The sequence below is a fragment of the Pelodiscus sinensis genome, chromosome 14, assembly GCF_052426305.1.
Source record: "Pelodiscus sinensis isolate ZL-2025 chromosome 14, ASM5242630v1, whole genome shotgun sequence".
NCBI classification, from domain to species: Eukaryota; Metazoa; Chordata; order Testudines; family Trionychidae; genus Pelodiscus; species Pelodiscus sinensis.
This window is the reverse complement of record NC_143065.1, coordinates 29,340,704-29,466,335: the sequence shown is the minus strand read 5'-3', so window position 1 is coordinate 29,466,335 and position 125,632 is coordinate 29,340,704. Positions and strand designations below refer to the sequence as shown.

The 125,632-nt window shown below is 43.4% G+C and overlaps 2 protein-coding genes across 7 annotated transcripts; both read left to right on the top strand.

Annotated features, from left to right (window-relative positions):
• The first annotated feature begins 13,230 nt into the window (after nucleotides 1-13,230).
• On the top strand, nucleotides 13,231-91,264 carry ZFAND6 (zinc finger AN1-type containing 6). Of its 5 annotated transcripts, XM_089782064.1 has the most exons (8): nucleotides 15,689-15,910; nucleotides 16,827-16,875; nucleotides 26,825-26,951; nucleotides 63,032-63,202; nucleotides 70,940-71,051; nucleotides 76,463-76,563; nucleotides 88,676-88,789; nucleotides 90,329-91,264. In XM_089782064.1, the coding sequence occupies exons 4-8, from the start codon at nucleotides 63,049-63,051 to the stop codon at nucleotides 90,475-90,477; spliced, it is 630 nt and encodes a 209-aa protein (XP_089638190.1). In that variant the 5' UTR covers nucleotides 15,689-15,910; nucleotides 16,827-16,875; nucleotides 26,825-26,951; nucleotides 63,032-63,048; the 3' UTR covers nucleotides 90,478-91,264. The 5 variants fall into 5 exon arrangements, with proteins under 5 accessions (XP_025035335.1, XP_089638190.1, XP_025035333.1 ...); XM_025179550.3 differs by lacking the exons at nucleotides 15,689-15,910; nucleotides 26,825-26,951 and adding an exon at nucleotides 13,231-13,298; XM_025179548.3 differs by lacking the exon at nucleotides 26,825-26,951.
• Nucleotides 91,265-95,655: 4,391 nt separating this feature from the next.
• FAH (fumarylacetoacetate hydrolase) lies at nucleotides 95,656-124,742 on the top strand. Of its 2 annotated transcripts, none has more exons than XM_075897099.2 (14): nucleotides 95,656-96,084; nucleotides 97,961-98,074; nucleotides 100,418-100,539; nucleotides 103,053-103,102; nucleotides 104,852-104,942; nucleotides 105,414-105,511; nucleotides 105,644-105,696; nucleotides 107,619-107,718; nucleotides 108,472-108,602; nucleotides 109,517-109,592; nucleotides 111,270-111,316; nucleotides 113,177-113,278; nucleotides 115,709-115,826; nucleotides 124,494-124,742. In XM_075897099.2, exons 1-14 carry the CDS (start codon nucleotides 95,938-95,940, stop codon nucleotides 124,571-124,573), a joined length of 1,329 nt encoding a protein of 442 aa, XP_075753214.1. In that variant the 5' UTR covers nucleotides 95,656-95,937; the 3' UTR covers nucleotides 124,574-124,742. The 2 variants fall into 2 exon arrangements, with proteins under 2 accessions (XP_075753214.1, XP_075753215.1); XM_075897100.2 differs by having other exon boundaries at nucleotides 95,668-96,084; nucleotides 97,964-98,074.
• Nucleotides 124,743-125,632: the final 890 nt, after the last annotated feature.

The window sequence follows — 125,632 nt, the reverse complement described above, 5'->3', positions numbered from 1 at the left end:
TCGAAATAGCAGTTTGCCTGTATAGACTCTATTAAAGTTAATTCGAAATATCAGCTGTTATTTCGAAATAACTTTGCTGTGTAGGCATACCCCAAGGCTACGTCTAGACTGGCATGATTTTCTGCAAATGATTTAATGGAAAAGTTTTCCATTAAAAGCATTTGCGGAAAAGAGCGGCTAGATTGGCACGGACGCTTTTCCACAAAAGCACTTTTTGTGGAAAAGCGTCCGTGCCAATCTAGACACGCTTTTCCACAAAAAAGCCCCGATCACCATTTTCATGATCGGGGCTTTTTTCCGCAAAACAAATCTGAGCTGTCTACACTGGCCCTTTTGCGCAACAGCTTTGTGCAAAAGGACTTTTGCCCGAACGGGAGCAGCATAGTATTTCCGCAAGAAGCACTGATTTCAGACAGTAGGAAGTCAGTGTTCTTGCAGAAATTCAAGTGGCCAGTGTAGACAGCTGGCAAGTTTTTCCGCAAAAGCAGCTGCTTTTGAGGAAAAACTTGCCAGTCTAGACACAGCCCAAGAGACTAATGGTGTATCTCACTGTGATGGGTTGTGTGCCCCTCACTGGCCCTTTAAGGCTTAAAATTCAGCCCTGGGAGAGGCCTGGAGTTGTGGAGCCAGCAGCTGTGGCAGGAATTAGCCAATTAGGGCCCAGCTGTGGACAGTATAAAGGCTGCTATGGCGTAGGAGGAACCTTGTGGCTTTCTGACTTAGAGTAGGGCTGGGGAAAGGCAGGCAGGCAGGCAGAGCTGGGGAAGCTCTGGCTCAGGCAAACTCCCAGGCTGCAGGGCCTGAAGCAAGGCCTGAAGCTACTAGAGCTGCAGAGAGGCAGTCAGGGTAGGCAAAGGCAGCAGAGTCATATCCCTTGCTAATGATGAGTGGCCATTTCAGACTTCAATTTACCCCCATGGCAGGGGCTAGTTGAAGATTGGCAGTGGGTCACTGAGCATAGGGGGTTGGAGGTTCGCAGAGGGAGAGGATGCTAGAGTGTAGAGGCATTACAGCAGCGCAGTGCCCAGGTGGGAGGATGCCACCATCTGGGAGGGATGTGGATCCTAATACATGGAGGTGGAGGAAAAAAGGTAACAGCATGTGTGACACTGGTTGAAAGGAGGCATTCCATAGCTGAAGAGCTAATTCCCAGAGTGACCAGCAGGAAGCGCTGTGGTGGCGAGGCCTGCCGTGTTACACTCTCTGATGACTGCATGTCAGTGTCACGTATTCTAGTGGGCTGTGTCTAGACTGGCCACTTTTTCCTAAAAAGCAGCCACTTTTCCGGAAAAACTTGCCAGCTGTCTACACTGGCCGCTTGAATTTCCGCAAAAGCACTGACAATCTCATGTAAGATTGTCAGTGCTTTTGCGGAAATACTATGCTGCTCCCGTTCGGGCAAAAGTATTTTTCCAAAAAACTTTTGTGCAAAAGGGCCAGTGTAGACAGCAGAGATTTCTTTTCCACAAAAAAGCCCCGATCGCGAAAATGGCGATCGGGGCTTTTTTACAGAAAAGCACGTCTAGATTGGCCACGGACGCTCTTCTGCAAAAAGTGCTTTTGCAGAAAAGCGTCCTGCCAATCTAGACGCACTTTTCTGAAAATGCTTTTAACGGAAAACTTTTCTGTTAAAAGCATTTCCGGAAAATCATGCTAGTGTAGACGTAGCCCTGGATTTAGAAAACATTATTACGATGCACAGTATTTTTACTACTACTCAAACGTCAGCAAAGTGCCCACTTCACACTGGCCAACTACTGCTCTATTGCTGCTTCTCCTGCTCATTACACAGGAAGGTACTCTGCTTTGCAAAGATCTCTGCAGACATACCTGCTTAAGCTGTGGACTCTTAAATCTCATAAGCTAATTGGACTTCAGTGGGCTTGGAGGGGAGATTCCTAGAGGAAAATACAGGAAGTAGTGCATTTTACTCTGTGAGAATCAAGATGGTGTGAAAGCAATGCCCTGATCATTGTGGTGGTGAGGAGCATTAAGCTTGTGGAAGTCCCATTTTTCAAATGAGCTATGGAACTTTGTGAATATTTTGTGGCATTTCCTTCTTTACTAAGCGTGGTAACACTCATGTGCTGGCCATATGCCAACCAGGGGTAATTATACTATAGTCTGCCTATCTAAACTTCCCAGTAGTTCCAAATAGCAACATTATTCTTTGCTTCCCTTCCTCAGTATATTTTTGCAATATTGCTGCTGCAGAACAGTCACCAATCTCTCAAGTTGTCATTTGTAACTTTTTAATGGTGAGTAGCACTGCCCCATTATCAGTCTACACAGAATCTTGGAATCATTTAGAATGGATTTAAATAAGGGACTATTTTAAAAACCTATTGCAAACACTTATAGCATAGTAGTCAATAATAATCTGATTGTTTACCCTGGTAATAATCCAATTCCTTTGTCAATGATACATCTCTTGTGTTTTGTCCTCACAGACTAATCAGTTGGAATCTGGATTACTGGGTCATAAAACAGCACAATGGTAAAATTATGAAGAAAAACAATTATATGTGTTATGTCACTGTAAGTTATAGATGTCCAATAAAAGAGGAAACGAAATTCCTGAGTAGTAAGTTTAAAGGTGAGAGTTTTATTGTGGCTGTAAGTTCTGAAATGTGTATTTAATACAGAATGATCTTTAAAACCACCTCACATGCTTTTTGTGCACTGGTGTAATGAAATTAAATATAAACAAGATATTAGTGGTGCTAAGAAAGTATCACAAGCTAATGTTTTTGTAAAGGTCACAGTCAGAGGAAAGTAATGCAAAACATCCTTAGTTGAACGCAAAAATGTAAGGGCTTCAAAGAATGATGTGAGTGCAAACAAAACACTGGCCCAAATTATTCCCCATTCTAGTTCTTTGAGTTGGCCTGGAGATTGATTTGGCGCTCACGGTGTTTAAAGGGACTCTGCCGGGACAAGAAAATATGTATATTGAAATACTTTTGATGGGGTGTGGTCACAGAAGTCCCTTTGGGGTTGTTCCAATTTGCTGATCATGCCACTGACACTCATTTTCTTGCTCTCTAGGGCTCCCCACCACCGTATCCTGGTGGACCAGATCCTCTGGTCTCCTCCAGACAAGACAGAGAGGTGGGGTTACTGCCTCTTGCAGAGCAATGCAGACACTGAACCACAGGGAAGATGCAGTTCTACAGCACTGCACCCAGGAAACCCAAAAGGGATCAAAACCTCAAATAAATTCATCTTTCTCTGTATAAAAGTGTTACACAGTGAAAGCGCATCAGGTAACTCCTTTATCAATGAAAGAGAGATATGTACAGTGATTGTTTCCCCCGAGTAACAGTTATTTACACTGGTCATGAAAGTAAACAAAAGTGTTTTTATTAAGTACCAAAAGTAGGATATAAGTGGCTGCAAGTGAAAACAAACAGATCAAAGTAAGTTACTAAATTAAAATGAATGGAAAACACAGCTAATTCTAATTCATTCTAATTAGCTAATTCTTACTTTAAACAGCTGTTCTTATTTCAGACATAAGCTTTAAGTGAAAGATGATCTGTTTCTCTCACTTACTCCAGCCTTTCTTTTATCCTCATAGAGTTTTCCAGGTAGTTACCAAAGCCAGCTGAAGAAAAAGGGCTGATAAACAAAGGATTTTCGCCCTCTGGAAGAGTCTAGCATCCCCCCTTCCCATGGAAAAACATCAGGTTCAAAATGGATTCCAGTACCAGGTGGCATGGCCACATGTTTTCCTAAGACCAACCACCACTTAGACTTACAGAATGAACAAGGCTGTTTACAATTCATTGAGTTGATCACTAAGCCATTAGGCTTCCAGGTCACCAGTAATGGCTATCATTACAACATTTAAAACTATAAACAGATTCACATTTTATATTTCTAACTTCTTATACAAGAATGATACATGCACAAAAATAAGATGTACAGACCCAGCAGGTTGTAATATTAAAATTGATAGGTTATATGAGGTATTTTGTTTAAGCCATCTTCAAGTTATGCATATTCATAAGCCAGTTTTCACAAGGCATGGGAGGAGACCATCACAATAATAATGATACCTATTTCATTAGTAGATCTTAAAGTGTTTTACAAATGAGGTCAGCATCATTGTTCCCATTTTACAGATGGAAAAACTGAAGCTCAGAGCAGTAAAGTGTTTGGCCCAAACATTGTATTTACATATACTAATTAGAGCGCACAGAATTTAAAAAAAAAAACCCCAGCAACTGGCTATTCACGTGTATTTGTCAAATAATTTCCCTAGTGAATAGTATTCAGTTGCCTACAGAGCTGACTGAATTTAAATATATATATTTTATTTGATAATTATTATATTTATATTATTTGATTAAAAATGGAGACATTCACACAGTAATGTCTTTGTTGAACGACATTCTATCCGCTACAATAATTAACAATAATAGTATGACATGCAGTGCTTGTCAATGTGTAGTTCCATTCAAAGCCTTCCGAAATCTTCACAAACAGTGAGGCTTAGTCTGAACTTTGAGGCTCAGCTCCAAGTGATTGTCCTGCCCCAGGACTGGCTTAAAAAAAAAACTAAAGTCCTGTGGCAGCTTAACGTCTAACAAATGTATTTGGGCATAAGGTTTTGTGGGTCAAAATCACTTTATCGGCTACATGGAGAATTCACAATCATTCTCCCCAATCTCTGCTCTTGTTCCTGGGAAGTAAGTTAGGACAAAGGAGCTGCTTACTCTCTCCCCCCACTTGGCCAGCTACTGTGGGGAGTGAGCTTTTGACTGTGCATGTAGAATCAGAGCTCCCTCCATTTTCTATCCCAGCCTTCCCAGTTGCAGTGAGGAGCATCCAGAGGGTAGGGGCTGTGCTCCATACCAGATCCAGAAAAAACAAATGAAAGGGAGGGAAAAGGAAGGCTTCTTCCCTCTTATTCCCCTGCTTGGGTTAATAGGACAAGGTCACAGTCTCGACCTAATTGATTCCTCATGTGACACAGGACACGCCTGTGTTTATTGTCCTCACTCTACAGATGGACAAACAGAGCACAAACATTTGATCACCTTGTATGTGCTAAGTAGAAACTTACTCCTTCAGTAGATAGATTGATTTCAGTAGGACCACTCATGGAGTAAAAGTTGGCAGAACCTGCCCCGAAAAGTCCACTCTAATCTCTGCTGAAGTGAGAGTTGGCTCAGGCTTAAAGGGCTGAGCCAGTGACAGGATCAAGACTATCATGAGGATCCCTGATTATCAGTCTTGTCACTGTGGTACAATCCTTAGAGCATATTCCCTCCATTAGGCTCAAATCTCTCCCTTTGCATATTCCCAATAAAATTTCATCTGCACGGAAGTAATGTTTGGAGAATCTAGTTTACTTTTAACCATTCATGCTGCAATACTGCCAGTGCCCAGCCTTATAAATCATGTCATGCACCCTAAAAATGTGGGTATTTCATATTTGTCTTCTGGTTTTGGGGGCCTTTAGAGTGCACTCGCTCCATGTTTTCAAACTTTTCTCTTCAGCCATGGGAGCAAGATGCTTAATAATATATCTAAATGAAACCTGAAATTCTGGGGTTGAGGGAAAGCACCAAATATTGGAAGATTCACAATAAAATTGCAAATCTTGACAACACTGATGCTGTCACTGAACTTTTAGACAGTGAAACTAGATGGGTAATTTCTTCTTCTCGTTTAAAGCAAGTTTCTCTTTCCAGCTTTATTTATCACCACCGTGCCTTTTGTTTGGGTTTCTAAAACTGTTGAAGAAAATTTAAATCCAAAAATAGAGGCCATTTTTGCTGACTTTTCTTTCAATTGTGTCTCTATTTCTAATTGTGCTGGGTGAAATTCAGAACAGTACAGAGGTTAGCCATTGGCTGGAAGGGCTGTCTCAAGGGGATAATACAGCTGGCCAGAATCCTGGCCTTGGCCTAGGTATTATTGATTTCACCTTTCCAGCTGCCCTGCAAACCCCTTGCCTACAGCCTGGTTAACTGGGCATTTGCCATCCGTCAATTTCACCCATTACATGTTGGAATTATTCCCCTTCCCCTTTTCTTTTTTGAACCTAACATTGCAAGCAAACACTATTTACAGAGCAAGTCACTCAGTATACCCTGGGCCCAGGAGACAGACATCCTTATTATTTATGGGACCCTGCTTAGTACTGTTACATTGGTGCCCCTATGGCCAATGGCAATAGGGTGGGAGGGGGAGGAAACGACCATTTTTTAGAGATGTGATTAGATCATTTTCAGCAACACACAAATGAAAATTTTAAGCAAATTTTAAACAGAGGTCCTGTCAACTAGCACAGTAAATTCAGAAACTGACAGGATATACGTGGAGTTGGCAAATGCCTGTTATATGGCTTCATTACCACTTGAATGGCTCGTTCACAGGTTCTGCTAATAGGGCTGGCAAACTTTTTCACTTTTAAGTTAACTAGATCCTCTCTGGAAGGAGCAGAGCCACACACCAGGCATAGGAAAAGGTAGGTGGGTGCACATGAAAATCCAGGGGTGCCCTAAATTTTGGGGTGCCATACTCAACTGCATATTCTACATATGGGTAAGGACGGTCCTGCCTAGGATATTCAAATCCAGGATGAAAGCTCTGGTTCACAACTCTGTTCCTCTGGCACACTAGAGCTCTCTCCAGCAAGGGTGTGTCTAGACTACACTTCTCTGTCGACAGAGAGATGTAGATTAGGCACATTGAAATGGCTAATAAAGCAGGGATTTAAATATCCCGCACCTCATTAGCATAAACATGGCCGTCGGTTTTTTCAAAATGGAGTTTTTTCGAAAAAACAGCAGTCTAGACACAGATCTTTCGAAAATAAAGCCTTTTTTGACAGATGCTGTAAACCTCATTTTTTGAGGAATACAGAATCTGTCGAAAAAGGCTTTATTTTTGACAGATCCATATCTAGACTGCCAGGTTTTTTAAAAAAAACTCTGTTTCGAAAAAAAAGTGGCAGCCACGTTTACGCTAATGAGGCATGGGATATTTAAATCCCTGCTTCATTAGCAATTTCAATGTGCTTGATTTGCATCCCTCTGTCGACAGAGGCATGCAGTCTAGGCGTAGCCCAATGTTTTTCAAATTGTGTGTTGGGACCCCCAAAGTGGGTTGCTACCCATTCAAATGGGGTCACGAGGGCTAATTTAGACTTGCTGGGACTCTGGGGATAAAACCCAAGCCTCACCCTCTAAGGGTATGTTTACACTAGCCCCCTAGTTTGAACTAGGGTGGCTAATGTAGGCATTCGAACTTGCAAATGAAGCCTGGGATTTAAATATCCCGGACTTCATTTGTATGTTCCCAGGCGGTCGCCATTTTTAAATCCCCTTAGTTCGAACTGACTGACCGCGGCTACACACGACAGTCAGAAGTTAATCCGAACTAAATCCTTAGTTCGGATTAACTGTTACACCTCATTGCAGGAGGAGTAACAGTTAATCTGAACTAAGGATTTAGTTCGGATTAATTTCTGACTGCCACATGTAGCTGCGGGCAGTCAGTTCGAACTAAGGGGATTTAAAAATGGCACCTGCCAGGGAACATGCAAATGAAGTTTGTAAGTTCGAATGCCTACATTAGCCACCCTAGTTCAAACTAGGGGGCTAGTTTAGACATACCCTAAGAGTTTCAGCCATTGTTAGAAGGGCTCAGGTCACAAGCCTCCTGCCTGGGGCTGAAGCCCTTTGGTTTCAGCTTTGCCCCACCCCCCACATGGAGCAGTGGGGCTCAAGCTTTGGCCACTTGACCCCAAGCATTGGAGCTTGGATGGGCACAGGTGTTGCCCTTCCTTCTAAGATTATGCAGCAATTTTTGTTGTCAGAAGGGGGTCACAGTGTAATCTTTGAGAACCCCTGCTCTACACTAAGGATAATGCTTGCCTGTAGGTGCGGCAGAGCTTTTCTGGGGGATCCTTGACTGCGAAATAAACTCTCCCAGGAATGGTGGACCATCAGTACCATGCTAAGCACAAGGTGCACATCTTCAATCTGCTTTATGCTATGTAAATGGACCAACATGCACATTTAAAAAAACCCAGCATCAAAACACTGCACCACACACACAATTTTTCCTTCAGGGAGAGAATGACAGAACAAATTACACGTGACAGATATTAATCATATTGCTTAATGCACTGCTGGAAGACGCCCAGCTATGATAGTGATGAGCAACATATAAACAACTATGCAGAAAAGAATGTTGTCAATTCTCGCCCTTGTATTGCCAACTCGTGCTGTGATTTTTTATTTCTTTGTTTTTTCTGAAAAATCCTAATTCTGGATAGGGATGTTAAATTTAGATTAATTAGCTAATTGAATAGTCGATGGAATTTCCATTGACTATCCGATTAGTCTATAAGAGTGCATCCGCCTTTGAACTGTAGCAAGAGCCCTGCCAGACTCTTGCTACAATTCAAAAGTGGAAGCCGATGGGGCTCTTGTGCCTTTCAAAAGCAGAATTGCAGCAGAAGTAGCATGAGCAGAGACTGCTTCAGTCCCCGCTTGTGTCGTTTCCCACTGTGCCTCTACCTGCCCTGCCCCCTGTGGAGACAGTGCTAGGGGGAACCAGTTTTTAAGCCAGCTCCCCCGCAGCACCAGCTTCTGCTCCCTCCCATTGCTGCCTCTCTCTGATAGAGGCAACAAGGGGGAGAGGGAAGCAACTAGTTACATCACTAGTCGACTACTCGCTTACATCCCTAATTCTGGAATCATATTATTACTCAAAAATCTCAGCTTTAAAAGAAGTTTCTGCCTTTTGTACTTATAGGAAAAGGATGGAAAATGTGATTAAAAAAAACAGAAGTAAAATAAAAAAAGATTCTCAAACTGTACTATCTTTAAAATAATTTGTAAGCCAATAACATGGTTTTGGGGGCCTGACTCATTATTTTTGAACCCGTGGTGTCAGCTATCATAGAGTTTCCCTTTAACATCTATATTTATGTTTGTGCTTATAACTTTTGCAGTAAAGCTACTCTCATTATTCAAGTATATCACAGAGTTTCCCTTTAACATCTTACAACTCCTGCAATAAAACTACCACCATTATTCAGCTATATATTAAACTTTTTATTTTCCTTCTAGTTCGTGAGTCACTAACTGGAGAGATAATGCTCTGCAAGGCAATTTCTCAGACAGAGCAAGATTAAAACCTGGAATATATTTCCTGGAGAAAAAAAATATTTACATACTAGCTACTGCACAAATGAAACAGGGATGGAAGCTTAAACACATCCTATTCTGATTCCTTGCTACTCACAGAATAAAGTGTTTGGTGTTTCTTCCTTGAAAGCTGAAAGATGGTTGAAAGACAAAGATTCAAAACAGGGGAGGGAAACCCACTGAGGGTATGTCTACACTACAGCGCTAATTCATAGAATCATAGAATCATAGAATAATAGGACTGGAAGGGACCTCGAGAGGTCATCGAGTCCAGCCCCCCGCCCTCAAGGCAGGATCAAGCTCCGTCTACACCATCCCTGACAGATGTCTATCTAACCTGTTCTTAAATATCTCCAGAGAGGGAGATTCCACCACCTCCCTTGGCAATTTATTCCAAGCTAATTCGAACTAACGCGTCTAGAACTAAAAACTAGTTCGAATTAGTGTTCGAACTAGCATGTCCACATTAAGTGGACTCTGAACCGGGCTAAAGGATGGCCGGAAGCAGTGCCGGCAGGGCATCAGAGGAGGACTTAGAGCGTGGAGATGCTGTCTCAGGCTAGCCGAGGGCTGCGCTTAAAGGGACCCGACCCCCACCCCGGACAGACAGTTCTCAGGGGTGCCCCGCTTGCAAAGAAGTCCTGGCTTGGAGTGCCCGGAGTACCCATACTGGGCACATCACACCACTCGGCCATCAGCCCGGCTGCACTTGCCGCAGGCTGCCATCTGGGGAGAGGGGGCAATCGGGAGGCTGCAGGAGAGCTTCCACCCCCAGAAGCCCGCAGAGCCAGCCCAGTCCTCCCCATCAGGGGCTCGTGCCCCATTCCTCCCTCACCTCCTTCCACTTACCCCTCCCTAGCCCCCCTTCTTATTGATGTACAAAATAAAGATAACGTTTCTTCCAACATTGACTCTGTCTTTATTGAACAAAACTGGGGGAGACTGGGAAAAGGAGGTGGGAGAGGGGAAGAGAGAGGCTGGGAGGGGGAGGGCAACTACAATGATCAGGGTTGGGAACAGGTCCCATATGAAGAGAGGCTAAAGAGACTGGGACTTTTCAGCTTAGAAAAGAGGAGACGGAGGGGGGACAGGATAGAGGTCTCTAAAAGCAGGAGTTGGGTGGAGAGGGTGCATACAGAAGAGTTCTTCATTAGTTCCCATAAAGAAGGACTAGAGGACACCAAAGGAAAGGAATGGGTAGCAGGCTTCAAACTAGTAACAGAAAGTTCTTCTTCACAAAGCAAAGAGTCAACCTGTAGAATTCCTTGCTGCAGGAGGCTGTGAAGGCTAGAACTAGAACAGAGTTTAAAGGGACGTGAGATCAAGTCATGGTGGTTGGGTCCATGGAGTGCTATTAGCCAGGGGGTAGGAGTGGTGTCCCTGCTCAAGGTTTGTGGAAGGCTGGAGAGGGATGGCACGAGACAAATGGCTTGGTCACTGTCTTCAGTCCTTCCCCTCCAGGGTCCCTAGGGCTGGCCGCTGTCAGCAGACAGGCTACTGGGCTAGATGGACCTTTGGTCTGACCCAGGACTGCCATTGTAAGCTCAGGGCTCAGGGTCAGGGGTCTCAGTGGACCCCCTTGATTTTCATGCACACCTGCTCCTGGGTGGCCAGGCTGGCTGCTCTCCTGCCCTAGACGGCCACTTTCCTGTGCCTAGTGCGGAGATCGTGGACAAGGTCCACGATGTCCGCACTAGCCCAGGCGGGTGCCCGCCTCTTGCGGTCCCGGGCAAGCTCCCGGGAGCTGCCAGCCTGGTCCCGGGAAGAGGGGGAGGGCTGGGAGGCATCGGGTGGGTGGCTCGAGCCGTGCCAGGTGCAGGGTCTGCTGGCTGGGTGCTGGCAGGCTTGCACCTGGCATGGGCACCGTAGCCAGCCCGTGCCCCTTTAAGGGGTCCGGGGCCGGGAGGGGGGCAGACGAGTTTCCCTGGTGTTGGCCAGAGTGGCCACCAGGGAAACCTGGGGAGGGCTAGCCTCCCACTAATTCGAATTAAGGGGCTACACACCCCTTAATTCGAATTAGCTAGTTCGAACTAGGCTTAATCCTTGTAAAATGAGGTTTTCCTAGTTCGAACTAAGCGCTCCGCTAGTTCGAATTAAGTTCGAACTAGCGGAGCGCTAGTGTAGCGCCTATGAAAGTTAGTTCGAACTAACGTCCGTTAGTTCGAACTAACTCTGTAGTGTAGACATACCCTGAATGAGTTGTGGGGAAAACATTTGTCATCTTTTTACTGTACATAATGTCTCACTTCTATGAGGCTGTTGTACTGCAGGCAAAACACAACAGCATGACAATGAATAACATATTAAATACTGCTGAGTCTTTTATAGGGACATTTTTATAGTTCTGTTTGATATAGCAGCTTTCTTCTAAGTACTCTGACACAGACTGCTACATGGTAAAGCATTAATTCAGTAGTATACATTTTTGCAATAAAAATGCACAGTTCACCTAGAGTAATTCAGCAGTAAGTAAGGACTTAAGAGCCTGGAGAGTCTCTTTTCTCTACACAAATGTTCATCGTGTTGTCCAGCCACATGAGTCCACAGCTATTACTCTGCTGACTTTCTGGAATACATTTTAAAAGCAAAAAAATCTGCAGGTACAGAACAACATTATATCCTCCTTTAGGAAATGATGATGTTGTTGGTCTGGGAAACTTGAAAACTGCTAATCAGAATGATGTGGCATTCAGACCACCTATAAGAATACATGGATGCCAGCGTGGAAAAAGCATTGAACAGAACAGATCACCAGAACAACCCACTGACTTTGGAGGTCCTCCGACTAGAGAGAGGAGAGCTTCACAGATCATAACATATGAATAGTTAGGGACACCAATGGATCAATATTTAAATCCAAATTTTGGACTGGTGAGTGGGTTGTCTTCATGTTTGTCCCTTGCTATTTCAAGGACCTATTCCTGTATCTTATCCTGCACTCTGTCCAAATCTGAAGTAATATTGGTAAATAAAGTATTTCATAGTCCTAGATAATTTGTAATTATGTGAATTTAGTATATTTTCTTAATAGCTTGCTGTATACCCAGTGAATTGGAGTTTCCTGGTCATACTATAGTTCATATAAGACATTTTATTACATAAGATATGACTGATTATCTTTGGGGTTTTAACGTATTGAGCTTGGCCATGTCTACACTTCAGAGAAGATTGAAGCTGCCATAGTCGATCTTCCAAAGTTCAAATTAGCAGGTCTAGTGAAGACATGCTCATTCAAACTGAGAGTGAGCTCCTGTCAACGCTGGGAGTCTTGGTCCTACACGGAGTAAGGGAAGTCAAAGGGAGAGGGTGTTCCTTTCGACTTTGCACAGTGTGGATGGCACCAAAATTTGATTTGAGCTACTTCGACTCAAGCTACTCAATTAGCGTAGCTGGAGTTGCATATCTTAATTTGAGTTTATCCCCTAGTGTAGACCTAGCCCTGGATAGCAGAACTGAAATTGCCACAGAAACTTTCCGAAATAAACTGAAAAGTGATGTAGAAGCTTCCATCATCAGAAAATTCTGACAGAGAGAAACCCCAAAAAATGAGGACAACTGTTATGAACTGTGGAACTCATGGATGACAACTAATGAGTCAAATGTATGGACTGTATGTTATATTTTGTTAATACAACAACATTCAGTTTATGAGAGGGGAAGCGTACTATTCAGAATGTCAGAGTTAGATTGACTTGTGCCCCGTCTCTTTAAGATTTGAAGATCTGCTGAAAGGCACAAAGGGGATCGCTCTAGTTTAAGCAACACAGTTGTGTGCATTCTAAAAGGACTAAGCAGCAATGGGACTTGTGCAAGACATAGTTGGTTGGGGTTTATGCTAATTAAATTTCACTCTTGTTTTAAACTGTCCCTGGTCTGGGAGGAAACATAACTTATTTACTTTATAGGCTTGTGTGTATCCCTCATGATCTCACAACACTCCTGTGAGGTAGGGAAGTATTATTATCTTTGTGGCAAAGGGTAATTAAGTGATTTGCCTAAGTTCACACAGAAAGTTTGTGCCAGAGCTGGGGGGAAACTCCAGATTTCTTAGCTTTCAGTTTATTGTTAAATTTCAAGAGCATCCTTTCTCTATTCCTGTGGAAAAGAATGTATACAGGTTGCACGGTATGTATATTTCAAGTGCCCTGTGGGGACATTAGTACATATTCTGTAGAGAGAAGACAAAATTCTTCTTAGATCTAATTAAACTTAGACATGGATTAATACATGGACCTTCAGTTTTTATGGTCTTTGATATAACATGACTAAATATTGATTATTTTTTTTACTACACAAAGCTGTACTCTTAGGGCGTGTCTATACTACAGGGTTTTGTCGATAAAAGTGGACTTTTGTTGACAAAACTATACCTGCGTATACACTGCCACTGAGTTCTGTCAACATAACGTCAACAGAACTCAGCAGTTTTGTCGACGGCTGTAAACCTCATTCTACGAGGAATAATGCCTTTTGTTGACAGAGTTCTGTCGACATAAGGTGTTACTGCATCTACACTGTCCTTTGCGTCTACACTGTCATGTCAACAAAGCGACTTGCTTTGTCGACAGAACTGGATGTAGTGTAGACGCTCTTTGTCGACAGAAGCTTTGTCGACAGTATCTGTCGACAAAGCTTCTGTCGACAAAATCCTGTAGTCTAGATGTACCCTTAATGCACAGCTTGCTATTTTATGGGTTTATATTATTCCCCACTCTTTTCTTCCAAGACCTAATATGTGCAACTGTATAATTTGGTACTTCAGCAAATTAACAGCGATTATATCAACCACTGTAGGTATTCAGAATTTCGGAAGTTTTTTGCACTCTCATAGGCTGTCTGACTATCTGTCTATACATACATACATACATACATATACACTACTCTGCACACAGGTAGGGAATGAAAATAGAGAAGATGAGTACTACTGTGAGATTCTGAGAGGAAAGGATTCTAGAGGAGAGTTATGTATAACACAACACATATTTTATGAAATAATACTAGGACTGAAGTATTTCTAAAAATCTTGATGTACTTAGATATACCAAAGTTCATTATGGCTTAATAGGACAGATACATTGGACTCTACGATATCTTCATTTAAGGTTCACTGACTCCTAGCAGCAAAGAGATGTAGCTTTCAGAAAAATTGAAGTCACCATTGGCCAAGAAAATAACAATCACAGTGTGAAGGTGTGTGCATAAATTGTGTGTCTGGTAACTACACCCCTGCTATAAAATTTGTCACTTACAACTGTCTACTATTTGGTAGTTTCCCAAAGCAGAGAAACTTCAGTAAGCCCATAAAATGTACCCATGGCTATACCAAATGGCTCCTACTATGCAAATCACAAAGCTCTAGAACAGCCCTAGAATGTTCATTTTGAAGAATGCCAGCCAAATGAAGGATTGGGAGGACATAATTATACATCCACAGTCACCAAAGATTTTTAAATGAAGGGATGAAGATGTGACCTGGTATTAGTAAAGATAAGCCTAATAAAGAAAGAAAATAGGAAAAAAACAGGAAAAATGGTCAATGGAAACTTTGGAGGCCCAAATGTGCACTTGCATTTGTGCATGCAAAACTACTGTTGACAGACCAAACTAGGAAACAGTTTATGCTGGTCAACACATGGGCATTGTTACCATGTTGTTTTGTTCATATTCCTGATTGTACGGCACACATTTCAACAAATAGATCTGTAGAATGCAAATAACCAAAGGAGAATGAAACAGAAATCTCTATATATAAAAACAATTTTCCTGTGGACGACAGAATGATGTCATCATGTCATCTATGCCCACAGGCTGGGGGGTAGGCATGGGTGGTGAAAAGAAAGGCAAGCCCCAGCCCCGCTCCTGGAACCAAGCCTCACTCACTCCCAGCCCAGCCCTCACTGGCAGCCACATGCAGATCTGGGGCTGCCGCGCTACGGCCCCAGACTGGCCCTCCTCTCACCAGTGGCCAGGGGGAGAGCCGAGGCTGCCGCGGGCTTGGCCCAGCCCGTCGAGACCCCAAACTCCCATCCCCCTCACTTACCCCCTTCACCGAGACCATGCACCCCCAGCCGCCTCACTGTCCCCTCTGAGATTCCGCACCCCCAGCCTGCTCACTCATACCCCAACCCCCTCATTCACCACCCTGCTGAGACCTCATGCCCCCAGCCACCTCATACATCCCCTCCACTGAGTCCCTGCACCCTCACACACACCCTCCACCAAGACCCTGCAACCCCAGCCTACTCCTTCCCTCTTCCCCCAGCCAGACACCCTGCCTCCAGAGAGAGGGGGGTTGGCAAGCATAAGCCCCTTGTAACAATAGGAAAAAAGTGGCTTATTTCTAATGTTGGGAGCAAGGATTGACTTGTCTCTCTGATGTCATAATCCTATTGCTTATCAGTTATGTCACAATCCCACTGCTCAACAGTCAGTCGTTCATAAGGCAGCAGAAGAAAGGAGAGGAATGTGAAAAGTGGAGAGGGAGGAATAATGAAGAGGGGGAGGAAAAGAGGGGAAGGAAGGGGCCAAAAAGGTCTGGAGTTCTAAGATGACTGACACACTGTATGAAACTCTAGCTGTGCTATTTAGTGGTGGAGTTAAAACATTCCATTGAGTGTGATGTTCCGGAGGAGCCTATCTTCTACCATACAGCCTTCAGTAATCACAATCCCCTATCCTAGTCTTCCTCAACATTTATTTATGAAGTCCAGCTTGGCATGTATTGTGATATAAGAGTGGTAAGTGCTGCTGATATATATGATTATATTTTTGTCTACTGGGTGAGATTTTCAAAGGCACTTAGGGGATTAAGCAGTTAACTGAAAGCTGTATTTGGATGTAGCTAATACCATGAAGGGCCTGATTCTCTCTTGCGCAGCAGAGAGAGAATGAGTATGAGAGTGCTCAGGGAACCAGTTATACATCCTTGATTCTCTGCTAGCACAAATTAAAGTAGCCTGAGGGCTATTGTCATGTGCTCCAGCTGGCAATGGCCCCCAGTAGGGATGCTAGATAGTAGGTGATAGAATAGTCCAGCAACCACATGAAGTCTTATCAGTTTCTCAACTATTCTATAGTTCCTGGAGGTGGGCCAGTAGCCAGTGCACTCCAGCCCCACACCCAGAGAGCCCCTTGGCATCCCGCGCTGCTGCCTCTCCATTAGAGCCAGTCCATGAGGGGAGACGGTTTAAAAACCAGCGGCAACCAGTTTAAATACAGAGGTAGCAATGCGGGGTGGCCGCAGCCCCTGTCCACGTGGGTCCGAGTTCCCCTCAGACAGAGGCAGCGTTGGGGAGGAATGCAAGTAGAGAAGATTAACCAATAAGCCTAGGCCCCAAGTTGCTGGCTGCCAGTAGAAAATAAGCCATTATCCCTGCCCTCCCTCTGCTTTCCCAATCATCTGCCTTCTACACTGGAGACTTCAGGGAAGGTGGTGTGAGATCTATTATCCACCAGCAGTTTCTTTAGGGAACTGCCATCAGGGAGAATAGGGCCAAATTCTGTGCTTCTTTGCATTGTGGTTAGAGTACAAAGGTCCATGTTGGTGGTAGAGTCAATGAATGGTTGTAAGCTATTATGATCCTTGGATGATAACTGCTATCCAAATACACATACTATTATTAATTTTCAAAATCTATGAATTTCTTTTCTCAGACACACAGTCAAGACCGCATTCCCCTATCAGATCGACTATAAGCTTAAGGTATGTGTAAGAAAACCCAAAACAGAAGAGATATGGCAAAATAGATGGGAAAAATACATCATCATCATGCTATATTAAAAGCATTGTCTCCAAACTTGCTAACAAGCACGCAGAAGATCTTCAAAAACATTATAAATATCCATGGACCCATAGATCTGATCTGTTCTGCTGTTTTTCTCTAGTAACTCATTTTAACTATCCCTTACCCCACCAACAATAAAAAACCCTGATAAATTGTATAGAGTTAAGATTAATTGGATCACTTATGGAAACTGATCAGATCTAGATTACTGTAAAACTGCATTAATTGTTGTACATATCAAGTCATTTCAAGCCTTAATATTTTCTTATGGGAATGATTTAGGCAGTGTAATTCACAAAAAGTAGATAAGAGCCTGGAGATTTTTGAAGAACAAATATTTTACTTCGTGAGCAACCAGGGGGACATTTTTGCCAGCCTAATGACCCAGTTTTATCATGAAGCTGGAGATTTTGACACAAGATATTCCCTCTGTGGTTACAGCAGACTCTTTTGTCATTGACAAATAGCATTTCTGAAACATCAAGGTTAAATGGGCAGTCACAGAACAAATGAGGGACACAGAGTTCCTGTGTGCCCTTGGGCAAGACACATAGTATCTGTGCTCTGTTTCTCCATATGTAAAATGGGCATAATTGCAGTGCCCTGGCTCACAGGGTTGACTGAGGATACATACATTAGAGACTGTGAGATGTTCACATATTACCATGATAAGGGCCAGATAAGTATCTACCTAAGTGGGTAGGCACCAACATTGCCCACACAGAACCTTTCCCTAACATGTTTCAAGTGCATTTGGTACTCATGATAGATATCAATTTGACAGTCCCCAAGACTGAAATCTTCCATGCACAGAACAGGAATGATGACGTAGGCAGCAACAGTACAAGCGCCCTACATAGCCCTATTAACGTAATTCCCTTAAAGTGCCCTGTGCCTCTGGGAGAGGGAGGAGACTTTGTGTGCTCCCCCTCCCCAGGACAATTCAGGTCTGGGGGTGGGAGAGTGTGCAAAGTCTCTTGCCTCCCACCCTGCACTCTGCCAAGGGCATGTGGTACCTAGAAGGAACCACCAGCCATTTTGAACAGCTGGTGGTTCCCTCTAGGCCCTGTGCACCCCCGGATAGGGGACGAGACTTCGTGCACTACCCCACCCCCAGGCCAGAAGGGGAGTGCCCGAAGTCATTTGCTGTACAAAATGGCATGTGGCTCCTGGTAGGCATCGCGCGCCCCCAGCGGGGGGAGGGAGCCTCCAGCCACATTGAACAGCGAATGACTCAGCGCACTTCCCTGCCCCAAGGTCTTGATTAGACTGGGGGCCAGGGAGCGGCAGGGCGGGCCACAGGACGGATCAAAAGTCTTGGCAGGCTGGATACAGCCTGCGGGCCCTATCTTGCTCACCCCGATATAGAATTTGAATCCACTTCACTGTAGTCAGTAAGGGTGCATCTACACAGCACCCTTAGCCCAAAATGAGCTCCGCAAATTGCATCGCTTATTTTGAGTGTATTTCAAAATAGCTTATATCGTAATTTGATGCTGCCTGCACAGCGCCAAATTTCAAAATAACTCGCTATTCTGAAATGCCCCTTAACCCTCATGGAATGAGGGCTACCGGGACGTCGGAATAAGCCGCCCATTATTTCGAAATCTATTTTGAAATAATGGACTGTTTCAATAGACGCGGAATAGCTATTTCAGGATACTTTGTGTATCCCGAAATAGCTTCGCAGTATAGATGTACCCTGGGAGTCCTCCAATTGATTTCAGTGGTAATTGGATCAGGCCCCTTATGAAAGGATAGTTCAGTGCCTGAATTTAATCCTTCGACTCTCTGGCACAGATTGTCCCCTCCTATGTTCAAAGTTATGGGAAAAGAATTTTTGTGACGAAAACTCAGTACGGAATTCCTCACAGATAGTCTCCTGAATGGCCCTATTCCAGGATGAGGTATTCCTCTCTGGCGCTTGTGGAAAAGCTGCCTCCAAACCTGGTAGATCCTTCAGGATCCACCAAAGGAGAAAGCTAACTGGGAGGAGGCCCTGCAGCTCCAAATCCTGACCCCTCAACTCTGTTCCCTGACTGTACATGCTCCTGTGGACCCTGGAAGGAGGTGGGGAATCTTCAGAACAATTCATACAGTCTGGAACTCATGAGCCATATCTCTTGTAATTATGGGGCAGACAAGATTCTTATTCCTGAAGATAGAGAACAGCACAGCAGACAAGTAGACACTTAGTACTTGGTACATGAAAAAAATGAATTCAGAATCAAAATGAAATATTTTTTTAACTTTATTGCATGGGAAAGTCTTGTACTTATTTCTCTTGGGGGTGAATAGCCTGTTTGTATGTATATTGGACATTGAGGGCCCAAATCTATTCCCACTGAAGTCAACTTCAAAACTTCCACTGGCTATCATGATGCAGGATCAAAGCCTAAGAAAATTAGATTAAAAGAACTGGAAGCCAAATAATGCACTGGCAGACTTACTTGGCATTGCCTGGGTCTTTTGGGACAGGGCCTTGGGGATGTGGAGGAGGATTCAGGAAGCTGGGGGTCCCCTGCCTGCCTGGAGACCATTTTTCTTCCTCATGAGCCATCCCCCAGCTTGCTCAGGGCCTGTTCTTCCCCCTCCCCGGCCCATCCAGGACCTGTTCTGCTCCCCGCTGTCTACTCCGTCCCCCAAAGCCTGTTTTTCCCTTCCCCCAGACACTCCCCAGCTTGTCTGGGGCCTGTTCTTCCCCCGCTCCTCCCCAGCTACCCTACCAGCCACCAGGGTACTGTTCTCTTTATCCCCTTCAGCACTGCAAGCAAAAGCAGTGAGAAGGGGAAAAGGATTTGGGACAGGGGACTTACTTACTGGTGTGTTGGCAGGCAAGATGGAGAAGCTGGCCCCTCCCTTGGTGATACAGCTGTCCCCAGTGGCCACTCTCCTATCGAGTCCCTCTGAACTGCTGCCCCTCCCTTTGCATGTTATGGAAAACTGTCCTTTTCATGGGGCTTTTGGTTATCTTGCATAACTAAACCCTGACCTTGCTTTAAGTTAGGGTAAGAGGAAGCTGCATACCAAATTTGGTGGCCCTAGCTTAGGAGGAGTTCTTGAACAAATGGACTTGCAAACAGACACGCAGATAGACGCACTCTCTCTATATATATGTATTATCTTACTCTCTCTCTCTGTCTGTCTCTCTCTCTCTCTATATATATATATATAAATAAATTATAGGGCTGATTACACAAACAGACGCACTCTATATATAGATATGTATTATCTTGCCCTAACTAATTATAGGCCTGATCCAAAGCCCACTGAAGTCAATGGAAGGGCTGTAAGTGACTAGTCGACTACCTGATAAGCCAAAGCTTATCAGGTAGTAGAGTCACTTCTCAACTAGTCGCTGTATCAGGCTTAAAAGCCAGTTCTCCCCAGCACCATCTCTGTGGGCGGGGGCATGGGGGAGAGGGGACAGTGGAGGCAGAGATGCAGCAGGGGAAATGGTGCAAGTGGGAACCAAAGCAGTCCACCCTTGCGCGGGGTCCCAACTGCTGCACCTCACCCTTTGAAAAGTACAAGAGCTGCTCATGGCAGAAGAGCTGGTTCATGGCTCTTGTACAGTTCAAAGGGAGAGTCACAGCAGTCAGGACCCAGTGCGAGAGGGGACTGCTTTGGTCCCCACTTGCATGGGTTTCCCACTACGCCTCTTCCATTGAAATGTACCAGAGCTGCGGGTGGCTCTTGTACATTTCAAAGGCAGAGGCACAGCAAGATAGTGAATGCCCCCTTATCGACTAATCGAGTAGTCAAAATCCATCGACTACTTGATTAGCTGATTAATTCAAATTTAACATCCCTAGTCAATGGGAGTCTTTCCGTTTACTTCAATGGGTGTTGGATCAATCCCTAAATGAATATGCTTTAATGTTTTAGAAGACAATTCTAGCCCTACTTTAGTAATGGAATAGATTCTGTAGCAGAAACAAACTGATGGGTTCCAGACAGAAAAGTCCCATGTTAGGAGATAATTTAACGAGATTTTTTGGGTGGAAATTAGAGGAATCTCCTTTCATAAAACTGTGTATAAATGGTTATATGAGCCCATGGCCCTTAAGGCAAGAGTGTAAGAATATGTTATGTTGAGATACCATGATATAGGAGCCTTAAAATATGTCCGAAGATAAACAAATGTTGATAATATAGGTCAAGCAGATTACCAATTATTTTGGTTGCTAAACTATAAATACGCCTGTACTTTTCACCAATTGTCTTATTTTGCCAAGATATTGTCAACTTGCAGATACATTGGTGAAAATGATGTTGCTTCTCTTGTGGTTTGAACTTCTACCAAGGCCTTCTCTTAGTGGGTTGCATCTTTTTGTTAACAAACTGGAGGCAAAAGTCCTGCCAATTGAAAATAAAATGAAATTATGTGTAATGATAACTACCCCAACGTGTACCAAACTGCAAACCCAACTGTCCCTATTGCTCTTGTGTCCTGATGAGCTGCAATCTCAGAGCCTGTCCAACCTGTTATATACAGCAAATAGAAATGGCAAGCACTGAATAGACAATGAAATGACTTCACATTCTTAAGGCAGTATTGAATAGATCAGTGTTTCTCAGTGACTGTCACTGGTTCCTGAAATGTAACAAATTGGTCCTTTGTGGCAAAAAAGTTTGAGAAACACAGGAATACAAAATGTTATGTATGGTAGAAGATTACTCCATTTGATGGTGGCATTGTTTGGCTACATGAGGCAGGTCCAAAGACCACTTTATGCTTACTAGATTTAGTAATAAGCAGAGTGTCTATAAGTGACATAAGCTAAATAAAGAAACAAGCTCTCATTTGGGGGGCGGGACTCAAAAGTCTCCCTTTCTGGCTAATAATAGTTTTGAAATTAAAACTGTTTTGAGAGAAGAAAAGGGCAAGAATGAAAGACACAAACTAGGAAGGTGATTGCAGGTAACAGGCTGGGACTGCAAATTAGTGTAACAGAAAAGCAAAACAGAAAGATCACTCAGTAGGAATGAGTGAATGACAAGGACAGAAGAGCATGACAAGAAATTCATACAGCAGTGATTCAGGGAATCTAGACAGAAAGCTACCAGCTGATGAGGCCCAGAAAAAGAATTACATCAGAAGATGAGGGAAAGAAATCTACTAAAACTTCATCTACACGATAGAAAAAAGCCATGTTTAAGTAAGAAGGCTCCAGTGTGCTCATCCCACATGATTCTATAGGCTGTTTCTACACTGCATAGTAACTCGAAATAAAATACACAATTTGAGCTACACAAGTTGCATAACTTATTTCAATGCTATTTCAAAATAGCTTATTTCTTCATTTGGTGCTATTGCGCCAAATTTCAAAATAAAGTGCTATTCTGAAACGTTCCTTACTCCTTGTAGAATGAGGTTTACAGGAACATTGGAATAGCAAGCCCAAAATAACTGGCTTGCTGTGAAGACGCAGGATAGCTATTTTGGGATACTCCGGTATCCCGAAATAGCATTGCAGTGTAGATGACCCTATGGGTATGTCTAGACTACATGGCTCCGTCGATGGAGCCATGTAGATGAGTTTACTAGACATAAGAAAATGAAGCAGTGATTTAAATAATCGCTGCTTCATTTACATCAAAATGGCCGCCGCGCTTAGCCAATCAGCTGTTTGGCGGCACAGCAAGGTAGTCTGGACGCGCTGTGGTCGACAAGGGAAGCCTTTGTCGACTGCTCCGGTAAATGGGAAGCTATTCCAAAATTGATTGCACTATGTCATGAATATCTAAAATCCTGTCCCTCTGAAAATAGTAGCTAAGGCATAATAGGATACCTGCATAAACTTTCCAATGATGCAATAACACAGCGTGCAAGCATGGATTGGTCAACAAAATCAACACAAAAATATACCAGACTAAACGATGGTATGTGCACACATAGGGTATGTCTAGAGAACTGGAAAATAAAATAACTGGTTAACCCAGCTACAAATGGGAAAGGTGTGATTAAAGAGGGAAGACCCAAAGCAAGAGAGGAAACCTCTGTTTTCTCACTGGAAGAACTAAAGAAGGATAGCGTCATACTGCCCTAAAATCAAGTAAGATGAGAAAAGAAAGAGATCTGTGAGGCCTCAACTCTCAAAAATGAGAAAGGATCAGAAACCAGCCAGAACCCAGTTGCAGCCTAATTGTATTACAGACCAGGTAATACAGTGCACCCACACAGTTAGAAACCATGGATTAATATTTTGTGAGTAGACACAAACAAGGGGGAGAATCAATTGCAGGACCACCTGGTTGCAAAATCAAGCAAAATGTGCAGTGTAAAGACTCATTTACATATTAACTCTTCCCATGTTCAGGAAGGTTACAATAAAATTGTCTTCTGATAATGCTGAAATACAGTTGTGTCTTGCAGGGCAGATGCTATAGCACTGTATTTCAACTGTGTTCCCAAATAGTGCTACAACTCTTCGAAAGTGTAAAGCTGTGCAGAGCTTGGGATTTCAGACAATACATGTTCACACTGCAAGAGCAATGCATGTTTTAACCATGCCAATGGGCTACTGTTTTTGTAACCAGCTCAAATCTGGAAACAAGGAACAGTTGGCTCATTGGTGCCAAATCCTTGCTAGGTTCTAAACTCCTGCACAGTCCTGAGCTTTTCATTTCCATTGAAATTAATGAGAGACCAGGGCACCCATCACCCAGCAGCCAGTGCATAATGCCTCACAGGATCATGACCCTTTGTCCTAATGTACTTAGGGTACGTCTACACTGCACTGCTATTTCAGGATATCAGAGTATCCCGAAATAGCTATTCCACATCTTCACATCAAGCCCATTATTTCGGGCTCGCTATTCTGATGTCCCTATAAACCTCATTCTACGAGGAGAAAGGGACATTTTGGAATAGCACCTTATGTCAAAATTTAGTACTGTGTAGACAGCGCCAAATGACAAAACAAATTATTTTGAAAAAGCATCTAAATAAGATAAGCTATTTACATAGTTCAAATTGCATATTTTATTTCAAGTTACGGTGCAGTGTAGATGCACCCTTATGGTGTTAGTTCCCTTATTGCTTGTTCTAGACTGCAACTCCTTACTGTGTGCGTCCTCAACACATCTCTCACTCTTGCTTTCTCCACAGAGCACGTGCAGGAGTATTCTATACTCTTCGTTTTGAAAATCAAACTTGCTACTTTTACCTCACTATTAAGAAAAATAATTATCCCATCCCAAACTACTTACTTGAAATTTACCATTTCATCTTCAGACTTTTGCTCCTCCTCAGCAATGTTTTAGAGGAAATAGATTTCCACCATTTTTTGCAGTCAAGCCTTTGAACTTTTGTATCCTAATTGGCTGATTTCTGATCCTTTCTTAGTTTTGAGAGTAGAGACCTCACAGATCCCTCCCTTTCCTCATCCTACTTGATTTCAGGGCAGTATGACACTATCCTTCCTTAGTTTCTCCAGGGAGAAAACAGAGGTTTCCTCTCTTGCTTTGGGTCTTCTCTCCTTAATCACACCTTTCCCATTTGTAGTGGACCAAGATTTTTACACCTATCGCCTCCGTTAATATGAGACACTCTCCTTGGATCTCTTCTCTGTGTAACTTCTCCCTTGAGGATAATTCACTGCTAGTTTCAAATGCAGAAACTGTCTATGAAGATGACACACTTAACATCTTCAGTTATCTCCCTATTTTCTATGTCACTTCCTGTGGCTCTCTCAGCTTCTAGTTACATTATAATTTCCTAATTTTGAATGATTCAAGAAGGAAAGTCCACGAGTCTCAAGTTTCTGGCTCCACTGAGTATCACTTCCTTTAACTCATGCATTTCTCCACTGTCAAAACAGTTCTCATTTTCATGTGTTCACACTGAATGCTTGAGCAATCTTCCACACCTGGAAACTCTGCATCCTTTCAGGTTTCAATGAATGCCTACAGCAGCTGTCCAGGTTCATTCACTTCCTGCCTGCATCATCTCCTCCTCCTCCTCCTCCTCTTCAGTATTCTCATTTTCCTGCTGCATGGCCAGCAATGCTGCTGGTTTTGCAAATATAGAAGAATCAGTTATCCGGTTTCTGCAATAGACACAAGCATTCCACTGATGTGTTCAGCATCCATATTTCTGATGGTGAGATGATGAAGAGATTGAAAACATGCACGAAGGAGAATAGATTATTGGATGGCCCAAAGAGAAACATGGGAATTTTAAAAATGGTATGAAAAAGAGAAGATTATGGGACAGAACAGAAGATATGATGGGAACTTGATCCCAAACTGGCCCCATTCCCTAAGAAGTGTGCTGGAATCTCACTATACACCACAACAATTTCCCACAAAGTATGCCAGACAGTGGTGTAATGCCAACCCACAATATCTTTTGCCAGTACAATCTGGCACTGTTAGGTAGCACTGCGCTAGCAAAGGCTATCAAATATGAATATACTCTACAGCGATTTTGGCAGACACTTGCCAGCAGACATTTTACCAATAAAACTTTCTATTGTAGATAGACGTGGTTTCAGATACCATGGCCCGAAACCTAGAAGTCATCATTCAGAAGTCATGCTGAACCTCTCCCCCTTTCTGAATCTCCTGTCTTTAAGTCTATTATTGAATCATCTGTACTTTTGATTTTATCTCTTGTGAAATCTTGATCTATGTCCTGTTGCAATCCTCTCTTTATGATGTTCCCAAATTCCTATTATCCAAACTGAGAGATTCTAAAATACAACAATGTGGCTAAAATTTCCCTTTGAAAACTGGGAACATATCCTATCCATTTCACCTTCCCTGACTTCTCCATTTCTCAGTCTATTTCAAAATTGTTGTTCCCCCCTTAAAAAGTCTCTGTGGAATCACTTTACCTTATTTTTTCTAATGTATCATCCACCTATTTTCTTTCGTTACCTCCAGTCTTGACCTTTCCCCTCAACTTTCCTCAGCTGAGGTTGCTCTTTTGCTTGTGCTGTTTTATTTATCTGAAATTCTCACCTCTCCTACCTGCCTTCAAGCTATTGAGTCATTCATCCTCTTTAAATCTCATTTTAAAACCTTCCTTTATGCTTTAATTTACAGTTGACTCTGTGTGGTTATATGATGCTGTAAACTGAAGATGCTATATAAAAATCAGTATATAAAAATAAGATGTAGTATATTGTCTGAGTTCTCCATGGGAAAATAAAACTGCTGTGACATATTGTAGAGAACTATAAGATATTCAAAAGCTGGAGCTGACTTTTTATAGGGGACATAAAGTAGCTAAACTAAACTAAAAGCAAGTGACCATGAATGTTTTTGATTAACTGACTGACTTGACTATATACTTTTAGCATCCATAGAACAATAAAAAGGTTGCACTGCAAAATTTATCCCAGTTTAGTAAACCAGAGTCATTCTTGTTTTCTCAGTAAACTCCAAACATCTTCCTATACAGAAGTGAGTAGAGTGGACAGCTGAAAAGATTAAACTGTAAAATCTTTGTAGCAGCAGTCAAATAAATAGATAATGAAAGGGGGAAATACTAACAGCTCGTGCTGTTTTCAAGTGAGCAGAATCTTTTAATCAGGGTGACTTCAAAGGGGATGCCACAGGAATGTTCCTCTCTCCCCATAGAGCACTCTGCTGCAAAGTTGTTTGAATATAAGGTTGCATGCGTCAGTGAATTAGTTGTGAAATATTCCTGGAATGGGAAGAAGCCACGCAAAGGTCTTGAAGCTCTGGTCCGAGGTAAATAATACGTCACGAAACGTGTAACAATCACACCACCCACGGAAACAGACCTGCCAGGTCTTAATTAATTTGGAAGATGGTTCCAGCCTTTATTTTTGGACCAACATCCCTGGCCCATCTTAAAACAGAATCGCTTGTTTTTAAATCTCCCCCATTTAGATCGCCACTGTGGAAGAAGACAGAGCTCTTCAGAGAAATATAGAGGGAGAGGAAGGGGATTTGGTGCCCTGCCTGGGGAGTTACTGAACGTTTAATGCATGGGAATGGCTGCGGGGGGAGACGTGAGGTATTTCCCTGGCTTGTGATTACCAATATATTTTTGCTTTGTGTTATGATTCATGTTACAGTTGACACAAAACTGCTTCCTATTTGGCACTGTGCCCCTTGCCTTCTTCCTCCCCCATCCCCTTTCTCCTTCCTTCATTCCTACCCATCAGCGCTACCCCTGCCACCCTTTCCCCGCTCTCCTATCCCACCCTCTTCTCACCACACTTGGCGCTCGCCTCCCTACTCCCCCAAGACTCTGCCACTCCCCCCCCACAGGGTCAGGTAGTTGCTGTCCCTTTAAATCCTCAGTCCAGCGCTGTGGTTCACGTCGCCGCCGTCCCCTGTAATAATTAGTTGCGGGAGCTGGGGCCGCCACCCTCCCTTCCTCCCTGCCGGCTCCGCCAATCAGCGCCCGTCCGCGTCACTCTCCGGGCAACGAAACAGGAAAAAAAAAAGTTTAGTAAAGAGCGAGCGAGTGGGGCCAGCGGCGGCGGCCGGGCGGAGTGGGGGCTTCAGCGGGCCCCGGAGCCAGGTGAGAGCGCGGTCGGGAGGCTAGGGAGGCTGCGGGGGGGGAGAGTCCCCCCCCCCCCGGCACTGTGGCAGGGCTCCTTGGAGTGACCGCGGGGGGCGGAGCGAGGGGGGACCCCCCCACCGCAGAGGGGAGTGACGGGGTCCTGGAATGGGGCGAGGGGCTGTGGGGCCAGTGGGGCCGTGCAGCGGGGGGACCCCGGGAAAAGTAAAGGGGGCGGCTCTACAGAGGAATATGGGGGTTGTGGGGCCGCACACAGACACAGGAAGTGAGTCAGGTGCCCCCCTGACCGCAGAGGGGAGAGAAAGGGGGGGGGGGGCGAAAGGGGAGGCGCCCTGACCGGGGGGGGGGCGATGTGAGGGGGCGCACTGACCGTAGAAGGGTGAAGTGAGGGGGATCCCTAACCCCAGAGGCGGTGATGGGGGGGGGGGGTCCTGGAATGAGGAAGGGGGGAGTTGTGGGGTAAGTGGGGCTCTGCAGTAGGGGGCTCTGGGTAAGGTAAAGGAAGGCTAAGGAGGTGGCCCTACAAAGGAATATGGGGGATGTGGGGCCCCACACACTCACAGGAAGTGAGTCAGGTCCTCCCCGACTGCAGAGGGGAGGGTGTTTGGGGGGCAAATGAGGGGAAGTGCCCTGACCGCAGAGGAGGGTGAGGATGGAGTGATGGGGGTCCTGGAATGAGGAGAGGGGCTGTGGGGTAAGTGGGGCCCTGCATTGGTGGGACCCTGGGAAATGTAAAGGAAGGCTAAGGAGGTGGCCCTACACAGGAATGTGGGGCCACATACACTCACAGGAAGTGAGCCTCACCCAAGGAAGGTGTTGTTGCCCCCAGCCCAAGTGTGTCTGTTTGTGTGTATGAGTCAGGTGAGTGTCCAGGAAGGCGCATCAGGCTGTGTGGCTCAGTGTCTAGGGCTTCCTGTAATATGTGGGGCCTTGAGGGTGGGATGGTGTCCATGAGACTTCAATTCAGACTTGGTCTGTCAGATACAGAGGGCTGAAAGGGTCAAAAATAGAGTTTCTCACAGTGTGTTGTGTTTCATTGGTGAGTTCTCAATGTTTTTGGTTGTTCCTTCTCTTTCCACCCCCAACACTAATAGTGTAAAACCCCAAGGGCAATTGTATAAGGGTAGAAGTTTAGACTAGTGTCCTACAGTGACAATCCCTTATCTCCTTCCCTCATTACTCAAATTGTTTGCAAGTATGTTGGCTTCTTCCCTTGAGATGGCTGAATTTCACAGGTGATGTAATTTCTCAGTTTCATAGTTTTATATCATCTTTCAGAACAAAAGGTGCTCCATAGAGGTGGTCAAAATAGTTTGTCTTGATTAATTTAAACAATACAAGATGCATTTTTTAGAGAGTTTTCATAAAGTAATTTTTCAATTAGCTCTATTGCTATGTAAACAGGGACTGCTGTTTCTATTGAAAGGGTAGGAATTGAATTTTTATGCCTGTGTATGTTTATACAGCAACTAGCACAGTTTAGTTCCAATAGGGATTAAAACCTTAGGATAGTACTAAATATAAATATTTACTACATAGGTGGCTACAGTCCTGTATACCTGGCTGTTTGGGAGCACATGGATCAATTTTGCTTCCTGAATAATCTAAATTGTGGTACGAAGCTCTTACTTGAACCAGTATGTGTGGTTGATATGGGATTTTATTTTAAAATACTAATTTTTTCCCCCTAGACCCTACAGTTGTGAAAACAACCTTCCAAATGTAACTTTGATGCAGTTACATCTCTTTCTAGTCTTGGGGAAAAACCTGAAATATTGGGTCTCAGTGGTATGAACATCCTCTTTGTCTCACTGGGTTGTTAACTCTGAAAGAATGACTGCCAAAGGTCAGCATTAATTATCTCACTGATCTTTTTTACAAAAGCATACAGCAAATGTATTTATGTAGTGGCTGATAGTCATCAGGATTGGCAGTGGCAGCAGCAGCTGCACTTCTTTTTCACAGAGTTTAAAAAAGTACACTACTGCATGTCTTGTATTGTAGTCCTTTCTCTGACTCTTCAGTCACAGAACAAGTCCAGATAAAATCTGTGCCCAAAATGCATGAGGGGGGAGGGAACAAGCTGGTGAGGATCTATTCTCAATTATTGTTAAAATTCCGCTCCCATCACAATAATGAGGGTAGTATATATCCCTGACCTTTAATGCTGATATTCAGTCCTCTCCATTTCATCCAATTATTCCTTGTTTGAGCCCTTTGGTTCCACCTTAAATAATTCCTTTGTTAGTATATTTACACTCTTCTTGAGTTCCAAATGGTTAAGCATATCAAAAAAGATATAATGGCATTGGAAAAGGTTCACAAAGGCCAAAAAAGGATCAGGGGTTTGGAATGGGTGCCATCTGAAGAGAGATTAAAAAGACTGGAACTTTTCATTTTAGAAAAGAGGAAACTAAGAGTGGGATATGATAGAGGTCTATAAAATCATGACAGGTACTGAGAGAGTAAATAAGGAAAAGTTATGGGAACACGTAAATAACATAAGAACTAGGCATCACCAAACAAAATTAATATGTAGCAAGTTTGAAACAAACAAAAGGAAGTTTTTCTTCACCCAGCACACACTGAACCTGTGAAACTCCTTGCCAGAGGATGTTGTGAAGACCAGGACTTTAAGGGTACATCTACTCAGCAGTGTTATTTCAAAATAACTGATGTTATTTTGAAATAACATAGTCTGCATCTACACTAGAAGCAGTTATTTTGACATAATACCAAAAGAATGTCGAGCTTCTTTCTTCAACTTTGGTAACCCTCTTTTTACGAGGAGTAAGGGAAGTCAGAGGAAGAGTGCTCTTTCTCAGCCTTCCTGCTTTGTACACAGCGCCAAAAGCTAAAATAAGCTATTTTAACTTAAGCTATGCAATTGATGAAGCTCAAGTTGCATAGCTTATTTCGGCTTTAGCCCTTCTGTGTAGACATACCCTAACAGGATTCAAAAAAGAACTAATTAGTTCATGGAGATTAGGTCCATCAATACTTATTGACCAGGATGGATAGGATTGGTGTCCCTGGCTTCTGTGTGGCAGAGGCTGGAAATGGATGACAGGGGAGGGATCGCTGTTCTGTTAATTTCATCTAGGGCATTGGCCACTGTTGGGAGACAGGATGCTGAGCTGGATGGACCTTTCGTCTGACCCAGTATGGCCGTTCTTGTGTTCTTATCCTTTCCCTCAGATGAGCAGCAGTTGTACGTACAGTACAAATCTCACCCCCTCTCCACTGCCGCCCAGGGGGTGCCGGATTATCGTATATGCCGGAGTATTGGGAGGTACTCCAGCAGGGTGCTGTGACGGGTCTGCCGGGATCCGCACTGCGTGGGGGGGTCGGTGGGGAACAGCATGGAGAGGGGTGAACCCTCCGCCATGTTCCTGGGAGGGGGTGGAAACCCCATGCAGCTGGCTTGCAAGCGGTGGCGGCGGAGAGGGGGCGAGAAGCAGGCAGCTGTTTAAGGCGGGCGGGATCAGGGGGTTGGCAGGGAACGCTGCCTGCCTCTCGCTCCCTCACCGCCACCGCCGCTTATAAGCTGGAGGGTGAGTTTCCCCGCTTGCAAGCCGGCTGGGTGGGGCTTCCACCACCTCCCCACAACACGGCAGAGGGTTCGCCTCCTCCCCCCCTGCCTGCCTGCCTGAAACAGCTGCCTGCCCCTTGCCCCCTCTCCACCGCCGCCTCTGGGCAGCTCCAATTGTCCGGCTGGCTGGAGCACTTCCGGGTTCCAGTTGGTTCCGGACTGTCAGGAGTGTCGGACCACTGGATGCCGGACAATTGGAGCTTTACTGTATATAGTTCTGTACCTTTTTTCCCAATCTCTTAACCATTCCCTCTCCTTGATAATTTTTATTGCTGATCTTTGAATTCTCTTTAATCTATTGATATCTTTCTGGTAGTGATGTCCATGGAAATGTTCTTTGCATTAGATAGGGTTTCCAGTGTGTCATAAAGAAGGGGATAGTCCCGTCTCTCTTGTTCATGTGATGCCTTTTTGTTCTGCCTGAAATGTCACTCTGTGGTGTCTGTGTAGCTTCTTTTTTCACTGACATACAGCAGCAAGTTTATATCCAATTTGATACACACTACTACTCCTCTATCACTTTTGACGTGAGTGCTTTTCAAGTGTCTCCTTCATCACTGAATAGTTGTGATTATTTATTTATTTATTTTTTACTCCAGCTTTCATTACTTAGAGAAATCATTCTCAGGAAATAGTTTGGATTCCTTGTGCCTTCAGGTCTCTTTGTAGTGTTTTTGTAGTGTAGTGCTTCATAAGCAATTAGTTTGGTACATATAGAAAGCGGCTTCTAGTTTGGCATGTTGTTTTGCTCTCAACTCAAATGACATATATTTGAAAATATGAAAACTTACAGTAGTTATAAATTCAACATCTGAAATTGAACAAAATAATATACAAATAACTTTAAAAAGACTGTAGTAAGTTATCAGAAGAGGACAGAAATATTAACACACGCTACTGAGAAGTTACTATGGTTACTGATTAGGGTACCTCCTGTTCCTGTGAAAATGTGTGCCTTTTCTCAGCAACTTATATTAATCACTTCTCTTTAAAGAATTGTAAGAACACTTGTTAGCTAATTGGGATAAAGCTGTGCACTAGCTCTTGAGTAGCCTTTCTGAATCCTGTGTTAAACAAATTTTGGCTTGTTGTATACAGGCTTACTGGACACACTTACTTTGGTGTAGAGAAAAGGGCAAACATTGATTATATACATACTCTAAGGCCATTGAATTGAGCATGCTCAATCCTGCTGTAGGATACTGCTGTCCCACCTGAGAGAGATGGCTGTTGTCGCAAGAAATGGTCTGGATTCTTCCACAGGGGCTGTAGCCAAAAGGTCTGTGTTATGTCTACCACCAGGACTTTCACCTGAATCGTTCTGTAATAGTCACTACTCTTTTCTTTGATACCATAATCCTTTGGAGTGTTTGAGGCTTTATGAAGCTACAGTTGTCAGGAAGATGTAGCCAATATTCAACTGTTTACCCTTCACAAAATCTGTCACCCAGATAGCCACTTTCTAACCTAGATGCTGGGCTGTTGCTACTCTGTACTGTTTTATGCTTCAAGGCAGAAAGAAGCCCTTTGAGATGCTTTCTGCCATGCAGATAGTTTTGGACTGTTGGAGACCTGCCTATTGCATCAGTCACAAAAACACATTTGATCTTCTGTAGCTAGAAGATCTGAGGCCTGGCCTTGGTCTTATGTACTTTTGTTATTTCCAGACTTAATATTGAATAGCTAAGGTCATCTTGGATTGAAAACACCAAGAAAAGCACTAGAAAGATTGGAAGGTTACCTGGAGCACATCTGTATACTGCTCATTCTGATGGCTTCCTGCTGAACAAATAGCTTCAAGGTCTTGATTCTAATCCTTTGGTTTTACACTAGAATACCTGAAGTATTGCTTAACCATCCAGGTGCTTGTCTGCCACTGACAGTTTTGCTCCTTTTGAATAATGGAATTGTATACCACTAAGGAGAAGCTTCACATGGGAGAGTCATGGAATTTACTCCCACAGGATCAGAGGATGAGTTCAAAACTAACTTCAAAACTTTCAGCTGAAAATGCAAATCTTTATTCTTTGATCTTTCCACACAGCAACTCATAACCTACTAGCATATCTACAAAATGCAATCTCATGCAACTAACTCATGCCAGGGAGAAACTGGTATAAATAGAATATATCTGTGATGTAAATCAGTCTCTCCTTTGAGGATGGTACCCAGATACCATGCCTATCACCATACTTTAAGAACGTTAACAGAATAATGTTTGGCATATACCTTTGAAACAGTGATTTACGTGTTCATGTAGTTGTGGCACTAGTGTACACGTAATTTTGAGAAAATGTCTCTTTTTATTGAATTTAATGCATTGAGAGAGAATCTAGTCATAGGCTTACTGTTTTCAAAATTATTAAGAATAGTAAACTTTTTGAATATAGCATCTTCAGAAGCATAATTGCTAGTTGTGTAAATATTCACAGATTTGCCTTGGATGGGAAAGAATGACAAGCTAAATATCTACCTTTTAATCTTAAGTGTTAGTACTAGTTAGCAGTGGAGAGCAAGTTAAAAGATAGAGCTGCATTTCTTAAACACCCTCCTCCCCCGCTCCACACGCACACACCCATAACAGTACAGACATATTGAAGACCTTTTTCCACTGTGCAGGTAAAGAACATGAAAGCTGTGGTTTCTTATATTGCTTTGTCACTTATTAGCTTTGGAAATCTAAAGGTAAATATTATGTATTTCCTAAGACTCCTTCACAACTGGCACCAACTTTTGGCAGGCTTTTGTGTTTCACACATGTACTGTATGTAGAAAACAGGACTGAGACTTACATGTTTTACATAGATCACTGAACAAGGATCAGAGGGCCGCTTTTGATCACTACTTTTTTGTTCTGTTTTAATCTGGTGATTTAAATGTAAAACAGACAGCTCTTCTTTTCCTGAGGCCAAGTCTACATTGGCACTTTACAGCGTTCTAACTTTCTGGCTCATGGGTGTGAAAAAACACAACAAGGAACAGTGTTCCTAGTGCTGCTAGCAACTCCCCTCGCAGAGGTGGTTTTCATAGAGCGCTGAGAGAACTCTCTCTCCTCACTTGTGCCGTGGACACTTTCAGTTTAAAATGCTGCCGTGCTTTAAACTGTTAAGTGTAGAGAAAATCTGAGTTAAGCCTCACTAACTTCCTGTATCTTATGTTCTTAATATTGCAGGAGAAATGGACTTCTGGGGTTTCTACAATTAACATAATGAAATGATACTAAGGGCGCATCAACACTGCACCCGTAGCTCGAAATAAGCTACACAATTTGAGCTATGCAAACTGTGTAGTTTATTTCGAATTAATTTCGAAATAGCATATTTCAAAATTTGTCACTGTCTACACAGCACTTATTTCAAAATAAATTGCTATTCTGAAACATCTCTTACACCTGATGAAATGAGGTTCACAAGAATGTCAGAATGTCACGCCCATTATATTTTGAAATAATGGGCACACTTAAAAGATGTGGACTAGCTATTTTAGGATACCTCTGGTATTCCAAAATAGCACTGCATTGTAGACATAACCTAAGGACCTTCCTTTCTTATTCCTTTTTCCAGTGCAAGTTAAAGCAGCAGCTAGGATGACCAGGTGTCTCTTTCGACCAGAACACCCAGTCAAAAAGGGATCCTTGTGGTTCCAGTTAGCACTGCTGACTATCTGGCAGTCAGTGCAGCATAGTGTGGTGGCAGGTTCCTTGCTAGCCTCCACATCATGCAGCTCCTGGGAAGCCTGTGTAGGGCAGCCAGGGGACTCTGCATGCTGTCCCTGCTCCAAGTACCACCCCTGCCACTCCCATTCACCAGGTTCTGCAGCCAATGGGAGCTGCAGGAGCAGTGACTGCAGACAGGACAATGTGGGAACATGCCACTGATTCTGGGAGCTGCTTAGAGTAAGTGCTGCCTGGAGCTTGCACCCCTGAGCCTCTGTCCCTGCCCTGATTTCCCCCTCCCATTCTCTGAACCATTTAATCCTTCACAGGAGTAGCCGAGTTAGTCTGTACAGGATAAACTTAAAAAACAACGTAGTCTGGTAACACTTTAAAGACTAACAAAACATGTAGATGGTATTATGAGCTTTTGTGGGCACTGCCCTGGAGTCCTCTCCTACACCTGAACCCTCTCATCTCTGGCCCCACATTAGATCCCACACACCCAGTTGAAGCTCTTCCCTCTCCCACCCCACACCCAACTCCTTGCACCAGCCCAGAACTCCCTTCTGAATTCCTCATCCCCAGCCCCACCCCATAGCCCACACTTCCAGCTGGAGCCCCCACCCCTGAGTGAGTTAGTGAGGGAGAAGAGAGTAAGCCACGGGCATGGGGTGGAAAGTGCAGGGGCATGGATGGCCTTGGAGAAGGAGTGAGACATGGGCAAGGACTCAGAGGAGGGGTGATATGGGGGCAGGCTAAGAGTGTTTGGTTTTGTGTGATTGAAAGTTTGCAACCTTATTAGCAGCTAAAATCTGAATTTGTCTTTAAGGCTGCTCTTGCTGAGAGCTTCCCTAATTAAGTAGCACATTGCAACTACATTGATCACATCGGTTTCACTCTGCGGTCTTGTGAATGTTACAAGAGCAGCAGAGGCAGAACTTCCCTTCTCAGTTTGAAATAAAGTGGATTTCTCCATATTCTGATCCAGAAAAATATAGGATACTAGCAGGTGAGGCCCGTCATCGACTGGGTAAAGTCATTTTGTGTAGATTACACTTATAGGAAAGCTCAAGAAATTAAATATAGGGAACAATTTTTTTATTCATGTGCTTGCAAAAGGGAAGTAAAAACAGTTTTTAAAAATTGTAGGATTTCAACTTAAAAATGTATCATTTTATTGAATAATGATAATACATAGTAAATTTGAATCAAACTCCAAAAGCTTCCATAACTCTTTCCATAACTAATTTGAATTTTGTTATTTGTAACAGTAAAAATGTTCTTTACACTAAAGTGAGAGTGAATAAGTGACTCGGTAGTAATTTGGTTAGACATTTTTATGAACTCTAATCATAATAGTCATGGCTTTTTTTCTGATGAAAAATAAAAATAATTATTTAAACCTTTCACCCAGCATATTCTGGTGTGTTTAAAAAAAAAAAAAAAGTAGTGTATTCAGCTAATTTAAGTGGCAGGATTACTTATGCAAAATTTGGTATCTGTAGGTAATCGCACAAATAAATCCACCAACAAACAAACTCTTCAAAATATATAATAGATTTGTGCAGAAATTCAGTCTATGCAATTTGTGTCACTTGTGCTCGTTTTCAACAGTCCTGTTTGTGGTTGTCTTTGAAGCTGGACAGGGAAGGACTTGAGCAACAAAATTCCAACCTGAATTTCTAACCTGTGAATTCAGCTGTGTTTGTTTACACATGAAATAATAGATAAGAATCCAAGCCACTTGTATCCTTTTAATATCACTTTTTTGATTTGGGGGTCTGTTTACTTCACAAGGGCAGCAAAATAATCTCTGCCCTACGTAGAGTAGGGAATCCTTGGACAAAATTTCCCCTCTGTGGTGCGATGTTCTGTTGTTTGAATGGTACAGTTCACCTGGTGGCGGCTACATTTCTGTGGTGAAGGCTAGGTACAGAGCTTTAAAGCACTCTGGGGTTCGTCAGGGGGGAAAAACGGTACTACAGGCTGTACATACTATAAGGTTACATATGTAAGCAACAAAACAGCTTTTGGGGGCAAACGATGTTGCCTTTCCAGGACAGGGTTGTTTTGATCTTAAGATTTTGTGACTACAGCTGTTTTTTTTTTCATAGGGCTTCAAATTCATGCACTCCAAACTGAAAGTTAGAAATTTTTCCTAGGTATCATTGAGATACGTATACATGAGTAAGATCTGTAAAGGTAAGATGTAATTTGCTAGAACTGTGTTCTTGTCATTGATTGCTTAGATTGTGGCACTTTTGATGATTTCATGTGGTCTCTTGCAATACAGTTGTGAAACTGTATGGTGTGGATCTGATTAGCTTCATTCTTAAAATTTTTGTTCATTTAAAGTACTGATTCCTTGCAAAGCATTTTGGGATTAGACCTCTGGACTGACTTTTTCTGCTTATGTATTAGGTACTATGATATGTTGTGCAGCTGTGGAGCTTTCTTAAATTAGCCCTTGACACTCTTTTTTTTTTTTTTTTAAAGCAATTTTTTCTAGAAAGTAATGCATGCATTTAAAATTCAGTCTAGTATTTTGCTGTAAATATTCCCCTGGCATGTGAGTAATTATTAATAGCAAAATACTAAGTTTTGTACTAGGGATGTTAGCGACTAGTTGACTATCCAATAAGCAAATGCTTATCTGATAGTCGAGTAGCCACTCGACTAGTCACTCCTTCTTCTCTCCCCCTTGCTGTCTTTTTCAGAGAGAGGCAGCAAGGGGAGAGGAGGAGCAGGAGCTGGTGCTGGGGGAAACCAGCTTTAAGCTGGTTTCTCTTTTTAAGCACCATCTCTGCAAGGGGCAGGGGAGGCAGAGGTACAGCAGGGAACAGTGACAGTGGGGACTACTTCAGTCCCCGCTGGCACCAGTTCCCTCTGCTGGCGCTTCTGCTTTTGAAATGCAGAAGAGCCCCGAGGGCTCTTGTACTTTTCAAAAGAAGTACTGCAGGGAGCTCTCTGCGTCCCAGTGCTCTCTGCGGCACCCCCCCCCCCATTGCTCCCCCGCTGTCTCTGAGAGGTAGCAAGGCAGGGGCAGGAGCTGGTGCTGTGGGGAGCCATCTTAAAAGCTGGTTCCCTCCAGCACTGTCGCTGAGGTGCCACCTGACCCCCTCCCTGCTGCCTCTATCAGAGGCAGCAGGGGAGGATAGGGGGCGCTGCTTGGAAGCAGCCTCTGTCTGCAGGCTGGGGCTGCTGAACTCAGCATGAGTTGTGCTGATCGCTGCGCCTCTGCATCTTAAATGTGGAAAGAGCCCAGTGGCTCTTACTACATTTAAAATGCAGAGCAGCGACACAGGTGGCTCTGGAGCCAGCTCCTGGAGCTACCTCCGATGCAGCTGTGCACAATAGCTCTTTTCGACTAATTGTATAGTCGATACAACTTACATCGACTATATGATTAGCCAGATAATCACATTTTAACTTCCTAATTTTGTACTCTTGATCTACAATCTACCTATATGTTTTAAAAATGGGCATTACTTTCTGTCCGTCCGTGAGTCCGTTTGTTCAAGAACTCCTAAATGGTAAGCGCTAGCACTACCAAATTTGGTATGTAGTTTCCTGTTCAACTTTAAAGCAAGGTCAGGGTTTGGTTGTACCCCCACTGCAAGGAGACTGGAGGTGGCTCTGGGAACCTAGCCACTACCACAAAGAGGGGGCTACCAAGAAGGCTGGGAACTGTGGTCCACCTCTCTCCCCATGAAGATACACCAAGGGGGCCAGGCAGCCCAGTCCCTGACACCCCCTCTCTCACCAGCTGGCCAGGGGGGGTTTGGCAGTGCATCTGCTGCCTTCCCCCCCACTGCCTGGAGGAGTCCCCAGGGCGGCGCGACCCCAGCCCCCTGAGGAGAAGCTGCTGCTGGAGCAGTGCCACCCTTGCCATCACGGGTGGCCCCAGTTAAGTCCCCTATGACCTTAGAGACCCGTGGCATGCCCCTGCCCTGAATACTGCACACACTCCTGGCCTGACTCCTGGGTCCACCAGCCCCTTCTGCCCAGCAGCCTGAGTGCCCTCCCCAAAACCTCCCAGCCCCCTGCCCTGACTGCTGCATTCCCATCCCTACCCTGAGCCCCCACAAGGAGCCGGGCAATGTTTGGTAAATCCTCTAGTAGCAAAATAGTTTAGAAGGGCCCATTGCTCTACAAATATTATCTTTGAGATTGTGTTTAAAACAGTTATTCCCCAATACTGTTGAAATTGGTGCCCATTATACAGTATAGCCTAGTCCTTAATAATTTCAGAAATAAAGTTACTGCAATGGGATTTTGAGGAAAAGGGTGAAAATCAGAAGGCTGGGAATAAGTTGTTCTCCTTGGAGATATTTGTTTTCCTTCTCCTGTCTCTCTCCTCTAATGTCTCAGCTATTAAAAACAAAAACAATATCTCCTCCCCCCCCCCCCAACAACACAAAGTACAAATGTGCAGATAATTCACATTTTGTACTATCCTGGGGATAGTTTGAAATTGATGAAATATTAAACCCTTGAAAATCTTGCATGTAATAAAACACTGAGCAAATTGTTATGGCACTAAGATACTTTAATGTGGGGGATGTCTTGTTCATCTGTCAAGTCTGCAGATTACAGCATTTTCTGGGTTGAGTCAGGGAGAGGTTTTCCTGAAGTGATCTGTGCATTTGTGAGAGATGATGCCAGATACCTGTTTGTTCTGCGTAACTTTTCCTCCCTTAATTTCAGGCTTTTTGGGTAGGTAGACTTTGCTGCCAGGTGGGAAGGAGAATGTTGAGATTTGATATAAAACATTGAAGGTTTGTGATATACAATTGCTAAGAGTAAAAATCTGCTGAATGGAATATTTAGTCGTCATTAGATTTGATTATCATATCTAATTATTACAATTATTTTAAAAAATACATTTAAATAGTGTCAGACAAAGATTTAATCAGCAAAAAATAAAAACCACTGACTGTTTCTGGCACAGTCAGAGAAGATGCAGATATTAGCTTCCATAGGATGGAAAACACTTTTGCTGAGTCATGTCTTAAATTAGCAGAAGACAACAGGTTGAAACAAGTGACTGACTCTTCATATTTTCAGGCTTGGACTACTAAATATCTTAAACGTTATGTAGCATATGCATAATTTTTTCAGTTCATTGTGTCTTAAAATAGTGAATTTGTTCTTAAAATTTAATTCAAGATTCATCCTATAATTAAAAACCAAGCAGGAGTTAAGCTTTATATAAATAAAATTCTTTACATTTTACTTCATGAAGTAATACAGTACATCTAGTTTAATAGGCTGATCATATTTGTCAAAGTATATGTTCTTTAACATCACCTTTATGTTTCTGGACAAAACCCTATGAATCCATGTAGTTTTGAGTGCTATGTTCAACTTCTGGAGTAGCAAAGTGTAGGCTTGCCTTGTTCAGTTTTATGTAGTGTTAATTGGTATCAGGCTCGTCAAAATAATATAATAAATGCTGTAGTTTGGCACAGTTAAAGGCTTGTACGCTGTTTCTTTAAGAAACCAGCTTGTCCAGGGTGTTTTAATCAGTGTAAGGTAACCTGCTAGCAAGGAAAAGTTCTTTAAATAATGGATATTATGTTTCACCAATCAGAGAGAGTAGTTTTACTGAAAGGGTGGAGTTTTTTCCATGTCAACCAGTAGTACTGAAGAAGGTGGGGCTTTCTGGTCAGGGTAGGTTGCTCAGGAGTACAGCTTCAAGTGAAGTTAATCTGGGGTGAAGCAAACAGAAAATTGTGCAGATTTTCTTGGTAGGATTTTTTTTTTATCATCTTGTATTTCTTCATTTTACCATCTAAGGCACTTATGTTTACGTGTGTGCCAAATTTCGTGTTTGTTTTTGTTTTCCAGTGCTGGCAGAATATTAAAATATATGTGGGGAAGCAGAACAAAAGGGCTCTTTGGGCAGGAAATAAGCTGTTGAGATGCAAACTTGATTTTGAGTTTCTTCTCTCATTTACTGCTAGTTTAAAATTGGGGATTTTTTTGAAAAGTCAAGTTGTACAACAGTATTTTACCTAGTTGTATTCATTGTAAAAAAAAAAAAATCGAGGATTATGCTGCTGTTTTCTATAATGTTGTGTAACTCCAAAAGAGCTTTAACTCTTAACTTCTCTGGCTCTTTGATTTGAACTAACTAAATGTGACAGTTTCTACTAGATTATACAATGATAACATTTATTTAAGTCGCCTGCCTTTGTTTTAAGTCATGTCCATGATTATATTGCTTAAGATTGACTATTTTTTAATGTTATACTGTTCTTAAAAAGGAAAAGAACACTTGCATAGATTTTGGTTTATTTGGAACAGTGTATGCAAATAGAACACATTAAATCTAGCTCTTTCAGCTTAAGTCCCCCCCCTTAATACAACTTTCTACAATATCAAGCACCGTCAGTGCTCTGATTTTTAAAAGGGGGGAGGAAATTAATTTCCTTTTGCGCTTTGTTGCACTCACTGCCCTTCCATCAGAAGATGGGGTGGCTTTGAAAAGCAATCAATTTCACCCCCTTCTCCCACCCCGCACCCCAAAATCTTATGTATTGAACATAGTGTGCTGGTTACTGGTTGTTTTGGAGCACCATATTTTGTCCTTTCTGGCTTCATATTTAGTGATGAATTTTTAGTAATATCTTTTCTCGGTGTCCTAGGGTCTTCAGGCTTGGAACCTGCTATAAATTAATATTACAGAGTGGAGTTTGTCTAGTATTGTGAAGTGTTTAATGTGATTCCTTTGCATTCCTATATCGAGATCAGGTAGTGTCCAGGTGCTTGGTTCAAATGTAAGGAAGGCATACTTGCGTTTTGGGGTGGAGGGGTAAGCCTTCTCTATTTTTCTCCCCTTCCTTCACAAAATAGTGTCTGTATATGCACGTATGCATACATACACATTTGTATTCATTTTATACATACCTTCTACTGGGTATCTAAGAAATACTATGTTCTCGGACATTGTTTAACTTCAATACTTAAATGCCAAGTTGATGAATGCATTACATAGAGCTAAGCTATGGCAGTACTTGGAAGTTTGAGAAATACAAAAAGAGACATGAAAATCAAACCAGAATCTTCCAGGTGACAGTGCAAAGCATTTCACTGGATAGTTAGACTTTGTCCACATAATACACTTCAGACACTTACAATTTTCCATTATTTTTCTTTTCCAAATAATATGAATTATAAATTTGGTTTTATTTTTGTCTACGAACACACTAATATAAGGAGCACCTTGGACTTGGTTTAGTATTTTACAGTATTACGTGTTCTGATTTTACTATGGCATAATTTAATTCAGGTTCTAAAATTTTTTGGAAATGTTTTACTACTAGTCAGTATTACAAACTCTGCAACCATCAAACTGTGGAAATATTTTTAATATTCACCAGTAGCGCTACCGGCCACTCTAACTGCCTTTAGGCCAGATGGCTCTTGTTTAAATTGCTCTTCTTTAATTACAAGAAGAAAGAGTACTTACTCAATTTTTGTGAGAGTGCAAAGTATCACAAATCTTTCAACTAAAGTTAGGCCTTAATTGAGTGACCAGAGTTCATGTCGCAAATAAAAACACAAAAGAAAAATAAACTAAAGGCATATACTTATGTCCAGTAAGCATGTTAAATGTATACAAGCAAAGTCATGCATATTTGTGTAGTATTAAATACTAATTATACAGAATGCTGACATTTTGGCAGACTTTTGTAGTTGAATTTATTTCAAACCAGTCAGTGAATGAAGTACCCATTTTTTTACTTGTACATTATCTACCTACGTAGTAAATATTGAACCAGCAATTTTCCTGACACATTCAGCTTTCGGAAGTGACCTGTTCAAGTCTTCATCTCCATGTATATAGTTCTGATTGGCCTTAAAGGGAAAGAACAAATGTATCCCTTTGTTGGCATGGCTGGAGAACTATATTCAAGATATAAGCAGGGCATTCTTGCTTACATTCAGAATTGTAGATAAACAATCTATGTAGATATGCTAGTCATTGCAGCAATTTTTACTAGTAAAACCTCTTTTTACATAGAATTAGACAAGTCTTCTACACACTGAGAGGTGTCTATTCTGTGCATGGTGATTCATGTACATACTACTTACATGAGATGTATAATTTTCCATCTGATATAAGTGAAATTTACATTCTCTTTAAGAGTAAACTTCTAAAGATTTTTAGCTAGATCATGCTTTCTTCATCCATTCATGGAAAAGAGAGGGCAAAGGAATCTGTTACCTCATGGATCCATTCTTCCCTTCACCTACCTGCTGATGTCACTCATGGAATAATAACTTGATGATCCTTGAGCATGAGTATAGCTGAAGGACCCTGCTCTCCCTTCAACACCATGTAAACTAGTTGGGAAAGGTAGTACTACTTGGGACTATATTACTTTTGTCATAGAATTCCTTTCATGGTGTGAATACTGTTTTAAGGTTGTCCAAACTAAGAAAATTAGTGTAGTATTGGCAGATTTTTCAAATGTTTTGTCCATACTAGGATTTTTACTATATTAGCTACCATGTGTAGTTAATATGGCAAACACCTTTTTTCCTAGGGTATGTCTAGACTACATGCTTCCCCTGTCGACCGATCTGTGTCTTGACTGCCGCGCTGTCAATCAGCTGAGCCGGCACAGCGTGGCCACCATTTTTATTTTAATGAAGCCGAGGATATTTAAATCCCCGCTTTATTGTCTATGTCGGGTAGCCTATTTTACACGCCTCAGTCAGCAGAGGCATGTAGTCTAGACATACCCCTAGTGAAGACCGGGTATAAGTGGGGATCTGAAGGGCAGCCTTGGCTGTTGGCACTATGCTGCCCGCGAGCAGACATGAGCTATAGTGTGTTGGATAGATTGAACTCGTACATAAGAACAGGGATTTTGTGTGGATATCCTTGGCTTCTTTGGCATGGAATTTTGCTATAGGAGAGTTTGATTACACTGTAACATAGTTGTGTGAAAATGGTTTATTTTATTGATAGCTTTGGCCTGTTTTAGCTGCATTAAGATGTGTATATAACAGAGGGTTTAAAAATTTCTTCATCAGAACATGCTTTTTTTTTTTTTTTTTTCCCCTTGCTTGTTTTTTACTTGGCTACAACATTCCTGATATTTCTTTCTTCCCTGGTTTTGTTGGATGTGTGAGGGTGTGTCTGCAATTTTGGAGACGTACCTCATAACTCTTACTGAACTAGAGTGCTAAAAATAGCGTATCTTTGGCAGCATGAGCAGTGGAAGGGACTAGCCACCCTATGTACCCATCCAAGAGTCAGGTACATACTAGGGCAGCTAACCCCTTGTGCTGCTGTGGCTATACTCTATTCTTGTGGAACTGGCTCGATAAGTGTCTCCTTGAGCTGGAATTTGTCTACGTTGCATTGGAGCTATACCATCTGCTGTATGTTTTAAACTCTTAACACCTAATTTGGGGTAGGGGAGTGATATATTTTTACAGCACTCTTCTTCTAACTAGGGATGTAAAAAGTCATTTAAAAATGTAACTGTGTATCTGCTAAAAATCCTAGTGGTTATACTACAGAGCCCACAGTGAAGCTTCACTTACTGACGCTGCTCCCAGGGTAAAGTTCTGTTGCAGAGCCCAACTTTCTTTATAGGCCTTTTGTGTTAAATAGGGATTGAAAGAAAACACTTGAAACCATCTAAATTGGGGTGGGCAAATACTGGCCCATGGGCCAGATCTGGTCTTCCAGGGTTAGCCACTGGCCGGCCCCCACACTGCCATATTTACCAGTACTTCCATAGGTGAAGGCAATAGCAACTCCTCTTGGTTGCAGATCACCATTCTAGACCAATGGGAGCTGAAATTGCCCTTATCTGTGAAGGCGCAGGTAAATATAGCAGCAGCAGCCCATCAAGGGCTAACCCTAATGAATCACCACCATTTTATTGCCCACCTCTGGACTAAATGGAAAGCGTTTTCCTCCCTCAATCAGGCATCACTTGTTTAGTACGCTCCTAATTCTCAAATTGTTCATAGTCTTGCAGGTAAAATGGGGGTAAAAAAGACATGAAAGCTTAATGTTAAATACAGAGAACTTTTTTAACACTTTTTATTCATCATGAAGAAACAAAATATGTTAAAACCCAATTTCTCTTTCTCTCTCTCACGCCTTTTAAGTCTGCTTCAGCAACTTCTTCAGGCTGCGTCTACACTGGCATGATTTTGCACAAATACTTTTAACGGAAGAGTTTTTCCGTTAAAAGTATTTGCACAAGAGAGCGTCTATAATGGCATGTGCCTTTGCGCAAAAGATTTGCTTTTGGGCAAAAGCATCCGTGCCAGTGTAGACGCTCTCTTGAGCAAGAAAGCTCCAATGGCCATTTTAGCCATCGGGCTTTCTTGCACAAGAAATTGATGTTACCTGTCTACACTGGCCTCTTGTGCAAGAACACTTATTTCTGAGCGGGCGCGTCAGAGTAATTGCGCAAGAAGCATTGATTTTGTACATTACAACGTCAGTGTTCTTGCACAAATATTCATGGCCAGTGTAGACAGGCGGCAAGATTTTGCGCAAAATCTTGCCAATGTAGACACAGCCTAAGGCTTTAAGTCAAATAATTAAAGCTTTGAATGTAATATGCCAAACAAGCTCTAATGATTGAAATCTTCATAGTTTCCATAAAATGGTGATGAGGGGTGTTAGAGGATGAATACTTACTTAAGAATGGCCATACTAGGTTAGACCAAACATCCATCTAGCCCAGGATCCTATCTTCTGACAGTATCCAATGCCAGGTACCTCAGAGGTAATGAACAGAACAGGTAATCATCAAATGATCCATACAATAGCATTTAAATGGGAAATCCATAGAAGTTCCACTTCTCCTGTTAACCTGGCAGATTGTCAGAACCTGAACTTGTTTCTCCGCATTCAGAGTTCTGGCTTCCTGTGCATAGGATGATTCCTGGCCAGCTATTTTATTTTGTACCATGATGCATATGTATCATGATACTGACACCAAATTCTGAAGGGTAGCTTAATACATAGTAATGTTTGCACAACCATATCTTAAACAGCATAGCTGACCTGCCAGACTATGACTGTCACCCAAGCACTTTAAGTAACCCATGTTTTAAGACTAATTCTATGGTGTGCCTCCTATGATTCATAGTGCTAATGGTGTGTGACCACGAGGCATTCAGGAGATATAAATTCAAAATCAGGTTAAAATCAGGAGCTTAAAATTATCAGATTTCAACTTAAGTCACTGTCCTGTCTTGTACTTCTGAAATTCTTTTACTTGTAACTATTTCTACCCATGACTGTGTGTCTGCACTACACTTAAGGTGGGCAAAGAAAATAGACTAGAGCAGTGGTTCTCAACTGGTGGCCGTCTGTCACATGGGGGCCTGTGAGCCCGTTTCAGACAGGCTGTGGAGATCTACCACTGAAACCCACATGCTCTGAGCTAGGGATGTAACAGTTTAACTGGTTAATCAATAAGCCAGCACTCATCAGTTAGCCCCACCTCTGGCAGCCCTGCGTGGGGCTGGGGGAATAAGCTGGAGGGGGGCAACCTCTGGAGCCTGGTTCCCCACCCCCTTGACAGCCTGCAGGCTGTGGGGGGGGGGGGTAAGCTGGGAGGGCAGCTGGCAGGGGAGTGCTGCCCTGGTCCCCTGTGAGGAGTCAGCACCACAGGTAGCCCTGGTAAGCTTCCCCTCCCAACCCTCTGCCCTGAGTCCTACACTTTCCTCATGCCTTGAATTCTGCACCCCCTCTCCCTGCCCTGAGTCCCCCCAGGCCTCTGTCCTAAGCCAGCCACCCCCTGCCCCTTCTCACCCCGAAACTCTCACTCAGGTCTTCATTTTTGAAAAATACTGTCAAACGTATATTTTTTTCATTTGTTTTTGAAAACAAAGCAAAAAAAAAAACCCCTTCATTTGTACCCAGCGTTGCTCAGGTCTGTATCTGCTAGTCTGCTATACATTTGAGAGAGTTTGTGTGTGTCTGACTGTCTGAGTCTTTGTTCAAGAACTTCTCCTAAATGGTAAGAGCTAGGGTTACCAAATTTGGTATGCAGCTTCCTCTTGTCATAACTTAAAGGAAGGTAAGGGTTTGGTTGTGCCAGGATAATGGAATTTGCCTGGAATGTAATTTTCTCATAAAATGCTAAGGGCAGGGTCTGCTAGCAGGCAGAATGACCACAGGAGGGCAGGCACACCAGTAAGAGACTGGCTGACCGGTAGGGTTGCCAGATGGTTGAAACAAAAATACTGGGCGCCCCCCCCCCCAAAAAAAAAAGCACCTGGAAAAAAATCTATTGATGGGCGGGGGGAAAAGGGGGGGGAACAAAGATGTTGAGCAAAGGAAAAAAAAAAAAGACTCCAAGGACTTAAGCCAAAAACAAATTTTTTAAAAATAAAATAGCATGTCCCCCTTTAAGTGCAGGGATAGTAACAGGGGAGTTGTTGAGCAGTAAAGGTCTTTTGGCTGTCAGACATTTTGTGCCAGCAGCCTTGCAAACCCGGTAAGCATGGGGTCGGAGGGCTGGGAGTGTTGGGGGCCAGAGGAGGCTGGGTGGGGGGGGGAGGGGGGGTAGGCCAGGTGCTGAGTGTTTGTAGGGTTGCCAGGTGCCCGGCATTTTCACCTCCTGGCCGGGGAACAATTCAGAAAATACCAGACATTTTACGTGTCCGGTATTGTCTGAATTTTTTTTACCGGACAGGAGCCGAAAATACTCGACTGTCCGGGTGAATACCGGACACCTGGCAACCCTACTGACTGGAGGTCAGAGCTCTGGAGGTTGCTGACCACCATTCACGGGAAAGGTTCTTGTGCTGGTGAGCCACTGATCCTAGTCAGCTACTATCCAAGCAGGATGGCTCCTGCCAGCCCCTGAATTAGCTAGCCTTTTGCAGTTCCAGCCCTCTACCTTGTGCCACTGCTGCACTCCCTAGACCTGAGCCTCTCCTTAATGACCCAAGCAACACTTGGTAAATGTGCCAGTCTCACTATATTTAAGAAATTCTTGTGGTCGGGCCCAACTTTCAAATATTGATGCCTTTTCATAGGTGTAGTCCTCATTGCGAGTTTGTGATTTAAAATAGGAGTAAGTGAGCTGCTCCCAGATTTGCCTGTTATTGTGGGATATGTTCATTTATTATGATTTTTCTCTGCGGGTGCGGGGTTGGTAATTCTATCAATGTACTGCTTGTGTCACTTGTGTTTTCATACAGAGCTCTACTTTCTCTCCCTTTAGAGATTTGCCTCCCGATGGAGTTATTCTGCAGATCCTAGGGTCTTCAGGGCTGGGCTCTTCCCACCCTAGAATCAGATGAACACACACTAACAGATCATGTCTGAGAGGACTGGTTTATTAACACTCATAAGATGACCCCTTATGACTCTGGACTCAGTTGGCTAGGAAGGACAGCAATGCCAAGCTGTGACTGGCATGCTCTTGTACTCAGTAGGCTTAGCTGAACAGCATTTTTTTAAGGTGCCACCCTCATATTCCCCTGGGTTTAGCATGTCTCTGTCCCCATTTTCATACTACAACTGTTCTGCTAGTAACCTGCTTGATGAACAAAACCCACGGGATTTATGGGTGCTGCAGGGATCTTTTATCTTGGGTACAAGGATCATTGCTTCAGAGCCAATGGGGAAGCCAAAAAACCCTAAACTGTCCTCAGGTGATGGGACAGGCGTAAAGAAACAATGTTCTCTCTGATCGTTTCCATCCATGTGCAGAATAACTTTGTGCACAAAGTCATGTGTGCCACCAGTAGAAACTAAAACCTATCTGTGAGCACTCTGCTAATCAGCTGGGCAGCATTGGAATCTCCTGAGCGGCTGCACAAGCGCACAGCTTACAGGGAACATTGACCATGAAAGTTATTTATTTTTAGATAGTAACTATACGACGGGAGCCAAACAAAAGAGTTACAATATTTAAGTGAATTTTAACCTGACTACAAAAGTTCAGGCTAGCAAACTGTAACTGCTCACCCCTTAGTGTTTCCCGCTAAGATTTTCCAACCATGAGTGGAGTGAATTTTGGCTTGTGCACCAATATTGGTCATGTGCGCTGGTTTGGATATGTGCCACTGTGGCACCCAATTTTTTAGCACAGTCACATTCCTGGCTGCCGGAGCAGAAACAGTCTCTCTCCTCTCCCCCCCCTCCCCCCGCCGCCACCATGCAGCATGTCCCATTCTCAGCTGCCAGTGTATATAAGGAGAATTGCTCAATATACTTCTTTTCTAACTTGAAAGAGCATCTGGTACAAATTGTCAACAGAATAGCATTTTAGAGTTTTCTGACTGATATGTTTAGTTTCATTTTACTATAGCAATTAGCTGCCATTCTGCAAAGTAACAGTGTGCGCATTGGCTACAGTTATGTATGCACAATTGTACTGTACATAAACCAGTTTTTTCATGGTTCTGCTTGTTGTCCATTTATCTTCTATCGCTTTTTAATTTTTGCATCAGCTCTCCATTGCACAACTGCAAATATTAGAAGTGATATCAGTCTGTCTTCTACCTTGGAGAATCTTTAGGTTCCTGCCACTACCTAGATGAGAGTTTAATTGTTCACTCTCAAACCCTAAAATCCTGTTTACAGGAAACCTCCACATTACAACAGCCTGAGTTGCGACCCCCTCGCACTTATACCATTTTTGTAAGTGCAGAAGGGGCCAAACCCCCCGACTTAAGTCCTTGGCCTGCATTTATGACAGCACATGGCACCTTTCGTAAATGCGGGTTCAAGTTATGATGCCCCTGACACTGCAAATCCATTAATCCAAGACCAGAGCCTGCACCCCAACCCGCTGCCTCTGCCTCGTGAAAGTGAGGGAAGATGGGGGAGGGATGGAGTGAATAGGGGCGGGTCCTCATAAAAGAAGTACAAAGGAGGCTGGGCAAGGGTATTTGGGTTTGAGGTATATCTTGGATTGCACTTAAATTCAAAAAGTGATCTCATACTTTAAAAGGTTGGAGACCCCTGTGTTACGGTAACACGTACGTAACTTTTCCTTATTCACTTTCTCCTTACCTGTCATTACTTTATAGACCTCTATCACATCCTCTTTAGTCTCCTCTTTTCTAAGCTGAAAAGTCCCAGTCTTTTTAATCTCTCTTTATATGGCACCAATTCCAAACCTCTAATCATTTTCATTGCCCTTGTCTGAATCTTTTCCAATGCCAATATATCTCTTTTGAGATTAGGTGACCACATCTGTGCCCAATATTCAAGATGTGGTTGTACCATGGATTTATATAAAGGCAGTAAAATATAAGCTGTGTTCTTCTCTGTTTTCCTAACATTCTGTTTGCTTTGTTGACTATCCCCATAATGACTCCAAGATCTCTCCCTTGAATGGTTATAGCTAAATTAGTCTCCATCTTTTGTATCTGTATTTGGGGTTATTGTATCCAATGTGCATTATTTTTCTTTTATCAACATTAACATTCATTTGCCATTTTGTTGCCCAATCACCTAGTTTTGTGAGATTCTTTTGGAGCTCTTCATAGTCTGCTTTGGTCTTAACTATCTTGAGTAGTTCAGTATCATCTGCAGATGTTACTACCTCACTGTTTACCCCTTTCTCCAGATCATTTATATATAGATTGTATAGGACTGATCCCAGTATGGACCCTTGGGGGACACCACTAGCTATCTCTCTCCATTCTGAAAACTTACCATTTATTCCTGCCCTTTGTTTCCTGTGTTTTTAACAAGTTATCAATCCATGAGAGGACCTTCCCTCTTATCCCATGACACCTAACTTTACTTAAGAGCCTTTGGTGAGGGACTTTGTCAAAGGCTTTCTGGATATCTAAATCTACTATATCCACCCTCTTGTCTACATGCTTGTTGACCCCCCCCCTCAAAGAATTCAAGTAGATTAGTCATAGAATCATAGAATAATAGGACTGGAAGGGACCTCGAGAGGTCATCGAGTCCAGCCCCCCGCCCTCAAGGCAGGATCAAGCTCCGTCTACACCATCCCTGACAGATGTCTATCTAACCTGTTCTTAAATATCTCCAGAGAGGGAGATTCCACCACCTCCCTTGGCAATTTATTCCAATATTTGACCACCCTGACAGTTAGGAATTTTTTCCTAATGTCCAATCTAAACCTCCCTTGCTGCACGTTAAGCCCATTACTCCTTGTCCTGTCCTCAGAAACCAAGAGGAACAAATTTTCGCCTTCCTCCTTGTGACACCCTTTTAGATATTTGAAAACCGCTATCATGTCCCCCCTTAATCTTCTTTTTTCCAAACTAAACAAGCCCAGTTCATGAAGCCTGGCTTCATAGGTCATGTTCTCTAGACCTTTAATCATTCTTGTCGCTCTTCTCTGTATCCTTTCCAATTTCTCCACATCTTTCTTGAAATGTGGTGCCCAGAACTGGACACAGTACTCCAGCTGAGGCCTAACTAGTGCAGAGTAGAGCGGCAGAATGACTTCACGAGTTTTGCTTACAACACACCTGTTGATACAACCTAGAATCATATTTGCTTTTTTTGCAACAGCATCACACTGTTGGCTCATATTCAACTTGTGGTCCACTATGACCCCTAGATCCCTTTCCGCCATGCTCCTTCCTAGACAGTCGCTTCCCATCTTGTATGTATGGAACTGATTGTTCCTTCCTAAGTGGAGCACTTTGCATTTCTCCTTATTAAACCTCATCCTGTTTACTTCTGACCATTTCTCTAACTTGCTAAGGTCATTTTGAATTATGTCCCTATCCTCCATGATTTCCCTTTACAGAATCTACGTTGACTTTCCCCAACAAATGTTCATCTATCGGCCTAACAATTCTATTCTTAATTATAGTTTGAACTAATTTGCCCGGTACTGACATTAAACTTACCGGTCTGTGATTGCCAGGATCTCCTCTAAAGCCCTTTTAAAATATTTGTGTCATGTTAGCTATTTTCCTGTCATTGGGTACAGAAGCTGATTTTAAAGGATAGGTTACAAACCACAATTAATAGTTCCTCAATTTCACATTTGGTTCTTTCTAAATTCTCTTGACTGAATGCTCTCTGGTCCTGATGACTTGTTACAGTTAAGTTTTATCAGTTTGTTGTTCTAAAACCTCCTCTAATGAAACCTCAGTCTGGGACAGTCCCTTTATATGCTCCCTTTGTCCATATTTTTTTTTCCTATGTAATGTTACTGAAAGAACTCTGTAGATAAGTACCATCATAAGTGGAGAAACAGCATTATCCAGGAGTACAGGGTTTAGGCTATTGTACTCTTTAATATGCTGATCTAAATATTCTGGGTAGTAAATGAATAGTGGGATGGTAGGAGGGGGAAGGGGAATTGATGTAAGGGTTTGTCTTCACTATCACGCAACACTGGTACAACCTCATCAATGGAAGAGTACTCTCCCATCGATGTAATTACTCCACTTCTGCAAGAGATGGAAGGTATATCTGGGGGCAGAGCATCACACACTAGCATTGCATGGTGTAGAAACCTCTATAAGTCTTTGTAACTTGTGTCGCTTGGGAGATATTTTTTTACAATCCTGAGTGACATAAGTTGTATCCATTTAAGCGGTAGTGTAGACAAGCTCTAAATCTTAGGGCTCTAAATCTTGAGTAGCTAATGCACTAGGCTTGGTATGTAGACTTTTACTCAAGTCATGAAAGTGAGTATGCCTTTAATCCTTCTGAGGTTGAGAAGCTGAAATCCATTCAATTTATTCCTTTTGGGCTTTAGGAAGAAATGCTAAAAATATGTATTTGTTCCATGTTGATCTTTAAAAACAGTGTTCTGTGCCTCTTCTGAAGCCTGATGTACATCTAAAATTTACATTGACCTAGCTACATCACTCAGGAGCATGAAAAATTCATACCTCTGGAAGACTTAGTTAAGCCATCCTAAACTGCACTGTAAGCTCTATTAGGTCCATGGAAGGACTCTTCTGTTTCCCTAGTCACAACCTCTCAAGGCAATGGATTACCTGCTGCAATAGAAGAGCCTCGTCCAGTGTTGTAACTGTCTGCATTAGTGGTACAGTGGCACAGCTCCTGTTGTGTCACTGTAGCACTGGTAGTGTAGACATAGCCTTATTGTCCTTATTGTGCTTTCTTACACCACTGTTGTATGATTTTAGGAGAATGGTGTGTTCTGGGAACCTTCAAAAGGCAAGACACTCCATAAATGCAAACTATATTGTAGATTTGGTATGGCAAAATAAACACCCTTCCCTTTGAGACAAAGTTCTGATTTGACATAACATAAATCCTGGATGGACAAGACTGAGACCTGAGGCTGATAGTGAAATCTGATCTGCCTCGGTATTTTTTGTAAAGAATTCCCAAGCTGCATGTCAGGGAGACTATATGTGTATTCAGCTTTGTGCTCCTTGCCCAATGTGTGACAGTTGGCATTTGGAATGTCTACAATGAAATTGAGGAAAGAGACCAACTTTCGTTTCCAGTGTGACTTTGAACATGCCAATCCATCAGTGCCCCCATGCTTAAAGCGCAAGCTAACAGCTTGTGTAATGGGCAATGAATAATCAAATTTCTTTTGTGCAGATGGGGTTTTGGCAAACAAAACTGCATGTGACAAGGTAGGTGAAGTAATATTGGACCACCTTTTGTTGTTAAAAGACAACCTTTCAAACTGCATAGAGCACTGGTTCTTGAGGGTCTGTGAGCCTTTTCAGAGATGCCGTGCAGGCCACAGTGCACTCTCCACTTCCCTGTGGGGCTGAAGCTATGAGTGGTGCAGGTCTGAAACTCTGTCGCCCTTTACACCTCCCGAGGCCAGGAGTGTTGGGGCCCTGACATCTGCAATGCAACTTCACACCCCTGCAGCCCAGGCCCCACAAGCCTGACTCAGTTGACATGTGTCAGCTATCGGCATCTATCTGCACTGAAGGTATGCTTTTGTGGTATGTCTACACCGTGACTTTTAAAAAACCTGAAGCATTGAGCCTGAGAACACATATTAGCTGACTCTGGCTGCTGTGCTAAGAATAGCAATGTGAACCTGCAGTCCAGTCTCTGAGACTCTTCCCCCCTCCCCCCCCTTACAAGGGCTGAAAGTCAAGGTTCTAGCTTTAGCCCAAATGTCTACACAATAACTTGACCTCACAGCTTGAGCCCAAGCCAGCTGACACAGGCCAGCCACACATGTTTTACTGCAGTGTAGATATACTCCCAGGCACCCTAGGTCAGCATGATTTGTGTGTAGACGGAAGAGGGTTTAGGCTTGAGCCATTGTTCAAACTCTACATTGCCATGTAATACCCTTAGAATCCTCTATTCACTAAAGCTCAAAATAAACTGTTGTACAAGATGTAGTAATTCTCCTAGAAGTTACTTAAATTATTTTGTAAAATGTTTAAATTTCCTTTGTAAATTGTCATGCAAAGCTAGAGCTGTTTTCACAGACACAGAATCTAAGACAACTTTTGGATTTGTGCTAATCTGCTTTTTGTAAATTATATTCACACCATACTTGGTCTTAATCTTCTAGGTACAGCTTGTGTTAGCTAAACTGAATAGCAACATTTTTACACTATGAAAATGCATCATCTCTGTTTCAGCTTCCACTGCTCCCAATTCCAGACGTTTTATTAGGACATCATATCCAGACAGTATCTGACATCCGGTATCTTTTTCTTCTCTACCATCCCCTTAGCATCCCCGATGTCCCTCAGTTATCTCTCTCAAGTTTCCTTTATCATTCTATTGTTTCTCATGACCTCCTCAAGAAAAATATTCACACAAATCCTTCAGAGATGACACACTCATATGTAATATTCATGTTGATGGGTTTGACATTTTGTTCAGAATTAGTCTTTGCTTGTGCAAACAACTTTGGTTCCTATTTTTACTGTTTATTTTTGTAAACTTATAACCACTGAAATTTTCAGCAGTTACATGTTTTCATGAGGGTGGGGCAACAGCTGGTGGTAGCAGAGAAACAGCTTTTAAGCCAGCTCCCCACAAGCACCAGTTCCTGGCTGTTCTATCCCCCTCTCCATGTGCTGCTGCCTCTGATACAGAGGCAGCAGGGTGAAGGGCAGGCAGCTCAGTGGGAGCTAGTGCTCACAGGGAGTTGGCTTTTAAGCTAACCTCCCACGAGCATTGACTCCTGCCTGCCTCCCCTCCGCCCATTTGCTGCCAGTGATATAGAGGCAGCAGTTTGGGGGGTAAGCGTGTAATCATGTGAGTTAACCCAGTGTTTCTCAACCTTTTTTTTATAAAGTACCCCTTACAATTTTTTTAAATTATAGTACCCCCCAGTACCTAGTTTTCAGATACACTCAATTTTTTTTCTACCATTGCAACACATTTGTTTAAAAAACTTAATCGTAGCTGGGCAGGTGATGAAACTTTTGGGTGTAAAAAGTACAAAAATAATAAAGTGCTGTAAAACTTAAAACAAATTCAGTTTTCTCCAAATTTCAGTTGTGTTGATGTACCCCCCAGACTTCTCTCAAGTACTCTTAAGGGTACTCGTACCACTGGTTGAGATGCACGGAGTTAACCAAATGAGCCCAGGCTCATCAGTTAACCGTGTACACAGATACTTGTTCACATCCCTATTGTTACTATTAACTTTTTTGAACCTGTATGTTACACGCTTACTACCGGTGTTCTAGCTACCTCTAGCTTCATGTTTTATTGCAAAATAGACATGCCTACTCACTCTAAAGATTGTTTGTTATTTATTTAACCTAATAGGCATGATTTTACATTTTGTTTCCTGTTTTGGAGATGTCAGCCTGACTTGAACTCTCATGACAAAGCTCTTACTTTGCTATGGTTTATAGCTTTGTAAGTATGAACTGGCAGTTTAACATTCCTCTGTCATAGAAGGGAAAACAAGTAATTTAAAATGTTATAGCAGTGTCCTTTAGTTGTAAATTATGAACCTTGTCTTGATGAGTCAGTAGTGCACTCCTATTTGGGTCACAGTCTTATGGATTTGTGAATAGTACTGATGTACTCCAGTATTGGAAAGTAGAGGTTTGCTGCTACTGGTACTGTGTAGGGATGTGAAGGACTAATTGACTATTTGATAAGCAAATGCTTATTGCAGTGGTCCCTGACTTTTTGCGGCTTCCTGGCGCCCACGTGCGGGGCCACTCACACGCCGGGCACCCACGGGCGAGGCCACGCACGTGCCTGGGGATGGGACCACTCATACGCCACATGTCCGGGGCCGGCGCCGCTCCTGTGCCGCGCGCCCAGGGGCGGGGCCGCCTATACACTGCACGCCCGGGGCCAGAACAGCCCATGCGCTGCATGCCTGAGGCCGGCGCCACTCCTGCGCCACATGCCTGGGGGGCGGGGACGGCCCCAATCACTCGGCGGGCACACAGAAATGGCCTGGTGGGCGCCGTGGCGCCCACGGGCACTGGGTTGGGGACCACTGGCTTATCCGATAGTCAACAGGCTAGTTGACCTGTTGCCGCCCTCCCTCCCCCCCCCCCCACTTGCTGCCTCTATCAGAAAGAGGCAGAAAGGGATGGGGAAGAGGAGAGGGTACTTCAAAGCAGCAGTGCTGTGTGGAGTCTGGGGCTTGGAAATGCGCGTGCAGCCCAGGGCCAGCTGACCCAGGACTCCATGTGACGCTTTCGTCTAGGGCTGTTGCTACACTTCAAAAGCTGAGGTGACCTATCAACTATTTGATTAGTCATACTTGCAATTTAACATCCCTAGTACTGTGATTTCACTCAGATGATAAACAGCAATTTTTCTTGTCATTTCTGGAAACTAAAATGTTCCTGTTTTTACTTTAATTTTCCCACACTGCTTTGACGACAGTTTCACTGTATGTTCTATAGTCTTGTCTTTATTAGCTTTTTCTCATAAAATGTCCCACCCTTAGGCCAAGGCAAACTGGCTAGGAAAACCAAAGTTATTTCTGAAGAATGTGGGAACCAGATATACACACAGTTTTTTATAACATTATTAATGTATTTAGACATCTGAAACAAATCTTGTGGTTTATTTGTTTTTATTTTTGTATAATTTGGTGGTGGTTTTGGGGGATTCTGGTTTTTTTGGTTTTTTTTTGTTTGTTTTGCATTTCATTACTTTGAACTGAATATCGGTATGTATAAACTGGAAAAGAACTCAGAGATTGTATAGTTGGACTGAGCCATATGGTCCTTTGTATGCAAGGCAGCAGGTATGTCAGATGCTTCAGTATAAAGAAGTGATGCTCTAAAACCAATAGCTCTGTGTAACAGCCTGTAGCTTCTGGAATTCTAACATTTTCATGAAACTCTTGTTCCTGTTCTGTTTCTGTTAAATCTTTGGTGTAAACAAAATGTGATTTTTTTTTTCTCCCCCCCCTCCCCAGTATTCAGTAAACCTGAGTGTATGTATTATGCTAATATTTCTAATACTTACACACCTTTCAATGGATTTTCTGGCTTAATATGCTGTAGCAGCTTGTCTAGAGCAGTGAAACTTTATGGAACCATCACTTCATTTTGTACTCTGCCTTTTGATGTAAATAACTTTTGTCCAAAGAGCAATTTTGCTTACCACTTATATCCTCTTAGTGGTCATTGTACATAAATGCTCTATCTTTATGAGTTGGACTAGAGTTCCTGAAGTGCCTTATTTTCGGCATCTAGGATCTTTGATCCTTAAAATAGTTTAGCAAAAAAATGTTTTATGTGAAGGCTGAACGTGGCTGTTAGCAGTAATTGCTGTTTCAAAGTAACAGTATTTATGGTGTAAGTATATGCAAAGACATTTGCTGAAAGCTGATTTTTTTTTATAATCAGTGATTCTCTTGATATTGAGATACACAAACTCTCTAAGTTTTTGTTTAGGAGTAGTAATGAAATTTCAACCAGACCTTATGTGTTCTTCCAAATTGTGAAGAACACATAAGATTATGGTAGTAAATAATATAGGGAGAGAGTGTTATCTTGTTAGCTATAAGCTTGTCTTATGCAGAAGCAAGCTCAGTAGTTTACTTTGATTAGGTATCCAAGGTGTCTCAGTAATATTCCTACTTGTGTCCTGGCCCAGGTCAGACATAATCATTGCTGCTCTTTCTCTTTCCTTCTTCTGCTGTCCTATATAGCCAGCTCATTCTTGGGATTGTGAGATCAGAGGTAAACCACCACATGCGTCTGTTAGTCCCTTCGTACCTGCTGTTCTTATCCCATTATTTACTTGCTCACCTTCTGCTTTCTTCCTTGCCTTCCTGTTTATTGCTTCTTTCCTTCTTTTTCTAGTGTGACTGTGAACCAGGTAAGTAAGCCATTCATATCCTCCCCTCCCCTTGAACTTATCACTGTAGTGAGATTTACGATGCTGCTAGATTTTGGGTATGTCTAAATGTGGACTATTTTAAAAAAAACCTTCTTCGTTGCATATTTGCTGTTTGCTAACTTTCAGATTACAGTAAAATTAAAGAAATTGGAGAATGGGGGGAAGGGGAAGGAACCAATTAAAAGGATTGTCTTTTCCATCCTCTGTGAAGCTCCAGCAAGATAAATTTGATATACAATTTGATCTTGGCTGAAAGGCCACATATATGAAACACTGAAGAAACACTTCCTTCACCAGAAATTGACAATGTGATAGGAAATTGTAGGTATTAGGTAGCTGAGTTATTAAAGTGATGTAATATAATACAGTTTTTTATGTAGTGGGCATTAATCTGGGACATGAAATGGTATTGTGATTATTCAAAGTTAAGGCAATATTATTCTGCTTCTGTGGTTCAAAAGAACATTAAGATGTATAAAGCAATTACATTAAGTGTTACAGGAAGAAAACTGAAGAGTACTGGTGTAAACAAGATTTTTAAATGATGAACTTTTAAGTAGACGTTTTTTGGAGATCGGGAAGCCAGAAAGCTAGTAGGCTGTGTTAAACTGTTTGAACTCCACATTTTTTTGAGTAAATACCTAAAAATATTGCGTTGCTAAACTGGATATGGAGAAGTGACTTATCTGAAACTTACTAAAGTTACTGCACCAACTTGGTTAAACTTTAAGTTCTACAATATTGATTTTGTTGATTTGTTTTAACTTTCACAAATAAAGCAGGCTACCAATACAGTTAAGTTATTAGGAACTATAATCAGTTTACACATCTGTATTTATAGTATTGAAATAACAAGATAGATATTTAGATCCTAGACCTTGGTGTAGTACAGGTTGTACTTCCCTTAAGGGACTCTGTGGTTCAGCACCAGCCACGGATGTTCCTAGAACACAGAGCCCAAGAATAGGGAGGTCGGGCAGTGGGGCAGGAGTACCAAGGGGGGCACCAGCGACTAAGCTGAGAGCCCCAGTGGATATGTCTTTGGGGAAGGAGTGGGAAATGGCCAGCACGGTGGGGAGTTTGGGCCCTGGCGGCTACAGCAGGGCTCCGGTTCCGGCTCTGGCCCTGGCTGCAGAGCTCCGGCCCTGACAGCAGTGAGGCCAGTGGCATCCAGAGAGCCGTGGGGAGCTGGGGCAGCAGTGGGACAGGCTGACACCCTAACCCAGTGGCAGCCTGGGTCAGGAGAGGAGGCACCTCCCCTGGTCTAGCAAATTCCCTCATTCGGGACCAGTTAGGTCCTGAAGGTGCCATACTGGTGAGCTCCAACCTGTATTTAGTTTAAATAGCATGGCGTAGCCCAAGTTTCCTTGAGTGTATGTGAAATTCTGATTTATCCCGAGTTAGAATTGATGTAAGGACAAATCCTAATTGCTGTTTTTGTAGAATCACCCCCAAACTAAATGTTCTTTATAAAAAATTGTACAGGTTCTCTCTTGCTGTGAGTCATGTGCCTATATAACACTTGTAAGAGAACCTATTCTCAAACATTGATATAAATGTTATATAGCTATTCAGACTAGGGATGTGAAAATGTAACCGTTTGCACAGCTAACTGATAATGCTGGGCTCATTGGATAATGTGCAGAGTTACATGCATCGCCTCCTTACTGGGTAACTGATTACCCATTCACATAATCATTTCTGTATTCTGCTCCACCCTAGAGTTGATGCTTAGTGGTTGTTGGGGCCACAATCTCCATAAAATATACTGTGCCTCCAGTGGATATTAGAAGTGCTTGTACAACTCAAATCTTGCATTGGATGCTGATGCACCCTTTATAACTGATACAGTATTCGTCATTTGTATGTGCTTGAGCAGAGTTAGTTTCATCCTCTACATATGAAAGCTTATAATATTAGTAATATAGCAATAGCTGCACACCTGGTATAGACTTACAAATGTACAAAGGAAAAGAGGTGATCCTCTATTTGGGGGTGGAATGCAGGAAGAGGAAAAAAGAAGTGGAGACTTTTTGATTTGTTTTAAAGGGAAATGAAAAGGTTTAGACTAATCCTGCTAAATGCCACACATCTTACTTATTGATAATTGAAGCTTATGAATGCAAGTATGGAGTGTTTGAGACTGGTAGTAACTAAAAGACCAAATGCACATACTTAATTCTTTGAAAGTTACTCTCATCCTGATCCATTTTCCTCTTGATGATAAGATACGCACCACACAACTGTAATCAAAATTAACTTAGTGAACATAACCATTGTGCTAAGTGCTGTGCAGAACCTAACTGGAATATGTATTCCTTTCTCCAAAGAACTTGCTGTCTAGATACTTATGCTATTTATCTCTTTCCAATTTTTTATAAATCAAGGTAGAAGTGTATAAAGATTCATCAGACACTAAATGCTATCTGCTTCCTAATGTGAAGTACAGAAGGGTTTGCCAATAAAAGCTTTCCATGCAGGAGGAGAGCCATAGGAACTGTAGATACTGTACAGCTATGTTAACTATATGTGTGAGAGATTCTATTGTAACTAGGAGGCCTATGAGCTATATTGTTGCATTCAGTTACTTTTGTGTTGTGGGAGAGTATCAGATTTAGATAGCTTTTTTTTTTTTTTTTTTTTTTTTTTTTTATCTCTTCCAGTCCATTTTAGCAGGTAGAAACAGAATAATATAGGAACATGTCCCTAGGCAGCTCTGCAGACCACTAGTGGTCTATGGAGTACATTTTGAGAAACAGACTTTCTCATAGAGGGTGAAGGAGACAAAGTGAATGTATTGAATTCATGGGCTATCGATAGCTTAAGAGTTAGGCCACTTGAGAACTGCTAAGGACATTTATCACAAGTTCAGGATAGACAGGGCCACCTGTATGTGTTAGCTTGCAAAGGCAAAACTTCCTTGTTAATAAAGAGAGAAATACAAATAAGATAGGTTCAGAGGGGTAGCCAAGTTAGTCTGTAAGAGGAAAAACTTTAAAGTGCTTCTAACTATTTGTTGTTTTTAAAGTCTAACAAAACATGTAGATGGTATCATGAGCTTTCGTGGGCACAACCCACTTTTTCAGATGACCGGAGTGTTGGAAGTCCAGATCCAAGAATAAATAAAGGAAGGAGGGAGGGGAAGAGGAGGGAAAAAAATGAAGGGGATGAAGAAAAAGAGAGAGTAGATAAGCTTCAGAGAGAGAGAGCCGAATGAGTCTGTAACAGGAAAAACTTAAACCTTTCCAATGTGTTATCAAAAATCTACAACCTATCTTAGAAAATGATCCCTCACTCTGAGGCCTTGGGGGAAAGGCCAATTCTTGCTTACAGATATCCCCTTAACCTGAAACACATTCTTTCCGGTAGCACAGCTACATCATGAGCATCTTGGAACCCACCCCTGCAATCAGCCCCAGTGCCAACTCTGCCCACACATCTACACAAGCATTTTCATCACTGGACCCAACTACATCAGCCACCAAATCAGAGGCTCATTTAACTTCACATCCACTAATGTGATCTATGCCATCAAATGCCAGCAATGCCCCACTGTTATGTATATCTGCCAAACTGGACAGTCTCTATAGGAAAGAATTAATGGACACATCAGATATCCAAAAAGGCAACACACAAAAACCTGCTGGAGAACACTTTAGTCTTCCTGGACACTCAAAACAGTGACTTGGAGATCCATTCATGTTTCAGGCCAATTCCACAAGCTAAATACACAGAAAAGGATTGATGCTTAATGTCATTTACAAGTTTAATTCTTATGCTAATGGTTTGAATGTGATATCGGATGGCTCACATGTTATCAACCAACCAATGAAGGTGCTAATGGTTCTGGATGTCTCTGTAGAATCTGGTGTTGGCCATCTTCCTTTCGAAGTGCAATCTAATGGTTTTTCTCAGCCTCTTGTAACTTTTTTTAATCTTTTTGAGATACTACTAGAATATTGTTGTTTTAAGTTTTTCCTGTTAGAGACCCACTCAGCTATCCAGCTAAAGCTTATCTACTCATCGTCTTTTTTTCTTCCTCCCCTTCAATTTTTTTTCCCCTTCTCTCTCTCCTCCCTCCCCCCCATTTATTCTTGGATCTGGACTTCCAACACTCTGGTCAAATAAGACAAGGTAACCTGCCATACTGCAGGCTGCTGAGCCCACTGCATTGTGCTCAAGGGCTCCTCAGGCCAGGCCCACTATGCTGTGCTGCAGGCATGGAGTGTGATATCCTGGTCTGCTGGTTAATAACTTACCCAGTAAGGACGATGATTACTGGCTAACCAATTAACCCTTTACATACCTAAAAGCTATACTTACCAAATGGACTACAACATAATATCTAAACTATATGAAAAAAAATTAAAAAAATACAAAAATCTTGTAGTTGATCTGTGAAAGAACGTATCTGTTCAAATGCTCTTGACCAAAATGGTAACTGCTGCATACAAAAATGGTAACAAATTTATGAGATGCCTGACAGTGTTTTGTAGTTGCTATTAATGATTAAATGTTGTATAGAATCAAAGCAAGCGTGTTTCCCTTTAGTTTTCTGTTTATGCTTTAAGAGTTTGAGTAGTGTCATGAATACAAGCTTCAAGAAGTGTTTCATATAGATGTCTTTTTCTGTGCTTTCAGCATATAGGCTAAGCATTAATATAGTCTCTCTGAAAGTGATAAATTGCTGAATGTTCCATGTTAAAGTACAAGACTGTATGCGTATGAAAATGTGCACCCCACTATACATGTGCTACCACACGGTACTGGGGATAGCAGCTCTGCCTTTTTGGAAAGATTTAAAATGGCTCCATCCTGCCACCAGAGTCACTGGAATTCTTCTACAGTTTTTGTTTAGACGAGAGCCCTGAAAGTTGGTGGTTGAAAGAAACTTTGATTTCCATGGATCAAATTCCCTGCAATGATTTCAAAGATCCTTTCTCTAGGTTCTAGATTCTCTTTTGTGCCTGGAATAGATGATGCCAATGCAGTAGACATTTTTGTATTTAAAAAATGCAACGTGAAAATTATCTGAATTCATTGATAATGGATGTATATGTGAATTTCAGGTTTACAGAAGACAAAAATGGCTCAAGAAACTAACCATAGCCAAGTGCCTATGCTTTGTTCCACTGGATGCGGATTTTATGGAAACCCTCGTACAAATGGCATGTGTTCAATTTGCTATAAAGAACATCTTCAAAGGCAGAATAGTAGTAATGGTAGAATTAGCCCTCCTGGTAAGTAATACTAATAAGTATTAGATTCATATCTAACATGTTAATTCCCACTTAAGCAAACCTTGTATACTACATTAGAGTGAGATTCTGTTCCTGCTCCAGCCCATTTTTTTTGAAGGAAGGGTTTTGATTTGAACTCTCTCCTTCCCTCCCCAGCAACTGATAACCTAAAGAATGAGAAATAGGGCAATTCACTGTACTGCTATTAGAAGTCTCTATTGTTTTACATAATTTTTTATTTGGCTTAAAATTAAATAAACGTACTATAGATAATCCTTTATATAAGTGTAATAATTGTTTATATTTTTGTGGCTTACGTTTATTTCTGGCAAGGTGGTATAAGCAATAAGTGTCCAATATCACTATAAAATGCTAAAAATTCTTTTCAGGGATTACTGACTTTACAGAGAACAACCTGCCAGGGCTGGTGAAAAATATTTAGAACAAAATCTAACTATTAAATTATGAAGGTAATTGATGCAAGATTAAGATTGACATTTCAAACACACAAATGAGGAAGCATTGCTTTAAGAGAGCTTCCCGCTGCTGTCTTGATTGTCATCTGGATTAAGACAATTCAAGGTTTAAGTTTAGAACATACTTCGTGTGGCCTTCCTGCATGTTGCTGTTGACCTGGAGCAGGACCAGAAGTTCTACCACTGACCACTTGGAGTGGGCAGCAGTGGTGACCAGGGACTTCTCCTTCCTCACCCCCAACTGCCTAGGGGAACTAGGAGACTCCTTCCACCCATTCCAAACAGTAGTCAAAGCAGTGACAGCTCTTCAAGGGCTGTCCCTGTGGGTGCTCCACAGCAGGTGTCAGTGTGCCCTAGCACCATTGATCAGAGTCTTTCAGAGCAGTGTCCTTGGAGTCATGCAAGTGAGGTACCTGGCCCATGTGTCTTCAGTGTCCTGACACTGTGCATGCATGGCTCCTCTCACAAGTTCCTCCTTTCCTGTCCTCAGCCAGAGATGGAGTGTTCCTCAGCATACTTCTTTGTTACAGTTCTCACTGGTTCTAGTTAGATCAGTAGCTGTTTTTTCTCTCCATTTTTTAGATAGTATTCTAATTCCATTTTTTCCCTTAAATTTTTTTTCTTTTCCTCCTCATTATAGTTTAGACAGGATGCCTGGCTCATCAGATTTTAAATGTTGTATTTTCATACAACAAGATTGTTCCCATCTCATATGGGCACTCCTAATGTGTAAATTGTCTGGAGGAAGTCCATGTCCCCCACAAGTCCATAGCAGCAAGCTCAAACTAAGAGCTCTCAGGGACTGGGACCTATGCCTCAAACTCATTGTTAGAAAAATCCCTTTGTCCAGCTTTGTGCCCTTGTCTCAAATCTTCTGAAATCCCTCGGCCCATGAGAGAAAAGAGAACTTATAAAAAGCTCCTTTTCAGTACCGTAGAAAGTCCTTCCTGCAAAAGGGCGCACTGTGTGCACTTAAGTGCCAACTCCACCAGCCATGTTATGTCTCCGCACCTATATGATGCTCTGGGTGTCTTTTGGCATCACCTGCACAGTCACTAATACCAGTGTGCATCGATTCCTTGTCGAGGCAAAAGGCTTCAAGTTGCCTGTCTCTCATATTGTGGCATCCTCCAGACCAATTCCTGCACCTGCAACTAATGCCGTACCGCCCCACCAGCACTATGGAGGCACCAGCCACCTTCATGTTGCAGTGAGCATCAAACTAATCTGTGGCACCACAATTGACCTCTGTGCAGCCTCCCATGGCACTGTCTACCCCAGCATCACAATTCACTCACCAGGAAGACCCCTTAATATCTTCAACTTTTAACTTTCCCTTCCTCTGCAATGATTTTTCACCAGGTACTCTGGCACTGTTTATCACCTGTGGACTTCTCTGAGGGAGATGAGGCTCACCACACAACTCTTCCAACTGATCCATTTTTTCTTGACATGTACTTAACCCAGATGTGCCTCTCCCCCCCGCCTTTCCTTCTCCCCAGTATGGACAACCATGGTTGGCACCTCTTGTACCTTATCCAAGGCACTGGCAGTACTGGAACCCATTAGGAACCCTACTGCAGACACTGCTCTAAGCACGGCACTGTACTGCAAGAGACATCCTCACCCTATGGGTATGTCTAAATTACATCCCTTTTTCAATAAAGGATGTAAATTAGACATATCAAAACTGTAAATGAAGCTGGAATTTGAATTTCCTGCCCTTCATTTACATAATGGCGGCCGCGTTTTTTCTCTCGAAAATCTGCTTTTGGGGGGAGGAGGAAAAACGCGGTCAAGACCTGGACCATTTGACAGAAATGCCCCATTTCTCAGGGTTACAGGATCTTTCAAAACGGGGCATTTCTATCGAACTATCCCTGTCTTGACCGCGTGTGTGTTTTTTTGTTTGTTTGTTCTCTCCCCCTCCCCCCCCCAAAAGTGGCTTTTTAAAAAAAAGCCGCAGCCACCATTATGTAAATGAAGCGCAGGAAATTCAAATCCCAGCTTCATTTACAGTTTTGATATGTCTAATTTACATCCCTTTATTGAAAAAGAGATGTAGGTTAGATGTACCCTGTTAGTCTTCACTTATATAACAGCAACAAGAGGAAGGAGACCGTACACACCCACAGCCAGAATGCCCTGACATATCCCCCGCTACCAACTCCTCCTCCTTTTTCAGACGAGGCCATCATGCCACTTCCCCCGCTGCTGCTGCTGACTTTACTCCTTTTCAGGAACTTTTTAAACACATTAGGAGCAGGGCTGAACATTGCCTTAGAGGAGGCTGCAGAAAACCAGCACAAGATCACTGATATTTTGCAATCTGTAACATCTTCTTCTAAGATTGCTCTACCAATTAATCCTGCAGTAACAGACCCAGCCAAGACCATCTGGCAGGTACTCACCATCATAACACCAACCTGCAAGTAAGTGGATAGAAAATATTATGTCCCAACCAGAGACTCTGATTTCCTCTTAACTCACCCTGCTCCCAACTCACAAAGAATTACTCAAAATTCAATGACTATATTAATGGCATCCCAGATGCAAAACAACAGTTCAAAGCTGTCATAGCTGAGGGTCGTTCAACTTTGCACACGGCCTTGCAAGCAACTCTTGACACTGCAGACATAGCAGCAAGGTAGTTATGAGGTGGGTATCTTGATTCATCTCTACCGATTTCCCACATGAGAGTCAATCCACAGTGCCCTACATACCATGAAGGACTCTATAGTCACACTTCTATTCCTAGGTACCCACGCACCAGCACCTAACTCTAAATACAGAAATTTCCCACACCTCGATAGTCTGTATATGTGTAATGCAACCAGAGACACCAGAACAACCTCAACACAATAGAAACAAATCTCAGTGCTGTTGCCCAATCTGAAATAACACACCTCAGCCCCCTTAACCGAACAAGTAAATTTGAAGGCTTTGTCAAGGATTTGGAAAACCTCTCTCTCTCCCCCTCCCCCTCCCTCCCTCCAACATCACATCCTCTTCTAAATTGTTTGAACACAGTCTCCTCCCATTTTACCATAACTGGCGGTCTTACATTGGACAAATGAGTGTTGCAGACAGTACGCTTAGGATATACCATCCCCTTTATTTCTATGGTCCCCGAAGGACCAGATAGGGAGTATTCTCAAGAGTTATTGCTCCATCAGGAGGTCCAGCACTTCCTCCAACCCAGAGCTATAGAACTGGTCCCAACCCAATCTGTAGGAAAGGGCTTCTATTCTCATTTTCTTATGGGGAAGAAAAGTGGGGGATGGCACCCAGTCCCTGATCGTAGAATCCTTAATGAAAACGTTAAAGAACAGAGATTTAAGATGGTGACCCTTGCAACTATTATTCCAGAACTGGAGTAGGGAGACTGGTTTTCATCCCTTGATTTACAAGATTTCTATTCATCTGGCTCTCAGATGTTTTGTCAGGTTTATTCTAGGTTCCAGCCATTATCAATACAATGTCCTATCTTTTGGCCTCTCTACTGCCCTCGGAGTCTTTTCCAAAATCCTAGCAGTAGTTACAGCTTATTTCAGGAAGCAAGGGGTTATTGTTTTTCTCTGCCTGGATGATTGTCTCCTGAAAGCATGCTCCAGGCATGACTTCCACTGGAGAACTTCTACTACCATTATGTGTTTCAACTCTACCAGCCTACAAATAAACAAAACAAATCAACATTTGCACCAACACAAACCATACAATTAATAGGAGCTCAACTAGATGCAACAAGTGCTACTGTTTCCCCATGCTCAACAGATTGAAACTGATCAAGGACCTGTCCAACAAACTGCAATACAGCCCCCAGATCATGGCTCTCAACTGTCTCTCAATTATTGGATCACAGGGCCATGTGTAATGCAATTGTCCTGAATACATGTCTCTTTATGTGCTGCCTGCATGGATGGCTCAGGAGAATGTACAGACTGAACATACACCCTCTCTCTAGGTCCCTTTCTATCTTCCATCAGTAAAACACTCTCTGACATGATAGACGCTCACTACAAACATTTGCTCAGGGGTTGGGTTCATGACAAAAGAACTTTCAATGACCATCACCACAGATGCCTCCCTTATGGGATGGGGTGCGCATCTGGGATCACATACCTGTCAGGGATTGTGGTTCAACACAGGAAACACATGGCGCATAAACATTCTAGAGCTCCATGTGGTTTGATACACCTGCAACCGATTCTTCTCCATCGCCAACAAACATGTCAGTCTACACAGACAATGTAACTTGCATATTTTACATAAATAGGCAAGGTGGGGCCCACTCACATGCAGTCTCCACAGAATCTATGACCCTATGGACTTGAACACAGTAGAACAACTGCTTTTCACCTTCCAAGAGTTCTCAGCAGTACTACTGATGTTCTCAGCAGAACTCTTCCCACAAAGCATAAATGGCAGGTCAGCAAAAAAGTTAACAGCTTCATCTTTGATGGGTGGAGTCATCCCACCATAGACCTTTTTGACACTCTGAGCAACAAAAATTTCCAATGTTTCTACACAGTGGGGATGGGCAAAGACTCTCTGGGAATATCTTCTACACATTAAGCAATCAGCCTCTCCATGAGCTCCATTACAGTACATCTTGCCACCATCACAACTTCCCATATAAAGATTGAGAACACATCCATATTTGCACATCCAATGACCAAGAGATTGCTCAAAAATCTCTAGGCACTCTATCCTGATATCAAATGACTGGTTGAACCCGGGGATCTCCACCTGATCTTAAATGCTTTCACACGCCAGCCTCTTGAATCAATGACAACCTGTCCTCTCTTGTACTTTTCCGTGAAAACGGCATTCCTTGAGCCCATCACGTTGGCTTGATGCATTGGAGAGAGAGCTGCACTCATGGTGGAACCACCATACTCTAGGGAGGTGTTAGGATACACATTTAAATGTTTAACTGAAGAACCTGGACTCATCGGTTAACCTTCACAGTTACATGTGCTTCCCTTCTCTCCCCCCCTCCCTTCCCCCAGTATCAGAGGGGCAGCAGTGTAGCTGGGGGATAGGCAGGAGCTGGTGCTTGCAGGGAGCTGGCTTTTATAGCTACAGAGGCAACAGCACGGGGGGAGGGACAGGCAGAGCATACCAGCTCCTGCGGAGCCACCTGTGCTCTCTCCTGCACTGCTCCTGCCTACTCTCTGTCCTGGTGCCTCTGATGCAGAGGAAACAGAAGTGGGGGTGGAGGTTGCTCTGTGGGAGCCAGTCCTTGTGGGGAACTGGCTTAAAAGCCATTTCCCCACATGTAAATGTAACCTCTGAAAGTTTCAGAGTTACATGTTTACCAACCCCCCCCCCACACACACACACACACTTTTTAGCATCCCTACCTTGAACAGTGTTCTTGAAGACAAAGTGTCCCTCTATGCTCACTCTAAATTCTTGCCAAAATTCACTCCTCCTTCTGCATGAATCAAATTATCCACCTTCCTACATTCTTTCCGAAGCCACATGACAGCTCCTTCAAGTCAACAATGTGCACACTGGACATTTTGCAGAGCACTTTCTTTTTATGTCCAAAGAACAAAACCCCTCAAATTTTCACCTGAATTATTCATATCCATAGCAGACCGTAACAAAGGTAAAGCCACCTCCTCATTGGGACTTTCACACTGGATCGCGGACTGCATCCTGGCTCTGCTACAACTCCAACCAGGCTAATCCTCCTACCGTCATCCAAGCACAGTCCACCAGGGCTCTAGCTACTTCCATAGCCTTTCTACACAAGGTCCTGATTGTTGACATTTGTAAAGCTGTCACATGGTTCTCTGAGCATACTTTTGCCAAGCACTATGCATTTACACAGGGTCCACTTTCTGATATCAGTGCGGCTAAGGCCATTTTATCCACAGCTTTTTCTACCACATCCAAAGTCTCTCTGTCTCTGTGAGCAGGTTACTCACCTGTGCAGTAACTGACAGTCTTTAAGATATAGTTTTCAAGACTTCAAGTCTTCCAGTTTAACTGGAAACTGCATGCAGACTCTGGTAAACCTCACTGTATGGATTACTTTCAGGTCATGTGTTTACACTTTTCACCATCACTAGGGTTAGAGACTCATTTAAATGGCAATTTGTGGTTCTGATATCCTTTGACTCTAGGATCTGGGCCCCTAGGCATGGGTCTGTTCTAAGAGTTTTTTTTCAGTTGAATCTTCAGGTATCTTTAAGTAAGTTACTGCAATTCTATCTTGATGAAAGTTATTTCTTGTGTGTCTCTTGTTTCTGTATGTGACCTTTTGTTTTTTGTTTGTTTAAAAAACCCAGCAAAAATACTTCAGGAACATAATATTTTGGCCCTAGAGAACGTGGTTCCTCCATTTCAAAACTTTCTGTAGGCTAGACAGTGAAAATACGTTCTACTTTGTTTGGCGAGAATCATACCTCTTTCAATAGAGGTGGTATGATTCATCATACTAACTGATCCTGGAGGCAATGCTTTTGGTAGAATGATTCAATGAGCTACTTGCCAGTTGGCTCAGTAACAAATTTGGGTCAACACAGATTCCGTCCATAGTGTTCCCATGGCTTATGTCTCTCATTTCAATTGAATAAACAACTGAAGAAATTTGCATTCTAGTTCAGGCAGTGTGTTTGGATATAGATGCACAACATAATACCTTCAGAGATACTTCTATAGTTCTTTGGGTTTAATCTGTGTTATTTTACATACTTTTTAACTACTTGTTGACTGGGAGTACGTCAGGTAGAAAGCATAACTTGTGCTATATCTACTATATATAGATACTAATATGCCATTCAGTTCAGCTGCATATTGTTGCCTGATGCATTGCTAAAAGTTCAGTTGTAGATCCATTATGAAATGCCTTTGCGTATACAGGGGCACGTGGATACAGACCCCAAATATTCTGTGGTATTGGTCTCTTACAAAAATACAAAGTTGAAATAACAATTACTGGTAGATGCTTTTGAATAATTTAAGACAATCGTGTTCTCTTTTGATTAATGCTACTTTTTTGAAATATGTACAGTTGGAGCCTTTCAGTGGATAAGGTTCAGAAGTGGGCAAATGTGATCAAACTTAAGTAATTACAGTACAATATAAATCCGTTAAAAATGGAGAGTGAGATTCAGCAAGGAATTTCAGTATATGTTAGCGTCGCTTGCTGAATTGGAACCAGATAGCAGAAGAATCTTTGTTATGGATAAATTCTATAGCTCCAGAAGGCAGTGTAACTCATTTTACATTATTGTCTGTCTTTCAGCAACTTCTGTCAGTAGTATAACTGAGTCTTTACCAGTACAGCACATAGAAGGCAGTGTCCCGGAAACTCAGTCATCATTAGACTCTACATCTACCCAGTCTATGCAGCCAAGGTAAACTATCTTTTCTATGCTTATTAATCAACACTATACATACAAAAACTGATATAAATATGATTGTTTAAACAAAGTCGTGAGCCTGAGTAATTGGACATTAAAAATTGGGAATGAGATCAGCATTTTGATCTTGGTTACTTAATTGATACATAGATCTCATTTTTACTATTATACAAACAAAATATTTGAAAACAAGATTATAATTTGTAATTTGAAGTCTCAAATGCTAAAATCTCTGCAGTGACACCTCTCTGGTGATAGGAAAATCATATCTGAACTAGGACAGTCTATAAAGTCTCATCATTCCACAACATGCAGTTTGGCGGAGAGGGGGAAGTTTTCTGAAGAGGAAAATAAGAGTTATTAATTTAAAAAAAAATTAAACTGGGCTGGAAAACTCTTCTAATTGCAATTCTTTATGGACTCGTGATATTGAACTGCTTGCTTCATTTAATCTAATCAGAAGAAGTATCATCTAGTGCAGGGGTTGGCAACCCCTGGCATGCGTACCGATTTTTACAGCATGCAGGGCGGGAGCTCAGCCTTGCCCCCCACCCCCAAGCAGCAGGGATCCAGTGCAGTGACTCCAGCCTTAGCCATGCAGTTACATGTTGGAGAGCCAGCTCTGGCTTCCTGCTGAGGCTGGGGGGAGTGGGAGAGGCATGTGCATGCATCCCTCGGGCTACTTCATGATTCGGGATGGGGTAGGGCCTGGGCCTGCTTCACAGAGCCAGGGCTGGGCAGCTGGCACACGTGGTGCGCCGGGGCCCAGGCTGTGCCATGCTGCTCCCGTCCCTTCCCCAGCACCCTACTGCGCCCAGCTGGGCTGGAGCCAGCCCTGGGCAGCACCAGGCTCTGCTTGCCCCAGTCCCGGAGTCAAAGCCTGCTGGCAAAGGGCTGGGTTGGCAGGGAAGAGACTGTCTCCTCGCCTCTCCTTGCCCCAGTGCTGCTCCCAGGGGATGTGAGTCCCAGTGTTGCTGCCTTGCTGGTGAGAGTGCTGTGGGTTTAGAACTGTGGGGCCAGAGGGAAGGAAGGAGGATGTGAGGACAGGATGGGAAGGGGCAGGAGTTGCCCTGAACAGGAATGGGGTGATGCAGCGGATCAGGCTGCAGGGGCAGGGTGGGAGAGTGTGGGGGTTGCACTGAGGGGCATGGGGCAATGCAGGGGATCAGACTTGGGAAGGATCACGTGACTGAAGGGATCAAGGCAGGAGCAGAAGGAAGATACAATTTTATTTTGCAGAAGCTGCACTTTCCTTCACTTCCCACTTATTTTGTTTCCCTCCCCAACTAGCTATTTGGCTGCATTCTCACCCTCTCACCTTTTCTGCATTACTCCCCCAACTCCCTCCTTCCCCCAAACTTGCTCTAGTACCCCCATCCCACACCATCTCCTGCTGGCAAACTCCGTTCTAAATCCTGCCCTCCTCACCCAGTCCTGCACCCTACCTCCCATCCAGATCCTGCATCCCTGTCCTACTCACTGGCAGCCCTGGCCCTCACATTGAACCCCTCATTTTTGTTCCCACCCCAGAGCCTAAAGGGGTCCATAAAATCCGCTAACTATGGAACCCCAGAAGAGTAAATCTGGCCTATGGGAAGCCCTGAACCTCAGTCTTCCCTGTCCCTTCCTCTTACCCCTTGGGGGCTGGAGTGCCAGATGAGTGAGGTATCTCAGTTGGGGGCCATATCAGTGAGGGTTGGGGGTTTTGGGAGGAGTGTGTGTGGTTTTTTTTTTTTTTTTTGCTTCTCACTTGTGTGGTCCCCATCTTTTTTTTTTTTTTTTTTCCCTGTGGGTCAGTGACCCTCCCGCCCCCCCAAACCCAAAAAAGTTTCCCCACCCCTGCCATAAAGAAAATATTGGAGCCTTTTGTGTTGGATGTAATATTTCACTTTTATTTAAAACGAAGTTTGATAAACTAACATGAGAATGCTGAATCTGTTTAATAATTTTAAATTAAACCGTTCTTCCCAGCTGCAGCACTAGCAAAACGGCTCGGGCGTAATTTTTTAATTAACGGTGAGTTTCCGTTAGCAACTGGTAGTCTGCAGAAAGTTTTGCATTGACTCAAGTGGTCTATGGGGCACGTAGCGGAGAGAGCGCCACCCTCCGTCCCGAGTGAGTAGCACAGCCCAGGGCAGGAGGGTTAAATCTTGGCACGCCACTTCAGAAAGGTTGCTGACCCCGCTCAGACCAGGGGTCGGCAACCTGCCAGGTATGGCACAGCACGCGAGCTGATTTTCAGTGGCACGCAGCTGGGAACTCGTGCTGCTGTTCCCGCCGGGTGGCTAACGTACAGCTGCGAGGCGCAAAAACAAGCTCTGGCTCCTGCACTCCGGGCCCTTTCAAACGTCCCGGGCAGCTGCACTCAGATGATGCACGGTGTCTGGCCTGTCGCAGGAGCTGAACAGGCTCCCCTATGAGTCAGTCTACAGTGTTTGTTTACAGCGGTTCTGTGAGTAACTTGTATGTGCTACAGGCTTCTCCTAATGCCCCTTCCCCTCGCAGCAGTGCTCACTGTTTGTGAGGGGAGGGAAGAGGTGGGCAACAGCCTGCTCGGAATATCAGCGTGTGGGGATAGGAGGTGTGGGCACTGCCTCCTCTCAGGCTGCCCAGGTGTTGGGGCCAGGAACTACGCTCTTCCCAGGGTGCAGGAAGCCTCCCTCCCCCTGCACTGGTTTGACATGGCCCCCCCCCCCCCCCACTCAGCCTGCAGCAAAGGGGTGGAGTGGGGATAATGACACCAGGGACAAGGGTGGGAGTGTGAGGTGTCCATACCCAGCTCTCAGAGAGAGGCAGAGAAAGCAGAAAGGCCACCTGGTTCAGTGAAAACCTATGGGCCAAAAAGTTTGAGAAACAATGACCTAGAGAGTGAGTACTGTCTGGGTTGCACCTCTGGGACTGGGCAGTCACGGGGGCAGCTGAGGTGAGAGGAAAATGCATGGGTGAGGGCCCTGCCTCAGTCACGTTGGTCCTTAGGTGCCTGGGTCCCTAACAGGAAAGCAAGGGTGTCATGGACCAAACCCCCACGGGACCCCGTCCCCAGCAGGGTTGGACACCCATGGGTCACCCACCCCCTGTTTTCTTGAACACCTCTCCTCACCCGAGCCACCCTGACCCCAGCCTGACTCCAGCATCATGCCCCCTGCAAGATTGGAGCCAGTGCCAACTTCCTGCTGGGGTGGAGAGCCCTGAGCGCCGTGCCTTATCCAGCTCCCAGGGAAGCGCATGCACGCTGCTCCTCCCCTCCTTACAGGAAAAGCCCGAGCAGAGCCCAGGGCAAGAGACAAAACAGAGCATGCTACTTTGGAAAGGTTGCCGACGCCGATCTAGAGGATAGATTATCCAGAATAAGATCTGAATTCTATTCCTAAATCTCCCACTCAACTGTTGTCTCCTTCACCCTTGTCTCAATTAGTAAAGGATATGTAGTGAATAACCTTTTTGTAAATAATTCCAAGATGTGCAAATGAAAAGCTTAACTATAGAAGAGTTAAGTATTTATTTTGGTAGCAGTTTTCAGTATGGAGTGAAATGAATGCAACAGAAGCTTTTTTTTCCCCAAGTGCATTGGAATCTTTTTTTAAATGAAAATAACTTTTAATATAATCAGCTTGTCTAGCATAAAGTAAATTGACTTGCAATTTCTAACTTTGTAAACCAAATGTCCCTTTTTTTAAATGTTATAACGTTGATTATAGTTAAATAGTTAGACTCCTTCATTTATAGTTGTCTGAACACAACCAGTCTTACCTTAGTTTCTCAGTCACTGTTTATGAAAGCTGCTAACTTGATAACTCGTACTTGTAAACTTGGGCTGAATGAGCAGAATACTACTTGCAGTGCTTGCTGACCATATGATCCTTTTCACCCTTATTTCTAGCTTGGGTGAGGGTTTGTTTTTCATGTTAAGGGTATGTCTACACAGCAAAGTTATTTCAGATACCAGAGAGATCCTGAAATACCTACCCCGCATCTTTTGAATGCATCCACTGTTTCAAAATACAGGCAGTCCCCGGGTTACGTACAAGATAGGGACTGTAGTTTGTTCTTAAGTTGAATCTGTATGTAAGTCGGAACTGGTGTCCAGATTCAGCCACTGCTGAAACTGATCAGTTTCAACAGCGGCTGAATCTGGACACCAGTTTCGACTTACATACAGATTCAACTTAAGAACCCCAGGCGTCCCCAAGTCAACTGCTGCTGAAACTGATCAGCAGCTGATTCCAGGAAGCCCGGGGCAGAGCAACTCTGCCTCGGGCTTCCTGTAGTCAGCCGCTGGTCAGTTTCAGCAGCGGCTGACTTGGGGACGCCTGGGGCAGAGCAGCTCGGGTGCTGCTGGGTTGGTCCAGTAGCGCGGCCGCAGCAACCCAGCTGCTCTGCCCCAGGCGTCCTGATTCAGCCACTGCTGAAACTGATCAGCAGCAGCTGAATCAGGACTCCTGGGGCCGGGTTGGTTCAGTAGCGCCAAGGACCCGGGGCCGGACCCGCGGCACTTTCAGATAAGCTGGGCGTCTTTGCTTGGGTGTCCCTGGTCTGCTGGGGGGGTCCATCGGCTTTGCTGGACCCCCCCAGCAGACTAGGGGGACAGGAGCAAAGCCGCCCAGTCGGGAGATCAGGGAGACCAGGAGAAGCTTTTCTCGCCCCGGAGGACACGGGTGGCGAGCCGCTGCCCGTGAGCTCCGGGGTGAGAAAAGCCCCGTTCGTAAGTGCGGATCCGACATAAGTCGGATCCGCGTAAGTCGGGGACTGCCTGTATGAAGCTGATATTTAGTAGCCACTACAGTTACTACATCTAGTAGCTGGCATTACTACAGGCTTGAAAGTATTAGATTATCTGTAAATGTTGATAAACATTGATTTCATTATGCACATACAATCTTGCAAAATAGTTTTTTATGAATAATAATCCAAAATTACAGAAAGAAAAAGTAAGAAAAATCTGCTTGCAAATGTATTAGGGTTTGATTTTAGAATATGTACTTAGGTTATTTTGGCTTGATATTGACACTTTGTGTTAGTTAAAGCTTCATAACCTTTAAAGTATCTGAATCTCAATCTGTAGTGTCATTACATAAGTCTAGTCCCCCTGTAACTTTTTGGAACTGTTAAAATGGGTAAAAATAAACCATAATATCAGTTAAAATTATATGAAAATAAAATTGAGTTTTACCAAGCCCGCTTCAAACAGAAGCGTGTACTACAATGGAAGCTGAAAATATTTGGCTTCTTATAAATTCTGTCGCAAATCTTTTGTTTTAAACGCTACTGCCATAAAGTGCTGTGGAAGTCCTTAACTTCTAAATGAAAAGATTTGGTGGTGTTGTCCAGTCATAATATCTGAGCAATCTTTGTGAAAATAAAACCTGTACCTGGCTCTTAAAAATTCTCAATCGTTTTCTTCCTAGTCCTGTGTCAAACCAATCACTTCTAACAGAATCTGTAGCATCATCCCAAGCAGAAATTACAGCTGTGGACAAAACAATTCCTGAAACAGAAGATTTGCAAGGTTAGTGTCTGAATTTGCATCGTTAGATCATGTATGAAATATATATGCTGATTTTACACCTTGACTAATTTTATAATAAATTCTAACTGACTACATTCTGAGCAATGTAATGGCAATGTTGCATAATGCTGGAAGAAAAAACATGTTATACATGTACTTTTAATGCAGAAATACTACATGGATGGAAACTTCAAATGAAGTTGACAAAAATGTTTAACTTTGTTTACTCAGAATTCTAACTATATAAAAGGCAAATTAAATCAGTATGCACCATAATGCTGTTAGTGCAGCGGTGGGCAATAATTTTTAATTGGGGGCACTCTAAGATTTTGCTAAGTGGTCAAGGGCTGTACTTCTATGGAGAGGGTATGGGGTCTGGGACAGTGGGTGAAGTGTAGACAGGAGCTTGGGATATAAGACTGGGTGCAGGAGGGTGTGGGGTCTGAGTGAGTTTGGGTGGGGGGGGGGGTATGATCTGGGGCAGGAGCTTGGAGTGCATGGTCCAGGAGGGGTTCTGGATGATGGAGAGGATTCTGGCTTGTGGGAGGAGATGTAGGGTCTGGGAGGGAGTTGTGACTGGGAGAAGGAGGAAAAAGGGGTGCAGAGGATTTGGGTGGTGATGTGAGGCAGGGGAATGGAGTTCAGCATCAGGGAGGTTATATGTGCAGGAAAAAACATAACAGCTATACTGGATCAGACCAAAGGTCCATCTAGCCTGGTATCCTGTCATCCTGTCTTCTGACAGTGGACAATGCCACATGCCCCAGAGGAAGTAAACAGAACAGGGAATCATCAAGTAATCCCTCTCCTGTCACTCATTCCCAGCCTCTGACAGAGGCTAAGAACACCATTCCTATCCATCCTGGTAAATAGCCATTGATGAACCTGACCTCCATAAATTTATCTAGTTCTTTCTTGAATCCTGTTAACGTCCTGGTCTTCACAACCTCCTCTAGCAAGGAGTTCAACAGGCCGTCAGTGCACTGCTTGAAGACAAACTTCCTTTTATTTGTTTTAAACCTGCTACTATTCATTTAATTTGGTAATGACTAGTTCTTGTATTATGGAAATAAGTAAATAACTTTTCCTTATTCACTTTTTCCACACCAGTCATGATTTTATAGACCTCTATCCTGTTCCCCTTAGTTTCTTTTCTAAGCTGAAAAGTCCCAGTCTTTTTAATATTTCTTCATGTGGGATCTGTTCCAAACCTCTAATCATTTTTGTTGCCTTTTTCTGAATGCCAATTTTTTTTGAGATGAGGCAACCACATCTGTACGCCTCCCAGCCAAAGCCTGCCTCTGGCAACCCACCCCTCCTTCCTCCCAACTACCTGCCTCAGGTCACCACCCAACACTGTATCCCTCTCCCCACCTCCTCCAGGTCACATCTCACTCCCAGACCTTGCACTCCCTCATGCACCCCCTCATCCTAGTCCAGGGTTTTAGAGAAGTTCCCAAAGTTGAGCCATTGTTTTTAGGTGCAAAACTGAGGAATTGTCCCAGATTGAGGTGTTATTAGAGGAGATTTTGGAACAAACTGATAAACTTAAAAGTAACAAGTCACCCAAGAACTCAAATGTGAAACTGTGGCACTATTAACTATGGTTTGTAACCTATCCTTTAAATCAGTTTCTGTACCTAATGACTGGAAGATAGTGAATGTGAAGCCAATATTTAAAAAGGGCTCTAGATGTGATCCTGGCAATTACAGACCGGTAAATCTAATGTCAGTACCGAGCAAATTAGTTGAAACTATAATAAAGAATAAAATTGTCAGACACATAGAAGAACATAATTTGTTGGGAAAAAGTCAACATGGTTTCTGTAAAGGAAAATCATGTCTTACTGATCTACTAGAGTTCTTTGAGGGGGTCAACTAACAGTGTACTTAGATTTCCAGAAAGCCTTTGACAAACTCCTTCACCAAAGGCTCTTAAGTAAAGTAAATTGTCATGGGATAAGAGGGAATGTCCTCTCATGGTTTGGTAACTGGTTAAAAGACAGGAAACAAAGGGTAGGAATAAATGGTAAGTTTTCAGAATGGAGACAGGTATCTAGTGTCCCCCCAGGGTCCATACTGGGACCAATCCTATTCATCCTATTTATACATGATTTGGATAAAGGGGTAAACCGTGAGGTGGTAAAATTTGCAGATGATACTAATCTGCTCAAGATAGTTAAGACTAAAGCAGACTGTGAAGAGTTTCAAAAAGATCTCACAAAACTAAATGACTGAGCAACAAAATGGCAAAAGAAAATTAACGTTGGGAAAATGTAAAATAATGCACATTCAAAAAATAATCCCAACTACACATACAATACGATGGGGACTAATTTAGATACAACTGCTCGAGAGAGCTCTTGGAGTCATTGTAGATCGTTCTCTGAAAACATCCACTCAGTGTGCAGCGGTAGTCAAAAAAGCAAATAGAATGTTAGGGGTCATTTAAAAAAGGATAGAGAATAAGAGCAAGAATATCTTATTGCCTCCATATAAAACCAGGGTACACCCACATCTTGAATACTCTGTACAGATGTGTTTGCTTCATCTCAAAAAAGATATATTGGCATTGGAAAAGGTTCAGAGAAGGGCAACAAAAATGATTAAGGGTTTGGAACAGGTCCCATATGAAGAAGGATTAAAAAGACTTGGACTTTTCGTCTTAGAAAAGAGGAGATGGGGTGGGGTGATGATAGAGGTCTATAAAATCATGACTGGTTTGAAGAAAGTGAATAAGGACATTTTATTTACTAATTCCCGCAATATAAGAACTAGGGGTCACCAAATGAAATTAATAGGCAGCATGTTTAACACAAACAAAAGGAAGTTTTTCATCAGTCAGCACAGTCAACCTGTGGAATTCCTTGCTAGAGAATGTGGTGAAGACTAGGACTTTAACAGGGTTCAGAAAAGAGCTAGATCAATTCCTGGAGGTTAGGTCCATCAATGGCTGAGCCAGGATATATAGGAATGGTGTCCCAAGCCTCTGTTTCTCTGGAGGTGGGTGACAGGAGGATTACCTGTTGTGTTCCCTCCCTCTGGTGCATCTGGTATTGGCCACTGTTGGTAGACAGGATACTGGCCTAGATGGACCTTTGGTCTGACCCAGTCTGGCTGTTCTTATGTTCTAAACTTGTCATAATTTTGCAGCAAGGATTAAAATTCAGGTGCTAGAACAAAAATGGTACATATACTGTATTAGAAAATAACTGGCCTTTTTGAGGTAGGTGACTTTAATAGTGTGGTCCTAAAATCTTTATGGTTGGCACTGAGTACATTTGTTCCACATGGTTTTCTATTACTTTCAGTAAGCTTGCACATTTAACATGATCATCTGTAAAGACATATAATAGTATTAAATATAAGAGATAGGAGAAAAAAGAATTGTTACCAATTCTGTGACCCTAATTTTTCTCAGAATCGTGCAATAGTCAGGCATTATCATGTCCTCAGCTTTCTTTTTACTGCTTCCTGCCCAGCATGCTTCAGATAACTGCAAATGACAGTTGCATGGCCACCTTCAGGGTGTTTATAATATAAATGAATTGACCCAAGACGCACCATGGAGGGGGGCTAAAGACTTGGGTTTTCATAAAAGCTTAGAATTGTCTGGTCTTGCTCCATTGGTTTAAATAGCACCAAGTGGGAGTAGGATTAGTGCTGAGCTCCTTTGGAAAAACTCTCATCCTAAACTTAAAATTCCATGGTTGCCTTTTCCACAGACACAAGACTTGTTACACATCTAATTTAATTTAATTATATACTAAACATTCCCAAAGCTAGATTCTTATACCACTCCCAGCACCAGTGTCTGAACCCTACTTTTGAGATGTACTCTAATCTTTAAATTATATTATTTTGAATACTGTTCTTTCTCTCTGAGCTAGGATGGGTCAGTCAATCTTTCTAACTAAATGCTATTTGTGCTAAATAAAAGAACATGGAAAATGTTATGTGATTTCATGTTCTTTTAGTTTATGTTGTCACACAATTTAAAATAGATGTTTTCAAGGTAAATTCTCACATTAAAATCCATGGGTACATACATTAATAAGTGTAAATGTATATCTTCATGTTCCCATTTCTTTAGAACTGACATAGCTTATAATTGGTACAGTACCTAACTCCCATTCATATGGAATTATCCTACAAATGAAAACTACTCAGTTTCACTTATGAACATAAATCCTTAATATTATATCTAAAATGCCATGGATTGTATATTAAGAAAGCTATTTCCATGGTCTTGTCTCCCTAACACACTGCTGCGTTTTCCCTTCTCTTTATTGGTTCTCAAGCTGACAAATACTTTTTCAAGGTTTCCCAATCCAATAGCTATTCTCCTTGCATACTATGCACTCTCTGTTCCCTACTCACTTTACCTTGTCTCTGCTTGTAGCACTGTTAAGCTGTTCCAATTATGCAGCATCTGCCATCTTGCTTTTGCCTTCCACAGGTGAATCAAAGATTGGGGACCTTCCCCATCTGGTTTTTTTCCAGTGTTTACCTTATAAGCTGCCTCTTCTCCTGCCACAAGGGTAACTTGCCAGAACAAGCAGAACTTCTACTCTGAGCTAATAGTTAACTGATTCTGAGATGAGTACAGAGACCACTTATCTTTCGATAAGGGAGCTTTGGTGGTTCTACATTGGCTTCCCGCTCAGTTTTCTTCGCAGTACAGCAGGCCTGGGGTGAATCGAGCAGTCTCATCTGACAGTGTTGGATGGGGCCTATCCATTTATTTTTCCTGAGAAGATTTGAGATCTACAATTGATTTTTTTTTTCTCTTGGAAAGAAGCATCCTTCAACTTTATTGGGCCAAATCCTCAAATCGGTCATCACTCTCACTCCTCCTAGCTCATTTGAAGAGAATATCTCCAGACTAGGAAGAACTTACCTGCTGAGCTTTCCTGTAGGACCTTATAAATAGAACTGAGACTAACTGCCAAATGTCTTTGTGGCTATGAACTGAAGAATCTGAGAAAAGCTTGATGAGAGGAATGGGATAGGAAAAGGGGGAGGCCATGCTAATTCATATATGTAAAAGAACATGAGTGGCTTGTGCCAATCCACAAAGCAATTTGAACTCTACAAACTTATAACGGATTCATCAAGTGGCTATCTCCTGAATGGACTGGACAGTTGGGTAGATGCACTATTTTCTAAGACAGGCTAGCTCTTAAATGCTACCGTTCATCTCAGAATCACAGGCAGGAAAACACAAGGGTAATTTAGACTCCTGACCTTGAGGCTGCCTATTTTACTTGTGCGGCAGATCTATATCTCCCATTCTGACATTGTCTGGTTATCTGAACAACTACTGCTTCCCTACATTTCCCTGGCAGTAAAATATTAATGAGATGGATCAAGGCTTTCACTGGCTAACATCCTGTTTCTCAGTTACCAAGAGGGCTCTATAGAGTAAGCCATGGAGTACTGAATCAGCCAAGTAAATGTGTGCTTGCTCTCCCTTTTTCAGGGGGCTCTTATTATTGGGAATACCCCCAGATTTCATTTTTGTCTTGTCATCTCAGGATTTGCAAGGTCTGTAGTAGTTTTCATGCAACAGGGATTTTGTATCATCCCATTGATTATGAGTGACCCAATGGTCAAAAGGAAGGGTTTGGAGACGGTCTGGAATTCTGTTTGTTCTAGATTATGGCATGGTAATCAGCCAAGAAGAGGTTTCTCCTATTTCTAAGGGTTGAACTCCATCTAGAGTTGGGCTTTGTGGTTCCCATGTCTCATTTTGCTACGTTTCCCTATAAGGATCATGAGCATCCAGTAACTGCAGATCTAAAGCATGAGGAACCCAGATATGGAATATGAATGAACACACACTCTCTCTCTCTCCCTCCCTCCCTCAGTTTTCTATACACATCCTTAGACTGTAGATTGCAAACACAAAATTAATTCTATTTACTTCTAGGTTTTGCAGGTGAAACTTCAAGGTTTTTTGTTTTTTGGTTTTTTTTTAAGACACATAGCAAATAAAATGTTGGTAGGAGCTAGCTGGACTCTCTCAAACTTGAAAACATGTTTGTGTAAACTGTCTTGTGTAAAGTAAGATGTTAAAAATGAAATTGAATAGCATTTGCATTCATGCCAGTAGAGGGAGCTTCTATCAGTATCTCTTGGGTAATCCAGCATAATATTACATTCAAAATAAGGGTGTTGAGGACTAGTCGACTATTGAATTCTCCCCCCCCCCCCACCGCCCCCTTGCCACTTCTGTCAGAGGCAGCAAAGGGAGGGAAGAAGGAGTACTTCAAAGCAGCAGCGATGCACAGCTGATCCCTGGCTCACCTGTGCAGCGCTGCCGCTTTGATCAGCTGTGCATCGCTGCCACTTTGAAACCCCAAGGCGAGGGCAGCCACAGCACAGCTGAGCCATGGATTTCAAAGGCATTTCAAAAGAACAGCGCCATGGAGCCTGGGGTCAGCTGGGGACTCCTCCAGAACCTGGGATCAGCTGAGAAGTGCTGACCCCGGATTCCATGGCTCCCCTGCTGACCCCAGGCTCCATGGCTTTGAAATGCACAAGAGCCCCCGCTGGGGACTCTTGTACATTTCAAAGCAGGCATGCCCGCGTGCAGCCCGGAATCAGCGGGACTTCCCACTGGCCCCGGGCTGCACGTGGAGTTCTGCATTTCTCCTTCGAAATGTACAGGAGCCCCAACGGGGCTCCTAGGCACTTCCGCATTCCTCCTTTGAAATGTATATCAACTAATTGAGTAGTCAGTGGAAATTCCATCGACTACTTGACTAGTCAATTAACCCGAATTTAACATCCTTAATTCAAAAACCCATTTGATCCATAGTGTCAGTCATATGTGTTCATATTTTGCAAAGGTAAAATCAGTAACTGTACAGGGTAGGCAGTTCTCCCATTTTACTCACCCTAGATTTCTAAAATTCCTGCTTGTAGGTTGGTGGCAGTTTCAGTAGCTGCCATAAAAATCACTTGTAACTTCTGGTGACAGCAGTGTGGGGAATTATTGCCAGATTGAAGCATTAGTTCTTTATTGCATATAATATTGCATCAGTTGAGAATTCAAAATGAAAATGTACTGTACTATATAATCAACATAAATGAAATAGAATTTGTGCTAATCTTTATATTATAAACATACCTCAGACTGTTTTAGAGTACGTTCAATACTGGTCCTTTAATATAGGTTAAATAGGCACCAATATGTGTGGGTTTTTGGGAAGGGGTATCTAAATTGGTTCATATTAGCCTGTATAACGCAACACAAAGCGGCTATAATGGATAGGTCTACACTTAAGGCAGTATGCAGCAAACAGACCTTGTATACCAAACAAATACAGGTATAAACAGCAGTGTAGACTAGTGGTGGGCAATGTGCTGGCCAGCAGTTTCCCTGTCTGTTCCCCTCCCACACATACTTCTCTGGTTCTGGGGCATAGAGCCGTGCAATTCCTGTGCCTGCCCCTTCCTCCCAGCACTTTCAGAGTGCATAAATCACCTGATTAACGCTCTGTCCCCAGTCCTTCCTCCCTGGAGCTAGAACGCCTCAAACAGCTCTGAAGTTGCTAGGTGGGAGAGGGACAGCATAGGAAGTGCAGGGTTTGGTGCCCTGATCTGTGAGGGTCAGGCAGGGCATTGCAGGTGGAATCCCAGTGGGCTGCAGGTTATTGCAGCCCACTGAGTTTGGGCCACTTGTGTGTATCACACTCTATTTTTGGTTGCTCATTGCTGGTATAGACACTACAGCACTGCTTATGCGAGTAAAGAAATGCCAGAACCCTAGGGCACAGGTGGGGAACCTCAGGCCTGGGGGCTGGATGCGGCCCCTGGCTTGCATGGATCCAGCCCCTGAGGTTTCAGGGTCCTCCTCCCCCTCTCCTCCCCGCCCCCTCCTCCAGTAACCTGTGCTGGTGTTCCAAAAACTGGGGAACTTGGAGCTGGAGCACACAATCTACTAAGCTGGGCCCCCTTAGGCTGTGGTATGGAAGGGGAACATGGGGAGTGTCTGTCTCTTTAGTCAGGGGCCACATCAGTGAGTTCTTTTTGTTTTGTTTTTGTTTTTTGCTTCTCACTTGTGTGGTCCCTGCCGGATTTGATTTTGGGGGGGGGGGGTCAGTGGCCCCTGACCCAAAAAAGATTCCCCACTCCTGCCCTAGGAGATCCCTGCATATGTCTATACATGCCCCAGCTGAGCCTCCTACATCTACACTTTATTTTTAGAAATATACTGTCCTGCTGCCAGAGCCTTTCACTACCACATGTAGCTACATATAGCATTATGGCTACAATCTATTTTGCCCTATGGCATGTGGCTACCCATATTCTACATGCTGCTGCAAATATAAATTAGAAACTGGCCAAATCACATTTACTTACTCTCCTAGAAGTAGAAACAAATAGACTAGCAAACAGATGCATGGAGTCTTATTTGCCTTTGTATAGATATCATGTAACAGGTTCAGGCAAACTAAGTAAAATTGCCAGGTTACAAATCCTTCCGATGGCTCTAACTTGATTAGGTCTGTGTGGCTTTGCCTTTATACATCCATGTTTGTATTATGCTGGCTAATCATATCAAGGAAAAGGTAGGCAACACAGTAATACCTTTTATTCTTGTGTATCTTAACTCTGTGTTCTTTGACTTCTGACTATAATGTAAAGGTCATTTAAGGGCATACACAGAATAGGATGGTTATGAGCTGGTCTGTCTTTTTTTTCTTGCTTAATGGGAATATCTGCATGATTTTTAGGATGTGAGGTGGATTTCAACAACTGGTAGGATTGAGAGCTTCTTAATTAAATGTTCACTTTATCTTATGATAGACCTGCTGGCCAGAACATCAAAAGATTGAGACCAAAAAAAACAGGCTCTTTGATTTAAGTCACTATACATTGTGCAACATCATAAAATATGACTGACCTTAATGAAAATGAATTTGGCAAAATGCATGAAAGGTCTGTCTATTGCCTGATTGCTGGAAGGTGCCCATGGTTGACCCATATCTTGATCTGACCAATCCATAAGCAAATAAACTTTAGAGCTGGACTATTATTTAAAATAAAAATAGACTAATAACAGGGCACACATTGCATGCAATACTGAATAGCTTAAATAAAGGCTGGGGTGCTCACAGTATCTACTGGATAGGGATGTTAAGTTTTAAGTAGCTAATCGACTAGTCGATGAATTTTCCATCAACTAGTTGATTAGTAGATAAGCAGGGGGAGCTTACCCCCTAGGAGCTAACCCTGCTGCAGCTCTGCTTTTTAATTGTATTAAGAGCCAGTAGGCCTACTGGCTCTTAATACATTTAAAAAGCAGAGGCGCAGTGTATGGGACTGGGCACAAGCTGGAAATCAGCTGATTTCTGGCTCATGTCCGGTCCCTGATACTCCCCTACCTCTTGTGGAGATAGTGCTGAGGGGAACCGGCTTTTAAGCTGGCTCCCCCCAACACCGGCTCCTGCTAGAGACAACAAGAAGGGGGAGGGACTAGTCAACTATCCGATAAGTTTTTGCTTATCAGATAGTCAACTAGTTGCTTACATCCCTACTACTAGCCTGACTGAAAGCACATCTAAATCAATGGAAACATTGCCATAGATTCCAGAGGGCTTTGGATCAGAGCTGTAGGAGAACTGCTCATATTCACTTTGCATATATAGTGCTTAAAAGAGCACTTAGGTTGCAAAAGGCAACCTGGAGCAGTTAGGGAAGCACCCTAATGGCTTGATACTTATGAATATTTTGTGTTTTCCATTTAGAGTGGTGCTAAAATCCTTAAGCAGAGAACCTGACACTGATCGTTGGAAAAGAAGATGATTTCAATTAGGAACACAAACTTGTAATTTTTAGGGAACTGCCAGACTTCTAAGTGGCTTGTGTCAACCAATATAAGATGACCGCTGTCCTTTAACAATGGTAAAGATTAGGAGTTTCACACATTGTATGTTGCAAACACACCATTACATCACCTGGGAAGACTTAAAAGTATCCAAAGTTAACACTACTCTATCCTATGCTTTTTCCTCTCTGCAGTGGCAACTGATGGAACAGTCTTTGCAGTCTGCTTCATTACACAAGTACAATGGTGCCATTGTACATGCTGTCACATGTCATGCGGTGTCATAAGTCTTTTTGAGTACATCAGTGGAGTTGTTTACTGTAGAATTTCATCCTGATTTTTCCTGTCTTGGTATCCAAACTTATTTTCCTGCCTCTTGTTAACCTTTTGAATGTTTTAGTTTTCAAAATGTCAGATTGCCCCTCTATATAAGTGGACTTCTGGTTAACAAATGTATGAAGAATGTACTAGTTGGATCATTGATAGTTTCAAAGTTATATATACATACTAAGTACACACTCAGGGTATGTCTACACTACCCCCCTAGTTCGAACTAGGGGGGTAATGTATGCATACCGAACTTTCTAATGAAGCCCGGGATTTGAATTTCCCGGGCTTCATTAGCATAAAGCCGGCGCCGCCATTTTTAAAAGCCGGCTAGTGCGAACCCCGTGCCGCGCGGCTACACGCGGCACGGACTAGATAGTTCGGATTAGGAAGCCTAATCCGAACTATCTAGTCCGTGCTGTGTGTAGCCGCGCGGCACGGGGTTCGCACTAGCCGGCTTTTAAAAATGGTGGCGCCGGCTTTATGCTAATGAAGCCCGGGAAATTCAAATCCCGGGCTTCATTAGCAAATTCGGTATGCATACATTACCCCCCTAGTTCGAACTAGGGGGGTAGTGTAGACATACCCTTTGAGAATATTGACAGTGAAAAAGCATGAACTGTCCAGGTGAGCCTTTAGTAGTAATAGTCATGTTGGCAGAGAGATGTTAAGTGCTACTTTACCATATATCTGAAAGATTCTGTCTGATAAGCATACTGTTGTGTGTCTGTTGTCTGAAAAAATAGCCAAGGTGCAGACAAACTTTTAGGTCTGCTACTGGATCCTTCCTTAACATTTTGTGGTAGCTCTGTTTCCGCTGGCACTCATTCAGTTGCAATCCTCCTGTTGTTCTTCTGTCCCTCCCCCTGCAAACCTATTTCTTTTGCTCACTTTCCAACATCTTAGACAGTGCAAACTTGTCCTGTGGTAACCTAGCAGAGAGCTTGCTTGCAGACCCATTAAGAACAAGATTAGTACCCTTACTGTCAGTTTAAGTTTCTGGTGCATTAATGTACAGGAAAGAGTGCAGCAGCTAAAGAAAATACTACTCATGTTTTTCTTGGGTCAAGTAACTTGTTCAGTTGTATGTTCTGTACTCTGATGCTCCCGCATGCAGCCCAGCTCTCATTTTTAGATGTGAGAGAAGATTAGAATAGCCAGGAAACATTGCATCTCTGCATTCCCAAACAGATATAGATTTCACTTCGGGTAATTCTTTCTCCCTCAGATTTAAGGGTTAAATTATTTTTTCTATTGGCAATGGATATCTTAACTTTAACCACCAGTACCTGGAAAGAGAAGCTGCATCTCAGTGGCATAAATCTGACAACACATGAAAAGTTGTTTGATCTACTATTGTTATTCTCAGCATGATAGCATTTGTGAGGCAGCATTGTGGAAGGGAGAAGTGTTTAACTGAACTCTGGTAAATTATCTGTGCTTCTCAGTTGACTTGAATCAGCTTTGACTATTGCTAATTGTAATAATTTTATTGAACTGTTTTAATCTTACACTTGCACTTTGCCAAACTTGGTAACATAAGTCTGTTTTTAAATCTTACTTTTTGAGATGTATAGAGAACAATGTGTATGTATTTAAACTTTGGTCTGTCTTTATCTTATAAAAACTACTGAAGGACTAGTGTTTTGAATTGTGTATAAAACATTCAGCACTGTCAACTGACTTCTCTCCTGGCTGAGTAAGATTGGATAACTAAATTTAGAAATAGGGATCTCAAGTGCAGTTGTTGGGTGTTGTAGACACATGCTAAAGAAGAGTTCCACACATAACTAGATTGTAGATTCTGGAAGGAAAAATTGATTACAACAAGGTTACAAGTCTCAGAGCCTGAATTTACAAACAAGGCTTCACGTTTCTCTTGTGTTTTGAATAAATCACTTGTAGTTTTTCCACTCTTTTCTCAGTGCTGTTTCTCTTTTATATTAGCTCTAGTGTCGGAGAGTGCAGTTTCTACATCTGAAGAACAAGACAAGTTACTTGACAAACCAAAACAGAAAAAGAATCGTTGTTTCATGTGCCGGAAGAAGGTGGGACTTACTGGTAAGAAATATTTCATTTTCTTTCTTAAATCCAAGACTAGGTTCTGCAAGTAATATCAAAAGGACCAAAATCTGCCTTCAGATACATATATGGATTAGTCTGTTGACTCTGATGTATTTGAAGTAAAACTTGGCCCTAAGGTGTATTCAACCTGTATTGAAAGAGGACTTTTCATATGTCCTTGTTTTTAACTGTTTCATTTATTAAGCAAAACTATCTTCTTTACAAATGCCTGGGAGGGTTGAGGTAAATGTAATAGTCTGCTCATTAATCAGCCTTTGTAAGGAAGTGCTATGGTTCAATTTAAGTACAGGTTGAACCTCTCCAGTCTGGCACCCTCTGGTCTGGCAACATCCATAGTCCATCATGATTTTAGTTAGACAGATGTCCACTTATTATGGGTGTGGCCAAGTTTCCCACAGTTCCACAAAGTTTGTTTACAGCCACCAGTCCTGACTCTCAGTATTCTTCGTTGTTGTTTAGCTCTAATTTACCCCCTAAATGTCTTCTAAGAGCCCCATAAGCAGTGGAAATTTTGGCAATATTGACCTCTCATGGCCCAGCAAATTCTCTGGTTTGGCACTGGTCAGGTCCCAAGGGTGCCAGATTAGAGAGGTTCAACCTGTATTTGAAATAGGGATGTTAGGAAGCGAGTAAATAGCTAATCGTGTAGTTAATAGAATTTCTATCAACTACACAATTAGTCGATAAGGGAGGAAGCCTATGGGAGTTGCCCCCCCCACTGTGGCTCGGCAGATTAAAGGTAGTGAGAGCCAGGCAGGCAGCCCAGCTCCTATTACATTTAAACTACAGAGCCACAGTGAGAGTAGCTAGCTCCTGGACTCAGCACGAGCCAAGACTGGGCCGAACTTGCTCAGTCCTGGCCCACGCTGGGTCCAGCAACCCTTGTCTGTGGGGAGGGTCCAAGTGGGGAGCTGGGACCCACCACAGACAGGTGCTGTTGCCGGAGCAGCCTGTGCCCGCTGTGAGCCTGGGCCTGCCATAGGTGGAGGGTGCTTCATGGTTACCTTCCCTGATGCCCCTCTCTCCCCCCTCCTGCCCCCCATGCAAGGTGGGGAGCAGGTGACACTGCAGAGATGGTGCTGGGGAGAGCTGGCTTTTAAGCTGGCTCCCCCCAGCACCAGGTCATGCTCCCCCCTCCCCCGCTTACTACTTGAACTGAGACGGAAGCAGCAAGAGTGGGGGAATATGAATAGTTGACTCGACTACCGGATAAGCCTAGGCTTATTGGGTAGTCAACTACTCGCATACGTCTCTAATTTGAAAATCACTTGAGTCGTCGTTCCATTGTGTGGTAACTGGGAAATGAATATCTGCAGCAAGTCTTGAGGGAATGTAAAGATTATATCTTTTGTGCTTTATATGACAGCAATCTTAGAAGCAGAATGTGCCTTTGACTGACTGACTGACTGACTGATGACCAAGATTAGTTGATACCAAATGAGAATGTATTTAGGATTTGAAAAAGCAAACCAGTAGAGTGAAGTGATCTTAATGGGTCAATATTTCTGTTCACAGGGTTTGAATGCCGATGTGGAAACATTTACTGTGGTGTGCACCGTTATTCAGATGTACACAGTTGTTCTTACAATTACAAAGCTGATGCTGCTGAGAAAATCAGGAAAGAAAATCCTGTAGTTGTTGGGGAAAAGATTCAGAAGATCTGAACACTGCTAATTCTGCTGGAATATAAAATCCCCTGACTATCTGCAGATTAAATTGACTTGAGCTTTTTCCTTAGTCATCAGGAATGTAGAGCAGTGTATCTTGCCTAGACCTTTTAATCATGCATGTCATCAGAAGAATAGATTTTTGTTTTTGTTTGTTTTGAAAATGACTCAACATTTATTTTCATTGCAGTTTTTGTGGCTGAAGACTTAAGTAAACTTTACAAGTATTATCCTTTAAGATCATTTTAATTTTAGTTGAGTGCAGAGGGCTTTTATAACAAACACAGAGAGAACCTGGGAGGGCTGTGCTTTTCCAGTACAAAACGTGCATGCATTAACTTTGCAGTTTATTTTCTTGTATAGCTATTCTCTGCAGCACGATTTTCTTTTTTGGTAATGCCTCATGGCACAACTAGTTATCAGTAACTGAATGTATTTTAATCATTATGGCTGCTTCTGGTTTTCATTAACAAAAAAGGTTATACATATTAGCATATTAGCTTGTTTGCACCCACTACCTATTTATGTATGAATCATTTGTAATGAGAGAGTGTGTGCTGAGATTATAAGTTTGTGTGGTTTTTAAAAAAAAATAGATTTTGTTTTCGTGTGTGTGTGTGGGGGCGGGGTAGGCTAGTATGCACTTCATTGCTGACTGAAGGTTTCACTGGGATTACATTCATCAGTCTGTATGTACACACATGAAGAATGATCTGAAGTAACTGTGCTGTATTTATGTTTATCCAGGTCTTAACTTTGATTAAATAAAATTTTAAAAAATTGGGTTATTTTATGTTGATCACTGGTATCTATTACACCGATTGTTATTCAGCCCTTTATTTTGTGTCTGTTTTTTTTCTGGTACAGCGCACCTGATACCATTAGCAGCTATGGAGAGCTGAATAGGAATTAAGCTAATTATTACAGTAGGTAAAATAAATTCAGAGAATAAGTAACATCTACCTATTGAAAGACTGGAGGGGATAAAATCATTGTCATTCTTAACTTGGGTATTGAACAACACTTTGTATGTAGTCAGTGACTTCCCTTCCCTCCCCCCTCCATGTTTTGTGTTCTGCAATGACATAAAATTGCCCTTTAAAATAGGCAAATGTGATCACAAAATCATAAAAGGCAACAGGAATGCATGTGAACTTGTTTTTCATCTAGCTTCTTGAAACTGATAGTATCAGAGGTCCCAACTTTGCAGCTGGTGGGAGCCACTTCTGGCTTGGGGAACCAGGCAGTCACAGGATGATCTCTTAATTTGTTTGCTAAATTGCGTTCAAAGTAGTGAATCACACATTGTCATTCTCCTTGTAAACAATTGCTGTAGCTGTTAATTTATGATTATTTAAATATGCTAGGGAATTTGCTTTTGTGTATTTCTGATTGGGAGAGCGGCCCTTTGCTACAACTACTTCATTAAGAAATGATCTATACTATACAAAGGTTAGAAAACCCATAGGCTGTGTTTCAAATTTAGTTTCCATTTAATGGACCTAGTTGCTTCTGAATCAACTTCTCTCACCCGATCTGTGAATCATAGCTGCCTTTCTTAACAAGTCTTGGAAAGTCTCCTTGCGTACAGATGTTCACACCCACCTAATCACCAATGTCAGTTTAAAGGCTATGCGATAGCTGTATAGTGCATGTGACTTTTTTGTAACTGCACGTGTACACTCACGCCATATTGGATTCTTTACAAAACTTATACATATGTAGAAATAGGACTCAAATTCCTCTCTGGAACTGATCCTCCATTTGCATTTCGCTTGATGAATCTTCTGATTTAACGACTTTCAAATATTTGTGGAACAAGTGAGATTTTGTGTGCAGTTACTCAGGATTCAGGGTTTGAGCTTTGATTAAAGACAACTAACATTTTTAAATGTTGAATGCATTCTTTAAAATTCGGAACATTTGAGTTAAAGTATAAGTACCTCCTATGCCACCTGATGTAGCAAGACACTTTTTGCAGTGTTTTGTATGGTAATCTATAACTTCAGATGACCGAGAAAACCATTTTGCACCTAAAGGAACATTTCGTAGAGGTTTAACTTTGAAAATCAGATATGGACTTTGAACCATGCACTCCTTGACTCTGGAACATGAGAAGGGAGGACATGAATCAAGGTTTTTCACATCAAGATATTTCACCAGTCTTTTTGGGTTAAAGAATATAATTTATTATGCTTGTGAACACATCCACGTATCAACACATGATGGCATCTGTTTCATGCAATGGTATGGCATGATAGTCATATTTCCCTGGATTATTTTTGCTTGCCATTTTTACTCACCCTCCACCCAATTCCAATCTGCCCAATTCCCTTTCTTTTTTCTGCATCTTCCTTTGCAAGTTTTTGACCCCTCTCCTTTATTATCTCTTCCCTGCCCCCCATCAGCTTTCCCTTCATTCCTCTTTCTGTTCCTTTTTCCCCACAGCTTCCTTTCTCTTCTTCCATCCCTACTACATGTTTAACACAGTGACCCATCATTGGGTGTGTTTGTGCTGCTGCAGTGACTGACAAGAGAACAGGCACAACATGCATAAAGAGAAGCTGGCTTAAAAGGAATTGCTACCTGTCTGTTCTGTGGAGGAGAGGGAAGCAGAGTAAGGCTGACATCCCTGAGCAAGGAGGAGGGAAACAGCTGCCTTTGGAGCTCAGTTGCTCCCTTTGCCAGTTGGTTTTGCACTTACAACATACAGCAGGAGCCATTATGCCCCTATCTTTTATGTTGGGAGCCACTACCCTTGAACAGCAGGGAACTAGAACTTAAAATGCTTCTATTCTAAAATTAGATTGGGGTTACTAACAAAAATTAGAGTCAACCATATCCTATTCCTTGTCCATGCAAATCTATCTTGAACCAATTAAATAAGTCTTTGTAGCTTGGCTGATGAGAGTATGTTGTCGTCATCTTTCAGGCTTACAAAAATTGCTCTAGGAGTTAAGTGCTTTCCAAGACTATTCAATGTATACATGGGAAAACACTGGACAACATCCTTCACAATTTACTATTAATGCACTGAAATAGAAATAACACATCACACTGGAGTTTGATTTGGCTCTTTTAATGACAGCAGTATGACCATTGATGCTTTGCCTGATTCTAGTAGAGGAGCATTTAATTCCCTTTATACCAGAGCATCTGTGGCACCATTAAATGTTATACCACCAGAAATCCAAATTCTGGAGGGGTATTAAGTGTGTTTCAATTAAACACATTCTTCAAGCTGAATGCTGTAACTATGACTTTTTTGGTTTGGGCCTGGATAAAATCAAATCAGTTGTGGAAATGCTTAGCAATAAATGCTGGTTAGCATAATGTAGGAATTCAGATATCACAGAATACAATGATACTGCTGCAGTTAAGCATAGTACATAACTGAAAGCTAATTTTCTATGCAAAGAACATTCCTAAAATTACATGGGCCAAGGCCTCAGCTGCTGTAAACTAGCACAGCACCACAGAAGACAAACTAGTTGAGAGTCTAGTCCAGGGGTGGGCAATAATTTTTATGCAGGTGAGAGGGCATTCCAAAATTTTGGTAAGTGGTCAAGGGTTGCACTTTTCTGAGGAGGGCTTGCGAGGTCTAGGACTGAAATCGGATGCAGAAGAGAGCTTGGGATAGGAGGCTGGGGTGCAGGAAAGCGTGTAGGGTCTGAGAGGGAGTTTGGGTGAAGGAGTGGGTTATGCCCTAGGGCAGGGAGCATGAGTGCAGGAGAAGATTCTGGCATGGAGGAGGTGTGTAGGGAGGAGTACAGGAAGGGGTGAAAGATCTGGGGGGGGGGAGTTGTGACCTAGGGCAGGGGATTGGCACGCTGGATCCAGGAGCGGGTATGGATGTAGGAGAAGGATTCTGGCCTGGGGGATAGGACATAGGAAAGGGTGCAGAGTCTGGGAGGGAGTTGGGGAGGAGGGGCTGGGGTGCCAGAGTCAGGCTCTGGCCAAGAGTCACCTAAGCAGCTCCCGGTCAACAGCACTTTCAGGCAGGTTTACCTGCCAGCAGCTGCAGACTAGGGATGTAATAGTATAGACAATTAACTGATAAGCAAAAGCTTATTGATTAATGCTATAGACTACATGCATTTACCACCCCTTGCTGGTAAATTTTTTAGCAGGCTGGCCAGCAGCCCAGCTCAGTCCCGGTTTGCACTGGGTCCTGGACCTATTTCTATTGCTGCTCTTCATTTAAAGTATTAGGAACCAGGTGGGCACGCAGCCTGACTCAGTTCTAGCTCGTGCTGGTTTGGGAGCTCAGACCCCTTCGCCCCCGCACAGGGGCTCCCAGAGGACTATAGAATAGTCGACTACCCAATAAGAATTCATGAGGTTACTTGACTATTCAATTAACCAATATTTAACATCCCTAATCCACTGGCTGACTGTGCATATGGCTCTCTGTGCTGACGGGAGGCGGGATAGGGACAGGAACTGAGAGATTTTGCTGGGGGAGGGATGGGGCAGACTGCTGAAGCTTCTCCCCCCTGTTCCTGCAGCATAGAGAGCCAAAAAAGCAACCAACCGCTTTGATTGGTACTGCTCCGTACTGCTAGAGTGGATGCAGGCCGGATCAAAAGGCTTGGCAGGCTGCATATGGCCAGTGGGTCGTATCTTGCTCACCCCGGTCTAGTCCTACAGTTCCCATGTTAAAGAGCAGAGCAAAATAAATCCATGCGATTGTTCTTTATTTAACTAATCTCATCCTCTCCCCCACCAAATCAATTTGGAATAATCAACTTTGTGGTTTGATAGCTGGGAGTCAAAATCTTTATTGAAAAGGTATCTTTCCCCCCATTCTACACCATTCTTCCTTCTTTTAAAAAGTCCTAGTTTCACATGCAGTCTTGTGTCCATGTGTAGAACAGCGGTGTTGATGTTCAGTTTTATTGCCTAGGAAGCACAGCGGGTTGGGAAGGACATGGGACAGTCAGGTTGTGCTTTTCTGTCCTTTGCCACTATTTGCAGCTATTCGCACTTCAGCGGGTGGAGATTGACTGATGGAATGAGTCAAATGGTCAAATGTGGTTTTTGTGGAACTTCTGTACAAATTCCAAATGAAAACTGTCTGATAGATGAGCTGCTGTGCCTAGGTTCTTGTTAGGTCATTTGATACTATCGCTTTCATAGCTAAGTGTCACTTCCAGATGGGAGCTAACTGGCTCCTAGTCTAGCAGGCGCACATCCCTGTAATGAAGGATTCAGGAAGGGGACAGTCTTGCCTGCAGTAACCATACAGTATTCTCTCCTACAGGCTTTAGCTAGAAATGGTTAATGGTGCAGAAGCCCTTGCTGCTGAGTCATGTAGAATTCTGGTATTCATTAACCATCTAGACTACAGACAGGAGCAGGGCTAAGGGAAGTGGGCTGGAAAGTGGCTTCTGGTTGGTTTGAGGCTGAAGTAGAGGGTGGGCCCAACAGAACCACACTGTCTAATGCAACTTGTGAATGCTGTCTTGGAGTGCTTGTGTGGGAGTGTGTATTCAGTATACCACAACTTGCCCTGAGCTCAAAATGTCTTTCATCCAGATAGAAGAAAGCTCAGATTTCCCTCTTCAAAACCTTCCCTATGGGATTTTTTCTACCAAGGAAAAGGTGAATTATCTGCTGCTTTGGCTTTGTGTGACAAAGATTGTTGCTGTTGTGGGTGAGTCTTTGAAGTTCAAAGGCTATGAATGGAGGAGAGAAGTTCTGTGGGGGGCTTTGTTTTGTTACGCTGTGTGGAGAACTCCAAATACCAGCTACAGGAAAAGGCCTGTGAGTCTGGGAATCTTACAGTTTAGCTAATTGCACTAGGAAGTTTCAACAAATATACTGAGCACTATTTCTTTAGAGAATGTTAACATTTCCTGTGAGTGCTTCCTATGCATGTAATATGGTCTTAATATTTTTTCTGTTTTTCAGTATAACAATTATATTTCGTTATGGCCCTTTGTGGTATTAAGCTTTCACTCTTCTTTACCAGCACCTTTTTCTATTATCTTTATGGCTGAGTTTAACCCTTCCTTTCTTCCCTCTCCTGAGAAGTCCCATTTTAACTTTTATTTTATCTGCTACTAATCTTAGTTGCAATGTGGAATATTCATTGTAAGCAATATGAATTGATGTATCTGAAAGATAAATTTGATTAAATAATCTCAGTGTAAAATATAATTAGGTTAGGACAGTAGATATTAAACTGTTTGTATCTTAAGTTTATAACCATTAAAACAAATTATCAATATTGGATGTCAATATACACAGTAAATATTCTTAAATCAAAATTTAATAAGCTCTTCAGCAGCATTTTTCTTACTTTGCATGTCAGTAAATTTCTAATATTGATGAAAAATTTTGTCTCTTCCTGTATAAACAGTGAAATTGATGTTTACCAACATTTACTGATTAAAATTAATGTCCTCTAACAGCATTATAATCTCACAGTTAAAATAACTGATGTTATTCAGGGAAACAGGTTACAAATTAACTTGTCTAGCCCTGAGATTTTTCTGGCAGGAGTGCTTGCTCAATAAACACCTAGGATAATATTTGTGCAAATCAGATTTGGGGCCTTGTTCAAAGAAGAAAGGCTTAAAACAGCTATGTTTTAATCTGTACTGGTTTTAGTCTTTTGAGACAAAATTGAACATTTGTGCTTTTGTTTGGAATGAAACTGGTTGTGATGGCTATATTTCATTTAAATTCTCTACTAGTTGGAGTTTGTGTTTTAATGACAAAACATCTTTATGGTTTTAGCACAGCTGTGATACAGAGGGTGTAGTTTGTGTCACTGCAAAAGTATCCAGGACAGAGCAAGTTCTGAACGGCGTTTGTGTAGGTCTATAAAATCGGTCACAAATAAACAGGTTTTTTGCTTTTGTTTGTTTTTAATTTCTATTTCTTAGTGATAGGCAAATACACACATGGAGGGAACCTTCCACACCAGCCATTCTCCTTTCCCAGGTGAAAGGATGGATCAGTGATGAGGGACTAGGTTAACTCTGATTCATTTTCCGCACTACCACAAACTTCCAGCGTAACCTTGGCCAATTACGTAGTGTCTCTGTGTGTCATCTGTAAAATAGCACTTGCCTACTTCATGGTGAGTGGGGTTAAACCCCTCAAAGATTGTGAGGCACTCTGATACTATGGCGATGAGGGGGTTGAGTATGGACGATGAGGACCTCTGGTAGATCAGCATCAGGGGTAAGGAAATGTCCTCCTTTTCCTCCACTCCTGGCAGATTGGGGTGGAAGGATGTCCTTCCATTTCCCCCCAAAAATAGTGAGGGGTTTGCCAAAAAATGAGTGCATCTTCTCCTTAAATTTTAAAACCGACAGCCTTTGTCCATTAATTACATCTAAGGTAAGATGATCACCAATGTATCTCCTCAACTGCTGCACCACTTAAACTCTGTACTCCATTGGTTTTCCGCAGAACCTCCTTCATAAGAGCATTATTGGCCATTCGTATAAACATTTTTTTCTCATAGCAGCCCCGTCACAGAATTGGGGTAGCAATTGGAGACCAGGTGTTGGATCTCAGTGCTATTAAACATCTGTTCACGGGACCAGTCCTTTCCAAACACCAGGATGTCTTCGATCAGGTATTTATCGTACCCTTTTGACAATGTCCTCCAGCGTGTTTTAAATGGAATGCCATTAGTGATCCAGGCTTCGAACCAGAGCATTGTGGTAACTTACATGTGAGTGCCCAAGTTGTTAGTTTGTCCCTCTCAAAAAGGGGGAGGGAGCATTGGGTTTGATTCACCGTTGTAGTATGTTAGGTTTATGTCCGTGTAACTCTGTTGAATGGAATTGCACTGGACTAAAACTGCAGTGAGACGGTGCTGGGTTGGCACTGTGTGCACATGGCTGCTCAGATGATTCTGCAGCAATCACAGGCCCAGATGCAGGAATTTCTTTGGGGGGGGTGGTTTTTTGTAAATGTGAACCACAAGTGTGCGAATGCACCCCACCCATGGGCCCCCAAGTAGGCGTGCTCTGGCTGGCAGAAACAGCACGCTGCTCAAGCCTCCCTCCCCTGTGCTCCGACCAGCCCCTCCCCTGGCCTTGCTTCTGGGGGGGGGGAGAGAATCAGCCCTAGCCTTTCCCCAGCCAACCAGAGCATGGGGGAGGGAGGCTCGGGCAGCGCGCTGCTTCGGCCTTCCCCCGGCCAGCCAGAGCATGCTTACTTGGGGGACTATGAGTGGTGTGTTGGCACCCTTCGCACCCCCATATGCACGGGCCTGAATCAACAGAAGCAGCATGTCATATGGTTTAGCTATGCCCCTTATTCAGCAAATCATGGGCAGGTGTAGCGGGAGATGCCCTTTGCTGAATTGGAACCTACACTGATGATGCATAAAGCCATTACAAAGAGCGCCTGCAATTAAAACCTAGCAGTAAAATAAATGACTCTCCTAAAGTTTTCTCCCACCTGATCATTAAGAAGTGCACTATAGAGTGAAATCCTCCTAGGCCAGATGGCTAGTACCAAGGTTTATACACCACTCCAGTCCCACTTACATGCCTTCATTTCTGGCATCTTCATGAGGAGTAATCGCCATGAGGAAACATGTTGGATTAAGTGGGATTTAAGCGATACATAGATCTTGTAGGCTCTCTGCATGTGGGTGAACAAATAATGTCTCTGTCTCATTACAACTAGCCTTGCAATTGCAAGCTTCTATAGTATTTGAAGATATAAGTCAGGGATGGGAAGCGAAAAATAGGGAGTGGGCCATATGAGGAGCCCCCCTTCACCTCAGTTGGCCGTAGGGATGTAAGCGGCTAGTCCCTCAATTAAATCGCGTCTCCCACCCCCCGGCTGCCTCTATTAGAGGCAGCAAGGGTGGGGAGCAGGAACCAGTGCTGGGGGGGAGCCAGCTTAAAAGCTGGTTTCCCCCCAGCATTGTCTCTGCAGAGGGCTGGGGAGGCAGAGGGGTAGCGGGGACCGGGTGCAAGCTGGGAATCAGCTGATTCCTGGCTCATGCCCAGTCTCAGATGCTTCCCCTCTGCTTTTTAAATGTATTAAGAGTCAGCAGGATCTTAATACATTTAAAAAGCAGAGGTGCAGCGGGGAGGGCCCAGCACGAGCCGGGTCCCTACAGCTGTGCACCAGCCTTTTAAATGTATTAAGAGCCTGCAAGCTCATAATACATTTAAAAGGCAGAGCCACTCACCCCACTGCAGCTCCCTCATGAATCGACTAGTGGATGGAAATTCCATCGATTAGTTGATTAAACTAAATGTAACATCCCTAGTTGGCCACAGCAACCTGCGGCCCATTGGGGTTCCACCTGTAGCTCATGGCCCCTTTGTCTTCACTCTCCCCCATGTGCCTCACTCACACTGGGGCATGGTGCCCTGCACTTCCTACATCTCCCCCTCCCTCCGAGCACTTCTAGAGTGCACAAATTACCTGATTTCATGCTCCATCCCTCCTCTTTCCCCCTCCCTTCCAGAGCTGGAACACCTAGGCATGTGGGGGAGGGAAACAGGTGGTTCATGGGCCACAGGAGGAGCCCCAGTGAACTGCATGAGGCCTGTGGACCCACTGCTTGCCCACCACTGATGCAGATGGATGATGATTTTATTATCCTTAGATTTATTTAGTACTTGGTTTGCAAGAGCACCTCTCAGACCAGAGGCCTAGGGCGATAGGTGCAGTACTGGAACCTAGCCTCTTCTCCAAAGAGTTGACAATCTTTAGTATGAGTCAAAGGACAACGGGTGCATGTCAACTGACAGGTGCAGGGAGCACGAAGAAACAATGACGCCCTGTGGATGAGCATGATAGTCATGGTCTCTGCACATAGAGCTGCTTCTTACTTCAAGATTAGCAATTTTTTCCCAGTACTGTTAACAAAAGAAATACCCACATGTACAGCAAGTGGAGATAAAAACAATTGTTCTCTCACATCTCTACCTTTTATATTGTGTTTTAGCCCGTCCTTAATGATTTCATGGGATTGGGCCATGAAGCTTGGAAGGAAGCTAGAATGGTTCTCCAAAAGCTACTGTCAGCCAATGAGCCAACGCTGAGAGACAGCTCTGAGCTACGGAAAAGGTGAAACATTTGGGAGCTGAACGTGACTCCAGATTAACTCTCGTGGTACTTCACTGCATGTACAAAGCACTTTTATTTGGCTCTTCAGTCTTCTCAGGCCAGGTCCACACTATGGACCCAGGGCAATGGTGCCCTGGGCAAGTGCAGGGGCAGCTCTCTGTACAGTGACCTTTCCTCCTCTCACGCCCCCTCCCCCCCACCACCTGGGGAGTGATGGGTGCCTGATGCAGGGGAGGAGGTCAGATTAAGGTATGCAATTCCAGATACGTAAAAAACATAGCTGGAATCGACATACCTCAAGCAGAGCTTCTGCACCATCCTCCCAGGGGGAGGTCGATGGGAGAAATGCTTCTACCAACATCCCTTACTCCTCATGAGGAATAGGAGCAAAAGTGCCGATGGGGGGTGCCCTCAGCATTTGATTTAGCTGGTCTTTGATAGACCCGCTAAATCGAACGCCAGAATATTGACCATCGCAGCGTAGATCTTCCCACAAGTGGAATCGTGGCCTCAGAGTCTTTGTGTATTTCAAGTGTGTATTCCCAGCTGGAGGCCATGTGCCCTGAGAGTCAGAGGAGAGGAGCAGAGTCTTGGCTGTTCTCAGTGAGGCTTACTGCACACTGCTGGTATATAAAAGGAAATAATCAATCCTTCACCTAAAGAGGTGTGGTAGCCTCTCTGGCAAGGAGTCCAGTTCTCTGGAGAAGGGCAGTTGAATGTCACTGTAGTTCCAGTCTTTCCTCCCTCCCCTTGAGACTTCATTTAACAGTGGCCTTGTGTAAATATTTAATATAGCTCTGGAGAGATGGATCTTTTGTGTCACTCGCAAGGCCTTTTGTAAGCTTAGAAGGCCCAATACAGTATCAACCTGAGGTAAGCTTTCAGGCAGGTTTCTTGCTATAATGAAATATTGTTTTAGCAGTAGAGTCTCATGCAGGGCTGGCCTTAGGTAAAATGGTGCCCTGGCCTTAGGTAAAATGGGTAAGTACAGGGGCAGCTGTCTATACAGTGACCTTTCCTCCTCCCCTCTGACCTGGGAGTGGTGGGTGCCTGATGCAGGGGTAGAGGGCATGCAGTGCTTTCTGCCACTTGGGGAGGTTCCCAGAGGTGGATCTGACCTAGCCGCAGGAACAGCTTGTGCAGGGGAGGAAGAAATCCTGTCCCTCATCAACCCAGACAGGACTAGCAACTGGAGTCCAGTGCGTGGTAGGAGTTCCCAGGTGGGGAGCCCCCAACGCTGCCCCTACCTGGCTCCAAGTCCAGCACTTGGGGGCTAAAGGAGCCTTGGCTGGCTCTGGGGATGGAGGGGTTGCCCACCCCCAAGACTGACCCTGGTCTCATCAATGCCAACATGCAGCATGAAACTCAGGGTATGTCTGAACGGTGATAATGAACATGAAGCTGGCCCATGCCAGCTGTCTTGGGCTGTAGCTGTGGGGCTATACAATTGCAGTGTAGATCCACCAGGTCTCAGAGTCCAGGCACTAGCCCAAGCCCTGTAGCTCAAGTCCTGGGAACTTGAGTCCGCTGTGGGTGTTTTATTGCAGTGTAGACTTAACCCCACCATCTGGAAGGGTCCAGCACACATGAGGTCAGAAAACAAGACTTCCTTAACCCCTACGCTAAGGAGAGGCCTTTTGAGCTTTCAGTATAAAGGCTTCAGAGGGGTAGTCAAGTTAGTCTGTAACAGGAAAAACTTAAACAGATAGTCTGGTAGCACTTTAAAGACTAACAAAACATGTTGATGGGTAGCATGAGCTTTTGTGGGCACAGCCCACTTCTTCAGATGACCGGAGTGTTGGACTTCCAACACTCTGGTCATCTGAAGAAGTGGGCTGTGCCCACAAAAGCTCATGTTACCAGTTTAAAGGCTGTTAGCTAGCCCTCTGAGACTTCTGAAGATGCTGTGTTAGTCTCTATCTTCAAAATTATGAGGAGTCCTGTGGCACCTTAAAGAATAACAGATTAATTTGGGCATCGGCTTTTGTAGGTAAAACTCACTTCATCCAATGCATCTGATGAAGTGAGTTTTACCCACAAAAGCGTGTGCCCAAATACATCTGTTGTTCTTTAAGGTGCCACAGTATTTTCATAGGTCTCTTGCAGGGGGGCAACTGTGTCGAAAACACTTGATTACACCTTCCATCCAGCAGAGGGCAGTGAGGGCACATACTAACCTGCCAATGCATCCCAGTGGATGCATTTAGTCTTTGTGTGGCTGTAAGGAAAAAAGTGAGATCTCCCAGGCATGCAACACCTTTCTATACACTAATGTACAATTTCCTCACAGGGGCTCGTAGAATCAGTTAACCACTTAAGTTAACAGCGGCCTCCATCTTCTGGGCACTTACTTTATGCACCAGGAGCTAGCAGAGAAATTCAGCAAGGTGACATTTTTCAGAGCAGGTACCAGAACTTAGTTAATACGAAATGAGATTCAACTTCTTCTGAGTCACCCCAGTGTGACAGCTACCACTTCTTTGAGAGATCACATCTTTCTTTTGCCTTTTTAGAGCATTTGTACCTCAGGTCTCTGCTATAATGCATCTTCCAGCTGAAATTGGTAAGTTTTGTGAACTGGTATGTACACAATTTGATTGTACCCACTGAGATTTTCATATTCCCCAAATGTTCTGCATGGTCAGCTTGTGGCTGGGGCAAGGAATGGGTGTAAAGTAGATGCTACAGACGGGGCAGATGAGGATTTTGCGGGGTCCAGGGCAGCACAATTTCGCGGGGTCCTCCCTTTGACATGGCGCATGCGCGGGGCTTCTTGAAGCCCGGGGCCCGGGGCAACCGCCCCGCTCACCCTGCCCTATATCCACTACCAGCTACAGATGATTCATTGCAGGTACCATCAATGACATCCCAAATAAAACCTGTGTGCCATGTTTTAATACAGATGTGAGGCCTCCAGAAATAACTTCTGCTAACTGAATCCGATCAAAGTTCCCTGGTGCCATAGGAATCCCGGAAGTCAGAACAATGTTTCCAAAAGCCTGTATGACCCCACTGGCTCAAAGCCCTTTTCTTTAGGCAGATGATTATCTTGACTGCCGAACACTGTGTCATGTAATTACAAATAACTTAAGGCTCAGTCATGCCATGTAGCTCTATCTTAGCACAGCAGTGTCTCCGTGAGGTCCTGGGTTTATAGAGGCTGGGTGTCTGGGGGACTTGAGCTCTCATTAGGTTAAATTATGATCTGACAATTCTGGAAAACACCAGAGCCACCATTTCCGTCCATTCCGATTTCTAAAAGGCTGGATGTCACTATACTATGTGAACACATATATTAGGACCGTCAGGTGAAAGGAGAGCCAAGATGTGTGTGTTTTTACGAGGCATCAAGGCTGATTTTAACGAAATTGATAAATCCAAACCGTGGAAGGGAGACAGAATGCAATCAGCCTTGTCTCTAACCTGTGATCAGCTGAATTTCAAAACGCTTTGCCACTGTGGCTGGTAAGTCTGTTTGCAATACTGCCAAACCAAAATGTCCAACCAGGTCAGACACCAGAAATCATGGGATTTAAATAAAAACACCTGTGGTGGTGTTCAGTTTTAGTTTCCTGGGGTTTGAGCCGTTAGGGTGCACGTGAATCAATTTTAAGGTTTTTTTCTGCAAATATAAAGGGAAGCCATTTTTCTTTAAATGAAAGCTGAGATTCTCACATCACCTGATTCCAGGAGCTGAGACTTTAACAAAATAGTATTTTAAATTGGCAACACTGGTGTCTTGTCAGTGACTCTGGAATTGGTACTAGACCGAGGACCTGAAGCCATGTGTGATATGGGTGGAGATAGGAAAGGGCAGAAAATCTTACTTTTTTATATATATATATTTTCCACTCTCACTGCCTACCTTTTGAATTCCTTCAAAACCACTAAGTTAATTGTGAGTTAAACAATTTCTTAGAAAGTGCACCAGAGGGCAGTAGATAAACTGTTTATAAAATCCTTTCCGCTGTGTGCAGTACAGCATTCTCAATAGCATCAGCAAAATGCAAATGACAATAGAAAATGGTTAAATTTTACAAAACATGTGGCTTGTTCTTACATTTGTAGCTAATGAATAGAAGCGCAGCAGGTGTAAAAACACAAACAGTTTTGCAGCAGGCAGCGATCCCCTTTTATAGACTATCTTCATGATTATTATAGTCTTGTGACTGTTTCCAAACTCCTCTACACTTCTTTCCCTCCTTCCCCATCATTTTGGGGGCCACAAAATATGGAAAATTGATGCTCTTTCACCATACCAGAGCAGGGTCTATCATATAGTTGATCTACATCTTGTGATTTCTTTCCCCAGGAGACTACACTGATTTCTATTCTTCAAGGGAACATGCTACAAATGTTGGGATCATGTTCAGAGGCAAGGAGAATGCTTTGATGCCTAACTGGTTTGTAATCCAGTTCTTTGTTTTCATGCGTGACTTTGTGTTGTACACATTTTTGCAAAGGCCTCTCTGACCTTATGGGAAAATAAGCACCTAAGGACAGATGTACAATTTGTTTATGTTGGCTCCACTGTGGAGTTATGACGAGGTGTATCAGTTCTGATTCTGTCCCCCAGTGTCTGAAACCCCATTTCTCCATTCTCCACTACATCTGAGCTGTGTAGCAGAAAGAGGTGACTGCTGGGAGTCAGTAGCAGCTCTCTTCTCATATAGCAAGAAACAGAGGATTAAGTTTCAGTAACTCAATCTGGAAGCCTAAAAAGGTGGTGCCATTTAAAGGAAAATTGTACTCTATTGTGGTTTGACAACACTGAAACTTTGGAACTTAGGGTAGTGCTTGCTGCTTCTGCAGTGCATGGTTCTGGTGACTGTAATGCAGCATGTAACACACAACCAATGCTTTGCTTTAACAAGGTTACACTTACCCGTCGGTTATCATGGCCGTGCATCCTCCGTTGTGGTGTCTGGGACGCCAATTCGAAGACCGGTGGGGCAGATGCGACCTGATGATGGTGAGCCCCTGAAATGCATTGTTCTCCTTAGCAAGCAGTGTGGCCTTGGGATATGTTTGGCTGTCTCTTGTCTTCTCTAGCTTCATTGCTTTTCTGTTGTAACTTCATAATGTCTTTCTGTCTAATTCACAGCTAAACCTCCAGTGTTCGGGGCTTGCCAACTTTTGGACATTGAATTAGAAATGGTAGGATTATTTATCGTGTTACATAGCTTTCCCTTTAGTAAAAGAGTGTAAAAACCTGAGCCCATTATAAAAATATAATGTGATATAGGTTATATACAGCTGCCTTTCTTATAGCACCACCTCCCAGGATATTGCCTGCTGCAGAAACTGGTTCAAAGGAGAGAATGCAATGCTTAAGAACTGCATGAGTAAAGCAATTCTAGACCAGCTTCTTTCCAGTGTCATTCCAATGCAAGAGGTATGAAAGGCAGCAGCTCCATAATGGGGACTCAGAGAGAGTGTATTTTAATTAGACTCTTGTAGGAAATACCCAGTATATTTTCTGTTAGCCCATGGCATGCCCCTTAGTCTGCCTCTAAGCAGATAACATAATTAGCTATATAGTTTCAAAGCTTATAAGAAGAGGTGATGGGGGTGGAGAGAAGAGGGGGAAGAACCATTGCTTAGGAAAAAGGAATCACAGTTTTCTGCATAACTAAGGTTCTCTTTCAGGAACTTAGGTCCTCTGTATAGTGGGACTTGATCATATTTCTTGCTGTATTAGCTATAGCTCTGAGCATGTAGCAGCTGCAACTTAAATGAGAATGCCCTTTGGTTCCCTACCAGAATGGGATTTAACGGTGTGTCTGTGTGGGGTGAAACAGAGGAAGAATAAAAACATCTGGCTTCATAAAACAATGTCTAAATATACAACTTTCTCCATTTGTGTTACTTATATCTAGCCTGTCAATTTCAAAGTCCATGGAATACATGTGCAAACAGCTGAGCTATTGTCCCAGACATCCCAAACCCATGTGTATTCAACACTCACCTTCGTGATGCAGAGTAAATCCTTCAATGCCTAACACTTGTGACCATGCACACTAGCTGTGCATTATGAAAATAAAGGGATCCAAAGGTTCTGGGCTGCCATTCAAATGCCTGCTTGCTTCTCCAGTAATCCAGCTGATCTGCCCATTACTCCCAGCTGTAATAACAGGTCTTAAGAAGCTCGTTCTCTTGCAATACAGTGCAGTCCAAAAGAACAGCCATTTGTTTTGTTTGCATTCTGCTCTTAACATGGTTAAACTATTCATAGCCACAAACACAGTAAGGGTGCATGGAGATAGGAAATCAGTCAGAAAATGTTCCTGAAACTGAGCTAAAAGAGCGTGTCGAAACCTCCATTAGAGATGAAAAGTAGGAGTATATAGTTTTCAGTGCAGGTCTAACTATGTGCCACAATGGGACCTTTATCACTGACTTCTACAGGATTTGGTTTAGACTAATCCTGTATAATTATAAGAAATCGCAACCACGCTTACTAAAAAATAGCTGTTCTGTTTGAGATCTCATCTACTGGCCAGAAAATCTGGATGCTGAAAGAATAAGAGCATGCCCCCTGCTTCTGTCTTTCCTTTTATACAGTGGAACACTCTCCCAGCCTCCACTTTTTGTTCTGATAGGCTGCAGCCAGGTCAGAACCTTTGCAAGACTCCCCTAATTGGTTACTTTACAATAATCATGCCCTTTGCTGCAGTGTGTAGAAAGAAAGTGGTTGTTTAACTGGGTAAAAAGCCCTATCGTTCTGTCCCCAACTTGAATGGAGCTTTTTTCTTCTGGACTGCAAAAGTGAATTATTCTTCAGTAATTTCAGGTGCTGAGTTAATGACCAATACTTCTCAGCTCATTACTGTTCAAGTGGTTCAATGCTGCCCTCTCGCTAAGGAAGGAGGGAGAAAAAAGCTGTAATTCTTGTTTCATCTTGCACAAGGAAAGTCCAATGAAAGTTAGAAGAAAGCAAATAAAATCCCATTCTACCCTATCTGCCTCATCAGCCCTCACCTTTAATAGTACTTCTTGCAGGAGATTTGTCTTGGCATAACCACAGGCATGATTTTCAGATCTTTGACTTGGTTAAAGTGTGTACTTCTCTCTTACAGGCTTTCTTTGTGGGCCCCGGGAACAAGTTTGGGGAGCCTATCCCAGTCAACAGAGCTCATGAGCACATTTTTGGAATGGTCCTTATGAATGACTGGAGTGGTAATAAGTGTTCCTCTGCCTCCCTGGGGAAATGCATGTACATAATGCTCAGAATATTGACAGCTAGTGTGTTTGGTTTTACACTTAGTCAGGACCCTGTTGGGCAACAGTAGCAGGAGTGGAATAGTCTGCAACTGTCAGGCTTTGATTCAAATCCTGCTCAGGTCTGTATTGACTAAGAGCTCCTGCTAGTGCAGGTTGTCTAGCTATCTACATGACATGAGCTGATTTCGGTCTTAATCCTGCTTGCCATGGACATGACATAAACCATCACCTCAGCAAAGGGCCTCTGTAGCTGAGGGGGGAAAGAGGTTGTGATTCCAGCGTGTTCATTGTGTTTTCACTATGGAACACGTTTTAGCTCCGTTTAGCTAATCAAGGGGGACCCTAAGATTGATTTCAACCAGTTGAATGGAAATAAAAGATGTTAACCAGTGTCTAGGCAAGGGAAAATAATGGTGAAGCTGGATTTAATGTGTTAACTAGCCCCTATCTAAAGCTGGCTGCTCTTCCTAATCTAGACCTACCCAGAGGACTTTGAATTGTGCTTCTGAGCCCTTCAGATGACTGCTTTATGTCATGGCTGAGCTATTCTGGGCAAGCAAGTGGTATTTCATTGTTTGTTCCATGGATAGTGTAAGCTGTTGGACTGCAGAGCTCTTCATCTGGTGTTCAGTCACAGGCCTGAAGTCCATGCAACTCTCTGAAAATGTTTCATTAGATTTCATTAGATTTGACTTTCCTTTTTTCCAGCTCGTGACATTCAGAAGTGGGAATATGTTCCTCTCGGTCCATTTCTGGGCAAGAGTTTTGGCACAACCATCTCTCCGTGGGTTGTTACTATGGAAGCTCTCATGCCTTTTGTGTTGCCAAACCCCGTCCAGGTTAGCAAGAGAACAGCTGGGTCATTAGAAATGATTTGAGTGAAATCTAAGTTTCAAGAACAGAAATGCTTGGTTGTACCAGCACCTTTCTACTGACTTCAAGGCTTGATCCCACATCCAAGATGTGGGGTAATATCCTGGCCCCTTTAAAATTAATGGGAAAACACCCATCGACTTCTGTGAGGCCAGGTTTTCAGTCATCACAGTGTGTATGGCTGCATAGCTTTGAAAACCATCTGCAAACCTGAGCTGGTCAAGAAAAATATCTCTCTTAAACATCTGTACATAGAAACGATACTAATTGGCAAGCTTCTCTTTAGCGTTTAGTAACACTTTTGAGTGCTTACAGTAAGTGGTAGAGACTGTGGACTCAAGCTGAAAGGTTCTGATCAATAGTCAAAGCTGCCCATAGTTTGAGGATATTTGATTTTATGGTATGTAGCCATTTAATTAGACTGTTACAAGCTAGTAATACAGGGAAGAGAGTTTACAGGTCGTCATCTCCATGTGCCAGCTAAACTACTTAAGTCTGAAACTGCAAGTCTTCTGCAAGCTTTGAGTTAACAGTATAATCAGGACAAGGGTGCGCTAAAGTTACATTTGTTTGGATTTAATATCCATGTGAATAATCGAGAGGTCTTTTGAAGGCCACAAGAAAAAGTGCATTTGATTAAATGAATGCCTTAGTAGTAGTGAAGTAAACATTGGTGACATAATCATTTATGTGAAGTAGTCGCTTCTTAGGCAATTGTTCATGATGACAAAAGGAATGGAAAAAAATGTGTGCCTTGAAAAAGGGACAGATGGCTATTCACCAGAGCCTTGTGAAGAGAGCGGTTACAAAATGTCCGAGATGCGTGCTGGTCTCTTTTTCTTTTGGCCTCCAGGCAATAATACATATTGTATGCCTTTAGGTTCCCAAACCACTGCCATACCTCTGTGATGAAGAGCCCTATGCTTTTGATATAAATCTCTTCGTCGCTATCAAAGGTACAGTCCTGCTGAATGATTGGTGGAGGTCAAGTAAAGTGATGTTAAATCTGCCATGTGCTTCAGACATTTGTTCAGTCAGTTCTGGGTTCCTGATATCTGCATAAGCTGGTACTTGCTGAGTCAGAGGAAAGTAAAAAAAAAAAAAAAAAGCTCATTCTGTGCCTCCTCGTTAGTGCAGTGCTTTACTTTGGGGAACATTCCTGTTCTGGTGGCTGCATATGGCCATTTTACCATCTGAAGAATTATTATAGTTTGTTTTTTTAATTCTGACAGCTCTTAAACGCCCGGTCGGGCTCAGAGCTCCATTGTGCTGGCGCTCTTATGGAAACATATAGAGTAAAAGACACCGTTCCAATTCCAGTGTCTTTGCAGTCTAATTAAAACAAGGTGCGATAATTGGCTGGTAACTAATAATCAGAAGGAACAGAGAGAGTGAAGACCAGGGAAACAGTACTAAGAATGTGTGCTTCCCTAGGGGTGAAAGTTGACTGACCTACCTTACTTCACAAGTCCCAGTGATGTCCTGAAATGAGTATAGGGCTCAGAACATGCTATGCTTCACGTGTGGGACTACCATGGCCCTGCTGTTCCATGTGTGTTAGTAGAAGAGGAGCTCAGCACCATAACACCAGGTAGAGCAGGCCAGCAAAGAAGGGGAAGGGTACAAGAGATTGTATGTCTTCCATCTCTCATCTTTCAGTCCTCCAACAAGTCCCCTTCATGGGTGCAATTCATGGCCTCTTGCGATGATGCAGCACAAGTCTGATGTAGTGAATCAGAGAAAAACAGAGGAAGGTTGGGTCAATGATTAGGACACTACCTTGAGACTGTAGAGAAAGGGTGGAGAACCTAAGGTCTGAATCCAGCTGCTGAGGCTCAACGCCCTTCCCTCCATCCCCAGCCCCTTTTTTTCCCCCTGCCATCCTTGTGGGACAGGAGCACACAAAATCTACAAACCTGGGCCCCACTAGTCTATGGTGCATAAGGGAAATGTGGGAAGTGTCTTCTCTTCAGTTGGGGCCACATCAGTGAGGATTTGTATGGCGGTTTGTGTTTGTTTGTATTTTTTTTCTTTTTTTCTTTTTTGTTTCTCACTTGTGTGTGGCCCCCGACAGTTTTTTTCTGTGGGTTTGGGGGTTTTCCCAACCCAAAGGTTTCCCACCCTTTTATAGAGTCACAGAGGCAACTTCTTGCTATGCCACAGATTCTCTGTATGACCTTGGGCATGTCATTTAGTCTCCCTGTGTCATTGTAAAATGTGAATACTGTACTGTGTAAGGACTTAAGCTAGAATCGTGTTGAAGGTAAAGTATCATGCAAACGAAAATAGCAAAGTATATTTTCCGTTAAATAGTACTGTATATTTCTGTAGTTCCTGCCATTTGTATGAAATAAGTCTCACAATTCCCCAATAAGATAGGAAAATAATATCTCTATTTCATGGTGAGGGAAGCAGAGGTCAAGTCAGAGTCATACCAGAAGTCTGTGACAGAGCAGGGGATAGAAACTTTCTCCCCTTGTAGCCCTTCATACCGAGAGAGAGTATTTTATTTCTTCTTGTCTACTGCCCCTGAACATGGTAACAGAAGCCTTGTCCAACCACAAAATGACAGCGCCACAGATGTCTTCATTTAGTGACATTTTCCCATTGATTGCTTCTTTTGCTCCCTTTAGGAGAAAGAATGAGCAACCCAGCCACAATATGCAAGTCAAACTTTAAGGTAAGAGTTTGGTTTAGGATCATTTTAAATTAATGAAATTAACACATTGGGTCACATTCCAGTAGAAAGTTAAAAGCTGATCCCCCAGCAATGTCTCTGCGGTGCCGCCACCTTCCCCCACACTGCTGCTTCTATCAGAAGTAGCAGGGGGGAAGGCTACTGCAAGTAGTCTCTGCCCGTGGCGGGCCAAGGCTGCTCTATCAGCAATCCCTGTTTGTGGCGGCCCAGGCTGGCCATGGGCAGAGGCTGCTCTGGCAGCAGCCCTATCTGCAGGGCGTCTCCACTCCCTGGTGGGACCCCACCCCTCCATGGACAAGAGTTGCTGAACCCGGTACGAGCTGGGACTGAGCAAGCCCAGCTCCTGTGTGCCCAGATGTCTGGGAAGTTAGTCTCCCACTGCTTTCAGGTCTTGTGTTTTGGATATGTCTATTGTTCCAGAAACATCTCATCCACCTCCTCTTGATTTGATAGTCTATATTTGACCAGTACCACACCATTACCCCTGTTGCTTTCGCCTTTCATCTTCTCCGAGTCTTTGATCTGCCTTTCATTTCTTTCTGGACCTCAAAACAAGTGTGTACGCTCTAGCTGTATAAAGCAACCCCTTATCCTGTTTTCATCTGCCTGTCCTTCCTGAACAAGTTGTTCCCCTCTATACCAATATTCCAGTTATGAGATTTATCCCACCAACTCTATTAAGCTCATTAAGTCATAATTTAGCTTGTGTATTCAGCCTTCCAATCCTTCCTGTGTTCACTACACTCCTTGTGCATGTGTATAGACCTATAATGTATGGAGCAGATTCCCCTATCATTTCCCCCCTTGTTGTGCCTATGTCCTTATTGTAATTTTCCATGCCCCACCCCCATCCCTCTAGCCTTCTTAAGATAGGTCTACATCGTAATAAAAGACCTGAGGATGGCCTGGCTCCACTGACTCAGGCGGAATGGCTGTAAAATTGCAATGTGGACCTATCTCAAGAAGGTCGAAGACCATGTAAAGGAGCATGGTCACAGAGGATGGGTCCATGCCTTGTCTGAACATCTACATATAATTGAATAGCCCTGCAAGCCCAAATCAGCGGACCCAGATCAAACCCATGTCTTTGATTGCATGTAGATGTATCCCTAAGGCCAACCTCTAGCCTTCCGTTATGGTCACTATCTCTTTTTTATACTTATTCTTGGGCATGTCTCATCCGCCTCCTTTGAAGTGTATTTAAAACCCTCCTCACTAGGCTAGCAAGTCCGTATCAAAGAAGATCTTTCCCTTGAAATTCATATGAATAACATGATTGATGATGGCTGTTGTATTGCCAGGTACCTGCACAACTTCTCTTTTACCCATTTAAAGTTATTATGACTGGTTGACTTGTTATGTTGCGCAGAACCTGGTTGCTGCAAATTGCCATTAACCCCAACATTAATATCACATCATCAAGTGTTAAAATCCTTCTACACAGGATTCTGTGGGCATCTGGGACAAGCAAACATTCAGGGGAAATGTTGGTGGAAAAATTCTCATTGATTCCACTGGGCTTTGAACGGAGCCAATTGTCTATGGAGCTGGTGCATTAACATGCCGTGTGTTGAGAGAGCCAAGTTGCAATAGTTGCTTCTCACCTCTTCACGTATAAGCTATTTGTATAAGGCCATTCATCTGCAGACCAATCAATGCCACAGGATCAATTTTAAGTAATTACAAATATTCCAAGGAGGCTGCTGAAGGCTCCTGATTAGATAAGGACGTTGTTCCTGGAGGCTAATTTTTAACAGTATGATTCAGAGAATGAAATCCATTTTGTACAGAGTAGTGACATCTGAGAGTCATGTCTGTGCTTCACTTTCTCCCATTCCCTAGTATATGTACTGGACCATGAAACAGCAGGTGGCTCACCACTCTGTTAATGGATGCAACCTCAGACCTGGAGATCTCCTGGCATCTGGAACAATCAGTGGACCTGTAAGCACTTAATTAACAGTGATCATTACTAACTAATTACTCAGCCACTAGAAACTGATCAGATGTGACCTTGATCTTAAAGCCACTTTGTTTTATTAGGGGACATCTTTGTAGTCCTTCCTCAGTCTTTTTGAAGTACATACCTTAACAGAGAGAGAGAGAAAGTCCTGTGGCACCTTAAAGATTAACAGATTTACTTGGGCATCAGCTGGGTAAAAATCAATTTGTCAGATGCATCGATATTACGCATGTCCATGCAACTGACCAAGTGGTTCCTACACATGAAAGCTTATGCTTAAATAAATCTGCTCTTTAAGGTACCCCAGGACTCCTCTGTTGTTTTTACAGATACAGACTAGCATGGTATATTTTCTTAAGCCTTCCTCTTCTTAAAAGCAGTTCTGTTTTAGAAGCAACAATATTCCTGCACAAAAGTATCCATGTTAGGTTTGTAAAATCCTGTGTAACTAGTTAACCAGCCTGTGTGAGCTGGGAATTGGCATTCCTCTCTCCCTCCTCCCCTCCCCACTTCTGGTCCTGAATGAGGCTGCTGACTCCCAGCTGACATGGACTGGGAGCTGGCAGCACTCTGGGGCTAGGGCAGCCCTCTGCCTGCAGCAGGCCACTAAGGGTGATGCTTACCAGTTACCCATTCACAGCCCTAATCCACACAGCCCAAACCTGCTGTGAGATTTACAGCTACTGTCTTGTTGTTCAAAACATCCCCCAGAGCAACAATATCTTGAGATCTCTGGATGAAAGCCTCTAGACCAGCGGTTCTCAAACCTTTTGGGCTCCGGAGCCCTTTACATGCGTAAAAATTTATGCAGAGCCCCAGCGGTCAAGTGATTGTATGTGTTGTACCTATCGATGTTTCCAGTTTGTCAACCTTGCGGAGCCCCTGGAGATGTGGGTGGGGCTCCGCAGAGCACAATTTGAGAAACACTGCTCTAGACAATAGAAGTATTAATCTTCTTCAAAGTGTTAACCCTTCCAAGTCTCTCAATTCTGTAGGACCCTAATTTCATAGTCCATTGTTTTCATTTATACTGCACTGGTATTGTACTGTACGTAGATGCAGCAAAAACAGCAACCCACTTTTCTCCTATGTATTTTTTGGGATTCATGGAACTCTGTCTCCTGAACAGCACATTGCTGGACAGTGTCCAGTGGTGGACAAAAGTGTGATGGGGGAGGGAAGCAGGTTCCTCAGTCTGAAATAAAAAATGACAGGTAAGATTTTATACCCCCATGTCCTATAGCCTGTGAAGTCATTGGGAGCCTTTCCAGTAGGGAAGGTCAATGGAAGCTGGATATAGCGCTTAATGCATTGCCATCGGTGATTACCTACTAATGTAACAAAGCGCGTACACCATGCTGCTCGGGTACACACATATACGTGAAGCGCATTTTCTTCTCTCTAATGTAACGTGCTGCAGATTTACATTACAATCTTTTAAGCATTTCTCAGCATTTAGCAACCCTCTGCACAGTGATATGTGAATAGGACTCTGAAATGTAGCGACAGACTCTGGAGAGACAGAGATAGTATCTGAGGTTATGTCTACACAGCAAAGTTATTTTGAAATAACTATCCTAGCATCTACACAGCCATTCCGTTATTTCAAAATTAAATCGAAATAGCGGAGGGCTTATTTTGAAATTGGTAAACCTCATTCCACGAGGAATAACACCAATTTTGAAATTCATATCTGGCTCCATGTTGCAGAGTGCTGTGGTGTCCCAAGTGAGGGCAACCAGAGCTCAGAGAGACAAAATGCTTTGCTGTCCCTCATCGAGGTAGGCAAGCAAGCAGAGAAACCTGAGAACCGGCTGTCCAAGGAGGGTCCCTTTAAGCACAGGCCTCAGATTGTGTGGCTGCTGCCTGAGGCTAAGTAACTCCTGTCCTGATGCCCTGCCGGACCTCGTTCCGGCTGGCCTTAAGTGCGATTCAGCGTCCACTCAGTGTGGACACGTTATTTCGAAATAGCAAAAAGCTATTTCGAAATGCATTTTGTGTGTAAATGCGTTATTTTGAAATAAGCTATTTTGAAATAACTATATCGAAATTAGATATTTTGAAATAACACTGTAGTGTAGACATACCCTCTGTTTCCTTGAACAGAATCCAGTTTTTCCTTATAGTGCCCACTTACTAAAGCTAGAGGTACCAAAGAAAAGATTGCTTTAGGCAATTGTGGCCTCCAGTCAGTAATGAGTTAAAAACAAAGACCCGGGCAAGTATGCTAGAATATCGGTGAACTGGATCAATGACTGTTGCTGGCCGCTTTCCAGGAATAGGCCCAGAATCCAATAACATAGTTGTGTTCTCACTCCCAGCAGCAGGGAAATGTGCGGGGGAGAGGGTGTTAATGTGGCACAGACATGTGGAATGGCTTTATAATCCTGCTACTAACTTACGCTTTGAAGGATCCGGAGAACTTTGGCTCCATGCTGGAGATGTCATGGAAGGGCACAAAAGTAATTGATCTTGGGAATGGACATTTTCGTAAATTTCTGCAGGACGGGGACGAAGTCATTATAACAGGTAACAACCAAAGGCTTTTGGGTGTGTTCTTTTGGCGCTATGTGGTCTGGCCTAATGCCACAGTGAGTAGCCCCTCGTTGTTCTATATATAGCATTTCTAGTGGGAGTCAGGCTACCTGTGAATTCCTAGCTGTCACAGGACCCCTTGCTGGCTGTTGGGAGATAAAGGCCAGGGGATGTACTTCCCCCTCCCGTATTTGCTTTATGGGTCTGTTTTGTTGTGTTTATTTTGGCCCAGTAACTGCACGGCTCATTTATCTCCTCATTGCTCCCAGATAAAGCAGAGGATTCTTGCAGCCCCGTGTGTATCTGTTTTGGGGTACCTGTTACTGTGGTATCGATGCACATGGGATTCCCCTTGCCTGGGTTCAGCATTCTGGTGCTCTGTCCACACCACTTGATTATAACCTTTATACACTTCTAGGCCCAGTTATCACAACCAGTGCTGGCTGAATTTCAGTAGGATTTGCAGTGCTTTTTTTGTGATGGTACTGCCTGGTACGCAATACCGGCACCTCCAGATGCAGTACCAGCACCCCCAGTCAGAGCTCAACAACTTTTCTCCTGGAGTACCAGCACCTTTTAAAAAAAAAAAAAAAAAAAAAAGCACTGAGGATTTGAATGTCTTGCGCATCTCTGAAACTCTGTCAAAGCCTACATGCACTTGAGCCATTTGTCCTAGCTGCCAGAGCCAGACCCAGAATCCTAAAGCTAAACTGTTTTGAATATGGAAAGGGGGTGGGGTTCCAGTTCAAATAGCTGGGTCTAAACCAAACTCCTGTGTTTTTAGTTGAAGGTTAGATTCAGACCCAGAAATTCCCCCCTTCGCCTGACCCTGCTTCTGATATGGCCTAAATTTGGTAAGAACATTTGTTCTTGTGGGATTTTTTTGGTCCAAGTTTGCAAACATCCCATCAGTCCCTCTGCTGTCCACTTAGGCTGTGTCCAGACTCCATGCCTCCGTCGACGGAGGCATGTAGATTAGCCAGCTCGGAAGAGGGAAATGAAGCCGCGATTAAAATAATCGCGGCTTCATTTAAATTTAAATGGCTGCCCCGATCTGCCGATCAGCTGTTTGTCGGCAGATCGGGAGAGTCTGGACGCGATGCCCCGACAAAGAAGCCTTTCTTCATCGACACAGGTAAACCTGGTTTCACGAGGCTTACCTGTGTCGATGAAGAAAGGCTTCTTTGTCGGGGCATCGCGTCCAGACTCTCCCGATCTGCCGACAAACAGCTGATCGGCAGATCGGGGCAGCCATTTAAATTTAAATGAAGCCGCGATTATTTTAATCGCGGCTTCATTTCCCTCTTCCGAGCTGGCTAATCTACATGCCTCCGTCGACGGAGGCATGGAGTCTGGACACAGCCTTAGAGAGCTGCTTCAAGATTTTTCACATCAACAAATCTCGCTAACCAGAACTTAACCTGGATCTGAAGAGCTTCTCAGATTCATCCCAGTGCTTGTGTGTCCTAAGTGGAGTAGCCTATGGGATTTCTATGGAAAATGAAGCTGCCAAAGTGGTAGGAAAAACGTATGCATGTGACTTAAGCAATAGAAAACAATTGTGATTAAGTCACGGAGGCTGGTACATATGTCTGAGAGAAACAATGTTTGGGATTGGGAAATTTGCAGTAACGATCATAGGAGGAATTACCTAGAACACAGACACAAAACTAGGGTCCCTTACGTAGCTGAGTCTCTCTGCGATTAGGGACTGAACACAAGAAAATCATTCTATCAAAGTGAAGGACCATTCGTAGTGCAATGTCTGAGCATGAAGCTAAGCAAGCACTGCAGGGGCACTTCAAAGAGAGGACTGAAATAAATGAGGTGGCAAAATCCAACACATGGTGATGCATGCACATAAGTATAGTACATTACCCCTTTCAAAAGCATCAGCAAGATTAGCAGCTCTGGATCACTTATTAGCCCTGTTAAAGATCCCCTGAACTGAGAACAGGAATTGAAAATACGTTACTGAAACAGACCACAGCTGCACTAAATGAGCTGAGATATCCATAGGGGTACTGGTGATAGTCTGATCGACAAGAAGGCAATGAAGATTTCAATGCAGAGATGGACACAGAGCCTAGCCATGTCTTCACTTACTTACAGTTGGGTTTGTCAGGGGAGCACCCATACGACTGGGTAGAGACTATGGAATTTACCATCACACTGGAGTGAGCTCTGTGCACACCAGTGGTGTAGATAGGTGAGGTGAATTGGCCCACTAGTGTGAATAAAATACAGATCCTGTAGTACAGTGCTAGGCAGCCTACAGTCGAAGGGCTACGTGTTCCATTGGGTTCTTACATGTGGCCCGTGAGACATTTTGTTTACTCTTGCCCATGCCCAGGGTTGCCACGTTCCTCTGGTTTCCATCCGCATACGTTTTCCTGTCTTGGTTATGACAATCTTGTGGACCACTGAGATGGAGAACCATTCACGTGGTCCACTAACTTGCCCGGGTTGCCCATTGCTACTGTAATAGTTACATTTCAGAATTGCCTCTTGATTTTTAAATGGCTGTTGCAACTTCCCTCACTACTACTCTCTGCCACCTGTTCATAGGCAGATGCCACTTGTCTAGGGTTACCCTACGTCCTGGTTTTCCAGGACATTACCTCTTTTTGAAGCTATGTCCTAGAGACAGTTACAACATCTGCTCTGGATTTTTGCAGAGCAGATGCTGTAACTCAGAAAGATCTCTGATTGGTTTGATTAGCAGCAATTGGTCCCCCCTCTACATCTGTAGTTGATTGGTCTGTTACCCTGCAGCCACAGTTAATGAAATGTGTTAATAGCTTATTGCAAATGGAGCTGGTCAAAAAATTCCTGTCTGGAAGGTTTTTTTGGCTAGAAAACATCTTGTTTTTTAAAAATATATTTTAACAAAAATCTGTTTTTTGTCAAGTTTTCATTTATAAAAAATTGAGGTTTTGGATGTTTCCCCCCCCCCCCCCCACTCCACTTCTGCCACCTCCTCAAAATTAGGAAATTATTTAATGGAAACATTCCACATTTTTGGCAGGAAATGAAATTATTTCCTGCCCAACTGTAATCGCCACCTCTTTTGATAGACACCTTTCAGGTACTTCATTATAGCACTTTCTGGTGTTCAGAGAATTTTAGATTAATAACTAAATCTCACACTACCTCTGTGAGGTAGAAGTTACCCGATTTTACAAATAGTGAGACTGAGAGACACAGTGGTTTGGATGCCCTGTGGAAGGTCACACAAAACATCAGCAGCTAAGCTGTGAATAGAACCCCTGTGTCCTGAATAGGTGATGTACTCTAGCCACTCCACCAGCGTTCCCTCTAAGGGGGTGGCCACTCAGGAATGATTCAAACACCGTCCATCTGATTTGCAGAGTGCACTCACCTGGCAGTTTGTGTTTCAGCTGGTGGTGCACATCTACACATGCCTTGGTGCGCATAACAAACTTTATTTCTCAAAACTTTCTTCACAAAATTTATTCCTGGATGGAAGAAATTAGAGGGAACATTGCACTCCACCATAGATCATATTCTGATGCTCTTGCTCGCAGTGAAGTGGTGCTTTTGCTATCAACCTGTAACTTCTCTGCATGAGCCAGGCTATCAGCATGTAGTCCCTGGTCTCTTTGGTGATGAATAAGCAATAACCTCTGAGTTGGCTGTTTTGAGTCTTGAACATCATTTACCAGAAGCACGCTTAAAATAATACAACGTAACACTAACATAGGACAGAACATTGCGTGGTGATAGATGTGTGTTCAGCCAAGTTAGTGAGTAGAACACTGTGCTATTTTAAAATAAACAAGGTTCCACAGCTACAATGGATTGAGTCATGGGGCCCATTTTTAAAGCCCAATTGATGTTGTACGTAAAAGGAAATGTACCCTCTGAGGCTGGCTCCTGAGCTAGTTTTGGATGCACTCCTATTTAGTGACTTACAGTAGGTCAAACTAAAGCCTTTAGGGCACACCAGAGGTTAGAGTAGAGCCCTATTACAGCCTGTCCCAAGGCAGGACTGGGGAGTGTCTTGCCAAGTCCCCAACCAACCATTTATTGCCTCCTTTTTTTCAAATTTCCTCTTGAATTAAACTTTCCTCTCTTCCCCCACCCACCCTGCTGTTTCAGAGAGACCTAGCGCACACAAACCAAGAGCAATGTAATGTTCCTAAGGCATACTTCCCGTGGGAGCCACTGTTACAAGATTTCTTTTGCTAAACAGCACTGTGGCACTTTACTCTTTCCTCAGGGCCTGTGATATTGGCTGATACATAGAGCCTGCTCTGCTAAATGTGCTCCCACTGCTATTGGACCACAAGGATAACACATTTTGCTACAAATCACCAACAGTGAAGCTTACCAGGATGAACCGACACCTCAGATTCCTGTGACTGACTGAAGTAGCATTTACAAGTGTTGAGCAAATAGGTTGGGAGTTGAATGTCCTTCACATTCACAGCTCCTGAGACAATAGGGTTAGGGTGGCTAGCGGGGAGCTCAAGAGAGAAGGGAGAAGAGCAGCTCACTCTCAGTTGCTGGGCCTTTGGAGGTTGCGGAGGAAGAATGGGAGCCAGGAGATGTTTTCTGACCCTCTCAGCTGGGTCTCTGGGGTTCGGCCCAGGGCCCAGGATCATGCGCACTCACTCTCTGCTGGGTTCTGTGGAAGGAGGGGCACTGCCAAGATCATCTTCTTAGGACAAGGGTGAGGGTATCAACACTATGCAGACTTTCTCTCCTCCAGCCTCATATGCCTGTGGGATAGGGACAGTGATTGACCGCCAGGCCAGGCAGATGTGTGTGCGCACCTGCTGCTGTGAAATACTGGTGAGACGAGAAAACATCCAAGCCTGCTGACCGTGGTGGAGGATAGGGAGAAAGGGAGGGTGTGCAGCAAAGGGAGCAGTTGCCGTGGGGATGGCAATTCAAAGGGGTCCAGGGCTCCCTGTCTCTGCTGCTGCTACGGGCTCTTTAAGTTGCTGCTGGAGTGCTGCATGCTCTGGGTGGCTCTGAAGGCTGGGGGAGGGGGAGATGCTGCAGTCCAGCCCCTTCCACCTGCAGCTCCATCCTTTATGAGAGTCCATCCCCTTCCCTCCACACACGCACCTTGCCCAGGGGCCTGTGGAGGCTGTCGGCAAATAGCCCATACAGCAGTGGTGGGCAAGATACGGCCCGGGGTCCAGAGTCGGCCCAACAACCCTTTCAGTCCAGCCGGTGGCCCACCCCACTGGACTCACAGGCAGGGAGCAGCCCCAGGGCTCAGAGCAGCTGACTGTTCCATCTGCTTCTCTGCACTGGAAGTAGGGGGAAGTTTTGTCCACTGCAAAACCCCTCCTTCACCCAAATTCCCTCTGACTCCCTGCCCTCTGTACCCCATGGCCTATCCTAAGCTCCCTTCTGCACCCAACCTCCATCCCAGACCTTGCCCCTCCTTCTTAGAAAAGTGCAGCCCTTGACCACTTACCAAAATCTCAGAGTGGTCCCCATCAAAAATTGTTGCCCACCTCTGCCATACAGTCACACTTTGCAGCAAACAGATCACTGCATTTTCTTATCCTTATTAAGATTTCCTTGTCTATATTTGTCTGTTGCTTGACATCTGAATTGGGTTCCAACCCCAAGAGTAAATGTGGTGTTAGTGCTTAGCCGGTACCTCTGAATAAATTTGTTCAATATTCTGTAAAGGTCAACTCGTTTAACCTCACTGACATTCCTTACAATAAACCAGTTATTCCTGATCAGGAATTTGGCTAGTTATAAAGTCCAAAGTTTGCACTTTTCCACAGTCAGGGCTTCATAGAGATTTTTGGGCATGTAGTTGGCCAGTGTGACACTGTTTGCATTAAATATTCTATCCAAGTGTCGAGCCAGCCTGACTTAGTCAAAAGAAGGCTTTCTCCCTTTTAAGATCTATTCCTGTCTACCTCTTAGCTACTCTGTGTTTCAGAGTTGGCCACTTTTCTTTACTAAGTCTGTCAACATATGATCCTTGGGAAGAGACTGTCCCTAGATCTTTGTTACTGCACGATCTGAATTCTCATAAGAAGTGGAATCTGCTGTCTCACAGGAAAACTCCACTGCTTTGTTATCCGTATTACAAAGAATCTCTGGAGTGAGCACAGCATGGATGCAGACACTCTGTAATATGATTCAGAGGGGACAGTGTGAGGAGACTGAAGAAGGAATGAGAGATTCTTTTTCTTCAAGACTTGCGTCTCTGAAAAGCACTCAGTCAAATCAAGAGCTGAAAAATCTGTAATGCCTCTAATGTCGGGAAAGAGAAGCAGATTTGAAGAGTCACCTTCCCTGTCACCAATGGAATTATTTCAGTGCCTTTGTTAAAAAAAAAAAAAACACCCCAGCAATAACACGCTATGCTTTGGGAGCAATCAACCACGAAGATGGTCTCCCACTACCTACGTAATTAGCAAATAGGAACGACGTTGCTGTGAATCACTAGAGTAATACGTGGCGCAGCTTTTCTTCCAGATATTGTGAATGAAATCCTTGCTTTTCTGGTTCAGGTTGCATACAAGGGCCAGAGCAAACAGAAGGGACCCTAAATGTGCCACATGGGGCTGTGGGAGGATTTCCCTGCTGTAGGCACGATGGCTGAGGCTGACAGCCAGAAGACTGCCCTCTAAAGATGCTGTCGAGGAATTGTAACCCCCGCCCTACACACACACTTCTGCGTGTGGTGTGCCATCCCGTTTGGAAAAGAAAGTGGCACTGAGACCACTTAGAGGGAGAATGAGTCTGCTCCACCAGCTAAGCTACCAGCCAGCTCTGAGTCCCAGGTTCAATTCTGCCTGCAGATGACCAGGGTCTCCTGACATTACTGAATGACTGGAGCAGAAGGGGGCCTACTGCACTGTGGAAATCTGTGGCAGAGTTGCAGTCTCTAGGCGAGGCTAGGGAAGCTGCAGTAACGTAAGCAGACCTGCAAGGGGCCTTTCCATCCCTCAGAGCAGCCCACGATTGGGAAAGCACAAAGGTGGTTTTGTGCACTGTCCCACTGGGTTGTCCATTCTGTGAGTCTAGCTCCGGGAGAGCAGCCACACAACGAAACAGCATCTGAGCTCCATAGGATGGCTGATGGGCTTAGTAGCGGGTGAGTGGCACAAACATGAGTTGCAGCCCATAGCCATTCCCAGCAATTGTCAGCAGCACTAAGATTCAGTCCACTCCCTGCCCAGTGGACCAGCTAGTTCGCATTTCAAGCATCACGCTACCCGAGCTAGAGTTTTTTGGACAGGAGTTAGGATGGGTTGAGTTGTATTTTGAGCTGACACTGCCATGAAGACAAGGCCTCAGTAAAACTGTACAGATATCATTAACATCCTCTCTACTAATAGAAATGGAGGGACGGGTGAGTCACTGGAACCATGTTGTTACGTGCAGGGAACAGTGTAGCTTCCGTTATTCTTGAAGAATCCATCTTTTGACAATGAAATTGCTTCTTAAAACAGCCTGTTCACAGGACATGTTACCTCGGTGTCTCTCTCCCGTCACTAAACATTGCAGGCCTGTATGCCGGGGTGTGTGAAGGGGGCGAGTGCACCCCTCCCACAGTCCCCCAAATAAGTGTAAGGGTGGGGTAGCGTGTTACCCCAGCCTCCCTCCCCCATGCTCTGGCTGGCTGGGGAAAGGCTGGGACGGCGCGCTGCACAAGCCTCCCTTCTCTGTGCTCTCTCCAGCCAGGGAAAGATTTACACACCTCTTATCCCCCAGGCTGGGGGCAAGGCTTGGCCACTGTAGCAGGAGTGGGCAGCCACCAGTCCCTGCTATGGCTTGCACCCATCCACAGAAATTCCTGCGTAAGGGGCTCCATTGCCAGCGGAGGTCTCTGGTCATTGTCTGTGGTTTCACCTGAGTGGTTTTTTTTTTCCAGGCATATCTGACACACATGGGATGAAACGCTTATAGCTGAGTTTCCTTGCCTGATTTCTCTGCAAGCTAAACAAATGGCTGAATACAGGACATGGCAGAGCGCGCCAGTTCTAACATAGGCCTTGCAGCACCCATGTTCCCCAGGACTGTGGACTTTATATGTGGGACAGTCAGTCAGAATGTCAACTCTCGCCACATGCATGAGCACCGAGAGGCCCAGTTGTTCTGTAGCTACAGATTTAATCCATGACCAGTAACGTTAGCAGCAGCTGTAGATGTTCATTGTTTATATAATGGAGCATAGTTGGGCATCTCTGGCCAGGTTCTCATCTGGTATCAATGAAGCTGGGCCAATTTAGTGGGCTACTCCAATTTATACAAGTTGAGGATTTGACCATTGGTTTTGGGTGGGTTTTTATTTTTAATTGTAGCCTTCCCCATTGACAACCTGAGGATTCTCCTAAACTATGCCAAGGACCATGCCTGCATAGAGTTGGCTGCAGGTTCAGGGACCAATTACTGCCATACACCCCCCTTTGCTCAGCAGTATCCAGTGCATATTGGGGCCTGATCAAAAGCCCCTCGATGTCAATGGGAAACTTTGGGCCAGGTGGGTTGGGATCACCCTAGTTGAACACAGCTAAGGAGCTAGGCTGCCATCGGAGTATAGACATTCATTTCGTTCCCTTCATGTGTCTACTATTTTTTGGTTTGTTTTTTGCTTCCTGTAAAAATCCGCTAGGTGCCTCTTGTATGACTCTCTTCCTCTCCCCACTCCAGGTCACTGCCAGGGAAATGGGTACCGAGTGGGATTTGGCCAATGTTCAGGAAAAGTGCTCCCCGCCATCTCTGTTCCATGACTGTCTGCACAAGGGGACTTTCAAGGAGGGGAAGAAGCTAAGCCACATTTTCTGACACAAAGAAATTAAACTTTGTGCATTCAGTTTTCAAATACATATATTTTATATAAATGTGTGGTGCCTACCAAGTATTTTAACTGTTATCAATAAATATCTTAATGACACTGAAGTCAACTACGTCCGCTTCTTACAACTGTAATACTCTCCTGGTTATGCCCACATCAACGTAAGTAGAGTCTTCACATGCAGTCCATTATAGTGGGCATTCTGACCTGGGGCAAACTGATTTTCATTGAGTACCTTGATGGATATAAACACCATAGTCAGAGGTGGAGCTGCCAGACAGGAATAACAAGGCAAATGTGGACAAAACATTTTGAATTATTAATGGGGGGGTGGAATCTTGTAGAATCTTTTGTGGAAAATGGCAGATTCATTATTGAAACACCGAGGCCTTGTCTCCACTTACCAGAGGATCAACACTCTGGCAATCTGTCTTCTGGGGTTCAATTTAGTGGGTCTAGTAAAGACCTGCTAAATTGAATGCTGAGGGTGCCCGCATTGACTGCGGTACTTCTCACAAGGAGTAAGGGAAGTCAATGGGAGTGTTTCTCCTGTCAACCTCCGGCTGTAGGGCTGCCCCAGAAAATGAGTGCAAGGCATGTTGACTCCAGCTATGCAATCCATGTACCTGGAGTTGCATATCTCGCATCAATTTTCTTTGCTAGTGTAGACCTGGCCTTAAAAGCACTAGAGCAGTTAAGGAGACTAAGGGAATCTTTGCATCTCTTGTCACAAAGAATAATAGGGAGATGTTAGCCCTAGAGCGATGAGGAGTCCTGTGGCACCTTATAGACTAACTGAAGTGTAGGAGCATAAGCTTTCGTGGGCAAAGACCCACTTCGTCAGATGCATGTAGTGGAAATTTCCAGAGGCAGGAATAAATATGCAGGCCAGGATCAGGCTGGAGATGACGAGGTGGATCCAATCAAGGAGGATGAGGCCCACTTCTACCAGCTGATCTGGAGGTTAGCCCTAGAGTTTCCCTTTGCAGGTATA

Excerpts from the sequence above, each read along its gene's own strand:
- ZFAND6 (XM_025179550.3), top strand. The coding sequence starts at position 63,049 with ATGGCTCAAGAAACTAACCATAGCCAAGTGCCTATGCTTTGTTCCACT. Across the intron at positions 76,564-88,675 it reads TGAAACAGAAGATTTGCAAG|CTCTAGTGTCGGAGAGTGCA; the intron begins GTTAGTGTCTGA and ends CTTTTATATTAG. Across the intron at positions 88,790-90,328 it reads GAAGAAGGTGGGACTTACTG|GGTTTGAATGCCGATGTGGA; the intron begins GTAAGAAATATT and ends TTCTGTTCACAG.
- FAH (XM_075897099.2), top strand. The coding sequence starts at position 95,938 with ATGCTGTCTTGGAGTGCTTGTGTGGGAGTGTGTATTCAGTATACCACA. Across the intron at positions 107,719-108,471 it reads CCTTATGAATGACTGGAGTG|CTCGTGACATTCAGAAGTGG; the intron begins GTAATAAGTGTT and ends CCTTTTTTCCAG. Across the intron at positions 113,279-115,708 it reads CTGGAACAATCAGTGGACCT|GATCCGGAGAACTTTGGCTC; the intron begins GTAAGCACTTAA and ends TACGCTTTGAAG.